At 42.8% G+C, this 144,179-nt stretch overlaps 1 protein-coding gene across 1 annotated transcript; it reads left to right on the forward strand.

Moving 5' to 3' along the window:
* Positions 1 to 16,979: 16,979 nt before the first annotated feature.
* On the forward strand, positions 16,980 to 72,523 carry LOC311110812 (serine-rich coiled-coil domain-containing protein 2-like; the record flags this gene model as incomplete). Its single annotated transcript, XM_084153379.1, is given in 11 exon segments — positions 16,980 to 18,300; positions 18,479 to 18,684; positions 32,757 to 32,865; positions 40,132 to 40,243; positions 40,560 to 40,749; positions 42,593 to 42,655; positions 42,737 to 42,829; positions 52,178 to 52,310; positions 56,057 to 56,109; positions 56,112 to 56,174; positions 68,107 to 72,523. Coding segments are annotated over 11 exon segments (3,069 nt in total). The 3' UTR covers positions 68,833 to 72,523.
* Between the last annotated feature and the right edge of the window lie 71,656 nt (positions 72,524 to 144,179).

The raw sequence follows: 144,179 nt of genomic DNA on the forward strand, positions 1-144,179 counted from the left end.
CTGTTGCGATGACCGTATTACCGCCACACCGGCGGTCACAAGTCATGAAGGCAGTCAAATTCCACATGACCGTTTAGTCACGTTAATTAGGCTTTTCCAAGCTCTGATGCTGCTGATGGTCATTAGTAGCCTACCAAACTTGCCAACTGCCTGGTACTCAGCACTCTACTGTCCCGCTAATCACTCTGACATCAATGCAAATGTGATCGAAAATCGAAAAACACTTCATGAGAGCCCATGAGCTCATGTTGCACAACATTTCTATAGGTTATGCAATTGCGCGAGAAAACAGAGTGATGGCCTCTACTAAAAAGAGGAGGATCCCATCAGCTTTCTATAGGCTAGGCCTACTATATTTATTTATCAACTTTCCTAATATTAAGCACATTGCTTATCTTTACAACAGGAGTATAGCCTACCAGGCTGGCATGAAAATGAACCACGGGAAAAGCGTCCTCCAATCTCTATTTAAGTGCATAGATGACATGTATTTTTAGAGAAGGGTGCATGATAACGGTCCATTCTAAATCAAAACAAATTTCACACATACACTACCGTTCAAAAGTTTGGGGTCACTTAGAAATGTCCTTGTTTTCGAAAGAAAAGCAATTTTTTTGTCCATTAAAATAACATCAAATTGATCAGTAATACAGTGTAGACATTGTTAATGTTGTAAATGGCTATTGTAGCTGGAAACGGCTGATTTGTTTATGGAATATCTACATAGGCGTACAGAGGCTCATTATCAGCAACCGTCAGTCCTGTGTTCCAATGGCACGTTGTGTTTGCTAATCCAAGTTTATCATTTTAAAAGCCCCCCGTGTAGCTCAGTTGGTAGAGCATGGCGCTTGCAACGCCAGGGTTGTGGGTTCTATTCCCACGGGGGGCCAGTATGAAAAAAATGTATGCACTCACTAAAACTGTAAGTTGCTCTGGATAAATCTTGTCTACTAAATGAACTAGTGTAGCCCAAAGCCATTGGGCATAGCCAGCTCAGAGTATGCTATTATGTTCTTCTGAAATAGACTACATTTTCTTCATATCATGCTTCTTTAGACCTGTCTAAAATAAATAATTTATTCGACTTTTTAAAATGTAGATGTTCCAAAAGTCTGCATCAGTGGCTTGTAGGCTATGCGTGGAAGCCAGGAGATGCTAAATGTGTTTATGTTAATGAATGGTCAATTACTGTGAGACCGACAGTTATTTGCTTGACATCACCGGCTGACTAAATTTTGTGACTGCCACAGCCCTAGGTAGGATCTATTTCTATAGAAGAAGCCCATTTTTATTCTCAGCTTCTTAACTAACTCCTCAATATGCTTTTTAAAAGACAGATTTTCATCTATCCAGATGCCCAGATATTTGTAAACATGGACACAATCAATATGGGCACCAACCAAAGTACATATGCTTAAATCATCAGAGTTATTTTTATGCACTCTAGAGAACAACATATACAGTGAGGGAAAAAAGTATTTCATCTCCTGCTGATTTTGTACGTTTGCCCACTGACAAAGACATGATCAGTCTATAATTTTAATGGTAGGTTTATTTGAACAGTGAGAGACAGAATAACAACAAAAAAATCCAGAAAAATGCATGTAAAAAATGTTATAAATCCATTTGCAATTTAATGAGGGAAATAAGTATTTGACCCCCTCTCAATCAGAAAGATTTCTGGCTCCCAGGTGTCTTTTATACAGGTAACGAGCTGAGATTAGGAGCACCCTCTTAAAGGGAGTGCTCCTAATCTCAGCTTGTTACCTGTATAAAAGACACCTGTCCACAGAAGCAATCAATCAATCAGATTCCAAACTCTCCACCATGGCCGACCAAAGAGCTCTCCAAGGATGTCAGGGACAAGATTATAGACCTACACAAGATTGGAATGGGCTACAAGACCATTGCCAAGCAGTTTGGTGAGAAGGTGACAACAGTTGGTGCGATTATTCGCAAATGGAAGAAACACAAAATAACTGTCAATCTCCCTCGGCCTGGGTCTCCATGCAAGATCTCACCTCGTGGAGTTGCAATGATCATGAGAACGGTGAGGAATCAGCCCAGAACTACACGGGAGGATCTTGTCAATGATCTCAAGGCATCTGGGACCATAGTCACCAAGAAAACAATTGGTAACAGACTACACCGTGAAGGACTGAAATCCTGCAGCGCCCGCAAGGTCCCCCTGCTCAAGAAAGCACATATACAGGCCCATCTGAAGTTTGCCAATGAACATCTGAATGATTCAGAGGAGAACTGGGTGAAAGTGTTGTGGTCAGATGAGACCAAAATCGAGCTCTTTGCCATCAACTCAACTCGCCGTGTTTGGAGGAGGAGGAGGAATGCTGTCTATGACCCCAAGAACACCATCCCCACCGTCAAACATGGAGGTGGAAACATTATGCTTTGGGGGTGTTTTTCTGCTAAGGGGACAGGACAACTTCACCGCATCAAAGGGACGATGGACAGGGCCATGTACCGTCAAATCTTGGGTGAGAACCTCCTTCCCTCAGCCAGGGCATTGAAAATGGGTCGTGGATGGGTAATCCAGCATGACAATGACCAAAAACACACGGCCAAGGCAACAAAGGAGTGGCTCAAGAAGAAGCACATTAAGGTCCAGGAGTTGCCTAGCCAGTCTCCAGACCTTAATCCCATAGAAAATCTGTGGAGGGAGCTGAAGGTTCGAGTTGCCAAACGTCAGCCTCGAAACCTTAATGACTTCGAGAAGATCTGCAAAGAGGAGTGGGACAAAATCCCTCCTGAGATGTGTGCAAACCTGGTGGCCAACTACAAGAAACGTCTGACCTCTGTGATTGCCAACAAGGGTTTTGCCACCAAGCACTAAGTCATGTTTTGCAGAGGGGTCAAATACATATTTCCCTCATTAAAATGGAAATCAATTTATAACATTTTTGACATGCATTTTTCTCGATTTTTGTGTTGTTATTATGTCTCTCACTGTTCAAATAAACCTACCTTTAAAATTATAGACTGATCATGTCTTTGTCAGTGGGCAAACGTACAAAATCAGCAGGGGATCAAATACTTTTTTCCCTCACTGTACTTAGTTTTACCTGCATTCAGCACTAATTTCAGGTCAATAAAGTTTTTCTGTAATACAATGAAGGCAGACTGTAGTTCAGATAGAGCCTGGTTAACAGTGGGGGCAATAGCCTACACAACAGTATCATCGGCATACAAGTGCAGGTTAATTTTTTTTTACAGACAAGCCGATATTGTTAATGTAAACAGTAAAAAGTACAGGACCTGGAATCGACCCCTGTGGGACACCTTTCGTAATATCCAGGAAACCTGATTTAACACCATCAGTAGATATACAATGAGTTCTATTGTCAAGTAATTTTTAAACCAGTTACATGCAGCCTGGTCTAGGCCAATTAAGGAAAGCCTCTGAATTAGCAGTGAGTGATCAACAGTATCGAAAGCCTTTGACAGGTCAATGAAGAGGGCAGCACAATGTTGCCTTTTATCCATAGTTAACCACATCATTTATAACTAGGGTTGCAGCAGATATAGTGCTATGACCTGATCTAAAACCCGACTGATGTGCATTTAGAATACATTTCAAAGATAAGAAAGATCTTAACTGAGAATTAATCAAGGATTAGAAATAGGCTGATAATTATTTAGGTCACAAGGGTCACCACCTTTGTGAAGGGGGAGTACATGGGCCGCCTTCCAAACACATTATTGGGTATTGTTTGTAGGCCAGTGACACAAAATCTCAATTTAAACTATTTTAAATTCAGGCTGTAACTCAACAAAATGTGGAAAACGTCAAGGGGTGTGAATACTTTCTGAAGGAACTGTAATTGCCTCCAAGTTTCTATGGTGCGATTTTGGCTGTAGGCCAGGTAAGACATGCCTCATAATATGAAGTAAAACGTCCAGCTTTAAAACAATGAAGGAACAGGAAAGATATAACAATGCTAATGATATACCTAACCATCTTCTGGTAGATGGAAAGGCTTTCCCCAAAACCTTCTCTATTAAATGTTAACTAGCTACAAAGTAGCCTATTCCTACCTGGCAGAATGATATCATGATTATTTGCATCAATCCAGTGGCCATTTGTTTTGCAAACTCCATCTCATGTGCAACAGAAACACTGCTAACCAAACAACAGGTGTAAGGTGCCTGCACACTTGCATTAAAGGGTAACAACACCTCAAAAGTGGTCTCTTGATGTGGTTAAAGCATTGTTGTGGAAAAGTGTAAAACCTGACACAAAATAATAGTAATCTGAAACCTGTGAATTTGGTTGTTTTTCACACACTCAGTTGACAGCCTCATTTATCTATTTCAATAGTAGACCTACTATTAGCCTACTTGCACAGTGCATGATGGGTTGGCCTGACTGTGAAAGACCAATATGGGATTTATGATTTTAGGTCATTCACAGTGTGTCACTGTTTCTCATAGAATTTTCACACAAGGCACCTTTCCTTTGCCGTGTGGGCCGTTGGGGAATTTTTGGGCACCGTTACACCACTGGGGTGGGTGTCATTTAAATTATAGAAATATAATTCATAGAATGGACCTAATCAAATCAAGCTTTATTTATACAGCACATTTCAGACATGGAATGCAACACAATGTGCTTCACAGGAAAATACAAATAAAAACAATGAAAATAAAAACTGAAATATTTACTACACAAACATAAGAGGATAGAAAACAAAATAATAACAAAAACTGAACAAATCAAAATCTTAACACGTGTATTTTAAGATCTCTTTTAAAAATGTCCACAGTTTCGTCCCCACTCAGGTTCTCTGGCAGGCTATTTCAGAGGCTGGGGGCATAGTAACTAAAGGCTGCCTCTCCATGCCTCTTGTTCCTAGGCTTTGGGATAGTTAAGGCCAGTGCCAGAGGACCTGAGGGACCTACAAGGTACATAACTTAAAAGCATGTCTGACATGTATTGGGGTGCACAATCGTGGATTGATTTAAAAACCAATAGAAAAATAATAATAATTCTAACACTCACAGGTAGCCAGTGCAGAGACCTTAAAACCAGTGTAATGTATGCTCTCCATCTGGTCTTGGTCAGTACCCGTGCTGCAGCATTCTGTATGTTTTGCAGTTGACCAATGGCTTTCTTGGATAGACCAGACAGGAGAGCATTACAGAAGTCAAGCCTGCTTGTAATAAAAGCATGGATGAGTCTCTCTGTATCAGCCTGAGAGAGAAACGGCTGCACCTTGGCAATGTTCCTCAGGTGGTAAAAAGCTATTTTGGTCACATTCCTAATGTGTGATTTGAAATAGAGTTCAGCAATCTAAAATAACACCTAGGTTTTTTAACTGGGGTTCTATCTTTATTGCCTGTGAATTAAAATGTGCGGCCAGATTCTCTCTCTGTGCTTTGGCTCCAACAATAAGTACCTCGGTCTTGTCTTGATTTAGCTGGAGGAAGTTGTGAGCCATCCACGTATTTAAATCACTAATACAGTCTAATAATTTATCCGTGGAGCTAATATCCTCTGGTGACACATGTAAAGTTGTGTATCGTCTGCGTAGCAGTGAAAATCAATGCTGTGCTTTCTGGTAACGCTGCGAGGGGGTAACGTATATAAACTGAACAGTACCGGATCCAAAATCGAACCTTGTGGAACGCGACGTGATACAGTATGTATTTTCTCTGAGTTATGTACACCGAGGGTGACAAAAAACAAACTCTTGACCGGTTAAATAGGTCCTAAACCAATTTAGAACTGTACCGGAGAGGACAACCCACCTCTCCATTCTGTCCAGAAGGACATCATGGTCAACAGTGTCAAATGCAGCACTTAAATCCAAGAGTACAAGGATGGAGAGCTGTTTGGCATATTTGTTGGTTCTAAGATCATCTACCACTTTAACTAAGGCGGTCTCTGTGCTGTGGTGTGCCCGAAAACCAGATTGGATTTTTTTTTAAATAGAGTTGGCACATAAAAAATAATTTAGCTGTTTGAAAACCAGAAATTTGCTTAAGAATGGAAGGTTGGAGATTGGCTGAAGAATCTAGATTACTTTTCTTCAGAAGGGGTTTCACCATAGCAGTTTTTAGTGCAGTGGGGAAAGTGCCTGTCAACAGGGAGAGATTAACAATAGCTTGCACTTCTTCAGATATGCAATTAAACACTGTTGTGATATCACTTTCCTGAGCATGTCTGTGTCAACCAGGGAAATTAAATCCATAGTGCCTTTGCGTGATAGGCTAGGGCACATATCATCAAACTTCTCATCAGGTCTTGCTTGACTCATACCAAGCCTAATGTTGGTTATCTTATCTCTGAAATATGCCACAAACTCATCACATTTAATGTGGAGGAAAGTTCACATAGGTTTGCGGGTTTAGGATTTATCAGGCCATCAATGGTCGAGAAGAGCACTCTCGAATTATTTTGATTATTAGTGATCAAGTTAGAAAAATGAGCCCGTCTAATTGCCTTGTTATATATGCCAAGTTGCTCTCTCAGAATATTGTAATGGACCTGCAACTTTGACTTTCTCTACTTCCGCTCTGCCTTTCTGCAATTTCTCTTTAATTTATTAGTTTCCTCACTCATCCAAGGGGCTCTTCCGTTTTGGATGTGGCCTTTTTCAACTTTAATGGAGCTATGGCATCAATGGTTGCCCTTAATTTGCTATTAAAATCATCACAAGAGGAAGGCAGAATAGGTGATGGAGTATTGTTCATACTCAATAAAATATGTAGCAACTTCAGAGGTAAGATAGCATTTCTTAATAATGCATTCAGTATTACCCTGTGCTATGGGCAACAAGGTAGTACAAAATACACAGTGGTGATCAGATAAAGCACCATCATCAATAGAGGATATGTCAATAGAAATCCCCTTGGTAATAACCAGGTCTAGAGTATGGCCGCAGTTATTGGTGGGCCCAGTAACATGTTGGATAATGTAGCTCAGTTGGTAGAGCATGGCGTTTGCAACGCCAGGGTTGTGGGTTCGATTCCCACCGTGGGCCAGTATGAAAAAAAACAACAAAAAAACGTATGCACTCACTGACTGTAAGTCGCTCTGGATAAGAGCATCTGCTAAATGACAAAAATGTAAATGTAAATAAAGTCCATAGCGCTCAAAAGATTCATAAATTCAATGGCCTTGGAGTCAGTCTCTTTGTCAACATGAATATTAAAATCACCCAACACAATGATTTAATCATAGTTTTCAAGGACAATAGACAATAGTTCAGAGAAATCAGTAAAGAAAGTGGGGCAGTGCTTTGGTGGGTGTTTTCCAGTGATGAAGACATGGATGTCTCATGGTATGTTGGGGTATACAAAATAGGTAAACTTTATGGTCTAAAAAAGTCACTTTTGGAGCACTTCTACAATGGGCAAATATGTAGGGAAGGTTTTGTTCAAATCAAAAGGGGTGCTGTCAAAAAATGATTGAATTTAAATGGATTTCCCCCATAATCAACTATCTTATCAGACATTGTGGGCCACGTACATAAATGACAAATCCCCCAACCCCTTGCTCAAATGGCCATAGTAAAGCCATTGTAATGTCAGAGCACAAGAGCATATTGTAAAATAAAAATAAAACACTCCAACCAACTTAAAATCAAAACCATCCTGCAGCTGGAATAAATGTGATGTGAAAATAAGCCAAGGTTTTATGTGAATCAAGATGGTGTATGACATCACAGAAGCTTGTAAAGAGTGGATATTGAGGAACATTCTCAATAGTTATTCTGTTTTACTGGGCTTGTCTGGCTGACTGGGGAACAACATGCTACTTAGCATGAAAAGAGAAGGGGACATTTAATTGAAACCAGTGGAGGCTGCTAAGGGGAGGACGGCTCATAATAATGGCTGAAATTGAGTATAATGGCTGGAATGGAGTGAATGGAATGGTATCAAACACATGAAAACCCTACAAAACATGTTTGATACCATTCACTCCATTACGGCATTATTATGAACTGTCCTTCCCTCAGCAGCCTCCACTGATTGACACTGTATCTTTATTAGACCAATAACAGATCCTGTTTACTGGCAGATATCCCTCTGAAATGTGTCTGTAGAGCCCTCTAAAATGGGTTCTCATCGCTATTGCCAAGTTGATATATTTATTTTAGTAGTCACAGTGTGTGCTTGTGACTACTTTCACACTGAGAAATGCTACTTCAGTTTTTCCTGGGTAAATTGTGTGTGAATGGTCTCTTGGTGGCATGTAGCCTTTCTTTCGTTCACAGTACCCTAACCTTGCCACTGTCACTTTCATTGTTCCAAACACTGCCTTGTGTCAGAGACTTATGTGTGGAGTATGCTACACCTCTCTTACATGTTCTGCCCTGCTACCTCCCTCCTTTAGGAGCAGGGTGGGCTCCTAAAAGACGCAGGGTGGGCTCCCTTTGGGATACCAAGAACTGGCACGCTATTGTTCTCGGGGGACCACTGATTTTACAACTTGCATTTGAGAACAATTTAAATTAGTTTCAGCGAACCGTCTGGTTCATGCACTGGGGTTTGAGAAACACTAATGGAGGTCTCTCTTTTACACAGCCTTCTGTTTGTAGAGCCAGTGGAAGGAGGCCATGTCCAGATTTGGATGAACTACTGAGTCTGGGTTAGACTGACAGGGTCGTGTTGCATGGGTGGCTGTGCGTGTACAGACTGTGGAGCCTGGCTGAGAGAGGACGTAGGAGAGGCCATGGTCTACTGTAACCACCTGGAAACTAGGACCGGGACTATACCAGTATCGCAATATTTCTTTCCATGGCAAAAATGAAAAGACGAAGCAGACCTAACTCTTTGGCCCTCTAAAAACCTTTTCTATGTCAAATATTGTCTGCTATAGCTAGAAAAATAAACACGTGACTCTGGAAGACAACATAATGATGTATGTTTCCAACATTAGGGCTGTTTTCCTAAATAAGTTATATCTGCTTTGTGCTTTGTTTCCTTGCTATGATACTAACGAGTATCGTCATACTGGTATCATCCCGGCCCTATTGGAAACCAGTGCCAAGGCCCATTAATGGAAAGAAGATACAGCTTGATAACCCAGTTTCCCCCTCCCTTTTCCTATCTATTCCCTCCTTCATTGCGTAGCGCCCTTATGACTTAGCTCTTAGTATCCAGACAGAGGTTGGTTGGGTGTGTTTGTGTTTGTGATGAAGATAGAAGAGAGACACTTCTATAAAGAGGAAGCCTAGTGGTTATTGGTCGCTCTTGTACTCAGACCTATTGGCAGATAGTGGAGACTGGAGAGGCGGGGAGGGTTATGGCAGGGCAGCATGGGATTTTGGAGATGGGGGCCGGGACGGTTGCTGTATGATGCACTCATGCGTAACCCCACTTCCCAATTGATCACAGCCCAGGAGCTGTCATGTGCTATCTGTGTCCATCCTGTTGCTCTAGAAGAATGCTAGTCTGTATTGCAAGGGGGCGTGGACTGATTAGAGGCCAAGGCTGTGTGTGTGTGTGTGTGTGTGTGTGTGTGTGTGTGTGTGTGTGTGTGTGAGAGCGAGAGATTTGCACAATTCAAACCATTTTCTAGGCTTGCTGTATCTCTGCCAGGTGCTAACTGTAGCCTCTGGGTCGGAAATGCGTTCCGGAAAGCTGCACAGCCAAATCGAAAGCTCTCCAAATGCATAAGGGAGTATGGAAAGATCCACTCTCAAAACACACAGATGATGTTGAGATGATGCAGCTGCAGTGCACTCTGATTTAATGGAGGACACATTAAGACATGGCCATGTCTGAGCAGCATGTCTAATCCGTTTGATTTGGATTATGTAGATTACGTTAAACACTACATTAGAGATTTCACTTACAGGTACACCCACCACGTAGTATTACTTTGGCAATTAAATCACATTTTAAAGAGATACTTGCTTTAATAAATTGTTTATATATATATATATATATTCCAGGTGAACCTGGTTGAGAGAATGCCAAGCGTGTGCAAAGCTGTCATCAAGGCAAAGGGTGGCTATTTGAAGAATCTCAAATATAAAATATATTTTGATTTGTTTAACACTTTTTTGGTTACTACATGATTTTATACGTGTTATTTCATAGTTTTGATGTCTTCACTAGTATTCTAGAATGTAAAAAATATAAAAAATTAAGAAAAACCCTTGAATCAGTAGGTATGTCCAAACATTTGACTGGTAGTGTGTATATATATATATATATTTTTTCCCCTGGATGGCCTGATCTCTCTGCAAGGTTTCATCAGACTTGATGAGTGTGGACAGAAGGGCAGGTGGTATAGTGTGTCAGTTCAGGGATGTTTATTTACCACAATGCTTTGGGGGAGGGGGCAATGTAGGAGCAGTGAGTGAGTGACAGATGGTGTGTTGGTAACCCTGACTCTATGAACTTCATATACTGCATGTGTGTCAGTCGCCCTGTTTGCTTGCAGTTGCATTGTGTTTCTGTTTAATGAGGCTGTGCTAACATGTTTGTACTGGTCTTAATGCAGGCCACATATTAAGCTGTGAGTTAATGCCTTCAGTACAGCAGCAGTTGTTGGCATTTTTGTCCATGTGAGTGGGTGTATATCGTACATTACAGAGCAGAGAAAATGTGTATTTTACATTTACTGGTCTAGTGATTCTGTTTTGGTAATTCAATTATTGGTGTGAATATTCTTGAAATAAAGTTATTTAAGATATAGTATGTTCTGGCGATGTTACAGGATAAGTACGCACATATCAGGCAGTCTTGCTGGCCAGCTGAAGCTGCGTCAGGGTGTGGTCGTGTGTCACTCTGGATGTGAATGGAACCTGGGTGAGCTTGTAGAACTATGACAGCGGTGCATCAGTGAGAAACCCCATATATACCCCTCCTCCCCCACAACCCTGCCCTACCCCCTCCCTGGGCAAAGAGGCTTTGGCTGTGTTGTCTCCAGTGGCTGACCTGATTTATAGGAGTGTGTGTGTGTGTGCGAGCGAGGCAGATTAGTGAGGCTGGCAGCAACTCTATTCTCTATTACATTGCAGTGTCAGTTTGGGCTGGTGATGGCACAGTGTGTGCGTGTGGGAATGTGGGTCAATGTGCAGTGTTCCCAGACACACAAACACACACACACACACCAGCTTTGTGGATTAATGGCCCAATGTCATCCTTTAGTTTATGTACACTTCTGTAGGTTTTGGTCCAAAACACAAGGATTTATTCTGCAAGTATAGGAAGTGGCACATCAATGGCATAGGGCAGGGATGGGCAACTTTGATAGGGTTGGGGGCCACGAAAAATCTGAACTCATCATGGCGGGCCGCAGTGACTAGCATGTCTGCGTACCTACATCCGTACCCACAAATGCAGTCAGAGCCGGCCCTAGCCTTTTGGGGGCTTTAAGCAAATTTTTGTTGGCCCTCCACCTTTTGACCCAAATTGTTAGCGGCCCCCTTCATGACAGCGGAGAGGAAAATTTCCTGCAATTGTACACATTTTGCCATGGGGCGTAGAAAACATTTTGCAGTTATGAAGCAAGTTTGCTGCGATTCTAAACCTTTTGACGAGGCGAAGAAAAGATTTTTGAATTTTATAACACATTTCATGCAATTCTGCTAATTTTGCCATGGGATAGAGAGAAACATTTGCAGTTTTTAATATGATTTCTGAGTGAGAGTAACTAACAAAATCAATGAGGGCCCCCCTGTTGGTGATTTGACCATAATTACTACAAGTGTAGATAGCTGGCTGCTAGACTAACTTGCCAAAAGCAGTTGCTCATCCCTGGTTGAGGGCTATTCCACTCCATCCCACCAAAGCAGGCAGACATTTCAGGTGGTCTTTTCAAACAGCTCGTACACTAAAAGGGCATTATCATAATTTTCACAATTTCACAGTATTATTCCAACCTCATAGTGTGGAAATATATATAAAACACAGGAAAATCACGTTTTTGACTGCACTGGGCCTTTAAACAAGCCATACAACTCTATGCCATACAGCTCTATGCACAAGGACTACTTTAACAAATGTCAACAAAATCACATTTACTTGAAGAACAGTGCAGTTGCAAAGTTTGTTAACTGAATGACAGTTTGTGCTGTTTCTGTCGTCATTCTGTTACCAAACTTTGCATCTGCACTGTTCTTCAAGTACATTTATTTTTGTAAAAATGTCGTTGGAAATTGTTATAAGTAGTCCTTGTGCATAGTTGCATGGTTTGTTTAATTTTGCAATTATTGTTTTTTGTTTGACATACATTTGAAAGTGACAAATTGGAGTCTGTGTCCCTCTGTTACCGTGGAATATCCCTTTACCAATAGAGCAGTAGGTATCTGTATGTATTAGGTTAACTAGCACCCTGTATTCTGTGGTTGTGTATGAATACTATGGAAACTCATATTAGTCATCTAGAATGATGTATGTTTGAAGTTAACTGCCAGTTATTACAGGTTTATACAATGGTGTCTCTTTTGACAGCAAATTTGACAGGCTTCTCACTGGAGTCAGAACAAAGACTTCCCAGAACACCCAGGCTGCATGAATTATTTGAATTGAATGGCTATAACTGAAAGAGAATGGAGTTAGGCCTAAACTCACCAATGGCTTAAGCCTGAGTCCCAGCCTCAGTGTCCTACTTGGGATCCTGTCCTGTACTTGGCCAGCCCTCTTGGCACCTTACCCTCAGGTTCTGATGTCAGCATCTCACATGGCTGCACTGTGGGGTTGGGAATGGCAGTTACACATCACTTCAACATTCTATTTCCTTCTATTAACACATTTCCTCTTTACCCCATTATGTTCTGAAATTGACCAACTAAAACTTCCCTGGAGTTTCCTCTTGAGCCACTATAGTTCACATAACTATCTGGAATTTACCCTTTTGAGGGATTTCTCTGATGATGGACAATGAAAAAACAATGGTGCCAGTGTGCATGGCCCTTGGACGAGCAACGCAGTGTAGCAGTTTATCCGTGCTCATGAAGGAAATAGACCATACTTGTCACAATATCCCAGTGTCAGATAAGCCGGACATGCAAATTCCCCTCCTCCACAATCTTCTGACCTTCTTAAGGGGACCGGCACATATATCAGCAGCAGCAAGGAATTAAGAACAGCCCTTATCATTGTCATTATGAAGTGACCTGCTTTGTGCCTCTGTGTGTGTGTCAAATCAAATCAAAGCACATTTTATTGGTCACATACACGTGTTTAGCAGATGTTTTTGCGGGTGTAGCGAAATGCTTGTGCTTCTAGCTCCGACAGTGCAGTAATATCTAACAACTAATATCTAACGATTTCACAACATATACCCAATACACACAAATCTAGTAAGGAATGGAATTTAAGAATATATACATATATGGACAAGCAATGACAGAGCGGCATGGACTAAGATACAGTAGAATATTATAGAACAGAATGCAGTATATACATATGAGATGAGTAGTGCAAGATATGTAAACATTATTAAAGTGGCCAGTGATTCCAATAGGCAGCAGCAGCCTCTAATGTGCTAGTGATGTGTGTGTGTGTGTGTGTGTGTGTGTGTGTGTGCTGACTCAATGCAGCCTCTGTTCTGGAGCTGATCCAGATTAGTAGTAATGGGTCTGGGAATGGGGAACCGTTGGATAAGGAAGATGAAGGTTCTTTACCAGGTACTGCAAGAAAAGGAAGCTATACCTATAAGCTATACTGGTCCCCTGTAGCTCAGTTGGTAGAGCATGGCTCTTGCAATGCCAGGGTTGTGGGTTTGTTTCTCACGAGGGGCCAGTATGAAAATGTATGCACTAACTGTAAGTCGCTCTGGATAAGAGCGTCTGCTAAATGACGTAAATGTAAACGTAAAACTTCCCCCTCCTTTTGAACCAAATATTTATTTATTTAACTAGGAATATATGATTCACTATTATGCCCTACTGTTCTGTGATATCAAAAAGCCTATGGTGTTTTTATGATAAGGTAGCTGTGACTCATCTGTCAGCTTTGTTAAACTGGGGGAAACCCAGAGGTCCCATCTAAACATATCTAAAGTGGTAATGAATACAGAAGACAATGGGGAAAGTCCACCAGACATCTGTCAAAGTTCATTCTTCATTGTCTGTGGTTTACAAATCTAGCGCTGTAGATTAAGAGGAAAAGACTGATATTCATGAAGTGAAATAACAGACGGTTGTTTCTAGTACTGGACAGTCCAACAAAGGATTCTGTCTATTTTATTTTAATTTTTTTTATTTAACCTTTATTTAACCAGGTAAGCCAGTTGAGAACAAGTTCTCATTTACAACTGCAACCTGGCCAAGATAAAGCAAAGCAGTGCGATAAAAACAACAACACAGAGTTACATATGGGGTAAACGAAACATAAAGTCAAAAATACAACAGAAAATATATATGCAGTGTGTGCGAATGTAGTAAGTTATGGAGGTAAGGCAATAAATAAATAGGCCATAGTGCAAAAATAGTTACAATTTCGTAATTAACACTGGAATGATAGATGTGCAAAAGATGATGTGCAAATAGAGATACTGGGGTGCAAATTAGCAAAATAAATAACAATATAGGGATGAGGTAGTTGGATGGGCTAATTTCAGAATGGCTGTGTACAGGTGCAGTGATCGGTAAGCTGCTCTGACAACTGACGCTTAAAGTTAGTGAGGGAGATAAGAGTCTCCTGCTTCAGAGATTTTTGCAGTTCGTTCCAGTCATTGGCAGCAGAGAACTGGAAGGAATGGCAGCCAAAGGAGGTGTTGGCTTTGGGGATGACCAGTGAGATATACCTGCTGGAGCGCAGACTACGTGTGGGTGTTGCTATGGTGACCAGTGAGCTAAGATAAGACAGGGATTTGCCTAACAGTGATTTATAGATGACCTGGAGCCAGTGGGTTTGGCGACGAATATGTAGTGAGGGCCAGCCAACAAGAGCGTACAGGTCACAATGGTGGGTAGTATATGGGGCTTTGGTGACAAAACGGATGGCACTGTGATAGACTACATCCAATTTGCTGAGTAGAGTGTTGGAGGCTATTTTGTAAATGACATCGGCGAAATCAAGGATCGGTAGGATAGACAGTTTTACGAGGGCATGTTTGGCAGCATGAGTGAAGGAGGCTTTGTTGCGAAATAGGAAGCCAATTCTAGATTTAACTTTGGATTGGAGATGCTTAATGTGAGTCTGGAAGGAGAGTTTACAGTCTAACCAGACACCTAGGTATTTGTAGTTGTCCACATACTCTAGGTCAGATCCGTCGAGAGTAGTGATTCTAGTCAGGTGGGCGGGTGCAAGCAGCGTTCGGTTGAAGAGCATGCATTTAGTTTTACTAGTGTTTAAGAGCAGTTGGAGGCTACGGAAGGAGTGTTGTATGGCATTGAAGCTCATTTGGAGGTTTGTTAACACAGTGTCCAATGAAGGGCCAGATGTATACAAAATGGTGTCGTCCGCATAGAGGTGGATCCGAGCGTCACCAGCAGCAAGAGCGACATCATTGATATACACAGAGAATAGAGTCGGCCCGAAAATTGAACCCTGTGGCACCCCCATAGAGACTGCCATAGGTCCAGACAACAGGCCCTCCGATTTGACACACTGAACTCTATCTGAGAAGTAGTTGGTGAACCAGGCGAGGCAGTCATTTGAGAAACCAAGGCTATTTAGTCTGCCAATAATTTAGTCTATCAGGGATTGACTCCAGAATGTCTACTCTTTTCAACTTGCATATCTTTGCATAGAAAAAAAGAACAATGTGTTAGCGTTGATCTTGTGCCAGACTGCCATGCTCGACACAGAACGCTGTAGGGCCGGAATCCTTGTGTCAATGCCGGTATCCTGTCTAGTCATTGACCCAATTTAATTATTACTAATCTAGGAATCATGACATCATGTCATTGTCTGTCTCACTGCTACAACATACTGAACAAAAATATAAACGCAACATGTAAAGGGTTGGTCCCATGTTTCATGAGCTGAAATAAAAAATCCCCAAAATTTTCCATACGCACAAATAGCTTATTTCTCCAAAATGTTGTGCACAAATTTGTTTATATCCCTGGTAGTGAGCATTTCTCCTTTACCAATATAATCCATCCACCAGACAAGTGTGGCATATCAAGAAGCTGATTAAACAGCATGATCATTACACAGGTACACCTTGTGCTGGGGACAATAAAAGGCCACTCTAAAATGTGCAGTCACATAACATAATGCCACAGATGTCTCAAGTTTTGAGGGAGCGTACAATTGGCATGCTGACTTCAGGAATGTCCACCAGAGCTGTTGCCGGAGAATATAATGTTAATTTCTCTACCATAATCTGCCTCCAACGTCGTTTTAGAGAATTTGGCAGTACATCCAACAGGCCTCACAACTCAAGCCCAAGACCTCCACATCCGGCTTCTTCACCTGCGGGATCGTCTGAGGGGGGATGCTGAGGAGTATTTCTCTGTAAGAAAGCCCTTTTGTGGGGAAAAACTCATTCTGATTGGCTGGGCCTGGCTCCCCAGTGGGTAGGCCTATGCCCACCCAGGCCCACCCATGTCTGTGCCCCTGCCCAGTTATGTGAAATCCATAGATTAGGGCCTTATATGAACTGTAACTCAGTAAAATCTTTGAAATTGTTACATGTTGCGTTTATATTTTTGTTCAGTATACTATCTTTCATCCATTAATTTAATGAAATCTTCATTAAACTGGAAACTTTTGGAGATGTTATTCTTTTGCAGGAATGATTTGGCAACACGCAGAGGCTTTTGAAAGTAATGCTAGCAAACATGTTTAGGCCTTGATAATCTTTAGATTTATAGATGTATCAGACTGTTGTTGTAAGACATTGCTAAAAAAATTTTTTTCACACGCATACATGAAAGTATGTCATTTTTAGCTCTCACCTTCTCCCTCTCCCCCTCGCTCCTCTCCCCATCTCTCCCCTCTCTCTCCCTATCTCCCCCTCGCTCTCCTTCTCTCCCCCTCTCTCTCTCTCAGCAGCCCTGTGTGATACTGTCTACTGTGCACCTCTATGACTGTGCTGGCAGCTGATGGAAGAGAAGGCTCCCATCAAGCCTGCCATGGTGTCCAGACTGCCTAAGTTCGGTGTCCGCCCCGCCAGCCCCCTGCCCAATGGAACCACCCAGCCCACCCCTCCACCCCAAGACGGCAAGACCACCCCCCCAGCAAGACCCAATGGGGTGGTCCGCGCCTCCTCCTTCTCTCTAAAATGGAGGAAAGACGGTGGTAGTACTCCGACCACCCCCACTAGCCCTGAAGGTGATGCATGCCCAAAGGAGGGAGGGGACAAGCCCAAGACTCAGCACTCCACATGGGGGAAGGAGATCAAGAAACCCTCCGCATCCACCCCTAAGCAGGTCAGGAGGTCTGGTTCGTCTGTGTCCTCTACTTCCAGCCCCAGGGCCATCCCCCGCCAACCAGAAAAAAACAGCCCCAAGGCAGGGCCCAGACAGGGGCAGAGCACCTCCCTCAGTGGAGGCTCCAAACTAGGCCAGAATGGAGCTACTGATTGTTCAGGACGGTCAGTCTCTGGGCTGGTGAGGCTGCGGGCCAGCTCCAGCTCCCCGCGCAGCAGCTCGAGAGATAGCCTGTCCCAGTCAAGTGACAGCCTCAAGTCCCTCACTCTGGACAACATGGTGCGCTCGCAGAGTTTCACCCACTTCAAGCAGATCCCATCCCCGACCAACTTGCCCATGGCACGCTCCTTCTCCTTTAACCGGGCAGTGGAGCTGGCCAAGCCTCTGGCCAACACCCAGCTACAACCACCCAGGACCAACCACATCAAACCCCACCAGCTGTCGAATGGGAGGCTGGGCCTGGGGATGGGCCTCAGCCTGGGGACAAGTCTGGGGGGGCTTCAGTATCCTAGGAGCCTCTCTTCAGCCTGCTCCCCCTCCACAACCCCTAGTGGCCTGAAAAAGCCTCTTCTCCCGAACTGTGTTCTGAACAAGCCCTCTGCTCTGGGCTATAGACTGACGCGGCCTGGGCAGGTCAAGCAGCAGAAACCCCTGTTTACAGGGAGGGTGAAGGGGGAGGTCAGGGCTGGAGGGGTGGGGGAAGGGGATAGGGCAGAGTCGCCCCCCCTCACCCTCACCCCAGATCCCCTCAGTGACAGTGACAGGACCTCAGGGGGGCAGCTCAGGGGGACAGGGGAGGGGCTAGAGGACATGTCTCTCTCCTCAGCCTCATCTCTCTCTCGAGGAGACACCAGCGAGGAGTTCTTGGATGACTTTGATAACCTGGCTGACGGGGATGTCCCAGACAACAGGACGAGAGGTAGTATTGCCACTCAGACCCGCCTGCGGAGCTTCCTGAATGAGACCATGGACTGGGATGGGATGGGCCTCTCAGGTAACATTAAAATAAAAAACACCTGCTAAAATCATCTTCTGCTGTTGTGATTTGTTACTACTAGTTGCCACAATTAACCGCTCTAGAGCTTTGATAACAGTGCTTCAGTTCCGTCATTTCTGATAGTGAGTAAAATGTACAGTATGAAATGTTTGGCCTGTGTGTGTCCCCTGTGCAGGGCGGAAGGAGGAAGTGGGGGTGAGGACAGCCCTTGGCATCCTGCCCCCAGAGAGAGGAGACTTCCTTCAGGGCTCGTCTCAGGAGCTGTCCCCCTCCAACAGCTCGGGGGGCACCTACATGTGGGACGAGGAGGATCTGGAGCCCCTCGGACCCAGGACGCACCCTTGTGAGAGCTATGATGACTCAGACCGCCTCAACAGCATGGTGAGTCAACGCTTGGTTTGCCCCAGGGTAACAAATTCATACGGAAACACCCATATTTACTTGGCTGGTCAGATACAGTCAGAACATAGAGAGAGTCATTGTTTAGAAAAACTGACAATATTGTTGGAGGGTTTTATTGTCCGCAATTGCCTTGTCTTCCGCTTAGCATACACTTGATATAGTATCACTGACTAGTAATGACATACTGTCATTTCTGTATGACGCACAGTACAGTACAAAGTTATTTCATCAGATTGACTAGTGTTGGTTTTCACCAGAGGCCTGAGACAGTGTGTACCTTTGACCCTATTGTGTCAGTCCTCCCAGCAGGAGCTACCTGCTTCATTCTATTAATTGATCCCGCTGCTAAAGATTCAGTTAAATTAGATCCTTAATTAGGGATTAGGAGAACAAAGACTCAGGGTAGAAAGGGAGGGTGAATGCCAAAGCTGCCAGCCACCCACTCCCAACCAAGGTCTCACTCCCACGGGGTTCCCAGATTCTGGAATGTCTGCATAGCTCCTTACAAGCCACATATGATCATATGATCTCCTGGAGATAATCGGACAGTTTTTTCTGTTTTCCTCTCAGTGTTCCAGTGCCATTGGCTCTGGAATGTTTAACGAGCTTAATGACGGGGATTTGAACGAGTTAATCAGCTTAGTCTTTTCTTCCCTTCCTCTGGGGTTTACCATTACATGAAGACACAGAACTGTTGACCGAACAGTAGTGCATAGACTGAGACGGAGACAGTGTGTATTGGGGAGAGAGCTGTCTGGGGATGCCAACTGTTCTGAGTGGGTGTGAGTGACTCTAATATAATAATAATATTTAGCAGACGCTTTTATCCAAAGCGCCTTATAGTCATGCATGCATACATTTTACATGTGGGTGGCTTCGGGAATCGAACCCACAATCGAACTGAGCCATAAATCATTGTACTGATACAATGACATTCATGTGTCTGGTAAGCCTAGTAAAGGGTCCATCTAACATACTGTGTCCTAATTGTTTGGCCTATTAGGTCAAAGCACCCTTGAGATGTGCTGCATTTGTTTGGAACATGTGATTCAGAGCAAACACAGCAAAGTAAAGCATGTATGTAGGCCGCCACCTTGTGGCCAAGGCCATTTGTTACACCAATAAAGAAGTGTAGATTGGAGTAGAACAGGGGTCTCCAAGAGGTCGATCTCCAGCTACCAGTAGCTCTCAGACCACCTATGAGCAGCTTGCCAAACATTTCTGAAAGTACATACATTTTTCACGTGTTCCACCGCAAACTGTCATAAACAAATCTCTCAAGTACAGTTGAAGTCAGAAGTTTACACACATTTTTACATTTACATTTTAGTCATTTAGCAGACGCTCTTATCCAGAGCGACTTACAGTTAGTGAATACATATATTTATTTTTGTATACTGGCCCCCCGTGGGAATCGAACCCACAACCCTGGCGTTGCAAACGCCATGCTCTATCAACTGAGCTACATCCCTGCCGGCCATTCCCTCCCCTACCCTGGACGACGCTGGGCCAATTGTGCGCCGCCCATGAGTCTCCCGGTCGCGGCCGGCTGCGACAGAGCCTGGATTCGAACCAGGATCTCTAGTGGCACAGTTAGCACTGCGATGGAGTGCCTTAGACCACTGCGCCACTCAGGAGACGACACACACCTTAGCCAAATACATTTAAACTCAGTTTTTCACAATTCCTGACATTTAATCCTAGTAACAATTCCCTGTTTTAGGTCAGTTAGGATCACCACTTTATATTAAGAATGTGAAATGTCAGAATAATAGTAGAGAGAAGGATTTATTTCAGCTTTTATTTCTTTCATCACATTCCCAGTGGGTCAGAAGTTTACATACACTCAATTAGTATTTGGTAGCATTGCCTTTTAAATTGTTTAACTTGGGTCAAACGTGTCGGGTAGCCTTCCACAAGCTTCCCAAAATAAGTTGGGTGAATTTTGGCCCATTCCTCCTGACAGAGCTGGTGTAACTGAGTCAGGTTTGTAGGCCTCCTTGCTCACACACACTTTTTCAGTTCTACCCACAAATGTTCTATAGGATTGAGGTCAGGGCTTTGTGATGGCCACTCCAATACCTTGACTTTGTTGTCCATTTTGCCACAACTTTGGAAGTATGCTTGGGGTCATTGTCCATTTGGAAGACCCATTTGCGACCAAGCTTTAACTTTCTGACTGATGTCTTGAGATGTTGCTTCAATATATCCACATAATTGTCCTTCCTCATGATGCCATCTATTTTGTGAAGTACACCAGACCCTCCTGCAGCAAAGCACCCCCAGAGCATGATGCTGCCACCCCCGTGCTTCACGGTTGGGATGGTGTTCTTCGGCTTGCAAGCGTCCCCCTTTTTCCTCCAAACGTAACGATGGTCATTATGGCCAAACAGTTCTATTTTTGTTTCATCAGACCAGAGGACATTCCCCCCAAAAGTACGATCTTTGTCCCCATGTGCAGTTGCAAACCGTAGTCTGACTTTTTTATGGCGGTTTTGGAGCAGTGGCTTCTTCCTTGCTGAGTGGCCTTTCAGGTTATGTCGATATAGGACTTATTTTACTGTGGATATAGATACTTTTGTACCTGTTTCCTCCAGCATCTTCACAAGGTCCTTTGCTGTTGTTCTGGGATTGATTTGCACTTTTCGCACCAAAGTACGTTCATCTCTAGGAGACAGAACGCGTCTCCTTCCTGAGCGGTATGACGGCTGCGTGGTCCCATGGTGTTTATACTTGCGTACTATTGTTTGTACAGATGAACATGGTACCTTCAGGCATTTGGAAATTGCTCCCAAGGATGAACCACACTTGTGGAGGTCTACAATTGTTTTTCTGAGGTCTTGGCTGATTTCTTTAGATTTTCCCATGATGTCAAGCAGAGAGGCACTGAGTTTTTAAGGTAGGCCTTGAAATACATCCACATGGACACCTCCAATTGACTCAAATGATGTCAATTAGCCTATCAGAAGCTTCTAAAGCCATTACATCATTTTCTGGAATTTTCCAAGCTGTTTAAAGGCACAGTCAACTTAGTGTATGTAAACTTCTGACCCACTGGAATTGTGATACAGTGAATTATAAGTGAAATAATCTGTCTGTTAACAATTGTTGGAAAAATTACTTGTGTCATGCACAATGTAGATGTTCTAACCGACTTGCCAAAACAATAGTTTGTTAACAAGAAATTTGTGGAGTGGTTGAAAAACGAGTTTTAATAACTCCAACCTAAGTGCATGTAAACTTCCGACTTCAACTGTATCTGGCACCACAAGCTCCCAGCTACTATCTAATCAACGCAACATTGACATTATCCCACCCCTAGTTAGCCACTATTGGCTTAGAAAGCCAAACCTAAAACAATATCTGCCAATTAATTTCCAGCAATGTTGCCCCTGTGTCTGTGTGGTGCATGCGTTTGTTTGTCACTCTGTGTTTTTTTTTACATTTTTACATTTTACGTCATTTAGCAGACGCTCTTATCCAGAGCGACTTACAGTTAGTGCATACATTATTCTTTTTTCTTTTCTTTTTCATACTGGCCCCCCATGGGAATCGAACCCACAACCCTGGCGTTGCAAACGCCATGCTCTACCAACTGAGCTACCTCCCTGCTGGCCATTCCCTCCCCTACCCTGGACGACGCTGGGCCAATTGTGCGCCGCCCCATTGGTCTCCCGGTTGCGGCCGGCTACAGCAGAGCCTGGATTCGAACCAGGATCTCTAGTGGCACAGCTAGCACTGCGATGCAGTGCCTTAGACCACTGCGCCACTCGGGAGTAGCCAGCCAGTGTGTAGCCAGCCAGTTCATGTGATAACCGTCTTGTGGGTTGACAGAAATACTTTCCCCAAAACCTTCTCAATTAAATGTTAACTGCAAATAAATGAGTACAGAACCAACGCTAGACCAGCACTTTAAATGGCACATTCCTCACTCACTAAATTTGCAATTAAAGGGCCAGATGCACAATTAAAGGGGAATTGCACTAAAAAATCTAAATGTGTTAGTTTTCTTCCAGTCCCCCCCCAAAATGGTATTCTAATGTGATTTAAGCATTGACATGGACTCAGAACATCCAATTTTGTTGTTTCTCTATGCATTCCACACTGCCCTTTCCCACCTGGACAAAAGGAACTCCTACGTGAGAATGCTGTTAATTGACTACAGCTCAGCGTTCAACACCATAGTCCCCTCAAATCTCATCACTAAGCTAAGGACCCTGGGACTAAACACCTCCCTCTGCAACTAGAACCTGGACTTCCTGATGCGCCCCCCCCCCCCCCCCCAGGTGGTGAGGGTAGGCAACAACACATCTGAGATGATCGTGGACTACAGAAAAAGGAGGGCCGAGCACGCCCCCATTCTCATCGACGGGGCTGTAGTGGAGCAGGTTGAGAGCTTCAAGTTCCTTGGTGTCCACATCTCCAACAAACTATCATGGTCCAAACGCACCAAGACAGTCGTGAAGAGGGCACGACAATGCCTATTCCCCCTCCTCAGGAGGCTGAAAAGATTTGGAATGGGTCCTCAGATCCTCAAAAAGTTATACAGCTGAATCATCGAGATCATCCTGACTGGTTGCATCACCGCCTGGTATAGCAACTGCTCGGCCTCCGACCACAAGGCGCCACAGAGGGTAGTGCGTACGGCCCAGTACATCACTGGGCCCAAGCTTCCTGCCATCCAGGTCCCCTATACCAGGCGGTGTCAGAGGAAGGCCCTGGAAATTGCCAGACTCCAGCCACCCTAGTCATAGACTGTTCTCTCTGCTACCGCACGGCAAGCGGTACCGGAGCGCCAAGTCTAGGTCCAAAAGGATCCTTAACAGCTTCTACCCCCAAGCCATAAGACTGCTGAACAGTTAATCAAATGGCTACCCGGACTATTTGCATTGCCCCCTTTTTTGAGCTGCTGCTACTCACTGTTTATTATCTATGCATAGTCACTTTTCCCCTACCTACATGTACGTATTACCTCAATTACCTCGACTAACCTGTACCCCCTGCTCATTGACTCGGTGCCGGTACCCCCTGTATATAGCCTCATTGTTATTTTATTGTTGCTCTTTTATTTATTTTTTACTTTAGTTTCTTTAGTAAATATTTTCTTAACTTTCATTTTTCTTAACTGCATTGGTTAAGGGCTTGTAAATAAGCATTTCAGGGTAAGGTCTACACCTGTTGTATTCGGCGCTTGTGACATAAAATTTGATTTGAATTCCAATTTTAAGAGTGAAAAATACAACTTTAACATAATTTTGGAAAATATAAAACAGAATCACAGATTTTTATAGGGCCCCCCTTAGAGTTGTTTTTTAACCATTATTTTATGATGTATATTAAAAATAATAATAATCCATTTAGCAGAGGCTTTTATCCAAAGCGACTTACAGTCGGGAATGGCCGGCAGGGATATAGCTCAGTTGGTAGAGCATGGCGTTTGCAACGCCAGTGTTGTGAGTTCGATTCCCACGGGGGGCCAGTATGAAAAAAAGAAAAAAAAGAATGTATGCACTCACTAACTGTAAGTCACTCTGGATAAGAGCGTCTGCTAAATGACTAAAAAAAACAAAAAAACAATTGAGTGCAGAGGACCACATATTGACAGAAAACATACTGCACTACTTTCTCTTGTACAATAAGGACCTAGGGAAGAGTTGCAGGGGAGAGGAGAAGAGAAGAATGTGCCTATTTGAAAGCTATACATTTTTTTGTCGCTCTGACATGTTTAATTTGTAAAAAGTAGCTCTCATGCTAGAGAAGGTTGGAGACCCCGGAGTAGAAACACAACAACATTCAACACGTTCAATGTGTATCATTAAGTCAATTCCAGAGTAATAGTTCAGATTAAGGTATGACAGAGGGAGACAGAGGAGATAAGTATGACTGGAGTGGGAAAGAGAGAGTCGTCTGCAGACTGATTGACTTTAACAGAAGTCTAACTTTGAGGTGTATCTGGTATATTAGATGATAGAGAGAATTGGCTCATTAAATAGAATGAATAACTTTTTTTCTATAATTGTACTATGTTGGAATATATTAATATACCAGTATGGCACATAGACCAGAAGAAACAAGTAAGATATGCTGGATAATTCCTGGGTATTCCAGAGGGCCTGGTTCCCTGTCCTGAACTAATGTCTACACTTAGTGGACAAATCATTAGGAACACCTGCTCTTTCCATGACATAGACTGACCAGGTGAATCCAGGTGAAAGCTATGATACCTTATTGATGTCACTTGTTAAACCCCCTTCAATCAGTGTAGATGAAGAGAAGTTGCACCCCCTTTAGACAATTGAGACATGGATTGTGTATGTGTGCCATTCAGAGGGTGAAAGGGGGTGCAACTCAATAGTAGGAAGGTGTTCCTAATGTTTTGTACCTCAGTGTAATAATAATAATATGCCATTTAGCAGACGCTTTTATCCAAAGCGACTTAGTCATGCGTGCATACATTTTTGTGTATGGGTGGTCCCGGGGATCGAACCGTAGACAGAAAAGTCTCTTAACAGAGGCAACAGACAGCTGTGATGATCTGTCGTCTGGTGTTGGAGTAACCAGACAAACGTCTTATGATCCTGTGTTGTAAAAGAGCTTCATAACACTAATGAGAACCCAGTCAGATACTCTGTTCTTCCCCAGACAAAACAAATCAGCTTTGTTGTAATACCTCTGTGACTCCACCTGATGGCAGTATGACCTTAAATAGGACATAAAAGTGTGTGTGTGTGGTTGTGGTAAGAGAAATACATCACCTGGTTTCCATGTTTTTCACTGGATGATTTCCTTTAGCCTACTGTTGAGTAGTAGACAGCCAGCTTCCTAATTAGAAGTCCTCCTACCCTTATATTAGAGGTTTTTAATTCATTATAATAGCATTCTATTCATCTCTATTTTAGATGTAAATGGCATGATATTTTGTTGAACTCGAGCGATACTTTTCCGTGCACATCCTGCAGGTTGTTGACACTTGTCTGTTTTGTGGATAATGGCAAAGATATTTGATGTCCTAAATGGGCTATAATAATATGACAACAGCTAATATTTATTTTGCTCGATTTGGTTGCTATAGAAACCATCACTATCATCACAGTGGGAACAAGAATGTAAGCGCATGCATATGCATGGAAAAGTAGCGCTTGAGTCCAACAAAATGAAATATAACATTCCGGATAAAGTTCGGAATGACATGGTTTCATATGTACAACATCTAAAGACCTGCATCACTATACTGGGAGCTTTGCTGTTTCTAAAATGACGTATTTGGGTGTTTTTGGAGCCTTTGTTCAGGTTTTCTGCGTCCCCTCATACTGTCCAATGAACCTGAGGAGGTCTTATTGCTGGTGTGGTAAGTTTTTCAAAACCAAATGAAATCATAAGAAAGTGTCTGAACTCTTCTGTAGCCTGCCATTTACATAAAATAGGCAGTGGAAGACATATTGTAGAGTGGTTGTCTGTCATTCTAATGTACCTGAAAATGGCTATTTTCCTCAATGCTGTAACTGATAGACATTGGAATACACAATCTGAAGCCCTTCTTCCCTTCCCTTCCCTTCCCTTCCCTTCCCTTCCCTTCCCTTCCCTTCCCTTCCCTTCCCTTCCCTTCCCTTCCCTTCCCTTCCCTTCCCTTCCCTTCCCTTCCCTTCCCTTCCCTTCCCTTCCCTTCCCTTCCCTTCCCTTCCCTTCCTCTCCTCTCTCAGGCTGTTTATTCCTTATTCCTGCAGGTACCTAGTATTTTCTGTATTTTTATTTGAACTCGGCTTGTCTCATGTGAGACATATCCTCTCAGTAGCAGAGCAAACTCCTGACGGCTCTCTGCCTCTAATCCTCGCCTCCTCTCTGACTTCAAAGCCGCAGAGCTGCTGCTTTACTGCTTTATTTATTTGGGTTTAATATTAGGCTTTGTAGCGCTGGGTGGTGACAGCCTAATTCATTAGCAGATAATTGAGCTAGGTGCTTAAGCCTTTCTCTCTGCAGTACACTGCTGTTATAGTACATACACTCAGCAAGCAGACGGTTGTCACATTAGTTGGCTAATACCTAGGCTGCTTTGTTTTCCATGCATAAACTGCCAACATGTCCCTACACTGTCTTGTCTGATATTTAATGTATTTCTTATTTCTCTCTCTTGCCTTCTGTCTTCCCTCTTACTATATGACATACACCTGCATGCATTTAAAGCTGCTATACTGAACCAATGTGTCGTCAGCCAGAGCATGTAGAAACACATTTGATAGTGGTCACTACTGTTTTTTGAAAGTAGCAATTGACGATGATGACGGTGATCTGCGTCAGCCCTATGATTAGTGGGCTCAATGTAGTCATCATATTCTCCTATTGGTTGCTGACCACAGTGGTAACTGTTAGTAACGCCAGTAAATGTGATAGTCAAAGGTCTCCATATAAACTCAATTTAGACTGTCATTTTGTTCCACAACATAAAATTGCCTCCTCTCGTCTCTCCTTATGTCGCCTGTTAGATGTAAACCAGGCTTACTTTTACCTTGCTGCTTTTGGGTTTGTCAAATTGATTATTTACATTTACATTTTAGTCATTTAGCAGACGCTTTTATCCAGAGCGACTTACAGTTAGTGAGTGCATACATTATTATTTTTTTTTCATACTGGCCCCCCGTGGGAATCGAACCCACAACCCTGGCGTTGAAAGCGCCATGCTCTACCAACTGAGCTACACGGGGCCCATGATTATGAAGTTGATTAAAAGCAGGCAAGGTAAGGTAAGGCATGCAGGAACCTGGTTGAAGGAGGTATAATGAAGACAGAGGGTAATGAAAAGAGTGGAAGATGAATCCGTCACTCACTCATCCCCGTAGCTCTGTCGGCATCAGCGGGAGATGACAGGAGGATGAAAATGGAAAGAAGATGGAGAGATGTAGGAAGTAATTATGAAAGGCCCAATTCCCTCATGCCAAGTACAAAGAGACACCGTATCAGAACACACACACACACACCAAATACTCGCACCACTTTAACACTGTCCATAAATACAAAACACTGTACACAGTAGTGTCGTTTCAAGTAATTTATTATAGTCAGCTAGATGGACAACAGTGTCTTGTCATTTAGCATAAATCCGACCGACCGCCGCCGCTCTCATCCCGTATTCACACACTAGCGTCAGAATCCACTTCTGCTTCCGCAAATGAAAGCGTGCATATAATGTCCCCCCTTTTTCCCATTTGAAATCTGGATGAATTTAAACCGATCTACACCGACCATTGCCCCTCCAACACATTCTGGTGAACATGTCACCAGAAGCAGACAAAATAGAGCAGTGATCTATTTTCCACCACTTCTGCCGCCCATATGACCATCAGTTCCACTCCGCTGGGCAAAGCGGAATTAAAACGTTGACTCTCTATGGTGGTCAATGCGGATTCCGCTTCGAATCCGCTTTTTGGAACATTTCTGCTGCGAGTTTCTGAATGCGAGGTCACTGTAGGCAGTCAGAGGGCAAATGATCCTGGCACCGGATTATTTCCTGACTGGAATAGCTGCATCTAATGGAAAATGTGAAAGTTCTTCTTGTTTTCTCATGATTTCGAAGGTCTTTCAAATGTAGCTGTTATAAAAAACAAAGGTTTAAAATGTACAAGGGAAACCTTTGCCTATCACCTTTAACCATCCAAACCCTAAATATCCCAACCTAAAGCAGCATAGCTGACCTTAGATCAGTGCTATGGGGCCATCTCTCCTTAAATCTCTCTTTTCTGCCCAAGTCAGTATCATCCTATTGTCTTTGGAAGGGAAGTTCTGCTCTCATCAATCTCTCTAACACTCTCTGTGCTCACAGTGACCCTCTAATTGTCCCTGTAAAAGTCAATAAGCCCTTTGCAGCAATGGCTGCCTAGATTACCCCACATTACATCCTTTATAGAACCACAGAGAATGGTCATATGCAGTTGGCTATAGCCTGAGAATTGGGTTTGGGGGATATGCATTAGTTCAAGAGCAGTAAATGAGTCGAATAATTGGATTACAAGGAAGTGCTTTCATTGTAGAGGAAGAGGACATATTTTATATTTAAAGGACAAGCTTAGTGCTTTCAACTCAGAACTTCAGTGTAGAATAGGGTCAACATAATGTCATTGTGGAGGCGTTGCAGAGTCACACTCACAAATAGGTTAGTCCGACTTTATTTGGAGATACTGTATTGGTCTTTTATGAAAGAAACCATTTTGAAATCTTCAGTATCTCACTTTGCAGTAAGCCCAACTGTGTTACATTTAGTCTGGGAATGACCTTCAATTAGACTTAGGATCTACTGAAAGAGCAGCAATTGATCTCCAGGCACCTCTGAAGCCTCCATTGAGAGTTATGGAAACAGAATGGACATCTAGTGAAAATGCCATGATAATTCAAATCTCAGGCTGAGGGGCTGGTGACTACGTCTGAGAATCTGCGACAGATATTGATTTGAACATTTCCTGTTTCATACTGATCTTAAGCCCCACTAGGATATATTAGAGGTACAGTGGGGGAAAAAAGTATTTAGTCAGCCACCAATTGTGCAAGTTCTCCCACTTAAAAAGATGAGAGAGGCCTGTAATTTTCATCATAGGTACACGTCAACTATGACAGACAAAATGAGAAAAAAAAATCCAGAAAATCACGTTGTAGGATTTTTAATGAATTTATTGGCATATGATGGTGGAAAATAAGTATTTGGTCAATAACAAAAGTTTCTCAATACTTTGTTATATACCCTTTGTTGGCAATGACACAGGTCAAACGTTTTCTGTAAGTCTTCACAAGGTTTTCACACACTGTTGCTGGTATTTTGGCCCATTCCTCCATGCAGATCTCCTCTAGAGCAGTGATGTTTTGGGGCTGTCGCTGGGCAACACAGACTTTCAACTCCCTCCAAAGATTTTCTATGGGGTTGAGATCTGGAGACTGGCTAGGCCACTCCAGGACCTTGAAATGCTTCTTACGAAGCCACTCCTTCGTTGCCCGGGCGGTGTGTTTGGGATCATTGTCATGCTGAAAGACCCAGCCACGTTTCATCTTCAATGCCCTTGCTGATGGAAGGAGGGTTTCACTAAAAATCTCACGATACATGGCCCCATTCATTCTTTCCTTTACACGGATCAGTCGTCCTGGTCCCTTTGCAGAAAAACAGCCCCAAAGCATGATGTTTCCAACCCCATGCTTCACAGTAGGTATGGTGTTCTTTGGATGCAACTCAGCATTCTTTGTCCTCCAAACATGACGAGTTGAGTTTTTACCAAAAAGTTATATTTTGGTTTCATCTGACCATATGACATTCTCCCAATCCTCTTCTGGATCATCCAAATGCACTTCAGACGGGCCTGGACATGTACTGGCTTAAGCAGGGGGACACGTCTCGCACTGCAGGATTTGAGTCCCTGGCGGCGTAGTGTGTTACTGATGGTTGGCTTTGTTACTTTGGTCCCAGCTCTCTGCAGGTCATTCACTAGGTCCCCCCGTGTGGTTCTGGGATTTTTGCTCACCGTTCTTGTGATCATTTTGACCCCACGGGGTGAGATCTTGCGTGGAGCCCCAGATCGAGGGAGATTATCAGTGGTCTTGTATGTCTTCCATTTCCTAATAATTGCTCCCACAGTTGATTTCTTCAAACCAAGCTGCTTACCTATTGCAGATTCAGTCTTCCCAGCCTGGTGCAGGTCTACAATTTTGTTTTTGGTGTCCTTTGACAGCTCTTTGGTCTTGGCCATTGTGAAGTTTGGAGTGTGACTGTTTGAGGTTGTGGACAGGTGTATTTTATACTGATAACAAGTTCAAACAGGTGCCATTAATACAGGTAACGAGTGGAGGACAGAGGAGCCTCTGAAAGAAGAAGTTACAGGTCTGTGAGAGCCAGAAATCTTGCTTGTTTGTAGGTGACCAAATACTTATTTTCCACCATAATTTGCAAATAAATACATAATAAATCCTACAATGTGATTTTCTGGATTTTTTTTTCTCATTTTATCTGTCATAGTTGACGTGTACCTATGATGAAAATTACAGGCCTCTCTCATCTTTTTAAGTGGGAGAACTTGCACAATTGGTGGCTGACTAAATACTTTTTTTCCCCACTGTATGTGTGTTTTTATTTGTACCCACAATTCCTTATAGAGCAATAATTTACCCAAAAGGTTGTATTTTATATTTGTTATAGTTTCATTTTGTATTGATTACATTTCTGGGTAAGGCAGACTGAAGTTCTGCATGGTTTGGGTTGTGGGGGCAAAGCTACATCATATATTAATCACACTAGTGGGTCATATGAGGTAATCTGTGTGGGCTTTGGGCCTCAGCTAACCTCAGATTAATATCTGAACAGAGAGTTGTGTTTTGAAGTTTCAATTCAATATAGGGTTGAATGGGCCAAGGCTTTCCCTTTGGTTTATTATTCTGCATTGATCTCCCCACATGGTGCAGATTGAGAGGGCAGTAGGGAGAAGATGGGGGAATGTGAGGTTAACTGACTGAGGGACACAGAATGGTGCAGGAATTCCCATAGCATGTTACAGTCCCTGTGCACAACCACAGCAAAATCCTTCCTGAATTTATGAAATCATAATGTGAATAATGTGATGAAATATTTTAACAAGGTTTAAGTTTAATTAATGAAATATCTTTATATTAAATATGTATGACGAGAGAGATGGACAATCACTCTAATCCTGGAAATCAGTTGCCCATTCGTCTCCATCTACTGAACAGGAGGTTTAGCACCACTGAGGGGACCACCACTGGAGCTAGCTTAATTTCAACACAGGACCTGCTGTGGTACTGTGGTTCTGCTGGACCCCCCAGTGCTCTCTGTTTGGCTGATGGTTCTAACGTCAGAGCGCCAGGGCAGTCAGCTGGAGTGGGATTTGTGTGAAATATGACCCCAGATTCCCGGTTCATTCAACCAGTCTTTTTCTCCTCCTTGGGGGAGATTATGTGGCCCGCTCGGCATCTAAGCTGCAGCCTGCCAGTGTGAAATGCCATTTCCTCTGGAGCAACGTGCCGTGACTAAGGCCTGCTCTGCATGAGGGACCTCTAGAGGAGAGATGGATAGAGTGGGGGGGAAAGAGAGAGGGGAAGAGTGGAAAAGAGAGCAGGGTAGCAAGCAGAGGGGGAGAAGAGGAGGTGAGGAGAATGGAAGAGAGCGAGGAGAGGAGAAGAGAGGAAGAGGACAGAGAAAGGGAAATAGCGAGAGAAGTTAAGAAGGTGATAATAGGATTACCAAATGAGCAGGGGAGGGAATAGAGGAGAGCAGGTTTGTGGGAGAAAGAGTGAGTACAGTTCAGTTGGGTGCACTGGCAGATACAAGTATGGATCAGATATCAGATGTTATTTTTCTGTTTTCTATCATGGTTCCCTGCTTCAAGACCAGCTTGATTTAGATAACTGTTCCCTTACCTTTAATAACAAAACATCCATTAGATACCAGCAACCACCATCATTTTATGGGTACATCATCAAGTAAAGGCCTCGCTATGTATTTTAATTTTCTTCTGACGTACAAAATTGCCTTGGAATTGATGCTTTGCAAACTTATAAGTAATAATTTGTACTCTTGGATTTTTTGCTTTTGGGTATGTTATGCTTTCAATTCAACAATAAGCAAAGTGCAGACTATTTTAGCTTTAATAATGAGACATGCTTGCCGGTATATTATCATACTCATTCAAGAGTGATGTTTCTTTGGAGAATTTCATGCCTGCAAATCTTTAGTTGTCTCCGACTCTGCTTCTTGTTGTTTTGAATAACAACCTGTTTGTCCGTGAGAGTCTGAATCAAAAGGACAACTGTGAGCATAAAAATGTACCCACTACTTTTGCACTAGAAGATGAAAATAGTGAACTAATCATGCCTTTACAGATGGGAGCATTGTGAGGTGTTTTTTAAAATACCTTCTGTCTAATCTTTTTTGAGGATCTCTTGTGAACTGACAGAACAAAACAGTTGGGTTACTAGCTTGAGTATTGTCATAACATAAATTGAATCAAATTTGAATTTGGATTGAAACCAACTTTTGTCTCCCTCGCTCGTTCTCTTCCACCATGCAGGACATTCTGAACAACCTGGAGCCAGCTGACCTGGAGGATGACGACCTCATGCTGGATGTGGACCTCCCTGAGGACGGCTCTCTACGAACACAGACAACAGTGGCTCCAGGTGCAGTCACCTCTTCCTTCATCTTTCCCCAGGCTTGGTGCTCCTTAACGCTAATGATTGGTTCAGGAGAGCCCTAATCATTACAATGAAATCACTGTGACCAGATCCTCTCACCTTTTCAATGTAGCTCTTCATTCCACTCTGTAAATGTAATCATGGCACACCTATGTAAATGACCATTTTAATCTCAAATCATGACACATTCCTCTGGTCCTATTTTAAGTGCTGATTAGGTAACGAGATAAACTAATCCCATAAATAGTTTTGGTAAATAGGCTTCTATTCTCTGAGACAGCAGGATTGTATTTGTGTGTGTGGTGTAGGTGTGTGTGGGCATGTATGTGTGTCTGTGTGAGAGAAAGATTTTGGCATTTTGTACATTACACAAGCCATCACAAACTCCCTACGTCAGTGATCATCGGTCATTGATCATGAATCTTAGGTAATGAAGTCTAACCACTGTATTGTGAATGCCATACTGACAGTGGTATTCATGGGGAATGCAGTTCTTTCCACTGCTCTGAAAACACTTGGCCCAGTGTGAGACTGCTGACCAGTCTTGCCAAAGGATTGCTAACAAGGGTCCCTTTATGACCACAAACCGCACAGACAACCCAAAGCGCATCTCGTTCTCTCTCTACACACACACACACACACACACATACAGTGGGGAAAAAAAGTATTTAGTCAGCCACCAATTGTACAAGTTCTCCCATTTAAAAAGATGAGAGAGGCCTGTAATTTTCATCATAGGTACATGTCAACTATGACAGACAAAATGAGAAAAAAAATCCAGAAAATCACATTGTAGGATTTTTTATGAATTTATTTGCAAATTATTGTGGAAAATAAGTATTTGGTCAATAACAAAAGTTTCTCAATACTTTGTTATATACCCTTTGTTGGCGATGACACAGGTCAAACGTTTTCTGTAAGTCTTCACAAGGTTTTCACACACTGTTGCTGGTATTTTGGCCCATTCCTCCATGCAGATCTCCTCTAGAGCAGTGATGTTTTGGGGCTGTCGCTGGGCAACACAGACTTTCAACTCCCTCCAAAGATTTTCTATGGGGTTGAGATCTGGAGACTGGCTAGGCCACTCCAGGACCTTGAAATGCTTCTTACGAAGCCACTCCTTCGTTGCCCGGGCGGTGTGTTTGGGATCATTGTCCCAGCCACGTTTCATCTTCAATGCCCTTGCTGATGGAAGGAGGTTTTCACTCAAAATCTCACGATACATGGCCCCATTCATTCTTTCCTTTACACGGATCAGTCGTCCTGGTCCCTTTGCAGAAAAACAGCCCCAAAGCATGATGTTTCCACCCCCATGCTTCACAGTAGGTATGGTGTTCTTTGGATGCAACTCAGCATTCTTTGTCCTCCAAACACGACGAGTTGAGTTTTTACCAAAAAGTTATATTTTGGTTTCATCTGACCATATGACATTCTCCCAATCCTCTTCTGGATCATCCAAATGCACTCTAGCAAACTTCAGACGGGCCTGGACATGTACTGGCTTAAGCAGGGGGACACGTCTGGCACTGCAGGATTTGAGTCCCTGGCGGCGTAGTGTGTTACTGATGGTAGGCTTTGTTACTTTGGTCCCAGCTCTCTGCAGGTCATTCACTAGGTCCCCCCGTGTGGTTCTGGGATTTTTGCTCACCGTTCTTGTGATCATTTTGACCCCACGGGGTGAGGTCTTGCGTGGAGCCCCAGATCGAGGGAGATTATCAGTGTCTTCCATTTCCTAATAATTGCTCCCACAGTTGATTTCTTCAAACCAAGCTGCTTACCTATTGCAGATTCAGTCTTCCCAGCCTGGTGCAGGTCTACAATTTTGTTTCTGGTGTCCTTTGACAGCTCTTTGGTCTTGGCCATAGTGGAGTTTGGAGTGTGACTGTTTGAGGTTGTGGACAGGTGTCTTTTATACTGATAACAAGTTCAAACAGGTGCCATTAATACAGGTAACGAGTGGAGGACAGAGGAGCCTCTTAAAGAAGAAGTTACAGGTCTGTGAGAGCCAGAAATCTTGCATGTTTGTAGGTGACCAAATACTTATTTTCCACCATAATTTGCAAATAAATTCATTAAAAATCCTACAATGTGATTTTCTGGATTTTTTCCCCTCAATTTGTCTGTCATAGTTGACGTGTACCTATGATGAAAATTACAGGCCTCTCTCATCTTTTTAAGTGGGAGAACTTACACAATTGGTGGCTGACTAAATACTTTTTTCCCCCACTGTACATACAGTACATACATTACCAGGACATCTGCTCTTTACTTAGTCATTCATATCTATGTAAACAGCCACAGCCTGGTTTTACAGTTTACAGAGTGCTACATTGAGTGTGTTGTGTTCGTGTGTGACAGGAACGTTTACTCTGAAGGATTGTGAATCCAACCGGCATCCCTCCCTCCTCCTTTCTGGAAAGAGACCGTATTTATAGCTCTGTATGTCATAGCGAGGGGGTCGTAGTTAAGGGAGAGGGGAGCGGACAGAGGGTCCAGCCAAGCTCAGCCCTCCAGGGCAGGCCTAGAGAGAAGGGAGGGAGGGAGCTTCAATGTAGCATAGCCTTAGGCCCATCCTCCCTCTCCTCTCCTTCCTCCCTCCTTCCCATGGACACAGGCTCTGTCAGCCAAGCAGGAAGAAGGGAAAGGGAGGCCCTGCTATTTTCTCCAGCAGGCTCCAGCTCCGGTGACTCCCAGCCTGGCCACAGACACAGCCACCCCAGCCTCTCCCTCCCTCTCTGGCCCCGGCTCCTGGGGAGTTTCTCAGAAAACAGACAACAGGGTGGATAAGTTTCTCCAGCCCTTTAAACAGCTGACTAGCACTTCAGCCCACCCTTTTCCTTTTCAATTTGACCACTTTGGATTTGTCATGTTTGGATTTGAGTTTTGTACGTGTTGAGAAGGAGTTCATGGATTTAGCAGAGCATATTGGAATGTAGCGGATTACTTCTGGAATTACTGGGCTGACAATTTAGACAGGGTCGTCTTCAGTTACGGTGTGGAGAGAGGCTCGGTAAGGTATTTGTTTAGTCCTCAGCTGAAGAACTTGGCTGACTTTCTGTATTCTGTGGCATTTGTTTTGCACCACCTCACATGCTACAACAGTAAGATTGAGTTATTTAAAGACTGGCAGATTGAGTTATTTGAAGACTGACAGATTGAGTTATTTGAAGACTGCCACACAATTTTATGCAGTCTGTCTTTTTTATGTTGTCTCGGTTCATTAATGGCTTGTTTGATTAGAGCGTTGCCAAATATTTATGTCCCTTGGTTGCTCAGTTTGGAATAGAAGTTGTGTGTCTGTACTATATGTGTTTTGTGGGTGTGTATGAGTTTGTTAATCTTCTCTGTTGATGTTAACCCCTGAGAGTCCTACTGTCTGACTGTTAATTTAGGGGACTTCTATTTGTTCACACACACACACACACACACTTCTATTTGTTCTCACACATATAGAAGTCCCCTAAGTGAACAAATAGAAGTCCCCTAAGTTAACCTTGTCTCATGAGGCAATATTTATGTTTGTGTGCGCTTGGCAGAGTGTATACAGGACTGTTTACCAGAGGAGGCTGGTGGGAGGAGCTATAGGAGGACGGGCTCATTGTAATGGCTGGAATGGAATTAATGGAATGGTATTGAACACATCAAACATATGGAAGCCACGTTTGACTCCATTTTAGGGCTGACCCCATTTAGTCGACTGGTCGATTGTTTGGTCGAGCATTAGCTTAGTCGAGCATTAGCAATAAAAAATGGTGTACAAGACACCTGTCTGATTCGTGCCTGTCTGAGTGGACTGATCCATTGTGGAGGCCGTGGGGATGGCACAGTCCATCAGTCTAAGACATGTGCTACTGAAATTGTATATGGTTATATTATGTAAGAACAATGGTGCAACACAAATACAAAAATAATATTATTTTATAACAAATGTGCTTTCTCCTGCGTTGGATGGTGGTTGCTGTCCACATTTCTGAAACACATCAGTGCGCTGTTGAATTGTCGCCTTTTCCTAGACCATGTTGCTATGTGCATAATAGCAAAGTTAACCAACATTTTGGTGTTGAGAACAATGTGGCGGAGGCAGCAGCGGAGTTAGGGGATGAGAAAACAGCCTTTGCCTTAATTGTCTAAGAAAAGTGAGGAGAGAAGAAACCCTGACTTAATTAGGTCTATAATTACATTTACATTACATTTTAGTCATTTAGCAGACGCTCTTATCCAGAGCGACTTACATGAGCAATTAGGGTTAAGTGCCTTGCTTAAGGGCACATCGACAGATTTTTCACCTAGTCGGCTCGGGGATTAGAATCAGCGACCTTTCGGTTACTGGCACAACGCTCTTACCCACTAAGCTACCTGCCGCCCTATAATAAATAGCCTAACTGTTAAATGTGCCTGGCTTTATAAATCATCAATATATATCTACAGAAATAAGACAGATCCTGCTTCTGTTGCCTGTTTGTTTAATAGGCTACTGATTCCGTGAGCACCTAGCCTCACGCAACCACATGTCGGATAAACGATTTCACAAATGTGTATGTTTTTAATCTTTGCTATGATGTAATAAAGGCTTTACACTTTTTTTTGTTAGGCCAGCCTCTCTGGTATTATTTATAATTGATTTAGTGTTTACACTGTTCCAAATTGTCAGAAACATTATATTTGTAATAATAACCCTACTTTTTCCTTGACCTCTTCTTATTGTTATTATTACTATTATTATTATGATCATCATTATAATACTAAGTAATGTCATGATCATTAGTAGGCTTAGTATAGCAGCCTTGTATAACCACCATCGAGCTGTAGGCCTAAGAGCTCATCCTGTTTAGTCTTACTACCGTAACTTACTTAGGCCTATATTTCAATATTTATATAGGTTACTGTATCAATCGATAATTTATTAGTTCATGTCATAATACAGCGTACGAGTCATTCATGATTTGAAATGCAATCAAGATTTTTTTGTTTTAAACTAAAATAACAAAGTGGCCATTGAATAATTAGCATAAACAATAAATAGGCCTAAACCGTTCCATTGAGGGAATAGGGAATGTTTTTCCTAAACAAATTTCGGTAACATAACTTTTCAGTCAGAAATGGCTGTAATTATGTTGCAGCTTCAGCAACATGTACAGCGCGATAAACACTGTTGATGTTCTGTGGTGGTCACTGCAGCAGGGTGGAGAGAGAGACTATGGGTGCTAGTCACACAGTTACTCGCTGTCTTTTTTTTAAACACAGTGCAGCCAGTCTGAGCCAGGCCCGGCACAATCAAATCAATTGCGGTCGGACTCCCTCTAGTCATTTGTGTGTCTTCATTATTTCATCAAACAGTTCGCTTAAAGCATCAGACAAGTTCAGTGCATATAGTTGATTTGATTAAAACACATAGGAGGTCTATATATGGAAAAATACAAATTTTAACATTTAGACCAATCGATTGGTCGAAAGAACAGATGACTCTTGGTCGACATTATTATTGTTTTTGTCGTGGACAGCCCTACTCAGCCTCCCACCAGCCTCCTCTGCTGTTTACACGCAACATATAGAACCACTGCCTCCACACACACACACACACACTTACAGTGGGGAAAAAAAGTATTTAGTCAGCCACCAATTGTGCAAGTTCTCCCACTTAAAAAGATGAGAGAGGCCTGTAATTTTCATCATAGGTACACGTCAACTATGACAGACAATGAGAATATTTTTTCCAGAAAATCACATTGTAGGATTTTTAATGAATTTATTTGCAAATTATGGTGGAAAATAAGTATTTGGTCAATAACAAAAGTTTCTCAATACTTTGTTATATACCCTTTGTTGGCAATGACACAGGTCAAACATTTTCTGTAAGTCTTCACAAGGTTTTCACACACTGTTGCTGGTATTTTGGCCCATTCCTCCATGCAGATCTCCTCTAGAGCAGTGATGTTTTGGGGCTGTCGCTGGGCAACACGGACTTTCAACTCCCTCCAAAGATTTTCTATGGGGTTGAGATCTGGAGACTGGCTAGGCCACTCCAGGACCTTGAAATGCTTCTTACGAAGCCACTCCTTCGTTGCCCGGGCGGTGTGTTTGGGATCATTGTCATGCTGAAAGACCCAGCCACGTTTCATCTTCAATGCCCTTGCTGATGGAAGGAGGTTTTCACTCAAAATCTCACGATACATTCTTTCCTTTACACGGATCAGTCGTCCTGGTCCCTTTGCAGAAAAACAGCCCCAAAGCATGATGTTTCCACCCCCATGCTTCACAGTAGGTATGGTGTTCTTTGGATGCAACTCAGCATTCTTTGTCCTCCAAACACAACGAGTTGAGTTTTTACCAAAAAGTTATTTTTTGGTTTCATCTGACCAAATGACATTCTCCCAATCCTCTTCTGGATCATCCAAATGCACTCTAGCAAACTTCAGACGGGCCTGGACATGTACTGGCTTAAGCAGGGGGACACGTCTGGCACTGCAGGATTTGAGTCCCTGGCGGCGTAGTGTGTTACTGATGGTAGGCTTTGTTACTTTGGTCCCAGCTCTCTGCAGGTCATTCACTAGGTCCCCCCGTGTGGTTCTGGGATTTTTGCTCACCATTCTTGTGATCATTTTGACCCCACGGGGTGAGATCTTGCGTGTAGCCCCAGATCGAGGGAGATTATCAGTGGTCTTGTATGTCTTCCATTTCCTAATAATTGCTCCCACAGTTGATTTCTTCAAACCAAGCTGCTTACCTATTGCAGATTCAGTCTTCCCAGCCTGGTGCAGGTCTACAATTTTGTTTCTGGTGTCCTTTGACAGCTCTTTGGTCTTGGCCATAGTGGAGTTTGGAGTGTGACTGTTTGAGGTTGTGGACAGGTGTCTTTTATACTGATAACAAGTTCAAACAGGTGCCATTAATACAGGTAACGAGTGGAGGACAGAGGTGCCTCTTAAAGAAGAAGTTACAGGTCTGTGAGAGCCAGAAATCTTGCTTGTTTGTAGGTGACCAAATACTTATTTTCCACCATAATTTGCAAATAAATTCATAAAAAATCCTACAATGTGATTTTCTGGATTTTTTTCTCTCAATTTGTCTGTCATAGTTGACGTGTATCTATGATGAAAATTACAGGCCTCTCTCATCTTTTTAAGTGGGAGAACTTGCACAATTGGTGGCTGACTAAATACTTTTTTCCCCCACTGTATAATCTTCTAAGCTAACTTGTGGATGACCCTGACCCATCTATCCATCTATCTATCCATCTATCCATCCATTCAGACGCTGATGGGATGGCCCATTTTGACCGCTCAGAGAGGGGGGGACGAAAGGGTCACTGGAGGAGGAGGCAGCCTCACTGGAATGGACTAGACCACTTCCATAATGACAACAGGTGAGACTCAGTAGCTGTCCTACAGCATGAAAATGGTAAAAAGACCAAACACAACATAGTCTACTAGGTGTGCTGTATTCATGAATATAAAGCTGCTGTGTGAAATATGATTGGCCATAATTGGATATTATTGGATATTTTCTGGATAAAGCCAGAGTGCATTTGGTAAATGACTTAATTTGCCCATTTAGGCCTAGTCAATGTGGCAAAGGTCATTCTCTGACCGCCTCTCCTCTTTCTATAATATAATAATATATTATCCTATTTTTTCTCTGTCCTCTCTCTCTGTTCTCTCTCTCTCTCCATCCTCTCCCAGGGGTCCAGTGTTCCAGCAGTATGATGGTTATACTTGTCATGGGGGGTTCATGGTTGGCCCCCGTCCTCTTCCTCCTGTAGGGAGACATGATGGCTACTCGGGGGCGCTGGACGAGATCACACTCAAACACATGGCCCAGGACTGCAGCTCTGTGAAAAACAAGCTGCTCAAACTCAAGAGTTTATTACAGGTAACACACACACACACCCTCAAAGGCTTGAAGGCAGTCCTCAGGAACTCATTGCAATTCCAATCTAATCACTTAGTTGAGTTGAGCTATTTACTGACTAAGCAAGTGGAAATCACATCTTGTCACTGGCGTCAGCTCCTTTTAGAATCAAATAGATTTAGCGTCCAATAAAATGTCACTTGATTAGAATAACTATGATGTAAGGGTTAGAGTTTTTATTTCGCCAGACGGAGGCTGCTGATGTTTTATTAAGCAGTAGCTTTATAGGAGTTTATCACACATCAAAACATCCAGGTGACAGAAGGCTGAAGTTTAAAGGCAGTAGAAATCTGCACTGCTGCCTGCCAGTCACAGTGACCCTTTAGGCCTATGTAGCAGAGATGCAATGGTTTAATCTATTTTGTGATGTAGAAAATAGCTGCTGGCTTTACAATGCCATGTCTCATGCCCATGTCTTGAGAGTGAGCAACAGTTAAGCTGTGGCACTCATCTCTTCTTACCTGTTATTACTCCTGGAGCCAACCCTCCTCCTCCCTTGTGGGTTACCTGTGGTTCCTAATCACTTAATAGATCTGTCAGGTGAAGCATTCCATTCAACACACACACACACACACACACACACACACACACACACACACACACACACACACACACACACACACACACACACACACACACACACACACACACACACACACACACACACACACACACACACACACACACACACACACACACACACACACACACACACAACACACGAGTCAGTGATGTGATGTGTGGGACAGTTAATCAGTAGTGTACAGCCTTTGACAGTACAGCGTCTCTGTCTGGCCCTTCAGGACCCCATTATCTATGTTAGTGTGAAGGCTGGGTGATATTGACTTTGCTCTCACAGCCCTCAGCACATTATATTCCTCCAAAACAAGTCAACTGTGCCCAAAGATGGTCTATGACATGACAAAGCACCCCACAGGCACTCTCTGTGATAGTAATTTGATTTGCTTGTCAGAGCAGAGAATATGTTCATTATCTCCAAAAAGGAACATCTTTCATTGGGACCAAAGTGATGTGTATAAATGTGCGTTATTTGTACCCATGTTTGATTCATGTTAATTTGACATTTGACCTCTGACTGTGTAAAATGTAGCAAACGGCAACAGTGTAACGCCCCTTGCGGGTCTCCCAGCCCGTAGGCAGATCTGCTAACCATTACTCCAATAAGGGTTAACCCGTTTGGGGGGGGATCGTAACAGGCCTACCTAGGCAAGGTTCGTTACACTAAGTAATGCTGCTGTTATTGATTATAGTAATCGAATTGCTAAATGACTAAAATGTCTAATTGAGAAAGTCTTAAAGTATGTCTGTCTGTTTGTTGTCTGTAATTAGCAGGGTAGTTTGGCCTTGGTCACCAAACAGTTTGTTGGACCATTAGTTGTTCTCTTCTTAATTGTCTTTCTTTGGAGCTGGGATGATGTGCTGTGGGCAGCAGCTGTAAAATGAGGCTCTACTTTAATCGTAAGTGATCTCTCTGAGCTACAAGCAACAGGCTTTATCGGTTTACCCAGCTGGCTATAGGCTAGCTAGAGCATCCCAAAAACAGAAGTATACAGGTTTTTGGGATACACAGTGAACAGGTCCCGCTGTTTGAGAAAGATTATTTTGATGTCTACCAATCTGCTTCAAGGCCTGTCTACAGAAGAAATTACAGAAGAAGCTCCAAACTTAGTAGCAATTAGTAGTATCATTATAATCAACTGTCAATATCCGTACAGCTAGTCATGCTGCCTGCCCCATGTAGTATAGTTCAGAATACTGAAACTTATGTGTTGTGTGTTTGTAGATGGAGGATGGAGTTCCAGAGGTTGTGGAGGAGGGTGAGGAGGATAACAGCACAACCTTACAGGTACAGTCAGCCACATCCAGGAGCCAAGACAAGTAGCATTGTTAGACTTGTTCAGAATGAACCAATGTGTATGTGTTCCAGCTAGAGGAGCTAATGAAGGAGGTACGGGAGCTCAAGGAGGAGCTGAGGAATAAGGAGAGGACAATCACACAGCTCACACTACAGCAACAGGCGGTGAGTCTCCAGGAGGGGTCAGTGAGACAACGGCAGTCATTCTCTGCCAGTGCATTGGCCTCCATCATAATGCAACACATTACATGTGGGAGTTGTGTTTCTACGAATTACATAGTCATGACACCGACATCAGTTCTGTTTGCTTTCACATGGATCCATCAGTGTTGTAACGTTCATTAGTGTCCAGGGCCTAGTGGGCTCGTTAGGTAAACAACCAGACCGTCCACTGACATTATTCAAATTCCCCATGTAGAGCAATACCAAATGTCAGAACAACGTATGGTACAGTAATAGCAAATGTCAGAGCAACATCAGTGTTCCAACCACTCTAGCGTTCCCAATTCCAATTAGAATAGCCCATGTAGCGTAGCACCCCTGTCCTCTCCCTCACAATTCTGGCACCTCTAATCTTGCACATGCAAACAGTGTCTGGATATTTGCAGATCGCTGTCTGGAGGGAGGGGGGGAGGGAGGGAGAGAGAGAGAAGCAGGATAAGCTCTCCCTTGAGAAAGATACCCCCACCCCGAGCGGGTCAGACCAGACCTCTTCATTAAATAACCCCACAGACGAGCAACCCCAAGCGGAAAGTCAACTTCCCAGCACAGAGTACTACTCCCTCATTGAAATTAAGGATAAATTAACCTAGCTGGAGGTAAGGCAGGTGGAGCTGGAACAGCAGGTGAACACACTCCAGTCAGCACAGACCCAGACAACAACACCCCCTTAACTAGACCTGGAGATCTGGAGGTGGAGAGAGACATATCTGCACTCTGGAATGTGGTGAGACAACAACAACAACAACAACAACAACAACAACAACAGGAGAAAGAACAGGAGAAGAACAGAGCACTAGAGGAGAGGATCAGAGTGCTGGAGGAGAAGGTGAGAACGATGGCGGGTGACAGAGAACAACCTATTAGAGAGCTGGCCACCCCCGCAGAGAAGCCAGCAGAACAGCCCACCTCAGATCCTGGCCAAAGTGTCGACACCGCAGCAGAACAGTACACCCTAGACCCTGACCATAGCCTCGACATCACAGCCGGACAAACAACCCCAAGCGATCCCAACCCCTCTGAGCACCCCCCCCCCCTGTCAGCCACCCTGATAGCCCTCCTGACGACCCCCCCCACACCCACTGAGGACATATACAAGCCACAGATTGTACTCCTTATGGACTCAAACGGGAAATACATACAAGAAAATAAACTTTTTCCCAAACACACAGTGTCTAAACTCTGGTGTCCAAACACCCAGCACTCCCTAGACCTTCTGTCTGAGGACCAACTAGGATCACCCAGCCACATAATAATACACACAGGCACAAATGACCTGAGAACACAGCAGGAAAGGGTGGCCACAGCACTCTTCTTCTACTTTCCCCAACGCACAAGTGGTTATCTCAACCCTGCTACCACCAAAATACTTCCACCCTGCTACCATACAGCAGGTAAACACAAGTATTTCCCGTGACTGTGCCTCAAAACCAAATGTCTACCTGGCCCACCACTCCACCCTGGACTTGAACAGCCTTTACGACCAGGTCCACCTATACAAGGCAGCTGTGCCCACCTTCGCCCAGACCCTAAAGGATATCGCCCTCAAATACAGGTGTGGGGTATGCTAATTTGGTATAGAGCAGACCTAACTCATTCTATTAAATTAATCAAAACAGGAACATTTTACATTTGGCTAGAAATTCAAAACGAAATGATCTCAACAGAGAAAAATGTCCTCCTGTGTGCTACCTATATCCCCCCACTAGAATCCCCATACTTTAATGAAGACAGCTTCTCCATCCTGGAGGGGGAAATCAATCATTTCCAGACCCAGGGACATAGTCTGTGGCGACCTAAATGCCAGAACTGGACAAGAACCTGACACCCTCAGCACACAGGGGGACAAACACCTACCTGGAGGTGACAGCATTCCCTCCCCCATATGCCCCCCTAGGCACAACTACGACAACATAACCAACAAAAACGGGTCACAACTCCTGCAGCTCTGTCGCACGCTGGGTATGTACATAGTCAATGGTAGGCTTCGAGGGGACTCCTATTGTAGGTACACCTATAGCTCATCTCTTGGCAGTAGTACTGTAGACTACTTTATCACTGACCTCAACCCAAAGTCTCTCAGAGCGTTCAGTCAGCCCACTGACACCCCTATCAGACCACAGCAAAATCGCAGCTACTTGAACAGAGCAATACTCAATCAAAGCCAAAGGAACTGAATGATATTACGAAATGCTATAGATGGAAGGATAGTGTCGAAACCTACCAAAAAACAATTAGACAACAACAAATTCAATCCCTTTTAGACAACTTCCTGGACAAAACGTTCCACTGTAATAGTGAAGGTGTAAACTTGGCAGTAGAAAACCTAAACAGTATATTTGAACTCTCAGCTTCCCTATCAAATCTAAAAATCTCTAACAAAAAACCGAAGAAAAGTAACAACAATGACAAATGGTTTGATGAAGAATGCAAAAACCTAAGAAAGAAATCTGAGAAACCTATCCAATCAAAAACATAGAGACCCAGAAAACCTGAGCCTACGCCTTCACTATGGTGAATCACTAAAACAATACAGAAATACACTATGGTAAAAGAAGGAACAGCATGTCAGAAATCAGCTCAATGTAATTGAAGAATCCATAGACTCCAACCACTTGGAAAACACTAAACAAACAACAACACGAAGAGCTATCTATCCAAAATGGAAATGTATGGGTAAACCACTTTCCAATCTTTTTGGCCCAATAACAAAGAACAAAGAGCAAAAAATATATACATGATCAAATGCAAATCTTAGAATCAACTATTAAAGACTACCAGAACCCACTGGATTCTCCAATTCTCTGCATTATCATTAACAGCAGACTAGATCATTTCCTCAGTGAAAACAATGTACTGAGCAAATGTCAAATTTGGCTTTTTACCAAATTACCGTACGACAGACCATGTATTCACCCTGCACACCCTAATTGACAAACAAACAAACCAAAACAAAGGCAAAGTCTTCTCATGCTTTGTTGATTTCAAAAAAGCTTTTGACTCAATTTGGCATGAGGGTCTGCTATACAAATTGATGGAACGTGGGGTTGGGGGAAAAACATACGACATTATAAAATCCATGTACACAAACAACAAGGGTGCAGTTAAAATTGGCAAAAAGCACACATTTCTTTCCACAGGGCCGTGGGGTGAGACAGGGATGCAGTTTAAGCCCCTCCCTCTTCAACATATATATATATCAACGAATTGGCGAGGGCACTAGGACAGTCTGCAGCACCCGGCCTCAACCTACTAGAATCTGAAGTAAATTGTCTACTGTTTGCTTCTGTCACCAACTAAGGAGGGCCTACAGCAGCACCTATATATTCTGCACAGATCCTGTCAGACCTGGGCCCTGACAGTTAATCTCAGTAAGACAAAAATAATGGTGTTCCAAAAAAGGTCCAGTTGCCAGGACCACAAATACAAACTCCATCTAGACACCGTTGCCCTAGAGCACACAAAAAACTATACGTACCTCGGCCTAAACATCAGCGCCACAGGTAACTTCCACAAAGCTGTGAACGATCTGAGAGACAAGGCAAGAAGGGCCTTCTATGCTATCAAAAGGAACATAAAATTTGACATGCCAATTAGGATCTGGCTAAAAATACTTGAATCAGTTATAGAACCCATTGCCCTTTATAGTTGTGAGGTCTGGGGTCCGCTCACCAACCAAGAATTCACAAAATGGGACAAACACAAAAAATATCCTCAGTGTACAATGAAAAACACAAAATAATGCATGCAGAGCAGAATTAGGCCGATACCCGCTAATTATCAAATCCATAAAAGAGCCGTTAAATTCTATAACCTTAAAAGCAAGTGATTCCCAAACCTTCCATAACAAAGCCATCACCTACAGAGAGATGAACTTGGAGAAGAGTCCCCTAAGTAAGCTGGTTCTGGGGCTCTGTTCACAAACACAAACAGACCCCACAGAGCCCAGGACAACAACAACAACACAATTAGACCCAACCAAATCATGAGAAAACAAAAAGAGAATTACTTGACACATTGGAAAGAATTAACAAAAAAACAGAGAAAACTAGAATGCTATTTGGCCCTAAACAGAGACTGACCCAAACTTAAGGAAAGCTTTGACTATGTACAGACTCAGTGAGCATAGCCTTGCTATTGAGAAAGGCCGCCGTAGGCAGACCTGGCTCTCAAGAGACGATTGGCTATGTGCACACTGCCCACAAAATGAGGTGGAAACTGAGCTGCACTTCTAACCTCCTGCCAAATGTATAACCATATTAGAGTCACATATTTCCCTCAGATTACAGAGATCCACAAAGAATTCGAAAACAAACCCAATTTTGATAAACTCCCTTATCTACTGGGTGAAAAAACACAGTGTGCCATCACAGCAGCAGTATTGTGACCTGTTGCCACAAGAAAAGGGCAACCAGTGAAGAACAAACACCATTGTAAATACAACCCATATTTATGTTTATTTTCCCATTTGTACTTTAACTATTTGCACATTGTTACAACACTGTATATATACATAATATGACATTTGTCTTTATTCTTTTGGAACTTCTGAGTGTAATGTTTATTTCACTTTTTTTGTTTACCATCTACTTCACTTGCTTAGCCAATGTTAACATACATTCCCCATGCCAATAAAGCCCTTCAATATATATGAGTGAGAGAGTGAGAGAGTGAGAGAGTGAGAGAGTGAGAGAGATGGCGTGGCTGCTTTGCTAGGATGAAGGTGTTCTGTTTTACTCATTATCAAAGGGTGGTTGGTGTTGTGTTTATTGAACTGTGAGGAGAGAGACAGACATGGGTATGTTGAATTTTTATGTAGCTCAGCTTAATTGTCAACACTCCTTCCGTAGCCTCCAACTGCTCTTAAACACTAGTAAAACTAAATGCATGCTCTTCAATCGAACGCTGCTGGCACCCGCCCACCCGACTAGAATCACTACTCTTGGCGGGTCTGACCTACAGTATGTGGACTACAAATACCTAGGTGTCTGGTTAGACTGTAAACTCTCCTTCCAGACTCACATTAAGCATCTCCAATCCAAAGTTAAATCTAGAATCGGCTTCCTATTTCGCAACAAAGCCTCCACTCATGCTGCCAAACATGCCCTCGTAAAACTGACTATCCTACCGATCCTTGACTTCGGCAATTTCATTTACAAAATAGCCTCCAACACTCTACTCAGCAAATTGGATGTAGTCTATCACAGTGCCATCCGTTTTGTCACCAAAGCCCCATATACTACCCACCACTGTGACCTGTACGCTCTTGTTGGCTGGTCCTCACTACATATTCGTCGCCAAACCCACTGGCTCCAGGTCATCTATAAATCACTGCTAGGCAAATCCCCGCCTTATCTTAGCTCATTGGTCACCATAGCAACACCCACCCGTAGTATGCGCTCCAGCAGGTATATCTCACTGATCATCCCCAAAGCCAACACCTCCTTTGGCCGCCATTCCTTCCAGTTCTCTGCTGCCAATGACTGGAACGAACTGCAAAAATCTCTGAAGCTGGAGACTCTTTTCTCCCTCACTAACTTTAAGCATCAGTTGTCAAAGCACCTTACCGATCACTGCACCAGTACACAGCCCATCTGAAATTAGCCCACCCAACTACCTCATCCCCATATTGTTATTTATTTTGTTCATTTGCACCCCAGTATCTCTATTTGCACATCATCTCTTGCAAATCTATCATTCCAGTGTTAATACTAAATTGTAATTATTTTGCACTATAGCCTATTTATTGCCTTACCTCCATAACTTACTACATTTGCACACACTGTATATATATTTTCTGTTGTATTTTTGACTTTATGTTTTGTTTACCCCATATGTAACTCTGTGTTGTTGTTTTTATCGCACTGCTTTGCTTTATCTTGGCCAGGTCGCAGTTGTAAATGAGAACTTGTTCTCAACTGGCTTACCTGGTTAAATAAAGGTGAATAAAAAAAAAAAAAAAATGTATATGAGGTTACCAATTGGATTGAATGTTAACCTCACCTCATCTGACGTTGGTGCTCCTGGAATAAATACATTCTTTAACAACAAACTGTCAATTAGCAACTGATCCACTGCTATAGTCTAAACTTGAAAACCCACTGGGGATGACCTACATAGTATTAAAGTTAATAGCCTCTAGTAGTAGTGTTTAGACTAGAGACTGTTTTTGTATCTTCATCAGAAATAAGTTCCACTCATGCAGTTTTTGAATACCAACTCACCTTAGTAGATCAGTTGTTGTTGTACACTGCTCAAAAAAATAAAGGGAACACTTAAACAACACAATGTAACTCCAAGTCAATCACACTTCTGTGAAATCAAACTGTCCACTTAGGAAGCAACACTGATTGACAATACATTTCACATGCTGTTGTGCAAATGGAATAGACAACAGGTGGAAATTATAGGCAATTAGCAAGACACCCCCCAATAAAGGACTGGTTTTGCAGGTGGTGACCACAGACCACATTTACATTTTACATTTACATTTTAGTCATTTAGCAGACGCTCTTATCCAGAGCGACTTACATTAGCAATTAGGGTTAAGTGCCTTGCTTAAGGGCACATCGACAGATTTTTCACCTAGTCGGCTCGGGGATTAGAACCAGCGACCTTTCGGTTACTGGCACAACGCTCTTACCCACTAAGCTACCTGCCGCCCTATCTCAGTTCCTATGCTTCCTGGCTGATGTTTTGGTCACTTTTGAATGCTGGCGGTGCTTTCACTCTAGTGGTAGCATGAGACGGAGTCTACAACCTACACAAGTGGCTCAGGTAGTGCAGCTCATCCAGGATGGCACATCAATGCGAGCTGTGGCAAGAAGGTTTGCTGTGTCTGTCAGCGTAGTGTCCAGAGCATGGAGTAGAGGATGCCTGGTTGTTCTTTAAAAGTAATTTCTTCTCAATCTTAAATAAACATGCCCCATTCAAAAAATACAGAACTAAGAACAGATATAGCCCCTGGTTCTCCTCAGACTTGACTGCCCTTGACCAGCACAAAAACATCCTGTGGCGTACTGCATTAGCATCAAATAGCCCCCGCGATATGCAACTTTTCAGGGAAGTTAGGAACCAATATACACAAGCAGTCAGGAAAGCAAAGGCTAACTTTTTCAAACAGAAATTTGCATCCTGTAGCACTAACTCCAAAAAGTTTTGGGACACTGTAAAGTTCATGGAGAATAAGAGCACTTCCTCCCAGCTGCCCACTGCACTGAGGCTAGGAAACACTATCACCACCGATAAATCTACAATAATCGAGAATTTCAACAAGCATTTTGCTACGGCTGGCCATGCGTTCCACCTGGCTACCACTACCCCGGCCACCAACTCTGCACCCTCCGCTGCAACTTGCCCCTACAAATCAGCTGGGCTAGACAATCTGGACCCTTTCTTTCTAAAACTAGCCGCCGAAATTGTCGCAACCCCTATTACTAGTCTGTTCAACCTCTCTTTCGTAACGTCTGAGATCCCCAGAGATTGGAAAGCTGCCGCGGTCATCCCCCTCTTCAAAGGGGGTGACACTCTAGATCCAAACTGTTACAGACCTATATCCATCCTGCCCTGCCTTTCAAAAGTATTTGAAAGCCAAGTTAACAAACAGATCACCGACCATTTCGAATCCCACCGTACCTTCTCCGCTATGCAATCCGGTTTCCGAGCTGGTCATGGGTGCACTTCAGCCACGCTCAAGGTCCTAAACGATATAATAACCGCGATCGATAATAGACACTACTGTGCAGCCGTCTTCATCGACCTGGCCAAGGATTTCGACTCTGTCAACCACCGCATTCTTATTGGCAGACTAAATAGCCTTGGTTTCTCAAATGACTGCCTCGCCTGGTTCACCAACTACTTCTCAGATAGAGTTCAGTGTGTCAAATCGGAGGGCCTGTTGTCTGGACCTATTGCAGTCTCTATGGGGGTGCCACAGGGTTAAATTCTTGGGCCGACTCTTTTCTCCGTGTATATCAATGATGTCGCTCTTGCTGCTGGTGACTCTCAGATCCACCTCTACGCAGACGACACCATTTTGTATACATCTGGCCCTTCATTGGACACTGTGTTAACAAACCTCCAAACGAGCTTCAATGCCATACAACACTCCTTCAGTAGCCTCCAACTGCTCTTAAACACTAGTAAAACTAAATGCATGCTCTTCAATCGAACGCTGCTGGCACCCGCCCACCCGACTAGAATCACCACTCTCGACGGGTCTGACCTAGAGTATGTGGACAACTACAAATACCTAAGTGTCTGGTTAGACTGTAAACTCTCCTTCCAGACTCACATTAAGAATCTCCAATCCAAAGTTAAATCTAGAATCGGCTTCCTATTTCGCAACAAAGCCTCCACTCATGCTGCCAAACATGCCCTCGTAAAACTGACTATCCTACCGATCCTTGACTTCGGCGATGTCATTTACAAAATTCACACTGAGCACATGTGACAGACGTGACAGAGTCTGGAGACGCCGTGGAGAACGTTCTGCTGCCTGCAACATCCTCCAGCATGACCGGTTTGGCGGTGGGTCAGTCATGGTGTGGGGTGGCATTTCTTTGGGGGGCCGCACAGCCCTCCATGTGCTCGCCAGAGGTAGCCTGACTGCCATTAGGTACCGAGATGAGATCCTCAGACCCCTTGTGAGACCACATGCTGGTGCGGTTGGCCCTGGGTTCCTCCTAATGCAAGACAATGCTAGACCTCATGTGGCTGGAGTGTGTCAGCAGTTCCTGCAAGAGGAAGGCATTGATGCTATGGACTGGCCCGCCCGTTCCCCAGACCTGAATCCAATTGAGCACATCTGGGACATCATGTCTCGCTCCATCCACCAACGCCACGTTGCACCACAGACTGTCCAGGAGTTGGCGGATGCTTTAGTCCAGGTCTGGGAGGAGATCCCTCAGGAGACCATCCGCCACCTCATCAGGAGCATGCCCAGGCGTTGTAGGGAGGTCATACAGGCACGTGGAGGCCACACACACTACTGAGCCTCATTTTGACTTGTTTTAAGGACATTACATCAAAGTTGGATCAGCCTGTAGTGTGGTTTTCCACTTTAATTTTGAGGGTGACTCCAAATCCAGACCTCCATGGGTTGATAAATTTGATTTCCATTGATATTTTTTGTGTGATTTTGTTGTCAGCACATTCAACTATGCAAAGAAAAAAATATTTAATAAGATTATTTCATTCATTCAGATCTAGGATGTGTTATTTTAGTGTTCCCTTTATTTTTTTGAGCAGTGTATTTTCCTGATACAGTAGTGGTAACTCTCTCTCCTCCCCCAGCCTGCCCATGATGACCAGCCTGGGAGGTGTCACTGCCACCAGAGGGCACCGTCGCTCGGGGGAGATAGACAGACGCACCACGACAAGGCCACACAGACCCCCTGGAGAGGACAAGGAAACAGCCATGCTGTGAGTACACCTGTATAATATATACCTGGAGAGACCCACATCCAGTCTGTCTCATCTGTCCACTGCTAGTCAGTCATCAGGTCAGTCCCCTTCCTCACACCCTATCCTCCCATTCAACTTACTCACTCACTGGTACTACACCTCCAAATCCCTCCTCCCTACCCCCACTCCATTACCATTGTCCTATATGGTGGAACCAGTTAATGGATGGTGAGACTGTCTGTGTGTTTGAGAAAAGCCGTCAGCCATCTACACACATAAGGCAGGTGTAGTGAGTTCCTCTGTTATCTTTCTACATCTGTATGTGTCAATCTCACTTATTCTTTCCCCATTTAATTATTTGTGTCTCTTTTCTTCAGACAGTATCAAAGGTACATGTTTCACACTGTAGGTTGCACTCCCTCTCTCTCTCTCTCTCACTGTCTCTCACTCTTTCTCTCTCTGTCTCCCTATCTCTCTCTCTCACTCTCTCTCTCACTTTCTCTCACTCTTTCTCTCTCTGTCTCCCTCTCTCCCTCTCCCACTCAGTTTCTCTCTCATTCTCTCTCTCTCTCTCTCTCTCTCTCTCTCTCTCTCTCTCTCTCTCTCTCTCTCTCTCTCTCTCTCTCTCTCTCTCTCTCTCTCTCTCTCTCTCCTACTCCCTCCCTCTCTCTCCACAGACAGTTCAAAGGGACTGTTGGAGCAGGTGGAACATTGGCCCAATTTTAGACCTTCATTATTTAATTAATAAGAGTTAATAAGGGCATTCCATAGTGACATCGTGTGAGATAAGTCATGCTTCAATGACTGTACCTGCTAGCAGCATGTGTCCCGCATCCGAAGCTACATGCATAATTGGTAGACGGTTCTGATTGGAGAATTGCTGTTGGCATCACATTCCATGTTGTACAGTTGTGGTCAAAAGTTTTGAGAATGACACAAATACAAATTTTCACAAAGTCTGCTGCCTCAGTTTTGATGATGGCAATTTGCATATACTCCAGAATGTCATGAAGAGTGATCAGATGAATTGCAATTAATTGCAAAGTCCCTATTTGCCATGAAAATGAACTTAATCCCCAAAAAACATTTCCACTTCATTTCAGCCCTGCCACAAAAGGACCAGCTGCCATCATGTCAGTGATTCTCTCATTAACACAGTTGAGAGTGTTGACGAGGACAAGGCTGGAGATCACTCAGTCATGCTGATTGAGTTAGAATAACAGACTGGAAGCTTTAAAAGGAGGGTGGTGCTTGAAATCATTGTTCTTCCCCTGTTAACCATGGTTACCTGCAAGGAAACACGTGCTGTCATCATTGCTTTGCACAAAAAGGGCTTCACAGGCAAGGATATTGCTGCTAGTAAGATTGCACCTAAATCAACCATTTATCGGATCATCAAGAACTTCAAGGAGAGAGGTTCAATTGTTTTGAAGAAGGCTTAAGCGGCCACGCCCAAGAAAGTCCAGCAAGCGCCAGGACCGTCTCCTAAAGTTGATTCAGCAGCGGGATCAGGGCACCACCAGTGCAGAGCTTGCTCAGGAATGTCAGCAGGCAGGTGTGAGTGCATCTGCACGCACAGTGTGGCAAAGACTTTTGGAGGATGGCCTGGTGTCAAGAAGGGCAGCAAAGAAGCCACTTCTCTCCAGGAAGAACATCAGGGACAGACTGATATTCTGCAAAAGGTACAGGGATTGGACTGCTGAGGACTTGGGTAAAGTCATTTTCTCTGAATCCCCTTTCCGATTGTTTGGGGCATCCGGAAAACACCTTGTCCGGAGAAGACAGGGTGAGCGCTACCATCAGTCCTGTGTCATGCCAACAGTAAAGCATCCTGAGACCATTCATGTGTGGGGTTGCTTCTCGGCCAAGGGAGTGGGCTCACTCACAATTTTGCCTAAGAACACAGCCATGAATAAAGAATGGTACCAACACATCCTCTGAGAGCAACTTCTCCCAACCATCCAAGAACAGTTTGGTGACGATCAATGCCTTTTCCAGCATGATGGAGCACCTTGCCATAAGGCAAAAGTGATAACTAAGTGGCTCTGGGAACAAAACATCGACATTGAGAACGTCCATGGCCAGGAAGCTCCCCAGACCTTAATGCCATTGAGAACTTGTGGTCGATCCTCAAGAGACAGGTGGACAAACAATAACCCACAAATTCTGACAAACTCCAAGCATTGATTATGCAAGAATGGGCTGCCATCAGTCAGGATGTGGCCCAGAAGTTAATTGACAGCATGCCATGGCGGATTGCAGAGGTCTTGAAAAAGAAGGGTCAACACTGCAAATATTGACTCTTTGCATAAACCTAATGTAATTGTCAATAAAAGCCTTTGACACTTACGGAATGCTTGTAATTATACTTCAGTATACCATAGTAACATCTGACAAAAATATCTCATAACACTGAAGCAGCAAACTTTGTGAAGACCAATACTTGTGTCATTCTCAAAACTTTTGACCACGACTGTATTCTCACTTAGCGTGCACACTGGTCTGTGTTTCACACCTGCTTGTCTAGCTAATCAGTCTCGCAGTAGAGGAAATGTGTGCGTGCAAAGCCCGAACAAAACATTGGATCCATATTAGATTTTGATTTGTGGAGGGGGGGGGTTGCATTTAAAAACTGGGTTTAATTGTTTCTTGTTCACTGCTCAGCGATACAAACAGCGTTTCTCCAATCAGAACCGTCTACCGATTTATTGATGTAGTTTCGGATGCGGGACACATGCTGCTAGCAGGTACCGTCATTGAAGCATGACTTAGGTCTAATATCTCCTCTGATCCTAGTTCCTACCGATAGTGTTGTTGTGTGAAATCCTGGTGCCTGCCTGCTAGTCCTTTTTTGAGGGTTACCCAGTACACTACTCACAGAGGGGTGTCCAATGACCAGGATGTTGTTAGGGCTTTCACATGTCTGATCTCTTACGGAACGGGAGACTTTCTACACACCACACTTTGATAGATTTAACATAGTCCACTGTAACTTTAGAAGAAATTAAGGGTACTCATGTTATCAGATATAACTCCCTATGGCTTAATTGATACACTGTTAACGCAATGCCTTGATTTGAGAGAGATTGAGAGAGAGTGTGCGCGTGCGTTCGTGCCTGGAGGTTCAGGATTGTCACGTTCGTTGAATGACGGGACAGACCAAGGCGCAGCGTGATATACGTACATGTTTATTTAACTTAATAAACACACGACAAAACAATAAATGAAACGTGAAGTCCTAAGGTAGATACACAACCAACCTTAACCGGAACAAGATCCCACAACTACACAGTGCCAATAGGCTGCCTAAGTATGGTCCCCAATCAGAGACAACGAGCGACAGCTGCCTCTGATTGGGAACCACACCGGCCAACATAGATCTATACATACTAGAATACAACATAGAACAAGCACAACAAGGAATATGCACACCCCTTATGATTGACTATAAGCGTCCCCTGAGTCCGGGCGTGACAGGGATAGATAAAGGACCGGGACAAAGGGTTTAGACAACAGGGGAATACCGAACGGCCTCATTAATAACGCGGAAAATCAAACCGGCTGGAAGAATAATAGAATGCTAAACCTTGTTTCGTCACACCGAGACAAAAGGCTAATTACTGCTACACCCCCTCTGTCTACCTCTTTCCTCCTCAAACTTTCTCTCTTTTCCTCCGTCTCTTTCCCCTCTTTCTTTCTATCATTATCTAAGTGCTAATTAGACACAATGCTCTTGTCATCCTGTCAGCAGGAGGGAGAGAGGGAGAGAGGGAGAGAGGGAGAGAGGTAGAGAGAGAGAGATACCCCAGAGATTCCATACTAACCACCCTGCCCCCAGCTACCACCAGAACGCTGCTTTGAAAATCAACTTCATATTATCGGACAGGTGCAAATTTAATTGCCAGAACTACCAAAGTAAAAATGTGTGTACAGACCTGGGTTGTATCTCTTCTCTTGGTGTTGTCCTCAGTCTAGCTGAAAGCCTTTCATGTAGTGGATGATTAGGGTAAGATTTGTCACTGCTAGCAGAACTTCTAATGCCTTGATCATTTGTAATGAGCAATGACACCATGCTCCACAAATATGGCCTCAGACCAGTTTGTAAGACGAAAGGGGAAGCGAACACTTTACTAGTATAACTGCTTATGCTTTGCTCATACTTCATAATGAACACATCAACAACAGTATGCACACCTTATTAATGCTTCACACTGACATGTTAGGACAAGACACTGTTAGCATGCTAATGACATGATGAAAGACAAATCCATCTAATAACTGGTGGTAGTTAGCCTACTTGTGTGCTTGAGGCCCAGACAAAATAAGTGGGGCACGATTTGAATCAGACGACTTTGTGTCGGAAGTATAACTAATGAAAGCCTCATTACAAATGTTTGAGAGGGTTGATGTTATGAAATTGTTCAGGGGATGTAATATACACCAAAGGCCAGGCCCAGACAAAATAGTGTTAAAGCACTGTGCTGAAAAATGATCTGGTGTTTTTACAGACATTTTCCAATCCTCCCTCGTCCAGCAACACGTGCCAGTGTTGTGGAAAAACTCTACAATTATACCCATTCCTAAAGCATCTAATCCCTCTGTGCTGAATGACAACCGCCCTGTTGCCTTGACATCCTTAGTAGTGAAATGCTTTGCGAAAATTGTGAAAAGCCATATCCTCAGCGTCACCCAGCAGTTCCTTGACCCCTTTCAGTTTGCTTATCAGCCCAGCAGAGGAGTTGATGACATTCTTACTCTCCTCAACATGGTCTATAGATATCTAGAGAGCGCCAAATCTCATGTCACGGTTCTGTTTGTTAACTTTTCTTCTGCCTTTCACACAATCCAGCCTTACATTCTGGCGCAGAGAGTCAATCATAAGGGATTTCTCCTTAGATGGGGGGGATGGTTTTGTGGCTGTTGGACTTCCTGAGCCAGAGGTCAAGGTGGGTCCCCACGTGTCAGACCAACGCACCACCAACACAGGCTCTCCTCAGGGATGTGTTTTGTCCCACTCCTGTACATCTTGTACATCATCAGTTGTACAAGTTCCCATCTTGACAGAGACCTCGTCAAGTTCGCTGATGACACTGCCCAATCAGCTTGTTGCATGATGACGAGGAACACTGTGGCCCAGTCCTAAATTACTTTGTAGAGTGGTGTGATGACTCACACTTGGTCCTCAATAACATCAAAACCAAAGAGACACATATCTGGGTGTCCTCTTGGACAATAAGCTTCAGTGGAGTAAATGCACAGACCTGATCTACAGAAAGAGTCAGCAGAGACTGTACTGTAATGTTTGCTTGGGTCTTTTTAATGTTGGCTTGACTCTGTTTTACAAATCTTTCATTGAGAGTATTTTAACTTTTTGTATTGTTTGTTGGTTTGGCAAGGCCACTGTCAGCCAGAAAAATATGCTGAGAAGGATTATCACCACAACAAGCAAGGTACTTGGAGTCAAACAGACAGGCTTGAATGAGATCTTTAAGGTCAGGGCCCTCAGCAAGGCTCACAAAATCATTTTAGACTCAAGCCACCCCCTGTACCTGGACTTTTAACTACTCCCCCCCCCCCGGCAGGAAATACAGAACTAGACAATAATTTGTGCCAGGTGTGATATCCCTCCTAAACAGCTCGGGTTAATGTTCCTATCCACCCAGTAAGATCAGCAGGCTGGTCTTCTTTCATTGGTACAGTGGGGAAAAAAAGTATTTAGTCAGCCACCAATTGTGCAAGTTCTCCCACTTAAAAAGATGAGAGAGGCCTGTAATTTTCATCATAGGTACACGTCACCTATGACAGACAAATTGAGGGGAAAAAATCCTGAAAATCACATTGTAGGATTTTTTATGAATTTATTTGCAAATTATGGTGGAAAATAAGTATTTGGTCACCTACAAACAACCAAGATTTCTGGCTCTCACAGACCTGTAACTTCTTCTTTAAGAGGCTCCTCTGTCCTCCACTCGTTACCTGTATTAATGGCACCTGTTTGAACTTGTTATCAGTATAAAAGACACCTGTCCACAACCTCAAACAGTCACACTCCAAACTCCACTATGGCCAAGACCAAAGAGCTGTCAAAGGACACCAGAAACAGAATTGTAGACCTGCACCAGGCTGGGAAGACTGAATCTGCAATAGGTAAGCAGCTTGGTTTGAAGAAATCAACAGTGGGAGCAATTATTAGGAAATGGAAGACATACAAGACCACTGATAATCTCCCTCGATCTGGGGCTCCACGCAAGATCTCACCCCGTGGGGTCAAAATGATCACAAGAACGGTGAGAAAAAATCCCAGAACCACACGGGGGGACCTAGTGAATGACCTGCAGAGAGCTGGGACCAAAGTAACAAAGCCTACCATCAGTAACACACTACGCCGCCAGGGACTCATATCCTGCAGTGCCAGACGTGTCCCCCTGCTTAAGCCAGTACATGTCCAGGCCCGTCTGAAGTTTGCTAGAGTGCATTTGGATGATCCAGAAGAGGATTGGGAGAATGTCATATGGTCAGATGAAACCAAAATATAACTTTTTGGTAAAAACTCAACTCGTCGTGTTTGGAGGACAAAGAATGCTGAGTTGCATCCAAAGAACACCATACCTACTGTGAAGCATGGGGGTGGAAACATCATGCTTTGGGGCTGTTTTTCTGCAAAGGGACCAGGACGACTGATCCGTGTAAAGGAAAGAATGAATGGGGCCATGTATCGTGAGATTTTGAGTGAAAACCTCCTTCCATCAGCAAGGGCATTGAAGATGAAATGTGGCTGGGTCTTTCAGCATGACAATGATCCCAAACACACCGCCCGGGCAATGAAGGAGTGGCTTCGTAAGAAGCATTTCAAGGTCCTGGAGTGGCCTAGCCAGTCTCCAGATCTCAACCCCATAGAAAATCTTTGGAGGGAGTTGAAAGTCCGTGTTGCCCAGCGACAGCCCCAAAACATCACTGCTCTAGGGGAGATCTGCATGGAGGAATGGGCCAAAATACCAGCAACAGTGTGTGAAAACCTTGTGAAGACTTACAGAAAACGTTTGACCTGTGTCATTGCCAACAAAGGGTATATAACAAAGTATTGAGAAACTTTTGTTATTGACCAAATACTTATTTTCCACCATCATTTGCAAATAAATTCATAAAAAATCCTACAATGTGATTTTCTGGATTTTTTTTCCTCATTTTGTCTGTCATAGTTGACGTGTACCTATGATGACAATTACAGGCCTCTCTCATCTTTTTAAGTGGGAGAACTTGCACAATTGGTGGCTGACTAAATACTTTTTTCCCCCACTGTATATACTGTATGTAACTGTTATGATTTTTTTTTTTTTGTATTTAAACACCACTTTAAACGTGTACATGATACTGCAACAAAATTTCACGGGAACAATAAAGTCAGTAAAGGAAAAGTGTTCCCCCTGAACTGTCAGACCTGGGAAGTAGCTACGTCTTCACACCAGAATGTTAGATGAAGATGGGAAAGCTCTCCCTGAGCTGCAGACAGCCCAATGAAAATGCCAGTCACTGTCGGCGCTAGGCTAGCCCAGGCCGCCTTTCCCATTTCAAACCTTCCTTTCTGCAAATGAAGCCGTGGCAGGTGGCCATGCAGAAGGATCCTGCTGTAATTGTGTTGTACAGGAAAGACAGGGAGGAGGTTGATCAGAAACCTCATTTCTCATCCACTTCCCTAACCATGGGGGTCTCTGAAATAGCGCGGGCCCCCCAGGGAGTCCAATCTCTTTCACCCTAGATGCATATATGTCCCTCTCGGCTTGAGGAGATTTGGCCAATTTAAGAGCTGGCCCCAAACAGTCAGGATAACCTGTTGACTGTCATCTCTGGTTAACGTAGCGCCTGCGGCCGCCCCTCCACTCCTCTTTTACCTAGGATGCTTTTATCTTAATGCCCAGTTTGGGGCGGTTATTGAGGACAGGCATTCGCCCTCACACACAGACAAACATTCTGTCTGATTATTCAGTGCTAAACGTAATAGACTGTGGGACAGAGAGCGAGTGAGAGAGAAAGGAAGGAGCTATTGGAGAGAGGTTCACAAAAGTACAACATGCATTTTAACTTGTATGCCTTTCAAAAGTGTTATGTTTTTGCATTGACATCCTAGAGCAGGGAAACAGAGTGAGTAAGAGAATGAGACAAATAACAGACAGAGTGAGCGATGTGGTCTTGGTGGTGGCAGTGGGAGGAACAGTGGGCTACAATTGATTTTGGCTACTTGCTGACTGCAGAGTGAAATGGAGAGATTGGGTTGATAACCCTTCCTTCTTCCTCCCTGCACTGCTTCACCTGGAAATGAGAAGTCAAATGAAGTACTAGTCCTGCGACAGGCTGGCTGGCTTTACAATATGTGACTCTACCTTTCTTACTTTTGTAGATGGTCTTTACAAAGTCAAAACGACGTCCCACTAACGTTCGCATGTTAACAGTGTTTGTGTTTTTTCATGCTCTTTGACGTCATGCTTCCTACTCACACAATCGCTCATAACATGGCTGGAAGTCTTGTGGAGATCAGGGACTGTGTGTGTGTGTGTCTTTTGTCTATGGAATGACATTATGAGTTCCTGTTTACGTGTGAAGAATGATGACTCTATACTCTCACATGTATAGGACCTCTGTAGATTTCTCTCTCTCTCTTTGTGTATGTGTGTGTGTGTGTGTGTGTGTCAGTGTACGTCACGCCTCCTTTGTCTTTTCTCTGTGCAGGGTGTGCTTCCCGCCCCCTTCCTCTCCCCCTGGCAGAGACAGTACCAGGGGCCGCCCCGCACCAGCATGCCCCAGCGCAGACAGAGTGAGTCACTAACCCAACCCCCCTCTGACCCTCTCACTTACCCTTCTGTCGCCAACCTCTGCTCCCCTTAATTATCACATCTCTCTATTGTTACTTTCTTCCTTTAATATGATCTACCCATTCCTTCATCAGTTAGGAGGGTGACTGGTGTTCAGTTCAGTCACCTGTGTGTTTGGGGAAATCAGTTGGTAGCAAGGTTGAGTGAGCAAAAGCAGCGGGTAGTTTTAGTAAATTGACTTGGATCGTTATCCAACACGTACTAGTGTAAAGGAACAAGCCTAGCTAATGCTTGGATGAGTTCAGTGACGCCGAGTCAAGACTCTGTCTGTGATCTACGGTATGATGTTATTACATGGTAATAGTGAACAGTTGGTTGTTCATCATTTACTTTTAGCAAGTTCTTGAGACATTTTCATTTAAAAAGACCCCAAACCAAGAAGACTATGAATCTGGTGCAGATATTGCCATTCTGTCCTACAAAAACCCACTATTATAAATACTTTGTGTTCTGCTGATGAACTGAGGGTGACAGACAAGAAGAGATACAAGGAATGATAAGTAAAGAGAGAGACGAAATTCCTTTGTTTCTCTACGGAAGGGGGTTGCATTTCCACAACCCAGGGCAGTCTATTGGCTGTGCTTTTATTAAGATTGACAAACAATGTGGCAACCTCGCCGTCAATCAAAGGGGTGTATTGACGCTTCAAGGTCCTAATTCAACAGAGTGATGAGTCCACACACGTGATATTATGCTGCGTTTAAACGAGGGACGCAAAAACCGTCATACCAGTCGGCATAGCGGGACAAGAAAGCAAGAGAGACTGCACCGGCAAAAGCAAGCCAGCACGATGGAATGCATTGCTATGGTGATTTCGGTAAACAAACGGTGCAAATCAATATCCGATAGAAAACAACGCTACTGCAAAAGTTTAAATATTTTAACTCTGACGGCAAGTCCCGTCTACCGTGGCGGCTGACGCCATTCACCGCCAGCCTCAATGGCATTGACCGTCGTGCTCTCATTGAAAACAATGACATCCGGTTTGCCTTCTACCTCGTACCATAGGGAGGGAGGGAGGGAGGGAGGGAGAGATTTTAATGTGTTGTAGCCAAATGCACTGGCTTTTGAGCTTGCACTGGATTGAGCTTGTTTACAATTAACCATTTAACCCTTGAATTCAGGTGTGATGTGAGTATGTCTGTCTTTTTCTGTGCTTGAATGGGACACTGAGTCAGTGGTCATTGGTCAAGGTATTTGTCTGCGAAAATGTGGATGCCTGTGAAGATGTCATCACTCATCGCTCCTTTTCAGCTACCCAACTATCTTAACCCTGTCTTAATCCTGTGTGTGTGAGTCTCTCCTCTGTCAGTCTGCCTTCTGCTCATGTTTCTAATTTCTCTCTCTCTCTCCCTCCCTCTCTCTGGGAATACCTTGTCAATGTTCTTTCTCTCCCTCTGCCTCTCCCATAATGCCTTTGGCAAGGAGTGGAGCACCTTGTGCATTACATCACTGACAAAGCGTGGTACAGTAACCATCTACCCATCACCTTGCACGCTGGCGTGGCATGATGTGGCACAATGAAAGCATGCCAGTGTTGATGTGCATCTGCATGCCGTGGGTTGATTTTGGAGTCTACCTTGTCTTCTTGCTGGGCCTGCATTGCTCTGATGAGCCCACAGCACTGTTATTTTGATGTGATATCATTTCATTTCATTTTCTCAGAATCTCAGTTTCATTTTAGCATCAATTTGCGTTGTCATTTCTCCATCTGCCACATCTCTACTTTGTTCTGTCTTTCATTCTCTTGCTCTCTGTCAATCTCTATTCTTTCTGTTCTCTCTGTCTCTCTCTACCTCTCTCTCTCTACCTCTCTCTGTCTCTCTCTCTCTGTCTCTCTCTCTGTCTCTCTCTCTACCTCTCTCTATCTCTCCCTCTACCTCTCTCTCACTCTCTCTCTCTCTACCTCGATCTTTACCTCTACCTCTCTCTCTCTCTCTACCTCGATCTTTACCTCTACCTCTCTCTCTCTCTCTCTCTACCTCTCTCCCTCTCTCTGCCTGTTTTTCCATGGTGTGTGTGTGTGTGTGTGTGTGTGTGTGTGTGTGTGGGGGGGGGGGGGGGGGTGTTAAGTATAATGCATGCATCAATAAATATCTACTGTCTTTTTAAATTGTCTTAAATAAAAAGGGTACATTTCCTGAACTAGGCCACATGTATTTGAAGCCCCATTATCGCTGTTGTCAGCTGTCACTGTCCCACTATGTAATCACAAACAGTTTAGCTAAGCCAGCAGTCGACAATTGAAAGCAATCAGGCTTCTCTCCCCTGTATCATTGGTTCTGATCTGAGCAGTGTAACGTAAACAAAATTGAAATTGCCACTATTTTCACAGCAACCAATATATGATTGTCCACTAAACTAGAGCTGAAATAGATAATGATCATCATTGGCAATGTTCAGAGGATTATAATGGGGGGATTTCCTGGGAGCTAAATTACTATAAGTTCTCATTTCTGGGCAGATACTTGTACATGGTGTTATAAAGGGATTTCCTATTGTTCTTCATAGACAGTCCACTCAAAGTCGCAGATGGCCGGGTAGAACCTCTTATTTATACACTAGCCACTCCTGTGGGATAGAAAACTGCCCACTGTTCAATTGATTTCTCATTTAAAGTCATACACCTTTCTGTTTTAGATTTAAATATGGTGTGCTATTTTTTCATACAGTGAGGGAAAAAAGTATTTGATCCCCTGCTGATTTTGTACGTTTGCCCACTGACAAAGAAATGATCAGTCTATAATTTTAATGGTAGGTGTATTTGAACAGTGAGAGACAGAATAACAACAACAAAATCCAGAAAAACACATGTCAAAAATGTTATAAATTGATTTGCATTTTAATGAGGGAATAAGTATTTGACCCCCTCTCAATCAGAAAGATTTCTGGCTCCCAGGTGTCTTTTATACAGGTAACGAGCTGAGATTAGGAGCACCCTCTTAAAGGGAGTGCTCCTAATCTCAGCTTGTTACCTGTATAAAAGACACCTGTCCACAGAAGCAATCAATCAATCAGATTCCAAACTCTCCACCATGGCCGACCAAAGAGCTCTCCAAGGATGTCAGGGACAAGATTATAGACCTACACAAGGCTGGAATGTGCTACAAGACCATCGCCAAGCAGCTTGGTGAGAAGGTGACAACAGTTGGTGTGATTATTCGCAAATGGAAGAAACACAAAAGATGGTCAATCTCCCTCGGCCTGGGGCTTCATGCAAGATCTCACCTCGTGGAGTTGCAATGATCATGAGAACGGTGAGGAATCAGCCCAGAACTACACGGGAGGACCTTGTCAATGATCTCAAGGCAGCTGGGACCATAGTCACCAAGAAAACAATTGGTAACACACTACGCCGTGAAGGACTGAAATCCTGCAGCGCCCGCAAGGTCCCCCTGCTCAAGAAAGCACATATACAGGCCCGTCTGAAGTTTGCCAATGAACATCTGAATGATTCAGAGGAGAACTGGGTGAAAGTGTTGTGGTCAGATGAGACCAAAATCGAGCTCTTTGGCATCAACTCAACTTGCCGTGTTTGGAGGAGGAATGCTGCCTATGACCCCAAGAACACCATCCCCAACGTCAAACATGGAGGTGGAAATGTTATGCTTTGGGGGTGTTTTTCTGCTAAGGGGACAGGACAACTTCACCGCATCAAAGGGACGACCATGTACCGTCAAATCTTGGGTGAGAACCTCCTTCCCTTGAAAATGGGTCGTGGATGGGTATTCCAGCATGACAATGACCCAAAACACATGGCCAAGGCAACAAAGGAGTGGCTCAAGAAGAAGCACATTAAGGTCCTGGAGTGGCCTAGCCAGTCTCCAGACCTTAATCCCATAGAAAATCTGTGGAGGGAGCTGAAGGTTCGGTTGCCAAACGTCAGCCTCGAAACCTTCATGACTTGGAGAAGATCTGCAGAGAGGAGTGGGACAAAATCCCTCCTGAGATGTGTGCAAACCTGGTGGCCAACTACAAGAAACGTCTGACCTCTGTGATTGCCAACAAGGGTTTTGCCACCAAGTACTAAGTCATTTTTTGCAGAGGGGTCAAATACTTATTTCCCTCATTAAAATGCAAATCAATTTATAACATTTTTGACATGCGTTTTTCTGGATATCTTTGTTGTTACACTGTTCAAATAAACCTACCATTAAAATTATAGACTGATCATTTCTTTGTCAGTGGGCAAACATACAAAATCAGCAGGGGATCAAATACTTTTTTCCCTCACTGTAAATACAATACATCACCAAAAGTATGTGGACACCCCTTCAAATTAGTGGATTCCGCTATTTCAGCCACACCCGTTGCTGACAGGTGTATAAAATCAAGCACACAGCCACGCAATCTCCATAGACAAACATTAGCAGTAGAATGGCCCGTACTGAAGAGCTCAGTGACTTTCAACATGGCACCATCATAGGATGCCACCTTTCCAACAAGTCAGTTCATCAAATTTCTGCCCTGCTAGAGCTGCCCCGGTCAACTGTAAGTGCTGTTATTGTGAAGTGGAAACGTCTAGGAGCAACAATGGATCAGCCGCGAAGTGGTAGGCCACACAAGCTCACAGAACGGGACCGCCGAGTGCTGAAGCACATAGCGCGTAAAAATCGTCTGTCCTCGGTTGCAACACTCACTACCGAGTTCCAAACTGCCACTGGAAGCAATGTCAGCACAATAACTGTTTCTTCGGGAGCTTCATGAAATGGGTTTCCATGGCCGAGCAGCCACACACAAGCCTAAGATCACAATGCGCAATACCAAGCGTTGGCTGGAGTGGTGTAAAGCTCGCCGCCATTGGACTCTGGAGCAGTGGAAACGCGTTCTCTGGAGTGATGAATCACGCTTCACCATCTGGAAGTCCGACGGACAAATCTGGGTTTGGCAGATGCCAGGAGAACGCTACCTGCCCCAATGCATAGTGCCAACTGTAAAGTTTGGTGGAGGAGGAATAATGGTCTGGGGCTGTTTTTCATTGTTCGGGCTAGGCCCCTTAGTTCCAGTGAAGGGAATTCTTAAGGCTACAGCATATAATGACATTCTAGATGATTCTGTGCTTCCAACTTTGTGGCAACAGTTTGGGGAAGGCCCTTTCCTGTTTCAGCATGTCAATGCCCCCGTGCACAAAGTGAGGTCCATACAGAAATGGTTTGTCGAGATCGGTGTAGAAGAACTTGACAGGCCTGCACAGAGCCCTGACCTCAACCCCATCGTACGCCTTAGGATGAATTGGAACGCCGACTGCGAGCCTGGCCTAATCGTCCAACATCAGCGCCCGACCACACCAATGCTCTTGTGGCTGAATGGAAGCAAGTCCCCGCAGCAATGTTTCAACATCTAGTGGAAAGCCTTCCCAGAAGAGTGGAGGCTGTTATAGCAGCAAAGGGGGCATATTAATACCCATGATTTTGGAATGAGATGTTCGACGAGCAGGTGTCCACATACCTTTTGTGATGTAGTGTATTTTGTTACATTCGTTCTTTTGGTGGTTGTGCTTGTCAATGTCTAGAATGTTATTATCAAAAACAAATTGCAGGCAGGAGGCATATAGTGGGTTAGGCAGTACTTGATGTCATACTCATGGTCAGTATGAAAAATGTATGCACTCACTAACTGTAAGTCGCTCTGGATAAGATTGTCTGCTAAATTACTAAAATGTAATCACCATAGAGACAATCATTATGTTTACCATATCTGATTGGTGTAGTATGGGAGATGGCCACCAGGTGGAGCTGTGGGCCTGATCATCCCATTGCTTCTGTAAGGTAAGTGCCGGAACAGATGCCTGCCTGGTCTCCTCTTGGATGTTTGAGGCGGACTGCCTTGGTCAGACCAGGGCCATCATAAGTATGTTCCCTTTGGCTCAGGAGAGATTCACACAGAACAGGGTTGGGCTCAATTCAGTTTGAAGGCAGTCAATTCAGGAAGTAAACTAACAATACAATTCAATAATTGAAAAAAGAACACTTATTTTCAATGACTTCTCAATAAACTGAAAAGTAGAAGCAATTTTTTATTTATTTTTCAGAATTTTAAATTCAAATCACTTCCTGAATTGACTGCACAACCCAGCCCAACCCTGACAGGACTGGCTCATTGTAATGGCTGGAATGGAATTAATGGAACCGTATCAAACACATCAAACAGATGGAAACCACATGTTTGACTCCGTTCCATTTATTCCATTCCAGCCATTACAATGAGCCAGTCCTCCTATAGCTCCTCCCACCAGCCACCTCTGACTAGGAGGTATATAAGCCTACAGACCAGTTAGTATACCAGTCTGTTTTATGTCTACACACGTCTGGTTGATGTATGACCCTCAGGCTGTCTGAGAGACAACCCCGACCACCACAACCTCAAGCCATCATTCCCCTCGCCCTGGATACCACCACAGGGTAAAGTAGAGGTTGCCCTCAAAACCCTGCTCTAACCATGGCCTTTCCTTGCTCCAGCCTGGTTCTCTCCCCACAGGGAGGCTCATGTCTCTTTTACAATAATCTCATACCGCATACTAACTGATAGGTCCCCCTGAACTCAGGACCCACAGCTAGCAGCCAGCTGGGCTCTTCCCTGACTACCCAGTGTTAGATCTGCTGTTTGTCTGATGCACTGCCCCTGTGCTAGGTGGATGGGAGGATCACTGTTTGACTACTGCTACTACTACTCTCTCACTGATTGTTAGAGAGTACAAACAAGTCCTCAGGGCAAATAATCTTGGCTCGCTGTCCACAATCTACAAAGTTTTCACCCATTTGTAAGGGCAAGTTTTTGTTCATGAATGAAATAAAAAAGTGAATGGGGAACCCTCATCTGGAATTAAAGATAGAAAACATTTACATTGTAAATTAACATCCATCTTCATCAATTATAGACCTTTTAAGAAGGATAATTCACTACCAATGAATTTATGATAATAATGTCATTTTTTTTGTTTTTCTTCCATAGCCTCAAATACTACAGCCTTCCAGCCCCAGCCACCACGAGCACCTCACCCAGGAAAGACTAGTAAAAACAGCCCTCACCGAGGGCCACAGTGACCCCCAGAGAAGGAGGAGCAGGGGAGATGGGTCCCCTTGCACAGACTCTGAGCGCCCTACTAGAAGCCTGGCCAGGGGTGTCGACACTCCCCCAGTGCCCAACCCAGACGAGTTGAGTGTGCTGCTCAGCACCCAGCTTAACATCCATGACAGAGAGGGGCCTGGGACCACCCCCAGCCCTACGCAGGGGCTCCCTGCATCCAGCAGCCCAGCAACAGGAGCGCTGTCCAGGCCAGTGGGGGGGCAGCAAGCCTCTCCAGAGGGCCCCGGCTGCCCTCGCGTCCTGCAGCGGCCTCGCCTCCACAAGCCTGTGTCTGTCCCAGCTCTGCCTCAGAGGTACGCTAATGGCTCTCTTCTCCAATCGGGCTCTGCAGGACTGCTGGCCAACAACAGGATCAAGCAGCTGCCGCCTCCCTCCAGGGGCCTACCCTGCTTCAATTCTGGTCCTCAGGCGGTGGGCCCCTCCCTGGGCCGCGGTGTGCTTGCACAGCCCCGCACGCTGGGGGTCAGGAGGGACCTCGGGAGCACCAGCCCTCCTAGCCCTAGTCTGGAAATGCCAGACCTGGGACTGCTCAGAGCCAGAGTCCTGGTTCCCCCCAGCCTCTCACGCCTTCCCAAGCCAAAGATCCATTGAAGAGTTCACATCATCAAACATGACATGTTATATGCTGTATAACATCCCTCCTCTTCCACCTCCTCATGGTTACTGCTCACCATGTGCGCCCACATCTGTGTGGACATTCAGGAACTGCCCTTAACTAGTGTTTGAACTTCTGTTGAACTGAACGTAATAAGTAGCATGGTCCTGTCTTAAAATGTACAATCTGCAAAGGTACATTGCACATCTATACAAAATGGCTTCTACAAGTTATGACTGAGATACACGGAGGGACTGTTTCTGACTGACAAATCTCCTTCATAAAATGTCCAATCACTTACTTAGCAGCCTTTCATTGCACATTGTCATATACAGAAAAATAATTACTAACATTCATTGTTTCTCTTTGGTAATCTCTCACGTGTGTTTTCTTTAAGAACGCCAAGACTATACAGAATGCTCCGATCAACTCTACTCACACTCACATGGGTCCTTCCTCTGGAACAGCATAACTTGGTTTGACCACTGTCTTTCATGACCTCAGCAATGTTACATTTCTCCCAGAGAGTAAGAATAGAATGACAGAAAAAAAGCAGAGGGGGGGGGGCAGAAATAAGGAGTGGAGCTTTCTGCTCAAACAGGGAAATGGGTTGAAAGAAGAATCATTCAAAGAAAGAGGCTCAAACATAAACACAATTATAACTCTCCTGAATAAACCACAGTTCATCTTGTAGTCCTATTCCACCTGTATGAGTATGTAAGGTGATGTGTGTCTGCGTGGATGCTCCCCCTTTCCTCTGAGATCAACCAGTGTTTAGTGTATTTCGAGTTAGACTTTAGGGCTAAGGTCAGTTTGAGGATTTGAGGGTTGTGTTTATCTCCTCTTCAGAATAGTGGTTAACGTTTGGATGCATCCAGACATGGAGAGTGTGTTAAACAGTTTGTGACAGACTATGGCAGCTTCCATGAATGTGGGCTATGGCTGTAGGTTTATGCCTCTGGCACTCTCTGTTTTACAGTACCCATTAATAACTGTACACAGTGTAGTTTCAAGTAATTTATTATAGTTAGCTAGATGGTCAACAGTGTCTTGTCTTTTCATTTAGTATAAATCCGACAGACCGAGAGACACACACACTTCTAGAAAGTTCTCATAGGGACATTGATCCATCTGTCCCTTATAGCAAGACAAGATGGGTGCCAGTGTAGTCCTAGGGGACTGATCTGAGCCCAGGTGATGACAGGACTCAGACTGTGTGTGTGTGTGTGGACGTGTTTAACTATTCTTGTGGGGACCAGAAGTCCCCACAAGAATAGTAAATTAACGAAAATTTGACCAACTTGGGACATTTTGTTAGTCCCCACGAGGTCAAATGCTATTTCTAGGGGGTTTAGGGTTAAGGTTAGAATTAGTGTTAGGGTTAGAATTACGTTAAGGGTTAGGGTTCGGAGCTAGGGTTAGTTTTAGGGGGACGGTTAGGTTTTTGGGTTAAGGTTAGGATAAGAACACGGGTTAGGTTTAGGGTTTTGAATGGGACTGAATTGTGTGTCCCCACAAAGTTAGCTGCATAAGACTGTGTGTGTGTGTCTCTCTCTCTCTCTCTCTGTGCTTGTTTTGTGGGAGAGAGAATATTTGTGTTTGCCATGGTGAGATGTCCCATGCCATCCGGACCTGTCAGTCAATACTGCTTGGTAATTCCAAACAGAGAAATCAATAGGACCTTGGTTTTTAGTGAGAGGCGAGGGTGTGTGTGAGTCCAATCTGCCAGTGTTTTCATTGGGTGTGTGTGCCAGGTGTATGTGCCCACAGGCCACAGAAATAATGCCAGGGAGAAAGGGTAGTGTTTTTCTCTCCATCAGCCAATCAATATCTTTCAGCAATAATTCTAAAGCAGGAGTATAACTATCTCGGGGGTCCAACAGGTCGATCTCGCAGCCCGAACTCTGCCATGATGTGCAGTAGGCCTAAACAGATACATCGCTAGCCAAACACGTTCTTTTCTTGCTAGGTGTGCACTTGAATTAAAGGGGATTTACACTCAAACATATACATTTGTTAGTTTTTTTCCAGATCTCAACATTTTTATTCTGATATGATTTATGCATTGACATGGACTCTATTTTGTTGTTTTTCGATAAGAAATTGTAATTGTGAGAGTGAAACAGAAAAAAGCAAGAAAATAAATACAAATAAATTAGTAGCTCACAGCATTTTTTTAAGTAGATCTAATGTTAGAAAATGTTGGAGACCCCTGAGCTAGTTAAACCAGAACAAAGCCCACAATGCAACAAAACAAGCTGAATTAATTTGCCATTTCTAACACGTTCTCTTTAGTGGAGAAACTAGCAGCCCTTTTTGTCCATTGTGTTAGTTAATGGGTCACCAAAGGAACATAACTGCCTGCCTATCATCATTAGGATATTATACATTACTGTTTTGTAGCTATTGCTAAATATTACAGATTTGATGCAATTGTGCAGGTTCAGTTTAGGATAGGGTTGTCCACTCTGCTGTTTGGTTGTCTGTCAAGGCATTGGGCTCTGATCACATTTCTAACAACATGGGGGGGTTCATTCATATTTGTCAATCTACCTACACTATTTATGCAACAGGACTAGAATTCCCTCCAGTTTTTCCACTACTTACACATAAACCACTAGCAGTTTACACACCCGTTAACTCATTTGTTGATTACTTACTTAGTTACTATAGTGTAATTACAACCGTTGTGAGAGGTATTTGTCTATCTTCAATGTTTAACATTTCTTGTTTCTGTATTTCATGTCAAATCATCTATCTACCAATCCTGCTGTAATGCATTATCCCATTGTATAACATGTAATATTGTAAGAAACAACAGCTATATTAACCAATATAGATACTGATATTGAAGCAACACTATATGTCTAACAACTGTTGCTTACCCATATGCAAGTGGAAAAGTATTTTTTTTAAAGCTAATCAGAGATGCACTTTAAATGACAGTTGAGACTGAAGTAACACTAAACTGGAGATTTGTTAAAGATTTGACTTGATTTTTTGTGTGTTTTCTTTTCTCCCTGTTTGTACTGTACGTCACGTTCTCTCTCGTGGAGGTTGTGTGAGACAGCAATAAAGGCTGTATCAAACCTGCCAAGTCTGTTTTGGAGTAATTTACCTCAGGTCAAGCAGTGAAAGAGTTGTTGTTGTGCAGGATTGCACTTCTTCACGCTTTAAAGCAGGCAGCATCAAACCCTGTTATTGTCGGCCATTGTTGTCTGTTTCTTGTTTTCATCTGGGCCTTTTCATCAACTGATTCAGACCTGACATGCCAGATATGTGGATGTCAAGTGACATTAATTGATGTAATACCAGGAGGAAGAGAGAATGAATGACTCTGCAGCCAACTAGGTCTAGGAATTATAAGCCATATTAGCATGGGCAGCGCCATTTTAATGTAGTCAACTGGGGGGTGGGACTTACAACTTAATTGGTTGATCCCTCCTGGTGACCCTGTTGTAGTATTGTCCAACCGGGTCATCAGGAGGTATCAGCCAATCGTGAAGAAGAAAATGGACTACTTTAAAATGGAGATAGCCTCAATGGCGCTGCTCATGTCACAGACGCTAAAATGGCACAGATACAAAGATGAGTCCACTATCTGTTTCTATGTAGGCAATGGATCTATGGTTTTCCTGATGTTGTGCCCCTGCTGTATGAGTTTTGTGGATGGAATAAATGGAGATTGTGCTGAAACTACTGTGTCTTGTTTTCTGAATTGTTCTAGTCCTAAGTCGCTCTGGATAAGATTTTGGATATTTTTTAAATGATTTTATTCGGATCCCCATTAGCTGTAGAAGAAGCAGCAGCTATTCTTCCTGGGGTCCACACAAAACATAGAACATTACAAAATACAGAACACTAATGGACAGGAACAGCAACACAAATTTTAACTAAGAATACTTTGACTAAAGAACACTACAACCAATGTTCCCTCTAATTTTGGGGGGACTCTAACCCGGACGCTTATAAGAAATCCCGCTATGCCCTCTGACGAACCATCAAACAGGCTAAGATTGAATCGTACTACACCGGCTCTGACGCTCTCCGGATGTGGCAGGGCTTGAAAACTATTACAGACTACAAAGGGAAGCACAGCCACGAGCTGCCCAGTGACACAAGCCTACCAGACGAGCTAAACCACTTCTATGCTCGCTTCGAGGCAAGCAACACTGAAGCATGCATGAGAGCACCAGCTGTTCCGGACGACTATGTGATCACGCTCTCCGTAGCCGATGTGAGTAAGACTTTTAAGCAGGTCAACATTCACAAGGCTGCAGGGCCAGACGGATTACCAGGACGTGTACTCCGAGCATGTGCTGACCAACTGGCAAGTGTCTTCACTGGTATTTTCAACATGTCCCTGACTGAGTCTGTAATACCAACATGTTTCAAGCAGACCACCATAGTCCCCGTGTCCAAGGACACTAAGATAACCTGCCTAAATGATTACCGACCCGTAGCACTGACGTCTGTAGCCATGAAGTGCTTTGAAAGGCTGGTCATGGCTCACATCAACACCATTATCCCAGAAACCCTAGACCCACTCTAATTTGCATACCGCCCCAACAGATCCACAGATGATGCAATCTCTATTGCACTCCACACTGCCCTTTCCCACCTGGACAAGAGGAACACCTACGTGAGAATGCTATTAATTGACTACAGCTCAGCGTTCAACACCATAGTGCTCTCAAAGCTCATCACTAAGCTAAGGATCCTGGGACTAAACACCTACCTCTGCAACTGGATCCTGGACTTCCTGACGGGCCGCCCCCAGGTGGTAAGGGTAGGTAACAACACATCTACCACGCTGATCCTCAACACGGGGGCCCCACAGGGGTGCGTGCTCAGTCCCCTCCTGTACTCCCTTTTCACCCATGACTGCATGGCCAAGCACGACTCCAACACCATCATTAAGTTTGCCGACGACACAACAGTGGTAGGCCTGATCACCGACAACGAAGAGACAGCCTATAGGGAGGAGGTCAGAGACCTGGCCGTGTTGTGCCAGGATAACAACCTCTCCCTCTCAACGTGACCAAGACAAAGGAGATGATTGTGGACTACAGTAAAAAAAAAAGAGGACTGAGCACGCCCCCATTCTCATCGATGGGGCTGTAGTGGAACAGGTTGAGAGCTTCTAGTTCCTTGGTGTCCACATCACCAACGAACTATCATGGTCCAAACACACCAAGACAGTCGTGAAGAGGGCACGACAAAGCCTATTCCTCCCCAGGAGACTGAAAAGATTTGGCATGGGTCCTCAGATCAAAAAGTTCTACAGCTGCACGATCGCGAGCATCCTGACTGGTTGCATCACCACCTGGTATGGCAACTGCTCGGCCTCCGACCGCAAGGCACTACAGAGGGTAGTGCGTACGGCCCAGTACATCATTGGGGCCAAGATCCTGCCATCCAGGACCTCTATACCAGGCGGTGTCAGAGGAAGGCCCTGAAAATTGTCAAAGACTCCAGCCACCCTAGTCATAGACTGTTCTCTCTGCTATCGCATGGCGAGCGGTACCGGAGCGCCAAGTCTAGGTCCAAAAGGCTTCTCAACAGCTTCTACCCCCAAGCCATAAGTCTCCTGAACAGCTAATCATGGCTACCCGGACTACTTGCACTGCCCCCTCACCCCCACCCCAACTTTTTACGCTGTTGCTACTCTGTTAATTATTTATGCATAGTCACTTTAACTCTACCCACATGTATATATTACCTCAACTACCTCAACTAGCCGGTGCCCCCGCACATTGACTCTACACCGGTACCCCCCTGTATATAGCCTCCCTACTGTTATTTTATTTTACTTCTGCTCTTTTTTTCTCAACACAATTTTCTGTTGTTGTTTTATTTTACTTTTATATAAAAAAAATAATGCATTGTTGGTTAAGGGCTGTAAGCATTTCACGGTAATGTCTACACCTGTTGTATTCGGCGCATGTGGCAAATGCAATTTGATTTGATTTGATTTTAAAGGTATACACTACCAGTCAAAAGTTTGGACACACGTACTGATTCAAGGGTTTTTCTTTATTTTTACTATTATTTACATTGTATAATAATAGTGAAGACATCAAAACTATGAAATAACACGTATGGAATCATGTAGTAACCAAAGAAGTGTTAAACAAATCAAAATATATTTTATATTTGATATTCTTCAAATAGCCACCCTTTGCCTTGATGACGGCTTTGCACACTCTTGGCATTCTCTCAACCAGCTTCATGAGGTAGTCACCTGGAATGCATTTCAATTAACAGGTGCGCCTTCTTAAAGGCTAATTTGTGGAATTTCTTTCCTTAATGCGTTTGAGCCAATCAGCTGTGTTGTGACAAGATATGGGGGGTATACAGAAGATAGCCCTATTTGGTAAAATACCAAGTCCATATTATGGCAAGAACAGCTCAAATAAGCAAAGAGAAACGACATGAAGGACAGTCAATACGGAACATTTCAAGCACTTTAACGTTTCTTCAAGTGCAGTCGCAAAAACCATCAAGTGCTATGATGAAACTGGCTCTCATGAGGACCGCCACAGGAATGGAAGACCCAGAGTTACTTCTGCTGCAGAGGATAAGTTCATTAGAGTTACCAGCCTCAGAAATTGCAGCCCAAATAAATACTTCAGAGTTCAAGTCACAGACACATCTGAACATCAACTGTTCAGAGGGGACTGTGTGAATCAGGCCTTCATGGTCGAATTCCTGCAAAGAAACTACTACTAAAGGACACCAATAATAATAAGAGACCTACTTGGACCAAGAAACATGAGCGATGGACATTAGACCGGTGGAAATGTGTCCTTTGGTCTGGAGTCCAAATTGGAGATATTTGGTTCCAACTGCTGTGTCTTTGTGAGACGTGGTGTGGGTGAATTGATGATTTCCGCATGTGTAGTTCCCACCGTAAAGCATGGAGGAGGAGGTGTTATGGTGTTGGGGTGCTTTGCTGGTGACACTGTCTGTGGTTTATTTAGAATTCAAGGCACACTTAACCAGCATGGCTACCACAGCATTCTGCAGCGATACGCCATCCCATCTGGTTTGGGCTTAGTGGGACTATCATTTGTTTTTCAACAGGACAATGACCCAACACACCTCCAGGCTGTGCAAGGGCTATTTTACCAAGAAAGAGAGTGATGGAGTGCAGCATCAGATGACCTGGCCTCCACAATCCCCAGACCTCAACCCAATTGAGATGATTTGGGATGAGTCGGACGGCAGAGTGAAGGAAAAGCAGCCAACAAGTGCTTAGCATATGTGGGAACTCCTTCAAGACTGTTGGAAAAGCAGTCCAGGTGAAGCTGGTTGAGAGAATGCCAAGAGTGTGCAAAGCTGTCATCAAGGGAAAGGGTGGCTATTTGAAGAATCTCAAATATAAAATATATTTAGATTTGTTTAACACTTTTTTGGTTACTACATGATTCCATATGTGTTATTTCATAGTTTTGATGTCTTCACTATTATTCTACAATGTAGGTGTGTCCAAACTTTTGACTGGTACTGTATATCTGAGTCCACTGTGTACTGAGTTCCAGGTTGTGCAGAAGGCAGGTAAAAAAAAACATCTCCCAGTTGTGTATGGTTGTGTGTTTGAACATGGAGGACTTCTTGTTTCATATTTCCTCCTCCATGGTAGCTATGTCCAGAAATACAGATTGAGTCCCTGCATCCTTAATAATCAGCAGTAAATAATATCTCAGCTACAGAATATCGCCTGTGGAAAATAACATAGTTCTGAAAATGAAAGATTTTAGAACAAAATCTATGGGGCAAAACAGACAGGGTTGCTTAGATTGTTGATAACATGTAAACTATATTTAGTCTCTTATGTTTATTGAAAACATAAATAAAGTTGCACAATGAGCACTTGTTGTCTCTCAAATACATTGTTACAGTTGTTGGTTTGCTAGCTAGCTAGCAAATTGGTTAGCTAGCTAGATAGCAAATGTTAGCCATATTAGCATAGACGTGACATCAGTCAAAACACCTCAAAACAAAACATGGTTTCAAGAACAATATCAAACGAGCTTAAACAAGCCACATGATTCACCACATGGCAGTTTCTTGTCATTGTTGCTAGCTACAGTATCTGGCCATCCAGAACCATAACAACACACAGCCTTCTGCCCCTTTGAAGCTCAAGCATCATTTTCGTGACATTGTCAGCTAACCCATCTATAAAGCAAGATACATACATAGTGTGTGAACTTGTTGATCACATAACTCTCTGAGGAAGTGTGTACTTGAACTTCAGTGTCAATATAGACAGTGACAAAACAACACTAGTCATGGTTGTCATGAGGTGTCCCTACGTGATTTTAACATTTTAGTCATTTAGCAGACGCTCTTATCCAGAGCGACTTACAGTTAGTGAGTGCATACATTTTTTTTCATACTGGTCCCCCATGGGAAACGAACCCACAACGCTGGCGTTGCAAACGCCATGCTCTACCAACTGAGCTACACAGGACTATGTCACTCACAACGGCAAACAGAAAATCTATGTTACCCACTGTGTGTTTGTCTCTAGACACACCAAGATACCAATGTGTTGTTATTGAATGTGTGTGGTGTGTGTGCCTACAGGGCAGATGCAAACCATGCCAGGGAGAAAGGGAGTTAAAGGGAGTCACTTCAATTTCCTTCTAGTCTAGTATTCTCTACAGTGCACCAGATTCTCTACCATCGATCTCTGCATAGGACGCCCTTTAAGAGTGTGCTCACTTTAACCTCTCTCCACGTCACAGCTTTTTAAGAACATGTGAATATTAATCTAATTCTGCTGAAGCATTCACGAAACTGTGCACTTGAACTTCACTTTTTTGAAGCTACAGATGAGACCGGTAAGGTTTAGCCATTAGCCACAGTCTGAAAGGCAGCAGCTGAGAAGTGAATCCACGCTGGTGGGAACCACTGAAAGACTCTTGGTGACTGACAAGAAGTCTGACAGGTGGTCAAGGTTCTCCCATCACCATTTATTCTGTATATCTAACTATTCTGTACAATGAAATGTAAGGAGAAATCAAATGAGCAGAGAGCTGGAACCTAGGGTGTAAGCATTAGGCCAAACAGGAATTTCTATTGGACAAATTAGTTCTGTTTGCTTCCGTTTAAGAAACGTTTTGCAACAGAATTGGCATAATGAATACGCCCATGCTGTGGCACCCAAACCCTAAACTGAAGAGATATCCCAGCAACCCCTGCTCCTTATGCCCTAGAGCCACAGCTTCCGCTATCAAAATAAAAGTCACTTAATTACGGTCCCATACTAGCTTTACCGGCTAGAGCTAATTAACGTCTAGTGAGTTTTGGAGTTGTGGGTAAGGAAAGTGCCAGGACAACAACCTCTCTCTCAAAGTGAGCAAGAAAAAAGGATCTGATTGTGGACTACAGGAAAAGGAGGGCCGAACAGGCCTCCATTAACATTGACGGGGCTGTAGTGGAGCCGGTCGAGAGTTTCAAGTTCCTTGGTGTCCACATCACCAACGAACTATCATGGTCCAAACACACCAAGACAGTCGTGAAGAGGGCACAACAACATATTTTCCCCCTCAGGAGACTGAAAAGATTTGGCATGAGTCCCCAGATCCTCAAAAGGTTATACAGCTGCACCATCGAGAGCATCCTGGCCGGTTGCATCACCGCCTGGTATGGCAACTGCTTGGCATCTGACCATAAGGCACTACAGAGGGTAGTGTGTACGGCCCAGTACATCACTGGGGCCAAGCTTCCTGCCATCCAGGACCTATATACTAGGTGGTGTCAGAAGAAGGCCCAAACATTTTTCAAAGACTCCAGTCACCCTAGTCATAGACTGTTCTCTCTGCTACTGCACGGCAAGCGGTACCAGAGCGCCAAGTCTAGGACCAAAAGGCTCCTTAACAGCTTCTTCCCCCAAGCCACTTTACCCCTACCTACATGTACAAATTACCTCGACTAACCTGTACCCCCGCACATTGACTCAGTACCAGTACCCCCTGTATATAGCCTTGTTATTGTTATTTTATTTTCTACTTTAGTTTATTTAGTAAATATTTTCTTAACCAACAATGCAGTTCAAGAAAGAGTTAAGGTCTTGTAAGTAAGCATTTCACGGTAAGGTCTACACCTGTTGTATTCGGTGCATGTGACAAATAAAATTTGACTTGAAGTGATGGCCTTGATTCTGACAGTTAACTTGTCAGCAAATCCGGGCTAGACCCTGGAGAGTAATATTATGGTAATTCTATGTATAGTGCTTGTTTGATCAACTACAAATACATTCTTACTCTGTCTTTATTAAGCATTAATTACATGTCAAGTAAGATCTTACCTTAATGAAACATTTACAGTATTAATAATGTCCATTAATGAGGTACCAGTTTTCATCTAAAGGAAATGTATTCAAATGTTTTACATTTTTCTTTTTTTATCCCCTCTCATCATTGCTCCATGAAGCAAAATGTGCAAATTCATGTAAGGGCTTTTAAATACTTCAGCTGTGACACAGCACAAAGGCATAGAGGAACTTTTTATATTTGACTTGTTGTTTGAGGAGTTTTCTGCCTCACTGCCACAGTGTAGGCTACCGTGCCTCTTTTAAAGGGAGATGCCAACTCTGCTCTCTTCCTCCTGGCGATACTTTCAAATATTCACAAACGCTGCAGGTGAGACGGCTTGTTTTGAAAGTGAAAAAAGGGACATGCGAGAGACGATGGCAGCATGGTCATAATCAGATCCCCAGACGCTAGCCTTCATTCTAAAAATCCCTTGTTTTGTACTCGATTTTGCTGATTTATTCAAACACTGCTCATGTGTTTGCATACAACTTTCAATGAGTCAGTGCAAAGGATAGATGTTACCATTCCTTTGCTGCAGGACAGGCTGATCATACTTGACCATCCACATGCTGTGGGCTGGCTGGGCACTGAGAAACGTGCTACTCCATATAAAAATCTGTATGATTCATGTTCAAAGTGAATGTATAATGCAAACTGATGAACACTATAATTGCAATGTGACATCTTCAAAGAGATGTAAATAGCCTGTATCACCGAACAATTATAAATTATTAGATAGCATATTGAGCAGAAAGACTGATAGGCTAAGCAGTTGTGTCAATAATGGGATATATATTCTAAAAGCTAATCCAGCGAATGAATGCATCCAACATTCAATTGTAACAGTGTTGCATTGTTTATAAAAATATAAATGTTTCAGATTATCGCTGTGGGAAAATCACGTATGGTGGGTATTACAATGTAAAACACAAAAGGGACATGAACCTGGTATTACTTTGTAAAATACAGAAAGGACATGAACCTGGTATTACAATGTTACATTTTATAACTTCATGCTGTTACTGTACATCAATATGTTGTTATTATAGTTTCTCAAAAAGACTACCCATATTGATTCAATGTTGATTTGCAGATAAAAAAAAAGTGTTTACGAGGTGAGAAAAGAATAGTAGAGTCATTATTTCAAAGGTGCCTCCCAGGCAACATAATTGAATTTCCTACAGTTCTACAGCTGCACGATCGCGAGCATCCTGACTGGTTGCATCACCACCTGGTATGGCAACTGCTCGGCCTCCGACCGCAAGGCACTACAGAGGGTAGTGCGTACAGCCCAGTACATCATTGGGGCCAAGATCCTGCCATCCAGGACCTCTATACCAGGCGGTGTCAGAGGAAGGCCCTGAAAATTGTTAAAGACTCCAGCCACCCTAGTCATAGACTGTTCTCTCTGCTATCGCATGGCGAGTGGTACCGGAGCGCCAAGTCTAGGTCCAAAAGGCTTCTCAACAGCTTCTACCCCCAAGCCATAAGACTCCTGAACAGCTAATCATGGCTACCCGGACTACTTGCACTGCCCCCTCACCCCCACCCCAACTTTTTACGCTGTTGCTACTCTGTTAATTATTTATGCATAGTCACTTTAACTCTACCCACATGTATATATTACCTCAACTACCTCAACTAGCCGGTGCCCCCGCACATTGACTCTACACCGGTACCCCCCTGTATATAGCCTCCCTACTGTTATTTTATTTTACTTCTGCTCTTTTTTTCTCAACACAATTTTTTGTTGTTGTTTTATTTTACTTTTATATAAAAAAATTAATGCATTGTTGGTTAAGGGCTGTAAGCATTTCACGGTAATGTCTACACCTGTTGTATTCGGCGCATGTGGCAAATGAAATTTGATTTGATTTGATTTTAAAGGTATACACTACCAGTCAAAAGTTTGGACACACGTACTGATTCAAGGGTTTTTCTTTATTTTTACTATTATTTACATTGTATAATAATAGTGAAGACATCAAAACTATGAAATAACACGTATGGAATCATGTAGTAACCAAAGAAGTGTTAAACAAATCAAAATATATTTTATATTTGATATTCTTCAAATAGCCACCCTTTGCCTTGATGACGGCTTTGCACACTCTTGGCATTCTCTCAACCAGCTTCATGAGGTAGTCACCTGGAATGCATTTCAATTAACAGGTGTGCCTTCTTAAAGGCTAATTTGTGGAATTTCTTTCCTTAATGCGTTTGAGCCAATCAGTTGTGTTGTGACAAGATATGGGGGGTATACAGAAGATAGCCCTATTTGGTAAAATACCAAGTCCATATTATGGCAAGAACAGCTCAAATAAGCAAAGAGAAACGACATGAAGGACAGTCAATACGGAACATTTCAAGAACTTTGAACGTTTCTTCAAGTGCAGTCGCAAAAACCATCAAGTTCTATGATGAAACTGGCTCTCATGAGGACCGCCACAGGAATGGAAGACCCAGAGTTACTTCTGCTGCAGAGGATAAGTTCATTAGAGTTACCAGCCTCAGAAATTGCAGCCCAAATAAATACTTCAGAGTTCAAGTCACAGACACATCTGAACATCAACTGTTCAGAGGGGACTGTGTGAATCAGGCCTTCATGGTCGAATTCCTGCAAAGAAACTACTACTAAAGGACACCAATAATAATAAGAGACCTACTTGGACCAATAAACATGAGCGATTGACATTAGACCGGTGGAAATGTATCCTTTGGTCTGGAGTCCAAATTGGAGATATTTGGTTCCAACTGCTGTGTCTTTGTGAGACGCGGTGTGGGTGAATTGATGATTTCCGCATCTGTAGTTCCCACCGTAAAGCATGGAGGAGGAGGTGTTATGGTGTTGGGGTGCTTTGCTGGTGACACTGTCTGTGATTTATTTAGAATTCAAGGCACACTTAACCAGCATGGCTACCACAGCATTCTGCAGCGATACGCCATCCCATCTGGTTTGGGCTTAGTGGGACTATCATTTGTTTTTCAACAGGACAATGACCCAACACACCCCCAGGCTGTGTAAGGGCTATTTTACCAAGAAAGAGAGTGATGGAGTGCAGCATCAGATGACCTGGCCTCCACAATCCCCAGACCTCAACCCAATTGAGATGATTTGGGATGAGTCGGACGGCAGAGTGAAGGAAAAGCAGCCAACAAGTGCTCAGCATATGTGGGAACTCCTTCAAGACTGTTGGAAAAGCAGTCCAGGTGAAGCTGGTTGAGAGAATGCCAAGAGTGTGCAAAGCTGTCATCAAGGGAAAGGGTGGCTATTTGAAGAATCTCAAATATAAAATATATTTTGATTTGTTTAACACTTTTTTGGTTACTACATGATTCCATATGTGTTATTTCATAGTTTTGATGTCTTCACTATTATTCTACAATGTAGGTGTGTCCACACTTTTGACTGGTACTGTATATCTGAGTCCACTGTGTACTGAGTTCCAGGTTGTGCAGAAGGCAGGTAAAAAAAACATCTCCCAGTTGTGTATGGTTGTGTGTTTGAACATGGAGGATCTTCTTGTTTCATATTTCCTCCTCCATGGTAGCTATGTCCAGAAATACAGATTGAGTCCCTGCATCCTTAATAATCAGCAGTAAATAATATCTCAGCTACAGAATATCGCCTGTGGAAAATAACATAGTTCTGAAAATGAAAGATTTTAGAACAAAATCTATGGGGCAAAACAGACAGGGTTGCTTAGATTGTTGATAACATGTAAACTATATTTAGTCTCTTATGTTTATTGAAAACATAAATAAAGTTGCACAATGAGCACTTGTTGTCTCTCAAATACATTGTTACAGTTGTTGGTTTGCTAGCTAGCTAGCAAATTGGTTAGCTAGCTAGATAGCAAATGTTAGCCATATTAGCATAGACGTGACATCAGTCAAAACACCTCAAAACAAAACATGGTATCAAGAACAATATCAAACGAGCTTAAACAAGCCACATGATTCACCACATGGCAGTTTCTTGTCATTGTTGCTAGCTACAGTATCTGGCCATCCAGAACCATAACAACACACAGCCTTCTGCCCCTTTGAAGCTCAAGCATCATTTTCGTGACATTGTCAGCTAACCCATCTATAAAGCAAGATACATACATAGTGTGTGAACTTGTTGATCACATAACTCTCTGAGGAAGTGTGTACTTGAACTTCAGTGTCAATATAGACAGTGACAAAACAACACTAGTCATGGTTGTCATGAGGTGTCCCTACGTGATTTTAACATTTTAGTCATTTAGCAGACGCTCTTATCCAGAGCGACTTACAGTTAGTGAGTGCATACATTTTTTTTTCATACTGGTCCCCCATGGGAAACGAACCCACAACGCTGGCGTTACAAACGCCATGCTCTACCAACTGAGCTACACAGGACTATGTCACTCACAACGGCAAACAGAAAATCTATGTTACCCACTGTGTGTTTGTCTCTAGACACACCAAGATACCAATGTGTTGTTATTGAATGTGTGTGGTGTGTGTGCCTACAGGGCAGATGCAAACCATGCCAGGGAGAAAGGGAGTTAAAGGGAGTCACTTCAATTTCCTTCTAGTCTAGTATTCTCTACAGTGCACCAGATTCTCTACCATCGATCTCTGCATAGGACGCCCTTTAAGAGTGTGCTCACTTTAACCTCTCTCCACGTCACAGCTTTTTAAGAACATGTGAATATTAATCTAATTCTGCTGAAGCATTCACGAAACTGTGCACTTGAACTTCACTTTTTTGAAGCTACAGATGAGACCGGTAAGGTTTAGCCATTAGCCACAGTCTGAAAGGCAGCAGCTGAGAAGTGAATCCACGCTGGTGGGAACCACTGAAAGACTCTTGGTGACTGACAAGAAGTCTGACAGGTGGTCAAGGTTCTCCCATCACCATTTATTCTGTATATCTAACTATTCTGTACAATGAAATGTAAGGAGAAATCAAATGAGCAGAGAGCTGGAACCTAGGGTGTAAGCATTAGGCCAAACAGGAATTTCTATTGGACAAATTAGTTCTGTTTGCTTCCGTTTAAGAAACGTTTTGCAACAGAATTGGCATAATGAATACGCCCATGCTGTGGCACCCAAACCCTAAACTGAAGAGATATCCCAGCAACCCCTGCTCCTTATGCCCTAGAGCCACAGCTTCCGCTATCAAAATAAAAGTCACTTAATTACGGTCCCATACTAGCTTTACCGGCTAGAGCTAATTAACGTCTAGTGAGTTTTGGAGTTGTGGGTAAGGAAAGTGCCAGGACAACAACCTCTCTCTCAAAGTGAGCAAGAAAAAAGGATCTGATTGTGGACTACAGGAAAAGGAGGGCCGAACAGGCCTCCATTAACATTGACGGGGCTGTAGTGGAGCCGGTCGAGAGTTTCAAGTTCCTTGGTGTCCACATCACCAACGAACTGTCATGGTCCAAACACACCAAGACAGTCGTGAAGAGGGCACAACAACATATTTTCCCCCTCAGGAGACTGAAAAGATTTGGCATGAGTCCCCAGATCCTCAAAAGGTTATACAGCTGCACCATCGAGAGCATCCTGGCCGGTTGCATCACCGCCTGGTATGGCAACTGCTTGGCATCTGACCATAAGGCACTACAGAGGGTAGTGTGTACGGCCCAGTACATCACTGGGGCCAAGCTTCCTGCCATCCAGGACCTATATACTAGGTGGTGTCAGAAGAAGGCCCAAACATTTTTCAAAGACTCCAGTCACCCTAGTCATAGACTGTTCTCTCTGCTACTGCACGGCAAGCGGTACCAGAGCGCCAAGTCTAGGACCAAAAGGCTCCTTAACAGCTTCTTCCCCCAAGCCACTTTACCCCTACCTACATGTACAAATTACCTCGACTAACCTGTACCCCCGCACATTGACTCAGTACCAGTACCCCCTGTATATAGCCTTGTTATTGTTATTTTATTTTCTACTTTAGTTTATTTAGTAAATATTTTCTTAACCAACAATGCAGTTCAAGAAAGAGTTAAGGTCTTGTAAGTAAGCATTTCACGGTAAGGTCTACACCTGTTGTATTCGGTGCATGTGACAAATAAAATTTGACTTGAAGTGATGGCCTTGATTCTGACAGTTAACTTGTCAGCAAATCCCGGCTAGACCCTGGAGAGTAATATTATGGTAATTCTATGTATAGTGCTTGTTTGATCAACTACAAATACATTCTTACTCTGTCTTTATTAAGCATTAATTACATGTCAAGTAAGATCTTACCTTAATGAAACATTTACAGTATTAATAATGTCCATTAATGAGGTACCAGTTTTCATCTAAAGGAAATGTATTCAAATGTTTTACATTTTTCTTTTTTTATCCCCTCTCATCATTGCTCCATGAAGCAAAATGTGCAAATTCATGTAAGGGCTTTTAAATACTTCAGCTGTGACACAGCACAAAGGCATAGAGGAACTTTTTATATTTGACTTGTTGTTTGAGGAGTTTTCTGCCTCACTGCCACAGTGTAGGCTACCGTGCCTCTTTTAAAGGGAGATGCCAACTCTGCTCTCTTCCTCCTGGCGATACTTTCAAATATTCACAAACGCTGCAGGCGAGACGGCTTGTTTTGAAAGTGAAAAAAGGGACATGCGAGAGACGATGGCAGCATGGTCATAATCAGATCCCCAGACGCTAGCCTTCATTCTAAAAATCCCTTGTTTTGTACTCGATTTTGCTGATTTATTCAAACACTGCTCATGTGTTTGCATACAACTTTCAATGAGTCAGTGCAAAGGATAGATGTTACCATTCCTTTGCTGCAGGACAGGCTGATCATACTTGACCATCCACATGCTGTGGGCTGGCTGGGCACTGAGAAACGTGCTACTCCATATAAAAATCTGTATGATTCATGTTCAAAGTGAATGTATAATGCAAACTGATGAACACTATAATTGCAATGTGACATCTTCAAAGAGATGTAAATAGCCTGTATCACCGAACAATTATAAATGATTAGATAGCATATTGAGCAGAAAGACTGATAGGCTAAGCAGTTGTGTCAATAATGGGATATATATTCTAAAAGCTAATCCAGCGAATGAATGCATCCAACATTCAATTGTAACAGTGTTGCATTGTTTATAAAAATATAAATGTTTCAGATTATCGCTGTGGGAAAATCACGTATGGTGGGTATTACAATGTAAAACACAAAAGGGACATGAACCTGGTATTACTTTGTAAAATACAGAAAGGACATGAACCTGGTATTACAATGTTACATTTTATAACTTCATGCTGTTACTGTACATCAATATGTTGTTATTATAGTTTCTCAAAAAGACTACCCATATTGATTCAATGTTGATTTGCAGATAAAAAAAAAGTGTTTACGAGGTGAGAAAAGAATAGTAGAGTCATTATTTCAAAGGTGCCTCCCAGGCAACATAATTGAATTTCCTACTCCCAGCAAGCTATTCACTCTAATCAGGAGTTCACACAGGTCTGAGGGAGGTGAGAAAACCTACAGTACCTTCACCTAATCACACACACAGTCCATGTGCAAAAGGACTGCTGTCCACGCGGCACTTCAGAGCAGAGCCTGTGTGTAATCATAACCTTGACTTAGCCTCCGACTGAAGATTGTAAACGTAGAAGCCTGAGAAATAGAACACATTTGGAAATATAAAGAGAGCTCCTTAACCCCTTTTTCAAGTTTTAGTTTGTTATTATTAATTAATTATCACAATTCATGTTTGAGATGTTAATGTGTGAAATAATTCACACTGCTTTTCTGGCTAATCTTTTGTCTTGAATTGTAATATTAATTATTCGAAAGAGTTTGGCTTGAGTGGAATAATTCATCCAAGTACAGAAATCAGACATTAAATCAATTGGAGCTGCTTCACTACTGTGAGAGAGAGTGTGTGTGTGTGTGTGTGTGTGTGTGTGTGTGCGTGGGCATGTTTTTTAGACAGCAAAAAAGGGAGAGACGGGTACATACAGAAAGAACACCACGCTTTGAAGATAAATATAGTGAACTCGTCTCTGCTTTATTACTCAGTATTAATGAATTGATCGTTTGTCGCCTCAGCTTTGAAGTTGTCCATATCACTTGTAAGCACCATTTTCTTCCTAAACTCTACGTTTCTCTGTATCTTGTAAATTTCAAAGGGATGTTTTGCAGTGTTTTTATTTACCTCAGGCTTAATGGTCTGTTTAAGTGCATCTTCCAGAATACATTTTCAAACACCACCTCTCTTAGCCTATATGTAAGGCTCATGAAGAAAAACATGCCTCAATTACCGGGCGAATCTCAGCGCTGTCAAACGCCGACCTGTGTGTCTCTTCAGTCAGACTAAAGAGAGACAAAGATACATAAAAACAACAAATAGAGAGAGATGAAACCCTGAACACAGGATCGCAACCTAAACTATCAGTAATATCTCAGTTGGCCTCAAATTTGGAGGACTGTGTCAGTACTTGAGAGATCAAACAACCTCGCGGATGGTTTGAAGTGTGACTGAGATGGCAGATCATCATTTCGGGAGCAAAACGAAGAATGCAACATAACTGTGATAGGAGCAAGAGAACGTGTTGCTCCCTACACGTTTATGGAGATCAATAGCACTTCACTATAAAGCCGTCTTAGGATGCAGCGTGGTTGCTAATGATGGTAGTGGAAGTGATCCTAAGGGGGTCTGTTGCCGCTGATTTATCAACACCTACCGCGTCAAAGATTTATCACTCGCTCACCACAGGCCAGACTGCACAGCAGGGAACACCGGCTAATTGCCCAAAGTATACATACGGTGACTAGAGGACCTATGAAAGATTAATGAGAGGTGCTCCAAGATCAAGGGACTATTGAGATGACTGAGAATAAAAACCACAAACACTCCTAAACATACAGTACACTCACCACACCTACTATGCTATCAGGCCCATGAGTACAACACACACACACTCATCTTTGAGTAATAGCTCATATCCATGAGAAGCTTTACCCATACAAGAGAAGAGATAATCATGTCAGGAGGATTATGATATTAAAATAACATTACGGCAGTGAGAACCAATGATGTATAAACCCTGGATTGCTGATGCTATGCATTGGCCATTGAGAGGCTTTGAAGCCACCTGTCGGCCATATTGACACTCCTCAGAAGGAGCAGTCCTCCATTGGAATCAATGGAATTCTACAGTATTTCAATTAAATGTTTCAACGACAAAATCACACGCATTTAATAATTTTTTTGTTTGTAGTGGGAACAGTAACATTAGTAATAAAAAAATGTATACTTTAAGGAATATGTCATATATACAGTACCAGTCAAAAGTTTGGACACACCTACTCATTCCAGGGTTTTTCTTTATTTTTATTATTTTCTACATTGTAGAATAATAGTGAAGACAACACAACTATGAAATAACACATATGGAATCATGTCGTAACCAAAAAAGTGTTAAACAAATCAAAATATATTTGAGATTCGTCAAAGTAGCCACCCTTTGCCTTGATGACACCTTTGCACACTCTTGGCATTCTCTCATTTATATATTTGTTTATGTTTAGCTCACATAATATAATGTAAAAGTATGCATTAAGGCGTCTGTAATATAATACATGTGGTAACAATTAATGTAGACATTAATAAATGCCTTTCTATACCTTCCAAATTTTTTTTACATGAGCGGGGGAGTGCCAAGATGGATGCACAGTGGCTTCAACACAGTCCCCCCCCCCCCCCCCCATCAGTCATCTAGTATAAATATAAATCATTGGTGAGAACAGACGTAATGAAAACGAAACCTTAATTAAATGAGCCATGATTCCAAAGCACACTATAATATGACACGACAAATCTTGCCAGAATTACATCAATCTAGTATGGGATTTTTTTATTCTAAATCCTCACCTCAGAGATTTCCAACCACTTTAAATCTTAAGTCGGGAACTTGTCTAATGTGTAGCACCTCAAGCTTTGAATAATTAGGCTGAGTAGTAGAGTCAAAGCAAGGCAAGTGCCCGCTACTAGAAGGGATGGCTCAGCACATTTCCTGGGGAGGTCATTGCCAGCTGTTCTGCCATGACATTGATTTTGCTGACATGGAAATTATTCGCTATGTTAGAGGAGTCTTCTAGTCTGTTAAGTGGGCCATACTTTACCTGTGTCTGACAGAGGCTACCGGTATGTCCTCCTGTTTACATTGGCTGCCACACAACATTTTTCAAAAGCCTATCTGTTCTCTGTAGAGAGAGATGAAAGGAATGGCACACTTAACGATGATTTGAACTCTTTCATTTCTGCACCTTCCTTTGTGCTACTTGTCCTTGACTTGCTGTCATTAGATCATAGACAACACATATGTCAGATATTTGCTCAAAAATGATTTTATTTAAAATATGCTATCAGGCCCATGATAAACCAGATAAACCAGTGCCTTGAGAAGTCATAATATTACTGTTTGCCTGTTTTGTTCCTATTTGTTACCTCATGATTGAGTCTCCAAAGCCCATATTTCCCCAGCTGCCAGTGTTATTGCTGTCATTACAGACTAATGTTTGCTGTTGTAGAGTTGGAGCTCTCCCAGTAGGCAGCCCTGGGGGGCAGAGGGGGCCAGGTGGGGGGTGAACAAAAGGTGAAGGATTGGGGCATGATATATACTTTCAACTTATGTCTGTAGCTCTCTTGAGCAGCCAATCATAAAGATGTACACCCCCACTTCAATAGAGGTATTGTGGCTCTAACAACATAATTGCAACCTTTTATAGAATGAAAAGGAGTGGCGCAGTGGTCTAAGGCACTGCATCTCAGTGCTAGAGGCGTCACTACAGACCCTGGTTCGATTCCAGGCTGTATCACATCCGGCCGTGATTGGGAGTCCCATAGGGCGGCGCACAATTGGTCTAGCGTCGTCTGGGTTTGGCCGAGGTAGGCCGTCATTGTAAATAATAATTTGTTCTTAACTGGCTTGCCTAGTTAAATAAAGGTAAAATAAAAAAGTGGTGTGAAATCAATCTTCATAATAGACTTGAATGACTAACAAAGAAAATTACAGCCAGGCAGAAAATAAAGCTAATAAAAGGGTGAATTGTAAAAAAGAATGAGCAGAATGTAAACGTAACAAAGGAAAGAGAGAGAGATCTGACAGTTATATTTCTCCTCAGATTTACAAAAGGCTTTAGCTTCTCTTTGTGCTTCAAAATGACAGGAGGTAAAGGGAAAGGACGGAGGCAACAGGAACCTCATTTACTTCAATGGAAAGGTCCTTCATCACGGTCAGAGCAACACAGTTCAATGACTGAGAACCTTACGTTTAAAGTTCTGCCTCTCATCAAACAATTGTTCCTTTACTTTAGGGTCAGGTTTTTAAGAGCCACATATTTACCAATATTTTATTGCCCAATTTATCAATTTTTTCAATGAGTAACAAAAATATTGTGTTGACATCAATAAATTAAAAAATTACATCAATGATCTTGGTCTTGAGTGTGTCACACAAGATCCTACCCCCATCTCCTGCCTCACCTATATGGTTTTCCTCCTCTTCATATGACACCACAGAGGGCCTCCCCTTCCTGCTCTGATCTTCCGTGTCATGGACACGTCATGGACACCCTTCTGATTGCTCTCCCACCTGTCCCTCAGTTGGTGGGATTAGGCTAGATTGATGTTGCCGGGAGCGTATTTGTCAGAAATGGATAAACGTGGCCAGCCCCACTGGCGGCCGCTTTATCATCTCAATGGAGCTTCCTCTTTCCTGGATTGATCGAGTTCCACTTCCTCCCAACAGGAGAGCATAGAAGCACAGCTGCAGCAGGTGTGGCATTCTAGCCGCTGGGCTCCACTGAGCTCCATACTTAGAGAGCTTTGCCTACACTTAGGGCCCTATAAAAATCCATGATGCGGAGAACGCGGATGGAATCACGGAATCAACAATAAAAAGGAATTCAACAGTATTAATCAACTAAATGTATTGAACTTATTAGAAAATAATGAATATGCCCAAGATTATCATAAGACATGAACACAATGCATAAGTGATTTGTATTTTCCTTTAACTTTCTGAAGAGACAAAGAGGCAAACCCTGACTGTGTGCGAGAAGTTTACATACACTCAATTAGTATTTGGTAGCGTTGCCTTTAAATTGTTTAACTTGGGTCAAACATTTCGGGTAGCCTTCCACAAGCTTCCCACAATAAGTTGGGTGAATTTTGGCCCGTTCCTCCTGACAGAGCTGGTGTAACTGAGTCAAGTTTGTAGGCCTCCTTGCTCGCACACGCTTTTTCAGTTCTGCCCACAAATGTTCTATAGGATTGAGGTCAGGGCTTTGTGATGGCCACTCCAATACCTTGACTTTGTTGTCATTAAGTCATTTTGCCACAACTTTAGAAGTATGCTTGGGGTCATTCTTCATTTGGAAGACCCATTTGCGACCAAGCTTTAACTTCCTGACTGATGTCTTGAGATGTTGCTTCAATATATCCACATAATTTTCCTTCCTCATGATGCCACGTATTTTGTGAAGTGCACCAGTCCCTCCTGCAGCAAAGCACCCCCACAGCATGATGCTGCCACCCCCGTTCTTCACGGTTGGGATGGTGTTCTTCGGCTTGCATCCACCCCCTTTTTCCTCCAAACATAACGATGGTCATTATGGCCAAACAGTTCTATTTTTGTTTCATCAGACCAGAGGACATTTCTCCAAAAAGTACAATCTTAGTCCCCATGTGCAGTTGCGAACCGTAGTCTGGCTTTTTTATGGCGGTTTTGGAGCAGTGGCTTTTTCCTTGCTGAGCGGCCTTTCAGGTTATGTCGATATAGGACTCGTTTTACTGAGGATATAGATACTTTTGTGTCTGTTTCCTCCAGCATCTTCACAAGGTCCTTTGCTGTTGTTCTGGGATTGATTTGCACTTTTCGCACCAAAGTACGTAAATCTCTAGGAGACAGAGTGCGTCTCCTTCCTGAGCAGTATGACGGCTGCGTGGTCCCATGGTGTTTAAACTTGCATACTATTGTTTGTACAGATGAACGTGGTACCTTCAGGTGTTTGGAAATTGCTCCCAAGGATGAACCAAACTTGTGGAGGTCTACAACACTTGGCTGATTTCTTTTGATTTTCCCTTTATGTCAAGCAAAGAGGCACTGAGTTTGAAGGTAGGCCTTGAAATACATCCACAGGTACACCTCCAATTGACTCAAATTATGTCAATTAGCCAATCAGAAGCTTCTAAAGCCATTACATAAATTTCTGGAATTTTCCAAGCTGTTTAAATGCATAGTCAACTTACCGTATGTAAACTTCTGACCCACTGGAATTGTGATACAGTGAATTATAAGTGAAATAATCTGTCTGTAAACAATTGTTGGAAAAATTACTTGTGTCACGCACAAAGTAGATATCCTAACCGACTTGCCAAAACTATAGTTTGTTAACAAGAAATTAGTGGAGTGGTTGAAAAACGAGTTTTAATGACTCCAACCTAAGTGTATGTAAACTTCCGAATTGAACTGTACATTAAAAAAAAAAACAGAAGAAAGATAACTTTATTTTGGAGGGTGCTCATTGAAAACTTGGATTATAGTGATATTAGCTAGCCAAAATTAGGCTACATGAAGAGCAATGCTTCTGTCATTTGGTCCTATGGTTCATGAGAAGAAGATTTCTGAAGTATTGTATTTTAGCATATTAGCGTATGCAACTACTGGTATAGTGTGGCCATTTTTGAATGCATTAACGTTCTTTTCTCAAACTCTTTAGGGACTATTGTGATGAGTACAAAAATCTAATTTGGAGTGAATCTGACTTTTAGTCCATGGGAAGAAGATATTTTATGATTATTTTAAGAATTAGCGTTACATAGTCAAAAAAGAGAATTGTTTCCTTATTTTTTAAGATACACTGTGTCAATGCCAAATGTAACATGGTCCATCATACTTGTCACGTCTCCTCCCGTTGCTCCCCTCCGGCACTCTTATTCGCGGTCTACTGAGCCACCTGTCTATGCGCACCACCTTGGCAACACAGGAATGGAAACCCAATGAACCCTAATCACATCCAGCACACCTGCATCTCATCATCACCACTATATAGCCCTGGACTGTTCAGTCATTGTTGTGTGTAATTGTTAGCGTCATGTTGTTTACTCGCTTTGTTATTCTCTTTCTCAAGTAAACCTTTACCTTGTTGATTCCTGCGTCTGCCATATTTTTTTATTTTACCAGGTAAGTCAGTTAAGAGCAAATTCTTATTTACAATGACGATCTACACCGGCCAACGTTGGGCCAATTGTGCGGCGCCCTATGGGACTCCCAATCACGGCCGGTTGTGATACAGCCTGGAATCGAACCAGGGGGTTTGTAGTGACGCCTCAAGCACTGAGATGCAGTGCCTTAGACCACTGCACCACTTGGGAGCCCAGTATCCTCAGTACTCGTCACAGAATTACACACCTCTCACGAAAATGGATGCAGCAGGTAATTCTCCTGGAGTTTCCCAGCGCCTCGACCAGACCAGCAGCAACTTGCCCAGTTGAACGCCACCATGCAGGAAGTGCTCCAAACTCTGCATAATCTGCCCAGCACTCCGGTTCCACCTCAGGGAGCGGCGAGTGCACCCAGTCCACCTGTTCCCGTGCTATCACCAACTTCTGAGGGACCCCTCGCCCTACCGGAGCGCTATGAATGTAAAACTACTAAATGTAGCGGCTTCCTGCTACAGGTTTCTCTTTATCTGACGCGTCAGCCTGGGGCATATCCATCTGATCAATCCAGCTGGTGATTTCGCTACTTAAAGGAAAGCCGCTTAATTGGGCCACGGCAGTCTGGGAAGGAGGTGAGGCCGCGGCGCTTCCCTACTCCACCTTCATTGCTCGGTTCAAGGTGGTGTTTGATCATCCCACGGAGGGAAAGGACGGGGGTGAGCATCTCCTCCAGCTACAACAGGTAGAGGGGCCCGCTTCCGAGTATGCTCTGAGCTTTCGCACGGTGGCGGCGTATTCCGGCTGGAATGAGCGTGCTCTGGGCACAGCCTTCAAGAGAGGCTTACGGGAGGACATCAAGACGGAACTCGCTTGTCGGGACGACGAGATGGACCTTGATACCCTCATCGCCACGTCCATCTGTCTTGACAACATGTTGAGAGACAGACGACGTTCCCAACACCTCCCGGAGCCTCGACGCTCACCCCATCTGAGCTATGGAAGCCGCCCTGCCTCCGAGTCCTCACCCATGGAGGTGGGCAGCACCCCCTACACCACCACGGACCACAGATCTCCGGGCGGCTCCCAATCTAGGCGGTATGACTCCCGTCGCCGCTCCGTGAGTGTTACGTCATCTCCTATCACAAAACCATTGTTTTTAGTTCCCATAACGGTGACTGGTTATTCCTTCTCTTCCATTTCCACTGCAATGATAGATTCCGGATCAGCGGGGAACCTTATAGATAGGAAGCTGGTCTCTGAATGGGGGTTGCCCACCGTGCCACTGCCTTCTCCGCTACACGTCACCTCCCTGGACAATAAACCACTTGGATCAGGCACCATTACTCACGTCACTCTCCCCATCACCATCACCATTCCCACACTACCGGAGCACCACGAGGAGCTTTCATTCCACATCATCACGACATCCCTTCACCGGATCGTCTTTGGATTGCCCTGGCTTAGACTACACAACCCCACCATCAATTGGATAGCCAAGAGGATCACAGCCTGGTCCACCTCATGCCGGAAGACCTGCCTGCCAGTGGTTTGTTGTTCCACGTCAGTGGAGAGTCCGGAGTCCGCCCTCCAGCCCAACATTCCACGTGAGTACGCAGATCTCTCCGATGTCTTCTCTTCATCAAAGGCTATGTGTCTCCCTCCTCACAGGCACTGGGACTGCGCCATTGACCTGCTGGAGGGACAACACCCCCCGAAGAGTCACATTTACTCCCTTTCCATGGCGTAGACTGAGGCCATGGAGAAGTATGTGGCGGAGACCCCGAAACAGGGGTTCATCAGACGCTCTACCTCTCCTCCCTCCGCCAACTTCTTCTTCGTGGCCAAAAAAGACATGCAGGGGGCTGAATGCAGTCACCACCAAGTACCGGTACCCCCTCCCTCTGGTTCTGTCGGCCATCGAGCAGCTACGAGGGGCCCAGTACTTTACCAAGTTGGACCTGGGAGAAATGCGAATTCCACCAACAAGCCATCTCCTTCCTGGTATAAAGGATCAGTCCTCAGGGTGTGTTCATGGAAAGAGAGAAGACGAACACCGTCAGGTCATGGCCAGTCCCCACCTCTCCCAGCGGCAAGGTATCCCTGTGCCTTTTTCTCTAAAAGGTTTAGCCCCGCAGAGAGGAACTATGGAGTTGGAGACAGGGAGCTGTTAGCGGTGGTCCTCGCTCTGGAGGAATGGAGACACTGGCTGGAGGGCGCAGTCCATCCATTCCGGATTCTTACTGACCCCCAGAATTTGGAGCACGCACGAATTTGAAACGGATGAACTCTCGTCAAGACAGGTGGGCCCAATTTCTTACTCGTTTTCAGTTAATTCTGTCCTACCGCCCAGGATCCCAGAATGTGAAAGCCGACGCACTCTCCAGGATGCACCATACCGGAGAAAGGAAGGATCTGGGGGGTCCTATCCTGCCCCCGTCTCTCATCGTTGCACCTGTCATTTGGGATGTAGACGAAGACATCCGCCTGGCGGCTCAGGAGGACCCAGCGCCTGCCAACGCCCCTCCGGGGCGCGTGTATATACCCACCAGTGTCCGTGACCGCCTGCTGATCTGGGCGCACACCACCCTTACGGCAGGGCACTCCGGTATTACGCGCGCCCTGCATTCTCTATCACAAAAGTACTGGTGGCCCACCTTGGCTACTGATGTCTCTCGCTATGTTAACTCCTGTTCCGTATGTGCCCAAAAAAGACACCTCGGAACGCCCCGGCAGGCAAACTAGTTCCTCTACCAGTGCCTCAGCGACCTTGGTCACACTTGTCCATAGACTTTGTCACCGACCTCCCACGTTCTGACGGCTTCACCACAGTCACGGTGGTCGTAGATCGGTTCTCAAAATCATGCCGTTTTCTGCCACTAACTGGTCTTCCTTCTGATCTCCAGGTCGCTGAGGTCCTGTTCCAACAGGTCTTCCGGCACTATGGACTTCCGGAGGACAGCCTCACTTCCGGGTATAGGCCTCAGTCAAATGGGTAGGTGGAGCGCATGAACCAGAAGCTGTGGAGGTTTCTTCGTTGCCACTGTCAGGACTGAAAGGGTGAGTGGGCGAAGTTTCTTCCCTGGGCAGAATATGCCCAGAACTCCCTCGTTCACTCCTCCACGGGGCTCACTCCCTTCCAAAGCATCCTGGGGTACCAGCCGGCCCTGACCCCTTGGACACCCAGCCAGACCAATGTGCGCACTGTCGACAAGTGGTTCCGCCGGGCCGGACAGGTCTGGGACGCCGCCCATGTCAGTCTCCAGAGGGCCATTTAAGGTCCTCCGGCGGATTAATGAGGTGTCGTACCGGCTGCTCCTTCCCCCTCACTATTGTGTCTCACCTACTTTTCATGTGTCACTCCTCAGGCCGGTGGTTCCTGGTCCTCTGGCGGATGCCGTCCCCCGGGGTACGCCCCGTCCGCCCCTGGACATTGACGGGAGTCCGGCGTATGCTTTGAGGGACCTGCTGGACTCCAGGTTCCGTGGGGTACTGTCACGTCTCCTCCTGATTCGCCGGTCTACTGAGCACACCACCTCGGCAACACAGGAATGGAAACCCATCGCACCCTAATCACCTCCAGTGCACCTGCACCTCATCATCTCATCACCACCACTATATAGCCCTGGACTGTTCAGTCATTGTTGTGTGTAATTGTTAGCGTCGTGTCGTTTACTCGCTCTTTGTTATTCTCTTTCTCATTGTTAAGTAAACCTTTACCTTGTTCATTCCTGCGTCTGCGTCCTGCCTCTTCGTATCCTCAGTACTCGTCACAATATTAATGTCTTTGAAGACCCTAAAAAGTTTTATGTTGAAAGACCATTGTGAAGTGGATTTACAAAGGATTTAAATGGACACGTAAAATCTGATTTCCTGATTTATCAATAACTCAGCCATCTCTTTACCAATCCCTTATCTTTTTTCAAACGAAGTTTAGAGATGTACCTTGGCCCCATTTTGTATTATTTGGAATTATGGTTCATGCGAAGAAATGAAAATAATTCCAAGATGGAGGAAAATCTATGCTGACGGACCTAGAGGCAAATTTGTTCAGCATGAAAAACACCTACAATGCATTCGGAAAGTATTCAGACCCCTTCACTTTTTTCACATTTTGTAACGTTACAGCCTTATTCTAAAATTGATTAAATACATTTCTTTCTTCATCAATCTACACACAATACCCCATAATGACACGGTGAAAACAGGTTTTTAGACATTTAAGCAAATAAAAAATAAATACAACTGAAATACCTAATTTACATAAGTATTCAGACCCTTTGCTATGAGCTCAGGTGCATCCTGTTTCCATTGATCATCCTTGAGATGTTTCCACAACTTGATTGGAGTCCACCTGTGGTAAATTAAATTGATTGGGCATGATTTGGAAAGGCACACACCTGTCTATATAAGGTCCCACAGTTGACAATGCATGTCAGAGTACAAAGGCAGTTATTTATCTTATAACTTACTCACTAACTGTAAGTCGCACTGGATAAGAGAGTCTACTAAATGACTAAAATGTAAATGTAACTTGTCCTTGTGGTAAAAATGATGTGGGTAAAACAAAGCGCGAATTAAAATTACGAATCTCGGAACATCGTGGCACCATTAGGTGCAAAAACTCGACATACCCAGTCGCTGCCCACTTTTTGGAAAGGAACCACTCGATTTCGTCCCTACGTTATATCGGAATCGAACATGTCACCCTCCCTAGGAGGGAGGCTGCCTGGATCTTTAATTTAAAGACCCTTGCTCCCTTCGGTCTCAACGTAGACTTTGATTTGAAGCCATTCTTGTGATTATTGTGATTTTGCTATTCATTGTAAATGTTTGTGGGCCTATGTAGCCAAGTTGTATCTATGATCGTATGCTATCCATGTTTTTTGTATGTTCTGTTTATCTGTGAATTAACCAATGCTATTAGGCCACACCTGGCCATGATTACAGACACCTGCGTGTGTCCTTTGACACTCAGTGTTTGTCATTATACCCTGATGAAGACAACTTGTTTGTCGAAACGTTGGTTATTAGGTTATTAAATTATTGCATCTGAGCTCCTAGAGTGTGCGGCTTTCCTTTTCTTTTTCAAGTGTTTTACTCCGTTAGCCAGCACCTCGCCTAAATAGCTGTGCGTTTCTTTCACCTCTAGAGTAAAAACCAAGCCATGAGGTCGAAGGAATTGTCTGTAGAGCTCCAAGACATGATTGTGTCGAGGCACAGATCTGGGGAACGGCACCAAAACATTTATGCAACATTGAATGTCCCCAAGAACACAGTGGCCTAAATCATTCTTAAATGGAAGAAGTTTGGAATCACCAAGACTCTTCCTAGATCTGGCCGCCCGGCCAAACTGAGCAATCGGGGGAGAAGGGTCTTGGTCAGGGAGGTGACCAATAACCTGATGGTCACTCTGACAGAGCTCCAGAGTTCATCTGTGGAGATGGGAAACCTTCCAGAAGGACAATCATCTCTGCAGCATTCCAGCAATCAGACCTTTATGGTAGAGTGGCCAGACGGACGCCACTCTTCAAGAAAAGGCACATGACAGCCCACTTGGATTTTGCCAAAAAACACCTAAAGGACTCTCAGACCAGGAGAAACAAGATTCTCTGGTCTGAAGAAACCAAGATTGAACTCTTTGGCCTGAATGCCATGTATCACATCTGGAGGAAACCAGGCACCATCCCTACGGTGAAGCATGGTGGTGGAAGCATCATGCTGTGGGGATGTTTTTCAGCAGCAGGGACTGGGAAACTAGTCAGGATCGATGGAAAGCTGAACGTAGCGAAGTACAGAGAGATCATTGATGAAACCTGCTCCAGAGTGCTCAGGACCTCAGACTGGGGCGACGGTTCACCTTCCAACAGGACAATGACCCTAAACACACAGCCAAGACAACGCAGGAGTGGCTTCGGGACAAGTCTCTGAATATCCTTGATTGGCCCAGCCAGAGCCTGGACTTGAACTTGATCGAACATCTCTGGAGAGACCTGAAAATAGCTGTGCAGCGATGCTCCCCATCCAACCTGACAGGGCTTGAGAGGATCTGCAGAGAAAAATGGGAAAATCTCCCCAAATACAGGTGTGCCAAGCTTGTAGCGTCATACCCAAGAAGACTCAAGGCTGTAATCCAATTTCCTTTGTTCATCCTTGAGATGTCATTACAACTTGAATGGAGTCCACCTGTGGCCAATTCAATTGTTTGGACATGATTTAGAAAGAAACACCTCTAAATACTGTAAGGTCCCACAGTTGACAGTGCATGTCAGAACAGAAACTATACCGAGTACAAGGAACTGTCCGTAGATTTCCGAGATAGAATTGTGATGAGGCATACAGTACCAGTCAAAAGTTTGGACACACCTACTCGTTCCAGGGTTTTTCTTAATTTGTACTATTTTCTACATTGTAGAATAATAGTGAAGACATCAAAACTATGAAATAACACATATTGAATCATGTAGTATCCAAAAAAAGTGTTAAACAAATCAAAATATTTATATTTGAGATTCTTCAAATAGCCACCCTTTGCCTTGATGACAGCTTTGCACACTCTTGGCATTCTCTCAACCAGCTTCATTGGGTAATCACCTGGAATGCATTTCATTTAACAGGTGTGCCTTGTTATAAGTTAATTTGTGGAATTTCTTTCATTCCATTAGAGCCAATCAGTTGTGTTGTGACAAGGTAGGGGGGCGGGTATACAGAAGATAGCCCTATTTGGTCCAAGTCCATAGTATGGCAAGAACAGCTCAAATAAGCAAAGAGAAACGACAGTCCACTTTGAACGTTTCTTCAAGTGCAGTCGCAAAAACCATCAAGCACTATGATGAAACTGGCTCTCATGAGGACCGCCACAGGAATGGAAGACCCAGAGTTACTTCTGCTGCAGAGGATAAGTTTATTAGAGTTACCAGCCTCAGAAATTGCAGCCAAAATAAATGCTTCACAGAGTTCAAGTCACAGACACATCTGAACATCAACTGTTCAGATGGAACTGTGTGAATCAGGTCTTCATGGTCGAATTGCTGCAAAGAAACCACTACTAAAGGACACCAATAATAAGAAGAGACCTGCTTGGGCCAAGAAACATGAGCAATGGACATTAGACCGGTGGAAATGTGTCCTTTGGTCTCGAGTCCAAATTGGAGATTTTGGTTCCAACCGCCGTGTCTTTTTGAGACGCGGTGTGGGTGAACGGATGATCTCCGCATGTGTATTTCCCACCGTAAAACATGGAGGAGGAGGTGTTATGGTGTGAGGGTGCTTTGCTGGTGACACTGTCTGTGATTTATGATATGTTTAACACTTTTTTGGTTCCTACATGATTCCATATGTGTTATTTCCTAGTTTTGATGTCTTCACTATTATTCTACAATGTAAAAAATAGTAAAAATAAAGAAAAACCTTTGAATGAGTAGGCGTCTAAACTTTTGACTGGTTGTGTATATATGGGGAAGGGTATAAAACAATTTCTAGATTGTTGAATGTTTCCAAGAGCACAGAGGTCTCCATCATTGGGAAATGGAACAAATATGGAACTACCCAGATTCTGCCTAGAGCTGGCTGTCCAACCAAATTGAGCAACCAGGCAAAAAGGACCTTGGTCAGGGAGGTGACCAAGAACCCAATGACCACTCTGACATAACTACAGAATTCCTTGGCTGAGATGGGAAAACCTGTCAGGACAACAGTCTCTACAACACTTCACCCATCTGGGCTTTATGGGAGACTGGCCAGACAGAAGCCACTCCTGAGAAAAAGGCACATGACAGCATGCCTGGAGTTAGCAAAAAAGGCACGTGAAAGTCTCTGATATCATAAGCAAAATATTCTGTGGTCTGATGAGACAAAAATTTAACTCCATGGCCATAATGGAAAGCGTTATGTCTGGAGAAAACCAGGCACAGCTCATTACCCGTCTAACACCATCCCTACCGTGAAGCATGGTGGTGGCAGCATCATGCTATGGGGATGCTTTTTAGTACCAGGGACTGGGAGACCGGTAAGGATAGAGGGAACAATGAATTGAACCAATTACAGGCAAATCCTTGATGAGAACCTGATTCAGAGTGCAAAAGACAGACTGGGGCGAAGATTTACTTTCGAACAGGACAATGACCCCAAGCATATAGTCAAAGCAATGCTGCAATGGCTTCAAAACAAAAATGTGGAAGTCCTTGAGTGGCCCAGCCAAAGACCAGACTTGAATCCCATTGAAAATCTGTGGAAAGATTTGAAGATTGCTGTTCACTGCCGCTCCCCATCTAATTTAACAGAGCTTGAGAAAATCTGCAAAGAAGAATGGGAGAAAATCCCCATATTCAGATGTGCAAAGCTGATGCAGACATACCCAAGACGAATCAAAGCTGTAATCCCTGCCAAAGGTGCTTCTACTGATTCAGGGGTGTGAATACTTTAAATTAGATATTTCTGTACTTGATTTTCAATAAATTTGCAAAAGATTCAAAAAAATTTTTTTTACTTTGTCATTATGGGGTATTGTTTGTAGATGGGTAAGAACAAAATTGATTTCAGGCTATAACATAACAAAATGTGGAATAAGTCAAGGGGTATGAACACTTTCTGAAGGCACTGTAGCACTGCTTTCCTCCTCCAGAACCTAGAAGCTAACTGTACCGAATTTACCTCCCACAGTATGTAGGCCATTGTGCCACTTCCATTTTGAGCGTGTCACTTGTTTCTGTGCTACGCTGTTTGTTGCTGCTTGGCTACCTGCCAAACTTGACGGTTTTCACTATTTTTTTTAAAACGTTTAATCTATCTTCATTTAACACATTTTTACCAACTTCTTAGTTATTTTTTATATTTTTTAATCGCTCGACATTTTCCATTCAACTTTTTCACCCTGGACGCTTTATCTGGACATGGTTCTACAGGACCTCCACCAGCCGAAGCTAAGTAGTACATTAACACTATGCTATCTAATTGCAGTCGCTGTATTCATAATATACAGGAGAACTATCGCCTTATGGTTAGGATAGCCGTGCTGCAAGCACAGCTTCAGACGCAATCGTTAGGCAAGGGCAATGTAAGTGTAGGAAAGGATGAAACAGCATCTGTGCCACCAGTAAGTACAGATAGTAGTATAAATCCCCTCGCACAGTCCCCGCAGCCGGACAATTTTCTCAAGGCTTCTGGAAAGAAATGCTGTTGGCATGCTCAACCGGTTTCATTCATTCAGCCGACAGAAACTTTCAACCGGTTCTCCCCATTAAGCAACGAGTCAGAGGCCGAACCTTCTCAGGTCTCTCCTCCACCCGTTACATGGTCTGAGCCACCGAAGCCTCCCACCATTAGCTCTGACAAATTGAAAACCCTAGTCATTAGCGACTCCATTACCCGCAATATTAGACTTAAAAATAATCATCCAGCGATCATACACTGTTTACCAGGGGGCAGGGCTACCGACGTAAAGGCTAATCTGAAGATGGTGCTGGCTAAGGCAAAAACTGGTGAGTGTAGAGCGTATAGGGATATTGTAATCCACGTCGGCACCAACGACGTTAGGATGAAACAGTCAGAGGTCACCAAGAGCAACATAGCATCAGCATGTAAATTAGCTAGAAAGATGTGTTGCCATCGAGTAATTGTCTCTGACCCCCTCCCAGTTAGGGCGAGAGATGAGCTCTACAGCAGAGTCTCACAACTAAATCGCTGGTTGAAAACTGTTTTCTGCCACTCCCAAAATATATAATTTGTTGATAATTGTCTCTCTTTCTGGGACTCACCCACAAACAGGACCAAGCCTGGCCTGCTGAGGAGTGACGGACTCCATTGTAGCTGGAGGGGTGCTCTCATCTTATCTATCAACATAGACAGGGCTCTAACTCCTCTAGCTCCACAATGAGACAGGGTGCAGGCCAGGCAGCAGGATTTTAGCCAGCCTGCCAGCTTAGTGGAGTCTGCCACTAGCACAGTCAGTGTAGTCAGCTCAGCTATCCCCATTGAGACCGTGTCTGTGCCTCGATCTAGGTTGAGCAAAACTAAACATGGCGGTGTTTGCCTTAGCAATCTCACTGGAATAAAGACTTCCTCCATTCCTGTCATTATTGAAAGAGATTGTGATATCTCACATCTCAAAATAGGGCTACTTAATGTTAGATCCCTCACTTCCAAGGCAGTTATGGTCAATGAACTAATCACTGATCATAATCTTGATCAGTGATTAGTTCATTTACGATAGCAAATGTCAATTTACCCCCCCAAAGTGACTGCATTTTCGTTTTTTGAGCTTCTAGTCATGAAATCTATGCAGCCTACTCAATCACTTTTTATAGCTACTGTTTACAGGCCTCCTGGGCCGTATACAGAGTTCCTCACTGAGTTCCCTAAATTCCTATCGGACCTTGTAGTCATGGCAAATAATATTCACATTTTTGGTGACTTTAATGTTCACTTGGAAAAGTCCACAGACACACTCCAAATGGCTTTCGGAGCCATCATCGACTCAGTGGGTTTTGTCCAACATGTCTCCGGACCTATTCATTGCCACAGTCATACCCTGGATCTAGTTTTGTCCCGTGGAATAAATATTGTGTATCTAAATGTTTTTCCTCATAACCCTGGACTATCGGACCACCATCTTATTACGTTTGCAATCGCAAAAAATAATCTGCTCAGACCCCAACCAAGGACCATCTAAAGCCGTGCTATAAATTCTCGGACAACCCAAACTTTCCTAGACGCCCTTCCAGACTCCCTCCACTTACTCAAGGACGTAGGATTACAAAAATCAGCTAACGACCTAACTGAGTATCTAAATGTAACCTTGCGTAATACCCTAGATGCAGTCGCACCCCTAAAAACAGAAAAACATTTGTCACAAGAAACTAGCTCCCTGGTATACAGAAAATACCCGAGCCCTGAAGCAAGCCTCCAGAAAATTGGAACGGAAATGGCGCTCCACCAAACTGGAAGTCTTCCTACTAGCTTGGAAAGAAAGTACAGAGCAATATCGAAGAGCCCTCACTGCTGCTCGATCATCCTATTTTTCCAACCTAATTGAGGAGAATAAGAACAATCCAAAATAATATTTGATACTGTCGCAAAGCTAACTAAAAAGCAGCGTTCCCCAAGAGAGGATGCCTTTCACTTCAGCAGTGATGAATTCATGAACTTCTTCGACGAAAAGATCATGATCATTAGAAAGCAAATTACGGACTCCTCTTTGAATCTGCATATTTCTCCAAAGCTCAGCTGTCCTGAGTCTGCACAAAACTGCCAGGACCTAGGATCAATGGAGACACTCAAGTTTTTTTTCTCTTGACACATTCATGAAAATAGTAATGTCCTCTAAACCTTCAAGCTGCATACTGGACCCTATTCCAACTAAACTACTGAAAGAGCTACTTCCTGTGCTTGGTCCTCCTTTGATGAACATAATAAATGGCTCCCTATCCACTGGATGTGTACCAAACTCATTAAAAGTGGCAGTAATAAAGCCTCTCTTGAAAAAGTCAAACCTTGACCCAGAAAATGTAAAAAACTATCTATCGGCCTATATCAAATCTCCCGTTCCTCTCAATAATTTTACAAAAAGCTGTTGTGCAGCAACTCACTGCCTTCCTGAAGACAAAAAATGTATACGAAATGCTTCAGTCTGGTTTTAGACCCCATCATAGCACTAAGACCGCACTCGTGAAGGTGGTAAATGACCTTTTAATGACGTCAGACCAAGGCTCTGCATCTGTCCTTGTGCTCCTAGACCTTAGGGCTGCCTTTGACACCATCGATCACCACATTCTTTTGGAGAGATTGGAAACCTTAATTGGTCTACATGGACAAGTTCTTGCCTGGTTTAAATCTTATCTGTCGGAAAGATATCAGTTCATCTCTGTGGATGGTTTGTCCTCTGACAAATCAATTGTACGTTTCGGTGTTCCTCAAGGTTCCGTTTTAGGACCACTATTGTTTTCACTATATATTTTACCTCTTGGTGATGTCATTCGGAAACACAATGTTAACTTTCATTGCTATGCGGATGACACACAGCTCTACACTTCGATGAAACATGGTGAAGCCCCAAAATGTCCTACCCTGGAAGCATGCGTTTCAGACATAAGGAAGTGGATGGTGGCACATTTTTTACTTTTAAACTCGGACAAAACAGAGATGCTAGTTCTAGGTCCCAAGAAACAAAGAGATCTTCTGTTGGATCTGACAATTCATCTTGATGGTTGTACAGTCGTCTCAACAAAAAAACTGTGAAGGACCTCGGCGTTACTCTGGACCCTGATCTCTCTTTTGACGAATATCAATAATATTTCAAGGACAGCTTTTTTCCATCTTCGTAAAATTGCAAAAATCTAAAACTTTTTGTCCAAAAATAATGCAGAAAAACTCATCCATGCTTTTGTCACTTCTAGATTAGACTACTGCAATGCTCTACTCTCCGGCTACCCGGATAAGCACTAAATCAACTTCAGTTAGTGCTAAACACGGCTGCTAGAATCTTGACTAGAACCAAAAAAAAGTAGCATATTACTCCAGTGCTAGTCTCTCTACACTGGTTTCCTGTTAAGTCTAGGGCTGATTTCAAGGTTTTACTGCTAACCTACAAAGCATTACATGGGCTTGCTCCTACCTCTCTCTCTGATTTAGTCCTGCCGTACATACCTACATGTTCGCTACGGTCACAAGACGCAGTCCTCCTTATTGTCCCTAGAATTTCTAAGCAAACAGCTGGAGGCAGGGCTTTCTCCTATAGAGCTCCATTTTTATGGAATGGTCTGCCTATCCATGTGAGAGACGCAGACTCGGTCTCGACCTTGATTGAGTGTAGTCTGGCCCAGGGGTGCGAAGGTGAACGGAAAGGCACTGGAGAGACAAACAGCCCTTGCTGTCTCTGCCTGGCCGGTTCCTGTCTCTCCATTGTGATTCTCTGCCTCTGACCCTATTACGGGAACTGAGTCACTTGCTTACTGGTGCTTTCCATGCCGTCCCTAGGAGGGGTGCATGACTTGAGTGGGTTGAGTCACTGACGTGATCTTCCTCTCTGGTTTGTCGCTCCCTTGGGCTTGTGCAGTAAAGGAGATCTTCGTGGGTTATACTCAGCCTTGTCTCAGGGTAGTAGGTTGGTGGTCTGTTGATATCCCTCTGGTGGTGTGGGGGCTGTGCTTTGGCAAAGTGGGTGGGGTTATATCCTGCCTGGTTGGCCCTGTCTGGGAGTATCTTCGGATGGGGCCACAGTGTCTCCCGACCCCCCCCCTGTCTCAGCCTCCATTATCTATGCTGCAATAGTCTATGTGCCGGCGGGCTAGAGTCAGTCTGTTATATCTGGTGTTATTCTCCTGTCTTATCCGGTGTCCTGTGTGAATTTAAGTATGCTAATTATCTCTCTCTCTCCCTCCCATCATGGAGGACCTGAGCCCTAGGACCATGCCTCAGGACTACCTGGCCTGATGACTACAGTCCCCTGTAGCTCAGTTGGTAGAGCATGGCGCTTGCAATGCCAGGGTTGTGGGTTCATTTCCCACGGGGGCCAGTATGAAAATGTATGCACTCACTAACTGTAAGTCGCTCTGGATAAGAGCGTCTGCTAAAAGACTAAAATGTAAAAAAATTACTCATTGCTGTCCCCAGTCCACCTGGTCGTGCTGCTACTTCAGTTTCCACTCTTCTGCATGCGGCTATGGAACCCTGACCTGTTCACCGGACGTGCTACCTTGTCCCAGACCTGCTGTTTTCAACTCTCTCTCTCTACCGCACCTGCTATTTCAACCTCTAAATGCACGGCTATGAAAAGTCAAGTGACATTTACTCCTTATGTACTGACCTGTTGCAACCTCTACAACCACTGTGATTATTATTTGACCCTGCTGGTCATCTATGAACATTTGAACATCTTGGAGAAAAATCTGGCCTTAATGGCCATGTACTGTTATAATCTCCACCTGGCCACCCCTCAGAGCCTGGTTCCTCGCTAGGTTTCTTCCTAGGTTTCTGCCTTTCTAGGGAGTTTTTCCTAGCCACCGTGCTTCTACATCTGCATTGCTTGCTGTTTGGGGTTTTAGGCTGGGTTTCTGTATAGCACTTTGTGACATCTGCTGATGTAAAAAGGGCTTTATAAATACAATTTGATTGATTTGATTGATACAATTTGATAATAGTGTGTCTTTATTCAGAGACACACTCCTGGTCACCACTCTTTCAGTGCACTTAAACAGACAGATACACACAAAGCTCCCCTCTCTCCCGTTCTGTGGTGCTCCACTGAAATGGTTTCTGTTGACAGACAGGCAAAATCTTAGAATGTGTTCTTTCCTCTCCACATCTGTCATTGACCTTCCCATTGGACACGTAAAACAACATTTCATAGCGATGAATGGGAAGTGATGAATCAGAAATGATGGAGCAGTGTTGGGTTTTGTAACTTGGCCATCAACAAAAAAACGTTTAAGGTATCTTCATCCGTTGTCCGACTGTTGCATTTATCAGAATTGTATTTTTTAAAACCTTTTAACAATTTCTATGACTGTTGCTAGAGCAGTCCTTCTCAAATAGTGGGGCGGAGCGATGCCAGGGGGGGCGCGTGTGACCCCGGGGAACATGCTTTTTTTTGCCGCAGGGAGTAGGTTTTTTTTGCACCGAACAAGAGCACACAGCACAGAGCAGGAGATATGAAGTGCAGATAACAAACCCTTAAGAGACACCATGGAAACATATCTAACAGGGATGAAAAGAAAGGCGGAGAGAGACGGAGATAATGAGACAAAGTCTCCCGAAAGCTAAGACGAGGAAATATGACGAAGCGTATGTAGCGCTTGGCTTCACTGTGACTACGGTGGGAGACGAGGAAAGACCGGTATGTTTACTGTGTCTAAAAATGTTGGCAGCGGACAGCATGAAGCCAAATAAATTAAGGCGTCACTTAAAGACATTACACCCCAATCACGCTGATAAGCCTCTTGAGTTTTTTCAGCGAAAACGTGCCGAATATTGCCAACAATCGTCCCGCTTTGTGAATGCTACTTCAGTAAACCAGCGAGCACTGTTAGCATCATATAAGGTGGCGTACCAAATTGCTCAGTGCAGAAAACCCCACTCCATAGCAGAGGAGCTGATACTGCCTGCAGCATTAGACATGGTCTCTGTCATGCTGGATGACGCAAGTGCTGCAAAAATAAAAACGATCCCTCTGTCCAATGACACTGTCGCCAATGACACTGTCGCCAGACGTATAGATGACATTGATAACGATCTTAAAGAACAGCTGGTAAACTCAAAGACAAACTTTTTGCCTTACAGTTCGATGAAGCAACTGACAGCAACAAAGACTGTTTATCGTTTATGTACGTTTTGACATGACAAACTCCCTGTGTGAGGATCTACTTTTTTGTAAATATGTCAGAGACAGAGCCACAGCTGAAGAGCTATTCAAAATGCTGGACTACTTCCTGACTGAGAATGGGCTAAAGTGGGAGAACTGCATTGGTGTTTGCAGTGATGGTGCACAGACCATGGCAGGGATGAGAAAAGGACTTTGGGCACTCATCAAGAAGGCCTCACCTAATGCTGAGTGGACACACTGTGTTATACCCAGAGAAGCACTGGCATCAAGGCACCTTTCCTCTGAATTAAGTGAGGTTATGACTGACATTGTAGGTGTAGTCAATTTCATAAAGACCAGACCACTAAAAACAAGAGTCTTCTCTGCTATCTGTGAGGAGATGGGAGCTGAACATCAAGCTGTGCTGTTTCACAGTGAAGCAAGGTGGCTGTCATGAGGAAAAGTCTTGTCCCGAGTTTTTGAGCTCAGAGAGCAGATTAGAATGTTTTCGGAGCAGGAGCACAAGTATGACCTCGCAGAAAAATGTAGTGATGAGAACTTCCTGGCAAAGCTGGCCTACCTGAGTGACATATTTGGAAAGCTAAATGAACTAAATCTACAGCTTCAAGGGAAAGATAAACACCTCAGGTCACAGACAAGATCAGCTCTTTCACTCGAAGGCTTGCAATGTGGGGCAGGCGACTTGATGAAGGAAATACTGATTCATTCGAGAACCTGCATGAATTTGTTGACACTACTGACTATGATGCCACCTCAGTGATTCCATATATTAAGGAGCATATTTCATCACTGATGGGATTCTTTAAAAAGTACTTCCCTGAAAACAGTTCCCAATATGACTGGGTGAGAGATCATTTCAATGCACCAGCTCCAACTGGTTTCAGCTCTGCAGAGGAGGACCAGTTCATTGATATCACGTCTGACTCCACATTGAGACTGAGGTTCACATCATAGACACTGAGTGAATTCTGGCTGAGTGTAGAGAGGCAGTATCCACTCTTAGGGCAGAGGGCTAAGAGTGGATACTGCCTCTCTTTGTGAGACTGGCTTCTCTGCTGTTGCTGCACTGAAGACCAAGTACAGGTCCCAGCTAAACATTGAGCAGGAGCTGAGAGTTGCAGTATCATGCTTCAAACCCCGCTTCGAAAAGCTGTGCACTGCAAAACGTGCTCATTGTAGCCATTAATCCTGACTTCCTCATTTTGATAAAAAATAAAATAAAAATCAGCACAAATTGTTTTATTCATTTTTGTTTTATAGGTCAAAGTGTTTCATATATTGTGTTCCTGAGTTAATGTTGCTGATCAATTGAATGTATTATTATTTATTGATTATATTTAATTTTATTTTTCAGTATCAAATGGTCAAAAAAAATTTACAGTTTAAATAAGGGTTGCATTTTTTTTTTTTTTCAGGCAAATTGATGCACTTTAAGTATTTTCTGTTACAATGTTAATAAAGTTATTCTTTGTTGTAAGTTGATCTATATTTCTTTCTTTTTTATTTTCTTTAATGTTAATAAGGATACAATGTTATGCAGAGGTGTACATATAACAATTTTATAGACAAATTATACTATTTACAGTCGCGGCGGAGAGTTGGGGGGCGCGAAATGTTTACTTCTTCCTAGGGGGGGGCGTAACAGAAAATAATTGAGAAGCACTGTGCTAGAGGGATTGGGATGGGAGGCTGGCTGCTTTAGTGAATGGCCTAGCTATTGATAATGCCTCTCAAGCACGACGGAGAAGGAAGGTATAGCTTAGCTTCAAGAGGAACAGCTGCCTTAAATGTGTGTGTACTACTAAAACTGGGAAGGGAGAGATTAGCTCGGTACACACCAATCACTCTATACCTAGCACTGCTCTGCTCCTCCAAAACCTAATAGACTTGTCCTTTATTCAAAGACACGCTCCTGGTCACCGCTTTTTCAGAGCACTTAAACAGACACGAGCGCACAGGCACGTGTGTACGCACACACACACACGCACACACACACACATACACACACACACGGTGCACACACACAGCTCCACTCTCTCCTGTTCTGTGTGCTCCACTGAAAATGGTTTCTGTTGATAGACAGGCACAAACTTAGAATGTGTTCTTTCTCCTTCACATCTGTCGTTGACCTTCTTATTGGACATTTCACAGCGATGAATGAGAAATTATAAAACAGAAATGATGGAGCAGTGTTGGGGAATAGCTGTGATATATTCTACATACATAATCATTATGATGTAACATTATTAGTCATGCAGAGACATCCCTCAACTTTGGGATGATAACCAGACATAATAGAAATATAACTAGTTTTACAATATAGAGATGTGTGTATTCCACAGTAGAGGACAGAGGGAGGAGGAGGGGGGGAGCGAGGGAAGAGAGAGAATTATGAGGGAGAGGGGAGAGAGTATTTAGCAGAGCTGCAGTGAAGTTCAAGAGGGGAGAGGGGTGGTCTGAGGAGGAGAGATGAAGAGGGGTGGTCTGAGGAGGAGAGATGAAGAGGGGTGGTCTGAGGAGGAGAGATGAAGAGGGGTGGTCTGAGGAGGAGAGATGAAGAGGGGTGGTCTGAGGAGGAGAGATGAAGAGGGGTGATCTGAGGAGGAGAGATGAAGGGGGGTGGTCTGAGGACGAGAGATGAAGAGGGGTGGTCTGAGGAGGAGAGATGAAGGGGGTGGTCTGAGGAGGAGAGATGAAGAGGGGTGATCTGAGGAGGAGAGATGAAGGGGGGTGGTCTGAGAAGGAGAGATGAAGGGGGGTGGTCTGAGAAGGAGAGATGAAGAGGGGTGATCTGAGGAGGAGAGATGAAGGGGGGTGGTCTGAGAAGGAGAGATTAAGGGGGGTGGTCTGAGGAGGAGAGATGAAGGGGGGTGGTCTGAGAAGGAGAGATGAAGGGGGGTGGTCTGAGCAGGAGAGATGATAGGGGGTGGTCTGAGGAGGAGAGATGAAGAGGGGTGGTCTGAGGAGGAGAGATGAAGGGGGGTTGTCTGAGGAGGAGAGATGAAGAGGGGTGAGATAAGGAGGAGAGATTAAGGGGGGTGGTCTGAGGAGGAGAGATGAAGAGGGGTGGTCTGAGGAGGAGAGATGAAGAGGGGTGGTCTGAGGAGGAGAGATGAAGAGGGGTGGTCTGAGGAGGAGAGATGAAGATGGGTGGTATGAGGAGGAGAGATGAAGAGGGGTGGTCTGAGGAGGAGAGTTGAAGAGGGGTGGTCTGAGGAGGAGAGATGAAGAGGGGTGAGATGAGCCTTGTTAAATCTGCCCTTATTACTGTGCGTGTGCTAACACTTCCCCCCAGGCTCTACCTAATGAGAGGGCTATGGGAGAGGTCTGAGGAGCCAAACAGATCGATGGGAACTGCTCCGTACATGCTAAACTGGGCCTTGTCTATAATGAAGGACTGTCTCCCTTGAGGCCGAGAGAGAGTGGGAGGGGGAGGGAGACAGGGAGCGAGTGTGAAGCTACGTAGACAGGCAGTCCAGAAAATAATATTTTAGATAATATTGTCTTGTATAACTAATGTATTGTTTAGACAACCTTGAAACATGTCATTGGTACATTTTCTCAGATGCCGAGAACATAAGATTTCCTTTGAAAGACGTCAGGCCTTGCAGGGCTCCATGGCCACAATGCTCCCCAACCTCTCAGTGCAGCATAGCAACTAACCCACAAACAACACTGTTCTATTCCAAAAAAACTACTTTGTTCATCATTATACAATACACAACAATACACAAACAAAAAATCTAAACACTGATTATCTGAGGATTCCAGGCTAAGAGTAAAGTCTTGTACATTCAAGTCTAGGGAGCTTGGCAGCCCTATCAGCCTACCAAAGCCACGAAAAACTCACAATTGGGCAGGCCAATATTGGGGTGACAGTAATTTGATACGTAAAACACCAACATTTTATTTTCTGTGGGAGAACATACTATTCTAAATGCATTAAACCATGTTGATTAGCTTTAGAAAAAACACATATTAGTTTCAGACCTCAGTTATGAAACAGCAGCAAACAGATTTGCTTTCACTCTTGGCTGCAAATGCCGAGACTGAAATGATGTTGATTTGCAGCAGCCAGGACAGCTGGGTCTTCCTCTGTGCCTTTGCGGGACTCACCCAGATCATCAGACACTCCTGCAATCAGAGCTCATTAGCATATGTGGCCCCAAAAGACACAGGGAATCTTTGGAGATTGATTGGGCTCTAGTTGCAATTCAATTGGATTCTGACAAATGGAAAACAAACATTGCTCCTGGGAGTATAGTTGCAGTAACCTCAATTCCTTACTTAACTATAAGAAGGTCAAATGGTAATTATGCAGTATAAATTCATTCATTTCCTGTTGGTGGTCTGGTGGGGGGTGAATTAATGCCTATTCTATTTTTCTTTTATGTTTTCACTTTGTAACATGGTATTCATCATTTACTACAAAGCAGAATGACTCTGTTACAACAAGCCCAAGACCAAATCTGACACTAATCATACCTCAGTGTGTGGGCACTGATCTAGACTGACGCTTGCCATAAAGAAAAGGAACGGAAGGAGAAAAGTGCCAACACCATCAGACAGCAGCGGAAATACCTAGCAGTTCTATTTAAGTGGTCTCTAACCTGCATTTTTAGTGACAGAGCGGTCACTCAACCTCACGGCTTCTGTCCTGATCGCTGATAGTCAGGATTAAAATGATTCAGCAACTTTGCTCTCTCTCTCCCTGGTTGAAAACATTGACTGCTGCACTATACATTTCTCAAGGGACACTACACTCCTCTCTTGCCCTCTAGTCTTCCTCTATCTAACGCCTGTCTGATCCATTTAAAACACTAAACATCCCAGACACACAGATCAGCAAAGAATTGCTAAGCCATTTGGCCGTTCTGCTGTAACCGGAGTGGACAGTAGTGGAAGGTTACCTGTCGACCGCGGCCCTCTAATGCAGCCTGTCTGGTCGTTCGTGCACTGGGGGAACAAGGACACAGCGGAGAACGGTGGTGGTGTCTTCCAGAGGCACGGCAGAGCTTCGTCAGGTGTGAACTGATGTAGAGAGACGAGGCGGAGGGCCAACTGTGAAATATTCATCAACCCAGCCTGAGGAACTATCCTCCCCACCCCCACATCACCCTCCCCTAAAGAAAGGGGCATCAGGATCAGTGACCTAGCGTGTATTAAACTATGTTTCCACACTCAACATCTTCCTGCTCTGTCCTCTAAAAGTTTACGACGAGAGGGAACTCCTAAGAAAAGTAAGAGAACCAGAAAAAAATACAATTTTTAAATACTACCATGTAATACTCTACAGTCTACCAACTGTCTTGTCTAGTTATCAATGTTAACAGTTAATTTGCAATGGACATTTGTGTTATGACTGGGAATTATAGCTGTGAACAGACGTTGCCAAAAGCGTTAACTGGTCAGTTCATATAATGTACTCTCTATGGTAGGCCTTCCTTTCAGGTACTGCCCCAGACCAGAGTCACCTCATCAGGTAGTGTGATTGAGTGGTTGGCCAACACTATAGCTGCCCTCTACCCTGTCCTTACTCTCCCCTGTCCCAGCCAGAGCACTAATGAAATTATAAACTTCAAACGGCAGACACCACTTTCAATTACCACACCGTGAAAGGCAGCTAATTCCCATTTTTATGGCTCACCCCATCCATTTAAAGCTTTGTCAGTTAACACTGCTTGTGTCGTGTTTTACCCCTTTGTTCTTATGAGCAGCAGGAGGCAGAGCTATTGTGATTATATTCCCTGTGGTTAATGAGCTCTCTCCCTCCTTGGTGATCTGCCTGCTTCTCTGATCCCCTAGGAGCCTCTCTGGATAAGGAGCTAGTGGGCCCGGCTCTCACTTCATCCTTAGGGACATCAGGCAGCTGCGTCATGCACTGAGTACGTGAAGATGGCTGCGGGGTGGGCCGGAATTTTTAGACTTTTTCATTTTTCAAACACCTGAAACAACTTTTTTTCCCTGCAATCTAGAGCCACAATCATTATGCTTAATTCTATGTAAAAAAAAAAATGTATATTCTTTTTTTAAAGAAACTAAATATGCTTCTCTGCATCTGCTAAAATCTGGGTAAAAGAGTGAAAGGAATGTGAGTCTTATTCAGTACAATTAATTATTGCTTGCTTTTCTAAAGTCTACCAATCTTGCCAGAAGGCATGCCGGCTAAGATACAGTGCCTTTAGAAAGTATTCATACCCCTTGACTTATTCCACATTTTATTGCGTTACAGCCTGAATTCAAAATAGATTAAATATATGTTTTTCCCTCACCCATCTACACACAATACCCCATCATGACAAAGTGAAAGCATGTTTTTAGAAATGTTTGCAAATTTATTGAAAATGAAATACAGAAAAATACATTTACATATGTATTCACACCCCTAAGTCAATACTTTGTAGTAGCACCTTTGGCAGTGATTACAGCTTTGAGTTGTCTTGGGTATGTCTGTATCAGCTTTGGACATCTGGATTTGGGGATTTTCTCCCATTCGTCTTTGCAGATTTTCTCAAGCTCTGTTAAGTTAGATGGGGACCAGCGGTGAACAGCAATCTTCAAGTCTTTCCACAGATTTTCAATGGGATTCAAGTCTGGGCTTTGGCTGGGCCACTCAAGGACTTTCACATTCTTGTTATGAAGCCATTGCAGCATTGCTTTGGCTGTATGCTTGGGGTCATTGTCCTGTTGGAACGGAAATATTTGCCCCAGTCTAAGGTTGTTTGCACTCTGAAGCAGGTTCTCATCAAGGATTTGCCTGTATTTGGCTCCATTCATTGTTCCCTCTATCCTTACCGGTCTCCCAGTCCCTGTCGCTGAAAAGCATCCCCATAGCATGATGATGCTGCCACCACCATGCTTCACAGTAGGGATGGTGTTAGATGGGTGATGAAGTGTGCATGGTTTTCTCCAGACATAGCGCTTTGCATTCAGGTCAAAGTGTTCAATTTTTGTCTCATCAGACCACAGAATCTTTTGCCTTATGATCTCAGTATTTCACGTGCCTTTTTCCAAACACCAGGTGTGCTGTCTTGTGCCTTTTTCTCAGGAGTGGCTTCCGTCTGGCCACTCTCGCATAAAGCCCAGATTGGTGAAGTGTTGTAGAGACTGACAGGTTCTCCCATCTCAGCCAAGGAATTCTGTAGTTCTGTCAGAGTGGACATTGGGTTCTTGGTCACCTCTCTGACCAAGGTCCTTCTTGCCCAGTTGTTCAGTTTGGTCAGATGGCCAGCTCTAGGCAGAGTCTGGGTATTTCCATATACCCTTCCCCAGATATATGCCTCATCACAATTCATTCTCGGAGATCTACGGACAGTTCCTTGGACTTCATGGTATAGTTTCTGCTGTAACATGCACTGTTAACTGTGGGAGCTTATATAGTCAGGTGTGGTTCTTTCTAAATCATGTCCAAACAATTGAATTAGCCACAGGTGGACTCCAATCAAGTTGTAGTGACGTCTCAAGGATGATCAAAGGAAATTGGATGCACCTGAGCTCAATTTGGAGAGCCATAGCAAAGGGGTGTGAATAGTTATGTAAATTTGATATTTCTGTATTTCATTTTCAATCAATTTGGTACAATTTCTAAAAACATGTTTTCACTTTGTCATTATGGGTTATTGTGTGTAGATGGATGAGAAAAGCAAACTATTTACTCAATTTTGAATTCAGGCTGTAACACAACAAAATATGGAATAAGTCAAGGGGTGTGAATACTTTCTGAATGGAACTGTAGTTAGAAATGGCGCTTTTTCTGTCACTAGCCTACACACTTAAAAAACAAACAAGTTAATAACCAATTAAAACCTGAAATGTCTTAAGTCAATAAGTATTCAACCCCTTTGTTATGGCAAGTCTAAACAAGTTCAGTAGTAAACATTTGAGACAAAGTCATAACTAGCAATTGGGGAGAAAATGGGGTAAAAACTACAACAAATTAATAAAAAATAGAAAATATGGAATATACAGTATATTCATCTACACTACCTTGGGGAATGCACTCAAGGAAATTGTTTCACAACCTGACCAGTAACAAAGGGATTTCCAGCCAGTTAACCTCCACCTAAATGAAGCAACAGAGATATACAGTATAACTTGATTAATGAATATGCCTTTTAATAGTTGCACTGGATTGTGGGAGTATCTGTTGATAAAAATGAAAACATTCATTAAGTGATAACAACTATAACTGAAGCTGCAGACTGTACAGTAAAGTATCAGCAGAGTAAGTTGTAGCTGAATGCCAGCTGGAGTGCTACATCATGGGAGACTCGTCGATGGCGTGACAATGCTACTGACAGCACTGTTCTACCAGGAGCTGCTGGTCTAAGCCAGCATATATAGCCTTGTTGATTGTTTTTGTTTGTCCTTTAAGTCTGAAAACAAAAGGTTGTCAGAATAGTCGTAGGAATACGAAAATATAAAAACAGAAGAAAAGAATAGACAATTCAAAACATAAACACACACACACCCTGTTTAACACACGTTTAACAGCCTTTAAATGCACTTAACATTGAAGGTAATTTCCGATTGAGCCGACCGCAGCGTTTATGCAGCGTTTACCGTTAATGCGGTTTCCACGAAAGTGGGAAAATGACCTATTAAAGGCCTAAAGTTCAGAGGTGTTAGACCATTTATCTTCCAAACCATTACTCATTGTGTATTCTCTGAACTTAGCAGCTAATAACATCCTCTAATTGGGGGTCACACAAAGTAATTGCTCTGATAGGATCTTATTTTTGTGAGCCTATCAAATCATACAATGTTGTAATCAGTCTCGCATTTCTGTAAATCAACACTATTTCTCAACCAAAAACTACCTCAGTATTCATGTCCTCTATGCTAGTCACCACATATCCAGGTGTAAAACTAGTAGAAATCTTATCAAGTTTTTCTGATTTGATGCCTGTGGTTATATGCCTGCCTTCATTTAGCAGGACAAGGGGGTATAATTGAATCAGTTAAACTAGTATTCGTGGTTCTGTTTTATTTCTTACAATAATAATAAATAAATAATAATATGCCATTTAGCAGACGCTTTTATCCAAAGTGCGCATACATTTTTACGTATGGGTGGTCCCGGGGATCGAACCCACTACCCTGGTGTTACAAGCGCCATGCTCTACCAATTGAGCTACAGAGGACCACAATGCCAGGCAGAAATTGAAACCAAAGTCATTTGAAATTACAGTATGATTATACAATATAATTTGTTCTGGTTGCTGTGATTACAGTGCTGGTGTCCAGTTTCCTGAGCCCTAACAGGTTTCGTAACAAGGGAGTTCTCAGGGAGCCATCCTAATCTTGTTTGATATACTTACTCTAGAAGCCTTTTTTCTATGAAAAATAATACATTTTATGGCAGAGAATGGATTCTGCAGGGCACTTTAATTCATTGTGATCGAAAGCCTTTTATCATATCTCAGCTAGATAAGTTCCCCTGAGTAGCCAAGTTCCCTATTATCACATTTTCTGAGCAACATATTTCTCTAAAAAGTGCTGCCATGGACATGGAATGATGTTTACCGGTATGTTACTTTAAGGAGTAACATCCAAGCCAAATGTAATCTGTGTGAGTCAAATAACCCAGAATGAAATATTGGCAAACTCTCTGCAGGAATAACAGAAATATTTGCATCAGAGCTTTGTTACGTCAAAGCAAAAGTCTGCGATTTTGGGGAAAGCAACGCTGACAAGAGCCAGAACATATACAATCTGGTACATAATTATTGGCACCCTTGATAAAGATGAGCAAAAAATACTATAAAATAAATAATACAAACACAAAGCTATATTGTTTGCTAAAAGAAAATGGGGAAATTATATTATTTTATACTAATACAATTGCGTAAGAAAAAAAAAAAGATAAAGGGTAACATTTTTGGCAACCCTGTTTTCAATACTCTAGCACCCTCCCCTTGCAAGGATAACGACACTGAGCCTTTTTCTTAAATGTTTTATGAATTGTAGAACACATTGGGAGGGATCTTAGGCCATTCCACCATACATAATCTTTCCAAATCCTTGATATCCTTTGTCTGGTCTTATGGACTGCCCTCTTCAATTCAAACCACAGGTTTTCAATGGGGTTCAAGTAAGGAGACTGTGATGGCCATTGCAAAATGTTTATTTTGTGGACAATTAACCATTTCTTTGTGGATTTTGATTAGTGCTTGCGGTTATTGTCTTGCTGGAAGATTCACTTGCGGCCAAGTGTCAGCCTCCTGGCAGAGGCAACTAGGTTTTTGGCTAAAATGTTCTGGTACTTGGTAAAGTTCATGATGCCGTTGACCTTAACAGGACTAGAGGAAGCAAAATAGCCCCATATCATCAAAGATCCACCACCATATTTTACTGTAGGTATGAGGTACTTTTCAGCATATATTTATGTTTTTCAATGCCAAACCCACCACTGGTGTGTGGCCAAAGAGCTCTATTTTCATGTCATCTGACCATAGCACCGGTTCCAATCCAAGTGCCAATGCCATTGATCAAACTCCAGGCGGTGATATGGTCAGATGACACTGAAAATAGAGCTCTTTGGCCATGCACACCAGGTGTGGGTTTGGTGTTGAAAAACACAACGTTCATAGAGCCCCACAGTGGAGGTGTCATAATACCCATAAAACCTAGCGGTCAAACAGGGAAATGGTTCCAACTGTTTTTCCACCATTCATTTTTTCCCATAGGGAATTTTAGAAACACTTAAAATAAGGGCTGTGTTTCGTGTAGGCTTACCCTGGCGTGACGTTTTGATAACCATGTAACTCTCTCTCGGACAAGGTTACTTTTATCAATATATTCGGCTCTATTTACTCTCAGATTCGAAAATACTAATTAGCATCAAAGTAGACATCATGCAAGACTACAAATCCCTGCAAGCTCCTGCACGTCATCTCTAGCTGACACCTTTGCTAACAGGTATTGTGTCAGTTTAAAACTTCCACAAGACAGTTCACAGTATTGTAAATTTAAAGAAATGTAGCCAATTTATTAATTACAAAATGAAGTTATCATTAGATAGTTAATCCAGAGATTCTTACCTTTGCCTCGATTCGGCAGTCTTGTCCAGGTCATCATGGCATTTTTAGTTATTGATGATAGCCACATTAGCAGATAATTAGCATTTCATTTCCCCCCCTCATCAATCTACACACAATACCCCATAATGACAAAGCAAAAAAACACATTTTTGCTAATTTATTAAAAATAACAAACGAAAATATCACATTTACATAAGTATTCAGACACTTTACTCAGCACTTTGTTGAAGCACCTTTGGCAGCGATTACAGCCTCGAGTCTTCTTGGGTATGACGCTACAAGCTTGGCACACCTGTATTTGGGGAGTTTCTCCCATTCTTCTCCGCAGATCCTCTCAAGCTCTATCAGGTTGGATGGGGAGCGTCGCTGCACAGCTATTTTCAGGTCTCTCCAGAGATGTTCGATCGGGTTCAAGTCCGGGCTCTGGCTGGGCCACTCAAGGTCATTGAGACTTGTCCCGAAGCCACTCCTGCGTTGTCTTGGCTGTGTGTTTAGGGTCGTTGTCCTGTTGGAAGGTGAACCTTCACCCCAGTCTGAGGTCCTGAGCGCTCTGGAGCAGGTTTTCATCAAGGATCTCTCTGTACTTTGCTCCTTTCATCTTTCCATCGATCCTGACTAGTCTCCCAGTCCCTGCCGCTGAAAAATATCCCCACAGCATGATGCTGCCACCACCATGCATCACCGTAGGGATGGTGCCAGGTTTCCTCCAGAGGTGACGATTGGCATTCAGGCCGAAGAGTTCAATCTTGGTTTCATAAGACCAGAGAATCTTGTTTCTCATGGTCTGAGAGTCCTTTAGGTGCCTTTTGGCAAACTCCAAGCGGGCTGTCATGTGCCTTTTACTGAAGAGTGGCTTCCGTCTGGCCTGATTGGTGGAGTTCTCCCATCTCCACAGAGGAACTCTGAAGCTCTGTCAAAGTGACCATTGGGTTATTGGTCACCTCCCTGACCAAGGCCCTTCTCCCCAGATTTCTCAGTTTGGCTGGACGGCCAGCTCTAGGAAGAGTCTTGGTGGTGCCAAACTTCTTCCAATTAAGAATGATGGAGGCCACTGTGTTCTTGGGGACATTCAATGCTGCAGAAATGTTTTGGTACCCTTCCCCAAATCTGTGCCTCGACACAATCCTGTCTCGGAGCTCTACGGACAATTCCTTCAACCTCATGGCTTGGTTTTTGCTCTGACATGCACTGTCAACTGTGGGACCTTATATAGACAGGTGTGTGCCTTTCCAGATTATGTCCAATCAATTGTATTTACCACAGGTGGACTCCAATCAAGTTGTAAAAACATCTCAAGGATGATCAATGGAAACAGGATGCACCTGAGCTCAATTTCGAGTCTCATAGCAAAGGGTCCGAATACTTATGTAAATAAGGTTAAACATTTTTGTATCTTTTCGCTTTGTCATTATGTGGTACTGTGTGTAGATTGAAATCAATGTTAGAATAAGGGTGTAATTTAACAACATGTGGAAAAAGTCAAGGGGACTGAATACTTTCCGAATGCGCTGTAAATACAGGTGAATACATTGATAAAAGCCACATTGTCCTAGAGCGATTTACATGGTTATCAAAACATCATGCCAGGGTAAGCCTACACGAAACACAGCCCTGATTTTAAGTGTTTCTATATCCCCTATGAGAAAAATGAATGGTGGAAAACGATAGGAACCATTTCCTTGTTTGACCGCTAGGTTTTATGGGTCTTATGACTCATACTGTGGTAATATTACAGGTAACATTACAAAAACGTTCTCTCTCCCTAGAATTGTTAGCAATAATAGTTTTTTTTGCAGCAATAATAGGGTTTGGGTCCAGGCTAAATGTATAGGTATAGGTTTAGCCACAGGCTAATATCAGTAGCACATCATAACTATCAGGGATTGAGGATCTCTGAAGCGCTACATTTATTATAAAGAGCTATTCTTTTCTCACACTGTCAAATGTTGAATTTATCATCAAAGGTGACACTTAGCATGGACCTTCCTGTTTTTCTTTTCAAGAGGGACTGATGTGATGGAGCAGTTTGAAGGTGAGTGCTATTCATCTGTAAATTCTTTGATTAAAAGGTGTTTGTTTTATTATAAAGTACATGGTCATTTACTCCATGCTGTGCACTGATTAGATCAATCCACATGGTGCGTTAGGAGAAAGCGGTGCACCTGTAATTTGATGCATCAATAGCAATGAATTATAGATGATTTACATCAGTATTTGGTTACATTTTGTTTACAGTGTTTGTTTACATTTACAATGTACAAGCTTATGGGTTCTGATGGGGTACTACAGTTGAACTAAGCTCATGAGGCATTTATAAGTAATATTCTTCAAGAATCATAAGGTATAGATAATTATTTATTGTCCAATATGTAGCAACTACAGATTGCCCCTTTAAGAATGAGGCTGACTTTCCCTGTAGATTATGTCTACACTTAGATTGTACACTTCTACGTCAGCCTTCACAAATTATTTCCAAACATGTTTACTATTGAACATGTTTTTAAGAACTTCAAAGTTCCTCATCCACATCAATAAGGCCGGGTATAGCAAAAATAACCACAGTCAAATGAACACTGTGTTGTGGTTGGACAACATCTTCTCTTCCTCTTTTTGCATATTTAATGGTCTCTGTCCTTGCAAATAACATCAACAAAGAGCCAGGGAACCTTTCCTTAAGTCTTCTCTCCACCCTTTGTTAACTGGGTGATGGTCTATTGTGAGTGACTGTGTAAGTGCTGCCACTGAGATTAGAGATCAGAAGAAGGGCTGGAGATTGGCCCTGAACCACATCAATTCATAATGAAAGTTTCAAATGTTTACTGCATTCAAGATTACTTGGGAATCCTGTACCTACAGGACCAAGTCACTGAGATCAGATACAAAATAGTTGTGTTTCTCAATAAATTGTATTCAGACACAGCTCTACAGTGGCTTGCAAAAGTATTCACCCCCCTTGGCATTTTTCCTATTTTGTTGCCTTACAACCTGGAATTAAAATTGATTTTTGGGGGGTTTGTATCATTTGATTTACACAACATGCCTACCACTTTGAAGATGCAAAATATTTTTTTGTGTGAAACAAACAAGAAATTAGACAAAAAAACAGGAAACTTGAGCGTGCATAACTATTCACCCCCCCAAAGTCAATACTTTGTAGGACCACCTTTTGCAGCAATTACAGCTGCAAGTCTCTTGGGGTATGTCTCTATAAGCTTGGCACATCTAGCCACTGGGATTTTTGCCTTCTTCAAGGCAAAAGCTGCCTGCTCCAGCTCCTTCAAGTTGAATGGGTTCCGCTGGTGTAAAGCAATCTTTAAGTCATACCACAGATTCTCAATTGGATTGAGGTCTGGGCTTTGACTAGGCCATTCCAAGACATTTCAATGTTTCCCCTTAAACCACTCAAGTGTTGCTTTAGCAGTATGCTTAGGGTCATTGTCCTGCTGGAAGGTGAAACTCCGTCCCAGTCTCATATCTCTGGAAGACTGAAACAGGTTTCCCTCAATAATTTCCCTGTATTTAGCGCCATCCATCATTCCTTCAATTCTGACCAGTTTCGCAGTCCCTGTCGATGAAAAACATCCCCACAGCATGATGCTGCCACCACCATGCTTCACTGTGGGGATGGTGTTCTCAGGGTGATGAGAGGTATTGGGTTTGCGCCAGACATAGCGTTTTCCTTGATGGCCAAAAAGCTCAATTTGAGTCTCATCTGACCAGAGTACCTTCTTCCATATGTTTGGGGAGTCTCCCACAACACCAAACGTGTTTGCTTATTTATTTTTTTAAGCAATGGCTTTTTTCTGGCCTGTCTTCCATAAAGCCCAGCTCTGTGGAGTGTACGGCTTAAAGTGGTCCTATGGACAGATACTCCAATCTCCGCTGTGGAGCTTTGCAGCTCCTTCAGGGTTTTCTTTGGTCTCTTTGTTGTCTCTCTGATTAATGCCCTCCTTGCCTGGTCTGTGAGTTTTGGTGGGCGGCCCTCTCTTGGCATGTTTGTTGTGGTGCCATATTCTTTCAATTTTTTTATGATGGATTTAATGGTGCTCCGTGGGATGTTCAAAGTTGCGGATATTTTTTTATAACCCTGCTCTGTACTTCTCCACAACTTTGTCCCTGACCTGTTTGGAGAGCTCCTTGGTCTTCATGGTGCCGCTTGCTTGGTGGTGCCCCTTGCTTAGTGGTATTGCAGACTCTGGGGCCTTTCAGAATAATAATAATAATAATATGCCATTTAGCAGACGCTTTTATCCAAAGCGACTTACAGTCAGAACAGGTGTATATATACTGAGATCATGTGACACTTGGATTGCACACAGGTGGACTTTATTTAACGAATTATGTGACTTCTGAAGGTAATTGGTTGCACCAGATCTTATTTAGGGGCTTCATAGCAAAGGGGGTGAATACATATGCACACACCACTTTTCCGTTATTTATGTTTTAGAATTTTTTGAAACAAGTTATTTTTTTCATTTCACTTCACCAATTTGGACTATTTTGTGTATGTCCATTACATGAAATCCAAATAAAAATCAATTTAAATTACAGGTTGTAATGCAACAAAATAGGAAAAACGCCAAGGGGGATGAATACTTTTGCAAGGCACTGTAATCCCCAGAATTGTTTTTGTTGAAATGGCACTAACTAAGAATAACTAAGGAGTTAATTAATAGTTTACTCAATTCACTTTATAAATTAGCTATCTAATCTGTGACTACAGCCCTCTGTTCCCACATTTCTATAATACAGATTATTTGGTTTCATCACAGAGCCACACCAAACCATCTATTGCTCTCGTGCCCAAAAGGAAGAACAAATAAACCAGAAGCCAATCCTTTAGAGGTCACCTCCACAACAAGCCCGTGACACTTAACTCATGTGAATTCAAGGATGACAGACTGCACATGCAAAGTTTGTGGCCCTCTTTAAGAATGACAGCTCCTGCTCATCCAAGCATCAACCTGTCACTAGTGGATATAAAAAGGTCATTTACAGTGCCTTCAGAAAGTATTCATACCCCTTGACTTATTCAACATTTTGTTGTGTGACAGCCTGAATTCAAAATGGATTAAATGCATTTTTTCTCTCACCCATCTACAGTACACACAATTCCACATATTTTTTTTGCAAATGTATTGAAAATGAAATACAGAAATATCTCATTTACATAAGTATTCACACCCCTCAATACTTTGTAGAAGCACCTTTGGTAACTATTAAAACTGTGAGTATTTCTGGGTAAGTCTCTAAGAGCTTTCCACACCTGGATTGTGCAACATTTGCCCATTATTCTTTTCAACATTTTTCAGGCTCTGTCAGATTGGTTGTTGGTCATTGCTAGACAACCATTTTCAGGTCTTGTCATAGATTTTCAAGTAGATTTAAGTCAAAACTGTAACTCAGCCGCTCAGGAACATTAATTGTCTTCTTGGTAAGCAACTCCAGTGTAGATTTGACTTTGTGTTTAAGGTTATTGTCCCGCTGAAAGGTGAATTAATCTCCCAGTGTGTTGTGGAAAGCAGACTGAACTAGGATTTTGCCTGTGCTTAGCTCCATTCCGTTTCTTTTTTATCCTGAAAAACGTCCCAGTCCTTAACGATTACAAGCATATCCATAACATGATGCAGCCACCACTATGCTTGATATGGAAAGTGGTACTCAGTAATGTGTTGTATTGGATTTGCCGCAAACATAACACTTTGTATTCAGGACAAAAAGTGAATTGCTTTGCCACATTTTTGCAGTATTACTTTAGTGCCTTGTTGCAAACAGGATACATGTTTTGGAATATTTTTACTCTGTACAGGCTTCATTCTTTTCACTTTGTCAATTAGGTTAGTATTGTGGAGTAACTACAATGTTGTTGATCCATCCTCAGTTTTCTCCAATTACAGCCATTAAACTCTGTAACTGTTGTAAAGTCACCATTGGCCTCATGGTGAAATCCCTGAGCGGTTTCCTTCCTCTCCGGCAAATGCGTTAGGAATGACGCCTGTATCTTTGTAGTGACTGGGTGTATTGATACACCATCCGAAGTGTAATTAGTAAGCTCAAAGGGATACTGTATTCAATGTCTGTTTTTGTTTGTTTTTTGTACATCTACCAATAGGTGCCCTTCTTTGCGAGGCACTGGAAAGCCTCTCTTGTGTTTGTGGTTGAATCTGTGTTTGAAATTCACTGTTTGACTTAGGGACCTTACAGATAATTGTATGTGTGGGGTACAGAGATGAGGTAGTCATTCAAAAAATCATGTTATTCACTATTATTGCACATAGAGTGAGTATGCAACTTATTATGTGACTTGTTAAGCAAATTCTTACTCCTGAGCTTATTTAGGCTTGCCATAACAAAAGGGTTGAATACTTATTCACTCAAGACATTTCAGCTTTTCATTTTTTATTAATTTGTAAAAATGTAAAAATACATAATTCCACTTTGGGGTATTATGTGTAGGCCAGTGACACAAAATCTAAATGTAATCAATTTTAAATTCATGCTGTAACACATCAAAATGTGGAAAAAGTCAAGAGGTGTGAATACTTTCTGAAGGCACTGTACCTGGTTCCAGTAGTGGTTTAATGTATGCATTGTTGTGGAATTCTAAAATCCAGCTGTCACTTTCAGTATTACCCCTCCAGAAAGCTAAATCATTATCATTTAATCCTAGGGTTACATAATGGCAAACCTTTCTACCTCAACATCAGTGCTGAATTCATATTCTACAGCATAGAAATCATGTCCCCCTGCCACTGGAGCCACTTCTATTCCTTCGGACATATGTGTCTACTGTGTACCATGGCCCAGGGGGTAATAGACATTAATGCGTAAAGCAAGGATGACTTTGACAGTTCTGACAGGATATCCAATCCCCAAGGAGGCTTGATTATCATGTATTCAGACAGTCACTGTAGCCAATCAGTTTTCTTTTATACTATTATGTGTACTGTAGAATTCTTCCCCTTATCCTAGGGAGAATTGGCTTGTCTAATTGAATATGCTGCAAATAGGAGGCATCCCCTCGGGACATTGTCTAACACTTTTGAATAGGGATTGTGACTGTGTGGGTGTTGCATATAAAACGTTGCTTTAAGGCTGTACTAACGTGGCTCTTGGGGAGAGGAGGTACATCTGGGATATAATGCAAGCTGTCACCCATGTCAGATGAAGACCATTCTCATATAATCTCCTGCCATTTAGCTGCTGGTGAGAGGCTGCATGACCAATGCTGATGAAGGTTAGTCAAACACCTCACAGATAGGGGGCATGAATGCTTGCCATGTGAAATTACAGCGGTGGTCAGAGGCAGACAGAGAGAGCTCCACTGGTGCTTAAGTAGGGCTTTTCTTCTGTGATTCAGTCGTGATTTAATCTTTCAGAAAAATGATTCTATTTTTTGCTTTTGTAATAGATTTTGCATGCCACCCTCTCTATGGAACTAATTTTCCCTACAGATGTTCAATAGTGTGACAGAGCCATTTGTCAGTCAAACCACAGGAGAAGCTAAACTGTATGCCGTAACATACTGTAGTGTACATATTGGACTATACAACAGACTTTAACTGAGAAAACAGGGCATATTGAATTTATCCTGTACATCAAATCACAGTGTTTATTTGTAGATTAGGGGTGCAGTTTTATACACCTTCAGTCAATTAGACAACAACTAGAAGTATGGAACATGAATTACTCTTCTGTACACTCAAGAGCTAGAGTAGAGAGTGAGAAGCATGGCACGATAGCTCACCCGTAACTATACAAGCTACTAATCATTTCTTACCATGCATGCTGTCTATTGGCCAATTTGTTGTCTTCTCTCAGAAGAGGGCTGACCCTATGTGATGTGAAGTGATGGTCGAGTTCAAAGTTTATCGTAGGTTACTGTATTTCAGAAGAAACATCAAAGCGCTCTGATGCCCTGTGGCCTACTAAGTGCTGTTATTTACAGTGCATATTGTTCTTTGTGACATGATTATTAGGTGTGGTACAGTGATGTTAAGTATATGTTGCTGATCTTCAACAGATGTGATGTGCGTTTGATCACACTTGACTACTGATCTGTCAACAGGAAATAGGAGTGAGACTAGGGGGGTCTAAGCACTGGGGTTTTCAGTATTGTTCATACCCGTATTTACATCCTTGCATTATGTTTGTGAAATGGTACAACTGTTCTAAAGGCAGGGGGAATTATGTCAACATGGAAACCAATATCAGTTTCTCCCATGTTCAGCATGTACATCCATATCGAACTAAGTTGCATTCATCAAATGCATCCTGGTTGTAGGCCTACCATTCAGTATTTCCATACAGTATTAAAACAGAGAGTGTCATTCATTTAACCTGCATCTTTTCATGTTGTGTTGCAATCTGCAGTGTTGTATTGTTTACATACACAATGTCATTACTCTTATCTTAAAAGGAACAAGGAAGCATACCTGGTGGCTAAACTGTCTTCTGCCTTGAAGTTGATTATGTGTTTAGTGAGCATGTGGCATAACTCATTTCTTGTAAAATAATAAAAAGAACAGAGAGAGAAAAATACAATTGCAAACAATATTGTTGCCATGGTGATGCCCAGCATTCAACAGACCTCTGTGAGGCCATTCACCCTTTGAAAATGGATTGAGTTGTCCAGTGGAGAACAGGATAATTAGTATGGGTAGGCTGTTAGCAGTCTTGTAGTGGGTGAACTGGAGAATTACGATGAGCAGGCTGGCTGTTGGTTCCCCTGATTAGTATACTTTCTTCACATTCTTTCTTGAGATTTTCCTCATCTATGTTTGATCCCATCCATCTTCCGGAGTCCCTGTACAGTATGTCCCATTGCAGGTGGACCAGTATCACAAAGGACAGGCTGGTGTGTAGTCTCTGACTTTGTTGAAGTGGTGGAAGAAGAGGTTTAACTGGAAGAACTCCTGAGCAAACCTCTTGCCCTTTGATAACTGTTGTTCTATCTTTTCTCGTTTGTCCTTTTTCCTCTTGTTAATAGGAATTGCTCTTCAACCAATTTCATCCATCATCTAAGATCCTCCAGTTGAATAACTTGAATACAAACACTGCATCAACAAAGTTTCTTCTTCTGATGTGTTTCCTTCACTACATTGATATTACTGTAGCCTGGCAGTTTTGCAGATTGTTCCTGTAATGAAACATCAACTCCATAGTTTCAGTTATTTACCCATTTTCTGACAGAAGCTTGTGCAGCTCCATTTTCAGGGTGGACCTAGTGAGACTCAGAATGAAACTGTTTCCACTCTTAAACACAACCATATGTGAACACTAAGTCGCACAAAATGCTTGGAATTAAAGGCCAAACAATAAAGTACTCAGGGCTCACGTTTTGCATGCTTTGGTGTCATATACAGTACGTAGATCATTCAAACTTCATACTGAGATCTGCCGTTTACCAGGATTGAATGGGTTCAATACAAATCACTGTAACACCCGGACATGTTCTTATAGTGGATCCTTGTTAACTTGAGCCTAGCCAACTGTTTAATCACAATAACACATACACAATCAGAATCCATTTAGAGAGACAGGACTGTTGTATGTGTTTAATTAAACAAGACATGCTTCTTTGCAGAGGCTAATGTAAAGTTAGCTTATGCTTTAAGCCATAATACAGTATACAAATGAAAGCAACAGCAACTGTTCAATGGATATTCCAAATTGAATCACAGATAATACCAGACTTGGGGGGGAAATGACGATTTCGATAAGATATACACTACCAGTCAAAAGTTTGGACACACCTACTCATTCAAAGGTTTTTCTTTATTTTTTACTATTTTCTACATTGTATAATAATAGTGAAGACATCAAAACCATGAAATAACACATGTGGAATCATGTAGTAACCCAAAAATTGTTAATGAAATCTAAATATATTTTATATTTGAGATTCTTCAAATAGCAACGCTTTGCCTTGATGACAGCTTTGCACATTCTTTTTTTTCTTTTTGTTGTTGTTTTTTTGTATATTTTTTGTTTATTTGTTTATTTTTTATTTTTTGGGGGGGAATGGATCAGCTTAATATTGCAGATAGATTGTATCTTCTATTAATGTAATTGTCTGCATCACTTCCAATCCCCCATGTTTTTTATTTTTATTTTTTATATATATATTCCCCTTTATTACTTTTCAACCCCACCATCCTTTCCCTACTTGGAGTAAATTAGTGAACAACAATGCCCAGGCCTCTACTTCCGGTCTATACTTACTATCTACACCTTATGGACAGAGTTAATTTTACAATAATTCTATTATATATATATATATATATATATATATATATATATATATATATTTTTTTATTTTTTTATTTTTTTTTTGCTCCTGAACTTCTTCTACTCTCAAACGCTCCGATCATTTTCATGATGTCCATCCGGTTTGCTTCTATATGCCATATCTTTCTAACTGTGCTCTTTCCCAAAAGCTCCCAACATACAACCTATATACTTATTATGGACACAGTATGCTTACATTATTAGCTATCTTTGTTATTATTGGTTGTTATTTGTTATTAGTCCCATCCTTCAACTCTATTCAATACCTCCCATCTATCTCTTAACACCATCCATATAGGATTTCTATTTGCCATATATATTTCAACCGTACTGTGATGTTTTACAAAAGTTCTGAACCTTTCTATTCTCATTGCTTCTACAGATTGTGAATTAAAAATAAACATTTTTGCTAAAAGTATTATTATATTATTGATCGATTGACTATGACTTTTCAGATCACCCAGTAATGCTATCTGCAAGGTTTGTTCCAGGTAAATATTGCAATCATTTAGCCATTCCTGGACCTGTGTCCAAAAACAAGCTACAAATGGACAGAACCAAAACAAATGATCTAATGATTATGTCTCTTCACAGCAAAATCTGCAGAGCTGGGAAGATTGTATCCCCCATATAGTAGCAAGAATTTTATATAATAATTTAAATTGAAAGATTCTAATTTTTGAATCCGGTGTCGTTTTGCGTGTCAGTTCATAAACACTATGACATGGGATCGGTACGTCAAAGATCTCTTCCCAACTATTTTGCAATCTATATGGGATGGCTGTCAATCCTTTGGTCCTTAAGTGAAACTGATATACTTTTTTATTTATCACAGTTTTCCTTAACCAATTATGTTCTTTAATGCAAGGCCGACAGACAAGTTCTTTACTTTCTCCCCCTTCAACTTTCCTCTTCCACTTTTGCGGTAAGGCTGCAATATTTGGTTGTAATTTTGGGTAGAGCAGACATTTCCATATGTTTTTGTTAGCTGCATGTGCGACATAACTCCACCAGTCCTACCGATGATATCATTTACGAAGATTATACATTTTTTAAACATTCTGTCAAAAAATAAAGGGTTTTTGTCAATTAGTATATTTGAATTTAACCACAATATTTGTTGCATTATTTGTTCTGTCGTTTCTGGAGGATTAAATTGAAATTGCAACCAACTTTCTATGGCTTGTTTTAGAAATAGTGACATTTGGGAGATTATTTCCTTTTCAAATAACTGAAAGTGAGAGGTTGTAATCTGAATAAAGGGAAAAAGGCCTTTCTTGAACATTGGGTGAGACAATCTTACTAATTTGCTTGAGAACCAGTTCGGATTTAAGTATAACTTTTGGATGACTGAAGATTTTAGTGATAGGTCTAATGCTTTAATATTTAATAATTTCTGTCCTCCGAATTCATATTCATTATATAAATATGCTCTTTTAATTTTGTCTGGCTTGCTGTTCCAAATAAAATTGAATATTTTTTTCTCATATAATTTAAAAAACTGCTTTGCACATTCTTGGCATTCTCTCAACCAGCTTCATGAGGTAGTCACCTGGAATGCATTTCAATTAACAGATGTGCCTTCTTAAAAGTTAATTTGTGGAATTTCTTTCCTTCTTAATGCGTTTGAGCCAATCAGTTGTGTGACAAGGTAGGTGGGGTATACAGAAGATAGCCCTATTTGGTAAAAGACCAAGTCCATATTATGGCAAGAACAACTGAAATAAGCAAAGAGAAATGACAGTCTATCATTAATTTAAGACATGAAGGTCAGTCAATCCGGAAAATTTCAAGAACGTTGAAAGTTTCCTCAAGTGCAGTCGCAAAAACCATCAAGCGCTATGAAGAAACTGGCTCTAATGAGGACCACCACAGGAATGGAAGACCCAGAGTTACCTCTGTTGCAGAAGATACGTTCATTAGAGTTACCAGCCTCAGAAATTGCAGCCCAATAAATGCTTCACAGAGTTCAACTCACAGACACATCTCAACATCAACTGTTAATGGGGGGACTGTGTGAATCCGGCCTTCATGGTCGAATTGCTGCAAAGAAACCACTACTAAAGGACACCAATAAGAAGAAGAGACTGCTTGGGTCAAGAAACACAAGCAATGGACATTAGACCGGTGGAAATGTGTCCTTTGGTCTGGAGTCCAAATTTGAGATTTTTGGTTCCAACCGCCGTGTCTTCGTGAGACGCGGTGTGGGTGAACGGATGATCTCTGCATGTGTAGTTCCCACTGTAAAGCATGGAGGAGAAGGTGTTATGTGTGGGGGTGCTTTGCTGGTGACACTGTCTGTGATTTATATAGAATTTAAGGTACACTTAACCAGCATTCTGCAGCGATACGCCATCCCATCTGGTTTGGGCTTAGTGGGACTATCATTTGTTTTTCAACAGGACAATGACCCAACACACCTCCAGGCTGTGTAAGGGCTATTTGACCATGAAGGAGAGTGATGTAGTGCTGCATCAGATGACCTGGCCTCCACAATCCCCCGACCTCAACCCAATTGAGATGGTTTGGGATGAGTCGGATGGCAGAGTGAAGGAAAAGCAGCCAACAAGTGCTAAGCATATGTGGGAACATATGTGGAAAAGCATTCCAGGTGAAGCTGGTTGAGAGAATGCCAAGAGTGTGCAAAGCTGTCATCAAGGCAAAGGGTGGCTATTTGAAGTATAAAATATATTTTGATTTGTTTAACACTTTTTTGGTTACTACATTATTCCATATGTGTTATTTCATAGTTGTGATGTCTTCACTATTATTCTACAATGTAGAAAATAGTAAAAAATTAAGAAAAACCCTTGAATGAGTAGGTGTGTCCAAACTTTTAACTGGTACTGTATGTTTACCACTGGAAAATATAATCCTCCTGATCGCTCAATCACTTACAGTATAATACCGTATAGGTGATGCATTACACTTCTATGTTGTACAGTATGTGACTCGCATGACTTATGATCATGTTGGGATTCATGAGTCACTGTTCACACATCCCTATGCCAATGACATATATTAATGTCTTAAATAACTAATAGAAACAATCCAACCTGTTTGCATGTGTATTTTCTTACCTTCAGACCAATTATTTACCCCATGCAAACATTTGCATTGTAATTTTAGTCATTTAGCAGACGGTCTTATCCAGCGCAATTAGGGTTTAATGCCTTGCTCAAGGGCACATCGACAGATTTTTCACGTGGTCGGCTCGGGGATTCGAACCAGCAACCTTTGGGTTACTGGCCCAGCGCTCTTAACCGCTAGGCTACCTGCCGCCAAACAAATGTAATACATAATGCATCTGACAGTTTCCGTAAATCCGTTTTTTAAGTACACATTCTCTGTCCAACATTTCTGGTTGTGGTCTGATTTTAATCTACTAAATTATTAATTATATTTTCTCATGGAAGATTGGGAGTAAATCAGCTACATTGTTTGCCAAATATGGTATTCAAACATGCCATTAGCCTCAAATCTAACACAATCTGTCTGTCAGTCATTTGAGATGTGGATGGAATTACTCATACATTTTGAGAAAGTAAGATCTATTGTAGAAAGAATGAAGAACATTCTAATCGAAACAAAACTGCAAGTGCTAGCTGAAGCCTGACATTGTGTAATTGAAAGAAAATGTTTAAATCTGCTGAAAATCATTTGAGGCTCTCAATGTCTTAAATAAAATAAAAACGAAAGAGAATGTCAGTCCTTTTGCACTAATAAGCTTCCTATTCCAAACTTCTACTTTAAAACATTTAGTTAATCAAAAAGACAAATCTAACCAAATGAATAGTAATTCTTTAAAATCAGCAAGAATGTCATTATTACTAAAGTGGTGGCTTTGGCCAGCTAAATCCTGAAATATTTGCTGTTCGAACTGCCAGACAAATTTATTGTTGAGTGTGTATCTCCCACTCCCTGTCCAGGAAAAGCATGTGCTGCTTTGTGGTCTTTAATGTACATAGGTGGTCTCATTAGATTTTGAAAGGCCCAGAGAAAAAAATGATGATATTTTAACGTAGATGCTTCCCATAGTTCCAATTGTAGAGGAAAGGTCATTAGGAATTGGCCTATTGTCCTTGTATGTGCCTGCCTAAAAACATCTCACAAAATGTTGTCTTGAAGCTTGTGAGAATACATGGAGGGGACAGTTAGACAGAATACACAGTATGTTATCATACTGAGATGTCTGCTCCAATCCTTAACATATTTGAAGGGGTGGGGGTTAAGGCTAGGAGTGAGTCTTCATATTTGGACATAACTCGTTACTTATTAGCTGATTGACCATGGGTAGAGAGAAAGCTGAGCTGACTAGTGTTGGCACGATACCAACAATTTACTAATGATACGATACCAGGCCAAGTATCACGATACCGAGTAGTATCGCGATACCATGGGGAAAACAATTCTGAGTGGCCTATCATCCTGTTCATCCATTCCCTATGATGCGTGTTACCGTTTTCTAAACGTTATGTGCATGCGCTACACAGAAAACATGTCACGTATATTCACATTTCTACTCAATACAACACATATGGAATTTAACTTCACACTGTATAATACAATGCCACATAGAATGGCTGATTTGCAAAAATGTTCAAAGGCCTACCTGTGATTTGGGCTGGGTTTCTGTATAGCACTTTGTGACATCTGCTGATGTAAAAAAGGTTTTATAAATACATTTGATTAATCTGGCTGGAGAAATGGGCGAAAGGAATATAAATTACATGCATAATGATCTGCATGTCATTGTGGCAGTAAGGGGAAAACACTGCATGAAACCTTTACTCTTCAGTAAACAGACCCAGAGCTCCCTCCTTACCTCCCTCTCCCACAAACACACACACACTGTTCCCAACTTGAAAAACGTTAGTAGAATTTAAGGACCACCAGAAAGAGAGAGATTTTTTGATATAGTTTAGGCTTACATTAGGCCTATATGAATCCTACCTTTACATTTACATTTACACTTTAGTCATTTAGCAGACGCTCTTATCCAGAGCGACTTACAGTTAGCGAGTGCATACATTTTTCATACCTTTGAAACACATCTCATGAGTAGTGAAGCAGACCCTTTTCCTTTCTTCCTGCGCCAATCAAATTTGCCTGACTGAACAAAGTTGTTTATCAAACCAATAATTAGGGACCCAGGATTAGTTTAAAACAACCCGCGACCTGGTTTGTGAAATTATGTAAAATCCGTGCGAAATCGCGCAGGTAGCTCCGGTAATATGGGTCATATTTTTTTTAACGTTTGAGCTGTGAACAATTTGTTTTCTTTGCTGTAAAGCTGCAAGCATGCTTGTCGCGAAGCTGTGCTCTATTTATCCTCTCTGGCACTTAGAGACTGCGTGACAGCGAACTTGCAAAGCCTACTCAGACTGGCCTGTGCTTTATGAAATTATACAATGTATCAACTTTGCTCGCTCTGCGTGCTGCTCCAATGTATCAAATGCACAAATGTAACAACAGAAGACTCATCAGGGACTGCATCCCCGCTCGCCATCACGGCTAAATTATATTTAAAAAACGGATTGAGGAATAGATGCGCAGTAAGAGCGACAGAGAGAAGCAGGTGAGTGATGGCTGGAAAGGGATGCGGCTGCAGGCTGGCTGATTACAGCTCCCCCAAGTGATATGTGCATGAAAGTGAAGTGGACATTATTGGACTGGCACATACAAGAAACTAGCATTGCTTAAAAAATTCAACTGAATTTATAAACAAAACAGACTTTATTAACAGGCGCCAGCGGGTTCTTTGAAAATATTTGGTAGTATCATACGAAACGGTACTACAGTATTCTAAAATGTTGGTATCATAAGTATCATGACGTTTTGGTACCATGATATTACTGTGGTACCGATATACCATTCAACACTAGAGCTGACAATAACAACATCCATTATTCAGCCGGTTAGGCATCTATTATAACAGACTGATGGACTAAGAAGCTATTTTAAAATGGTTTTAGACAAAATCATAGAGATGCTAGCTACAATAACACTGCAACAGCATTTAGCATCATCATGATAATGTGGCCAGTGTCACTTTGCTTCTTAAGTCCAATATCTTGAAAATTGACTGCTGACATGCAAGACATTTTGGGACTGCAACAACATATATATAGTTTTTAAGTGGAGTTCCCCTTTAACATGAAACCTGGGCATGGGGAATGTTGTGTGATAGCCTACTGGACTATGACACATTTCATACACACAAAATAAAAATGTCCTCTCATCCACACATGAACATCTGCCTGCAGAAAACAGGTGGTTTGTCTATTGTCGTCACTCTGAGGAGTTAAACGCTGCAACCCCCTCCAAATTATTTAGTTATTAAGGCTTCATTTTAATCACTTAAGGTGAACCAAACACTATTTGTCTGGCCAAGTCTTCAAGGAAGCTTAGGATGACCCCCAGAGCCTACGATACTGTGTGTGCTTAAACTCTGCAGTTGCCATGGCAACGTGGCCAGGTAGAAGAAAGTGGATGAAAGGAGCTGTAGATGGGGGTGACAGGAGTTGTTGCCCATTCTCCGACTTATTGGCTGTATTTCCCCAGCTAGTGCATCTTTTTCACACACACCAGCACAAATGCTAATTTAAGCAGTTCTATGTTGGCTCTGTCAAAAAGTGGCAGTGGTGTGTTGGAGTAACGTCATTGAATTACTTGGTTTCCATAGGTAAAAGCAATGGTGTGCACGGTCGGTTTTCTGCAGAAATTGGCACCATTGGGTTTCTCATTCTCTCTATGTCATTACCTGCCCATTTCACCAGGCTGAGCAAAAGATGGTCCTCTGCCAGGTAGAGGCACTACTCCGTGATGGCCCCAGGTTTTCAAAGACTAAAAAAAGTATATTTACTTATCACATAGCTGACACATTTTGAGTTTATTTGGCTGTAGAGTATAATGAGGTGTTGTTAGTTTGGAAGAAACTTGTAATATCCACAATACAATTGCAAAAATGTTACACTTTCCTAAATTAAATGGTGTTGGGAAATTAATACCCTGAGGCAATGATAAGCATTGAGACTTTAAGGAACACGCAAATTAAAATGAATTTAGATTAGCTACATTTGTATTTGTATTTATTAAGGATCCCCATTAGCTGCTGCCAAGGCAGCAGCTACTCTTCCTGGGGTCCAGCAACATTAATGCAGTTAAATACAATTTAAAATATTACATGACATTTCATAAACTTTATCCAATACATTTAGTGTGTTCCCTCAGGCCACTACTGCACTATCACATATTTACAATACAACATCCATGTGTATGTGTGTGTAGAGTGCGTGTCTTATTATGTGTATGTGTGTCTATGCCTGTGTGTGTGTCTCTTCACAGTCCATGCTGTTCCAAAAAGTGCATTTGTATCTGTTTTTTAAATCTGATTCTACTGCTTGCATCAGTTACCTGATGTGGAATAGAGTTCCATGTAGACATGGCTCTATGTAATACTGTGCACCTCCCATAGTCTGTTCTTGACTTGGGGATTGTGAAGAGACCTTTGGTGGCTTGTCTTGTGGGGTATGCATGGGTGTCCGAGCTGTGTGCTAGTAGTTTAAACAGACACCTTGGTGCATTCAGCATGTCAACACTTCTTACAAAAACAAGTAGTGATGAAGTCAATCTCTCTTCCACTTTGAGCCAGGAGAGATTTACGTGCATATTATTAATGTTAGCTCTCTGTGTACATTTAAGGGCCAACCATGCTGCCCTGTTCTGAGCCAATTGTAATTTTCAGAGGTCTCTCTTTGTGGCACCTGACCACACGATTTAACAGTAATCCAGGTGCGACAAAACTAGGGCCTGTAGGAGCTGCCTTGTTGATAGTGCTGTTAAGAATGCAGAACAGCGCTTTTTATGGACAGACTTCTCCCCATCTTAGCTGCTGTTGCATCAATATGTTTTGACCATGACAGTTTACAATCCAGGGTTACTCAAAGCAGTTTAGTCACCTCAACTTGCTCAATTTCCACATTATTTATTGCAAGATTTAGTTGAGGTTTACGGTTTAGTGAATTATTTGTCCCAAATACAATGCTTTTAGTTTTAGAAATATTTAGGACTAACTTATTCCTTGCCACCCATTCTGAAACTAACTGCAGCTCTTTGTTAAGTGTTGCAGTGATTTCACTCGCTGTAGTAGCTGACATGTATAGTGTTGAGTCATCCGTGTACATAGACACACTGGCTTTACTCAAGGTCAGTGGCATGTCATTAGTAAAGATTGAAAAAAGTAAGGGGCCTAGACAGCTGCCCTGGGGAATTCCTGATTCTACCAGGAGAGGCTTCCATTAAAAAACACCTTCTGTGTTCTGTTAGATAGGTAACTCTTTATCCACAATATAGCAGGGGGTGTACGCCATAATACATAAATTTTTCCATCAGCAGACAATGATCGATAATGTCAAAAACCGCACTGAAGTCTAACAAAACAGCTCCCACAATATTTGTATCATCAATTTCTCTCAGCCAAACATCAGTCATTTGTGTAAGTGCCATGCTTATTGAATGTCCTTCCCTATAAGCGTGCTGAAAGTCGGTTGTCAATTTGTTTACAGTAAACACAATTTTTTCCAGAAGTTTACTAAGGGTTGGTAACAGGCTGATTGTTTGGCTATTTGAGCAAGTAAAGGGGGCTTTACTATTCTTGGATAGCAGAATTACTTTTGCTCCCTCTCCAGGCCAGACGGCACACACTTTCTAGTAGGATTAGATTGAAGATATGGCAAATAGGAGTGGCAATATCATCCGCTATTATCCTCAGTAATTTTCTATCCAAGTTGTCAGACCCCGGTGGCTTGTCATTGTTGATAGACAACAATACTTTTTTCACTTCTTCCACACTCACTTTACAGAATTCAAACTTACAATGCTTGTCTTTCATAATTTGATCAGTTATACTTGGATGTGTAGTGTCAGCATTTGTTGCTGGCATGTCATGCCAAAGATTGCTAATCTTGCCAATGAAAAAATCATTAACGTAACTGGTAATATCAGTGGGTTTTGTGATGAATGAGCCTTCTGATTCAATGAATGATGGAGCTGTTTGCCTTTTTGCCCAAAATTTCATTTAAATTGCTCCAAAGCTTTTTAGTATAATTCTTTATATAATTTATCTTTGTTTCATAGTATCGTTTCTTATTTTTATTCAGTTCAGTCACATGATTTCTCAATTTGCAGTACGTTTGCCAATCGGTTGTGCAGCCAGACTTATTTGCCATTCCTTTTGCCTCATCCCTCTCAACCATAACATTTTTCAATGCCACATCAATCCACAGGGATTGAACAGTTTTTACAGTCATTTTCTTAATGGGTGCATGCTTATTAGTAACTGGAATAAGCTATTTCATAAATGTGTCAAGTGCAGTGTCTGGTTGCTCCTCGTTACACACCACAGACCAACAAATATTATTTACATCAACAACATAGGAATCACTACAAAACGTATTGTATGACCTCTTATACACTATATTAGGTCCAGCCTTTGGACCTAGGTTTTCCTAGATATGGCTACTATATTGTGATCACTACATCCGGTGGATTTGGATACTGCGTTAAAGCACATTTCTGCAGCATTAGTAAAGATGTGATCAATACATGTTGATGATTTCATTCTTGTAACTACCCTGGTAGGTTGACTGATAACCTGAACCAGGTGGTAGGCACTAGTTACATTTTGAAGCTTTTTCTTGAGTGGGCAGCTTGATGAAAGCCAGTCAATATTTAAATCACCCAGAAAATATACCTCTCTGTTGATATCACATACATTATCAATCATTTCACACATGTTATCCAGATACTGACTGTTAGCACATGGTGGTCTATAGCAGCTTCCCACCAGAATAGGCTTTAGGGGAGGAAGATGAACCTGTAGCCATATTCCTTCAACAGTTTTTAACATGAGATCATACATACATTATGAATGTGTAAATATGCCTAATACGCCCACTCAATGATTTAATTGCATTTGGATAATTAAATAAATGTGTCAACTCTCTATAAAAACGTTAAACTTAAGATACATTTCATTCTTTGAAATAAAGACAAACACAATTATTATGAAGATTCAATATCCTTCTGGATCAATCAAAATGCAATTATTTTTTTATTACATTTTACTTAATGAGAAAACAGTTTTATTTGGCTGACAGGCCCCATTATGAAACAGATTTGAAATGTAAGACTACTTTTTAACTAAGGTAACTCAATGTCTGGTATAGCACACATAATGTTTCATAACAATCTTTACACAGTATATTAAATCAATGAAGAATCACAAGTGGTTCAAATTACTTCTTAGTGAAACAGAACATGTATGGGAGCTTTAGAGAATGCACAATTCTTGGAAATTGGCATTTAAAAAAAACGTAGCATTGTTGCCGGTGAGAACATTACACCAAGAGTGGAGCAAGATAAGGTAAGGGAACTTGGTGCCACAACAATCTTGACTTAAATGAAAAACGTCCTCTTTAACTGTTACAGATTGTAGAGACTGCCCCCGTCTTCCTCAAGTATTTCCCATTGTTGAGAGTTGTTTCTTTCCTGGATATCTTTTGACATTATGTGAGGGCAGAGACAATGTTCCAGTTCGACTGGTGAAGACAGGGGTGATTGGAGCTGCCACAGTGGCTGTGATAGGGAAGGGAATTGATGGCAGGCTCTCTCAGGGCAGTTGGCAGAGAGAGAGAGAGAACAGTCAGCAGTCTGTGGTGGTGACTGAGGCTTCATTTTATCTGCGTATACAGAACACTGATTTCAGTTCTGATATCTCACTTGTTATAAACCAAAACAAGTACTGCAGCAGTGAAATTTAATAAGTCGGTGGCATTTTAGGTTAGAAGTTTATAAGTCGGCCCAAACAATGTTAATAACGACTTTAAGTGCTCGATTCAATCCGTATCGCCGGAGTTCAGCGTTATAGCCCGATTAAATTTTTTATGTAATTTCTTATTGAGCCGACATGTGCAGTGTTTACCGTGAATGCAGTCTCTGCTCACGTGGGAACGTTGCCTTTAAGTTTCTATCGCGCTGTAGCGCAAATCTTCAGCGCTACGGATTGAATGGCTATAGAAAATGCACAGTCCACTGAATCATAAATGGAGGCTTCATGTTCAGTAGTTGAAATTACTTATGTTATGTGTGTAGTAAAGTAAGTAGGTTGTTGGAAACCAATTAAAATGGAAAATGAGCCTCCTGAATGGCGAGGCAGTCTAAGGCACTGCATCGCAGTATTTGAGGCGTCACTACAGCACCAGGTTCGATCCCAGGCTGTGTCACAGCCGGCCGTGACCGGGAGACCAATGATGCGGCGCACAATTGGCCCAGCGTCATCTGGGTTAGGGGAGGGTTTGGCTGGCTGGGATTTCCTTGTCCCATCGCGCTCTAGCGACTCCTTGTGGCTGGCCCGGGCGCCTGCAAGCTCTTTGGTCGCCAGTTGGACAGTGTTTCCTCCGACACGTTGGTGCGGCTGGCTTCCGGGTTAAGCGAGCAGTGTGTCAAGAAGCAGTACGGCTTGGAAGGGCCGTGTTTCGGAGGATGCCTGGCTCTCAACCTTCACCTCTCCCGCGTCCGTAGGGGAGTTGCAGCAATGGAACAAGACTGTAACTACCAATTGGATATCACTAAAACGGAAAATGAAAGAACTGCGCATATTCACCACTTGTAAAACCAATCATACTTTGTTCGCCAGTACCACTTTTCCTCTTATTGTTTATTTGAATCGTTGGCAACACTTTACTTGATACCCAGCATCATAGCACGTTATGACACGGTCATAACCATCTGACATAACTTGTCATAACCTGTCATAATATGGTCATAACACTGTCATGACACATATATTTAGACCTGTTGTGACATATATTGTGTTATTTTATAGCTGGTTATGACACCTACATAAGAGTGTCAAAACCCACAAAACCTACCACACAAGGCAAAACATTCCATTACACCATAGTCCACTTGTCAACAGTATGTTTACTGTATGTTATATAACATTTTCTGAAGTTGACCATATTAAATTATCATTGTAATTGCACACACATTGATGTCAGACATGCACCTACCCCAATGCTCTGTTTCTGATGACTGGAGCAGGACAAGACACCCTCTTTTTGACTGATGACTGATATAAGGGCATGTACATGATAGGCCTATCTGGCTTATATGATTATAATGATCATAATGCTTCTGGACAGTGTCATAAAGTGCATTTTCTTAGTCCAAGTAAAGTGACACAGGATGGTCATAATGCTTAATGAAAGTGTCAGTTGTATGTTTTCTACAAGTTATTTAAAATATGTTGGGAAAAAACATGACTGTAAAGAATTAATTACAAAAACAACAAAGGACTTAAGAAACAAACTTTCAAACGAATTGAAACTTCTTGGCAGGGAAAAAACACATTCGAATAAATGTGGTTTTTGACATTATGTAGGTGTCATAACCAGCCATAAAATAATTCAAAATATGTCACAACAGGCATAAATATGGGTCATGACAGTGTTATGACCATATTATGACAGGTTATGACAAGTTATGTCAGCTGTTATGACATTTTATGACTGGTTATGACCGTGTCATAATGTGTTATGACGCTGGGTGTCACTGAATTGATATACCTCAGTGTGTATTAATTATTTTACGTACCCCTTGTATGGAATAGAAAATGATTGTCAAAATGTTATGATAGAAGTTAATTTGCATCTATAATGAACGTTTTGTAGTATTATCATTGGCAGTAAATTAAGTCTAGATTCAATCAGATCAAGCGTTAACCGGCGATAGCCGACACCCGCATAGCTGATGTTTTGGCGGTGTCAGAGGTGTAACTGCATTGGAGCTGTCAAATCGGTGAGCAGCTGCTCTTGATCATTGTCACAAAGCCACACCTGTCCCACTCGCATTAGAAATTCAGAACTAGAAAGGCTATATAGAAATAATGACGCTCAAATTGAAAATCATTAAACAAAATAATTCCAGTGTTCGAACTTGTAAACAAGGCCGCATGGGATTTCTGTTAATGTAACTCCATGCAGCCAATTGCAATGTCTGCTTTAGGTGCCTGGAGCCGCTTGTGGATCTCCAACACTGCCAAAACAACCGCTATGCGGATGTTGTCTAAAGTGGATCTGATTGAATAGAGCCCTAAATCCATTTGACATCAATGGCTGATGAAATGTATGGAAAGCTGTTGATTATCTTGTAAATTGATTAATTGTTTACAAGCAAACATGCAAATGAGGAAACAGGAAATGTGTGTGACTTGATTAATAAATCATATTTGGAGGTAATCATCGTCCTGCTGTATGAACACTGCTGCAGTCTATGTGCCGGGGCTAGGGTCAGTCTCTTATATCTGTTGTAATTCTCCTGTCTTATCTGGTGTCCTGTGTGAATTTAAGTTCCCTCTAATTCTCTCTCTCTCTCTCTCTCTCTCTCTCCCTCCCCTCCTGGAGGACCTGAGCCCTACGACCATGCCTCAGGACTACCTGGCCTGATGACTCCTGGCTGTCCCCAGTCCACCTGATCGTGCTGCTGATCCAGTTTCAACTGTTCTGCCTGTGGCTATGGAACCCTGACCTGTTCAGCAGACGTGCTACCTTGTCCCGGACCCTCCTGTTTTCGACTCTCCCTCTCTCTCTTTCCCCTCTCTCTCTCTCTCGCTCTCTCTACCGCACCTGCTGTCTTAACCTCTGAATGCTCGGCTATTAAAAGCCAAGTGACATTTACTCCTGATGTACTGACCTGTTGCAACCTCTACAACCACAGTGATTATTATTTGATCCTGCTGGTCATCTATGAAAGTTTGAACATCTTGAAGAACAATCTGGCCTTAATGGCTATGTACTGTTATAATCTCCACCTGGCACAGCCAGAAGAAGACTGGTCACCCCTCAGAGCCTGGTTCCTCTCTAGGTTTCTTCCTAGGTTCCTGCCTTTCTAGGAAGTTTTTCGTAGCCACCGTGCTTCTACATCTGCATTGCTTGCTGTTTGGGGTTTTAGGCTGGGTTTCTGTAAAAGCACTTTGTGACATCAGCTGATGTAAAAAGGGCTTTATAAATACATTTGATTGATTGATTGCACATTGTCAGAAAAACCCCATGAAAGATTTAAAGGCTTGAACAACATTTACATTATCTAAGGGTAATTACTGAATTTCAATCTGATTCTAAACACTTCACCATTACATAACAA

Source organism: Coregonus lavaretus (genome assembly GCF_964263955.1).
Source record: "Coregonus lavaretus genome assembly, chromosome: 36".
Taxonomy (NCBI): Eukaryota; Metazoa; Chordata; class Actinopteri; order Salmoniformes; family Salmonidae; genus Coregonus; species Coregonus lavaretus.